The 144,179-nt window shown below is 31.3% G+C and overlaps 1 protein-coding gene across 2 annotated transcripts; it reads left to right on the top strand.

Annotated features, from left to right (window-relative positions):
* The first annotated feature begins 27,421 nt into the window (after positions 1-27,421).
* vn (membrane-bound neuregulin protein vein) lies at positions 27,422-137,896 on the top strand. 2 transcript variants are annotated; one of them, XM_085952627.1, is made up of 6 exons: positions 27,422-28,567; positions 122,559-122,727; positions 133,999-134,150; positions 134,326-134,413; positions 135,299-135,357; positions 137,749-137,896. In XM_085952627.1, the coding sequence occupies exons 1-6, from the start codon at positions 28,015-28,017 to the stop codon at positions 137,769-137,771; spliced, it is 1,044 nt and encodes a 347-aa protein (XP_085808753.1). In that variant the 5' UTR covers positions 27,422-28,014; the 3' UTR covers positions 137,772-137,896. The 2 variants fall into 2 exon arrangements, with proteins under 2 accessions (XP_085808753.1, XP_085808752.1); XM_085952626.1 differs by having other exon boundaries at positions 133,996-134,150.
* Positions 137,897-144,179: the final 6,283 nt, after the last annotated feature.

Here is a 144,179-nt window from a genome sequence, read left to right as displayed (position 1 = left end):
AGTGTATATTCACAGTCATAAATACAGTTGGCAGTGATAGAGTGTATCAGCTTTTTTTGTATTGCTTATCATATAATGCATAGGTGCAAACGAGCGTTCAAATGCAACGCGTAAAAGATGTGTTGAGACCGAAAATTTCAGTAATGTTAAAACGCACTGCAGAATGATGCCGCGTCGACGGCGACCAAATCCGTTCGTGTGAGGTGTTTATGCACAAACCAGAAGCGCTGCAACACTGGTATGCACATCACGCTGATAGCAGCTGTGTTTTGTAGTGTTTGTAGTGTTTTGTAGTACCTAACATATTTTGTAAACATTCATAAATGTTTAAAAATGAGAAAATATATTTGTTGCATTTAACCTAATACCAAGTTGGTGCGACACTATTAAGAGTAAGTATTCGTATTTTCATGCTTTAAACTCACTTTGCGCTTGGGGCTTTCAAATTTCTTAGTGCAGCACTGCGATAATTAGATCGCCACTACAATTCGTCTCTGAGATAATGATGATAGTTGCACTTTTATCATCAGTACAATTTTTTTAGACAAAATAACACATCTTTAGTTTTAACTTTAGTTTATTTATATGTTTTATCAATAATGCGATGAAACGTTTCTGGCCGGTCTCGGCTGTATTTGTAATTTATTTTGGGCGAACCAGCCGGCTGTGACAGTGTTGAACTCCACTAGAGGTGCTTAATTAAAGTACCATTCGGTTCGGTCGCTTATAGGTAAAAGAGTCGGGTGGTCTCCTCGCGTATCGCCATTTGGGGCACGGTTCGGTTCAGATTCGGATGTGGTATATACCAATCTTTATGCTTATTTTATACTGCCGTATTGACATACTTATTTGTGTATTTTGTAAACCCACATTCGGACAGTCAATCGACGGCTGTGGGAAAAAAACGATCGGCTGATTTTCTTCTTATCTATGCATTTATTTTATATTGGCACATATGTATTGCTAAATCGACTACAATACTATTATACTATACATATACTATACATATACTATACATATACTATACATATACTATACATATACTATACATATACTATACATGATAGGTATCATTATATGTGGCAGTGGCGAAGGATGGAGGTATGCTGTTAAGATCCGACATAAATAGTGCATATTAATCTTTGTCAGTCAAACGTAAGATTACAATGTGTAGATAGTGATTGTTAGTTCTTAAAATTCAATTAAATCCTGTCTAATCCAAGTCATAGTAGGTAGTAGATAAAAGTCATTTCTTATTTTTTATATATTTTTTATTGTAAATTTTGACTAATCATATAAATATTTGTTGATAAACACAATGCTTACGGGCCCTTTTAATTAATTTTGTAATTAACGTGTTAATTTGCATTTGAAAAGTAATTAGCAAAAACACAATTTTGTGCGGCCCGTAAGCTATGGGTTAGTGTTCATATTTTGTGGTTTGTTAATATTTAAAATAATTTGTTTAATGCGCCTGATTTAGTATGAAATAGTAATGTCCAACCTCATTAATTTTAAATTAATCTGTTATTGGGAAGGTATTATTGGACGGATAATTTATGTACCTATTGTTATATTATTTCTGTCGCTTTGGATTTTGTTTGATAAATATTGTTTTAAAAAAAATGTATTCAGTTGAAAATGTCCCTGTGAGGCGGACGAAACCGGTCCTAATCTATTGATTAAAAGTGGAATAAGTACTACAAAAAAAAATTGCGTTTTATTAAATTAAAACAACAATAAAATAAAAGTCAAACAATATTCGTTAATTTATAAAATATCCAAACTTATAGATATTTTTTAGATAGAAGAATATGTTTTATCGGTTATGGTTTAGTTAAGGCAGGGATGATGATTAATGAATTTAAAAAAACTAACCAACAACATCTATAATATTAGGTATATATTCTTAATTAAACGAAAACAAATAAGTATGACTGAAAAAATGTGCCATATTTTTGTTGGATCGCCCATATCATACCTAAACTATTATGGTTAGGTTTAGGCAGGGTTTAATTGAATTTTAAAAACTAACCTGTACCATCTGCAGATTGCATTCTTAGTTCAATGAAAACAAATAAGAGCGACCGACAAAGTTTAGTGTGCACTATTTATGTTGAATATTAACAGACTACCCCCACCCCTCGCCACTAACATGTGGTGGAAAACGTTATTACTTAGATACTTATTATATAACGTAAAGGTTAAATATTTTCAAAAACAGAAATTCGTACATACAATCTCATTTCCTCTATAATTAGGATTTTTTTTAAATTCATTATCTAATTATTAAATCATATTAAAAGAAATTCAATTTCTAATAATTTCCTAACGATGAAATACAATAAATAGTAAAATTAATTGTACATCCGGTGTTTATAAGCTTTGGGTTTATATGCGCGCTGTCATAAGCTTTCGATGGAGTAGGTACATATGAAAATTAAAATTGCTTGTCACACATAATAGGCACCATCGAGTAATAAAAATAAATTAAATTTGTGTTTGACAAATAAATAGGCTTTTAGAAAAAAATACATCGCCATTCTATTAGTTAATGCTACAGCCGGGTGCTGTTTGCCGTTTAAACTACAGGACATGTACCTATTCATTATCAAGACGGATTTTTAGTATCTCAATTGTTCTGACATTTTTATTTGAAAACGTTGTATAGTGCACATTCAGCATATTTGCACCTCTTTAATCTGAGATTTGCACACTCGTGCGACATAACATTAAAGGGAACTTTGCTAATTACTATCTGTTCAATTTAAATGTACAGCAATCTATCTTAATTATTGTCACCCTATTTAAAATCTACATTCTTAATTTTTGAATACTTTTAATTTAGAATTTAAAAAAATATTACTCGTTGGTTGATTGATATCTATGGATAATAGGTACAACTCGAAAAATGTAATAATAGGTACACATAGATAGACCAACACCATACATATTTAAAACTAGCGATTGCCCACGACTTCATACGCGTGAAATACGGAAAGAAAAACAGACATACATACACTGAAGAAATAGATTTATTTGATATTTAGGACAATGAGATAAACAACGGTTGGGTCTAAGCGCGCGCCCCTGTATCCGATCGTTCTACTTCTACGAACATCGAGTCGGTGGCTTTAGACACGTAAGTGCATACCTCGATATCACACTTGAGTGTGCACGGGCGATCGATAACGGTTGAATACCAGCGCGCCTAATCGTAGATCACTTTGCCACCCCACCGCTGCTATCTGACCACTTTATCTATGCATGATGATTTTTTTTCTTCCATATATATTAATATGTTGAAAAGTTGTTTTATTTTGATACATACATATATATAAGTAACACTTTACCAAATCTCTGCCAGTAATGTAATCTATATTCTATAAGACGTACAACTTTCATCAATAGAGTACAATAGTTTTTGAGATATGACAGAGCAAAAAGACAGGTAAACATACATTAAAAAAAAAAATTTTTTTTGCTTGGATATCATGGAAATAGTTAAAACGCTGATCAAAAAATTATTAGGTACTTATGTCGAAATCATACATTATTGTATTATGAATATAGGTAGGTGTATTCGTAGATGCTGTAAAATTCAAATCAACCAAGGAGTACGCAGGAGTCAGAACTGTGAAAAATTTTGGTGTATTCATAAATCATTTTAATGTTATCAATTATCAAGACTAATGCACAAATAAATACGTCATATATATACAACAAAACAGCAAGTCTATTGTCATTTGGGTCAACTGGGTACGTTTTTATGGTTTGGGTGGTCCATAAAAATGATTAGGGGTCTCTCCAAACAGTGTCCAAAAAGGATACAGAGGTCCGCGCTTTATAAACCAAAAGGATGTTTATTGAATTGGACCGGTGACACTCCATTAATTAATTAGGACCCCTGAATATTTGAATTTGGTCACAGGTTAATGAGGTAATCAATATAAACAGATATTGAAGTATAAATTAAGATATAAATTAATTTATTAAAGTGTTATTTAAAAAAAAAATCACCTCAGTGGCCACACATGAAAATTTTAGTTTCTGTTCATAACAGATATCGAAATAGGTAATAACCTACTTAGAATATAAAAATAATAATTAGAAAAATAAGTAAGTATAATAATAATCTATTCGTCTAAGACATTATTATGTACCTACCTAGTAGAAATCCATTCAATGGTAAGAGATAAACTTATTTTGTTAATTAACTGTCCCCAGTTTTAAAATACAATATAATTATGGAATGTATATTAGATACCTACAGTGGCCGTGTTGGTAGTGCGGCCGGCTACGAAAGCGTGGATTACATTCACGATCACGTATCTCAGCGACAAAATCCTTGTTGCTTTTATTAACGTGTGTTTGGTCCGATACAAGGCCAGTAAATTATGCGAATGGCTAACAATTATTTCTCGTAAAAAATATGTTGTTATAATTTCCACCCCTTGAAGATATACTCCGATTGGGAGCGTAAATGATTATTTAATAAAAAAAAATATTTTTTAATATGTCGCGGCAGCGTAGTGCGTTACGGCCAAATATTTTAGATGCAGGAAGACAACAAAAAGAGGCCTTCATTCAGCAGTGAATTTTAGGTGGCTGAGACAATTATGTTATATGTTTATATAAACGGACTAAATTTTAGTTGCCAACTAAATTATTATCATCATCATCAACCGGGGTCAATCCACTGCTTGACGATGGCCTTCCCTAGGTACGTCCACTCTTATTGGTCCCCAGTTATTTGCTACGACGCAAATCCACCGGAGTTTGTCGGTGACAGTTATGTAAAATATTAATTATAATTTTCGCTCTTGGGCGTAGTACCTAATATATGGGTATTAATAAAGTGGAGATTTCTTTTTTTTAAATAGGGATGGTTGTTCACGATTCGTCTAACCCAGTGGTTGGCAAACCACGGCTCGCGAGCAACATGTGGCTCTTTGGCCCCTTGAGTGTGGCTCTGCCATAAATGACCACGTACGGGCTAAAACAGTGAAAGATATAACAGTTAAAATGTCTTCGAATATAACCAACCAACAAGTCAAAGATCTTAAATTGGTTTCAGCTTTATTAATAGTAGTTAACGAGCTTCACGTTTTGTACGATTTATTTTATATACAGGTCCTAAAGAAGAACTTGTATGATTATTGCCACTCAAATATCAAACACGTGGAGAAGATATTGCTAATGCCGTAATTGAGTGTATGGAAAAACACCATATTCCACTCGATAAAATTGTGTCAATTTCAACAGACGGGGCGGGGCGTTAAGTATGACCGGCGTAAGAAAAGGGATTGTTGCTATTTTGAAAGAAAAAAAATCACCAGATACTTGCTTACCATTGCACCATTCGTCAAGAAGAGCTTTGTGCTCAGAAATTTGCAAAGTAATGCAATTAGTGATTAAGATTATGAACTCTATTATAGATTAGGATAAAGAATTATGGAGCTCTAAATTTGAACATCTCTGTGCTGATATGGACATGTTGGAGTAAAACAAATGTGAACATGTTTCAAAGCACAAGTTTAGTAGTCTGCTTTGAAAGACCCGAAGAAGGAAGACATGATGATTTTTAATACCTGGAATAGTATTCCTGACTCATATGATCAATTGAAAAAACTAGCGTTTGCTGTTCTTTCCCTTTCCGGTTCTATATATTCATGCGAACAATCTTTTTCAATGAGAGTTGTATTAATGAGAACCTGGAATAGTGCCTAAAATTAAAGACAACAACATACAAACCTGACTTATCCAATTTTTTTAACGAGATGCAAGGCCATTGTTTACATTAAGTGTTTGCTAGTCATTGTCATGATTTAATTTTATAGATACCTTACCTACAATTTAATTTTTATCAATACATAAGATTATTATGTATTAACAATGATATCACGTTAACAGTGTACCTACCTATATAGTAAGTTTAATAAATTTGGCTCGCAAAAAAAATCTCAATCGTTGTACTGTTGATATTTGGCTCTGTTGACTAATGAGTTTGCCGACCACTGGTCTAACCTAACCTGTTTCTATGGAAAAAAACATAAATTGAAAAAAAAACAACGTGCGAATGTAACACGTATGAAATGAAATTGTTGATATGTTCGCACTTTTTTTTGACCATGCCCGATCGGTCTCCATAGACTGGAGGTAGTATTAACAGATTTTAGTTTTTACGAGAAATGGATTTTAGCCACTTGCTCAACCTATTATGTCCATACTCTAACTCTAAACACACTTTGAAAAACAATATGTGTATTTGTCAGACTCAGTCTTTGAACCAGGGACCCACGGCATTATATATTTTTTATTTATTACTTATATGCCCCAATTTATTTTCCCGGTAGGTACTTACTGTATTTTGTCATAACGGAAGAACTCGGTATCTTGCATAATTCAATATAAGCCAGCGCGTTAACCGTGGGCAAACGTTTTACTTGATAGGTTTAAATTAAAGTCAAAATATATATATCTTAATATAATTAGTATATGTAGTTTCTTAAAAAGATAATTTAATAACTAGCAGGGCAGGCGTCTTTCGTATAGAAGGCCATTCTCAACTGAGTAACCACTGACATCTTTTGTTTTATTTACCTTAATAATTATAATATAATGATTTCTCATTAATAATAATAAATTGATAATACTAAGGTGATTCTTCCCATTTATTTGATATACTTATTGGAAAAAAATGTATCTTACAAGCATGATTAAAACACTAACCTCCAAATTTGATAGCCATTAACTATTGTGTTATTTTTATAACATTGAATACTAGTTATTGTGTAGTCTCCACGTAACTAAATATTACGCTATGAAAAAAAATATTCAAACGTCAATCTACGCCAAAATTCAATAATAAGCTTAAATTTTTATTTTTTATAAAATTGAAACTTTATATTTTCTTTATAACATGTGTACGTACATGCCTGTATACTTATATTAATTGCTACCTCTATATTAATTTGTAAATCGTGTTTGGTGTTGTAGCCGTTTTGTCTAAAATTTAAAACAATTAATGTGATACAGAAGAATATACGCCAGTTATCAATTTTAATTGTATAAAAAATAATCTTGAAAAGTTACCACATTTACAATGTTTAAATAAAATATTGTATCAGTCTATTTAAAACATAATTCAGTTTGAATAAGATTACTTATTTTTGTGATGACATCAACACCTGCGTATTGTTTGATTAAAATTTTCTATCAATTTAATAATAATTGATTTTATAGAACGCATGATCGAAGTTTCAGATGTTTCAGAATCTGCAAGGCGTCGCGTCGCGCTCATGGTGGCATAAAATATATTATAAAGAATGCGGTGCGTATAGGTAATGAAAATTGACTGGGCTTTTTTATCGTCCTCGTAAAAGCAAAAAGACTCCGTTTTAATTTAAGGCTTAATCATGAACGTATGCCAAAAACACGCAAGGAGTTATCTCTAAACGCGCATTTAACATTCCGATGAAATACTTGGGCAATTTTTTACCAACAACAATTTTGAAGGGAGGTAAAAAAACGTCAAAATAACGTCTACCTACGTAGGTATTTTAATTTGTTTTAATCTCTAATAGTAATTTAAATACCGAACAATAATAGACGAACATGTTAACATTATTAAACCTATTTTTATTTTATTCAACAAAAACAAAAACATCCCGATTTTTTTTTGGATGAGGACACCTTGAAGCAGGAAGTAAAGTTATATTATTATTATTAGCCTTTATGTACCTAGATGCTTTTTGTGTAATAAGTATAATTAGTTTTTTTATTTCATTTTCTTGGTAATTTTAACAGGTAGGTACCTAATTAATTCTATTCGTCATAATTTTCATTTTATTTTATAGATTTATTTAAAAAAAATACTTCGTATCAGATTACATTAGGTTATCTAAATTTTTCGCAGAAACAATAAAATACAAACAGATAAGTGCCACCCCACCATAAAACGAGTGCGCACAAAACATATCTCAGAATTTGTATTTATGATATTAATTGCCAATAATAGAAACCATTGATTATTTACGTTTCTAATGTTTTTTTTTATATATTATATGCGAAAGAAAAAGGGCTGTGTAAATTCATTTGAGTTTATTACTAAAAATGAACTTCAATGAAATGCGAAAAGTGATTGATGACTGATGAGTCGTATCAACACCATTCATACAGAAACATAGTAGGTAATTCACACACGAAGTCGACCAAAAACTTAATCTTCTTTTGGGTTTCCTGAAAAGTTGTGATTAGTAATGATATATTGGTGCTGAGTAGGTAAGCAGTTAGTCCTACATATTCTGATTAAAATCACAATACAAATAAATAATATGTACCTATTCTATAAAAAAAAGATATTTTGAAAACATGAAATCCTCTCATTCCGAACACGAAGAATGCAAAAAAAACGCAATATAACCAGGCATCAAAAAGAGGGAGGAGGTAAGAGGTAAGCCATCAAACAGACTGATATTTTTCGGCATCAATTATGCGATGGCGATAATAACACGTTCCACGGCGCGCCGCTCCATCCAGGCCAGTCGTTCATCATCAACTCGTTGGTAACCTCTTCCCGGCGCTCTTTATGTCTGCCTGGTAGCCGCTCAAGCCTTTCATACACCGCTCCCGCAGTATTTTACGGAGGAAAATTTTATGGCTGGTGTGAATGATTTTTTCTTCATTAAAATCAGACCGTAAAGATGAGATTGGGTTCGATACGAAAATATATTTTCGGGAACAACTTTTCAATATGGCAATGTTGATCGGGTTAAATTTTTACTCTGGTTACTAAACCAATCGTGCTGTCATTGAAACGTTTGTATAAAACAGTGTCTGTCAACATGGTTTTTGTTTCATGTACACTAAATATAAATCCACAAAAAATGGAATACTCACACTTATTTAATAAAATCTTAGTATAGATAATATTAAAATAATATTGTTTTTCGACATATATAATATATGCATAGGTATGTAATATATATAATATTTTTCTTAGTGAGAAGGATGCACTTGATGTTGAGATATAATAATATTAAAACGCGGCTCTATATTAGATAAACAAACACGCAATTTCATTTCCATGAGCATAGATAAACATGATTCGAAAAAATATGACGTTTCAAATTTAATGCCAACAGAGATTTTTAATTGATTGTAATAGCTAATCGAGTATATTAACTCAGAGCCCTATCCAAAATACTGATAACTTTGTTTCAGAAAATTAGACTTTGTGCTCAACATCGTTTTTGAAGTCTATTAAATTTCCTTCACCTGTTAATGCCACCCTCGTGAAAGGATTATGAACCACTTGTGCATTTGACACTCAATATGTGATGTAAAATATTTAGAAAATGATTTAGAGAGGTTTTCTACTGTCTGTACTTCTGACAAAATTTAAATTTAGTTTTAGGAAGCATCTACGCCTAGGAAGCAAGCAATTCGCGGGGCACCTGGAAAATCTCGCGGTTTGTTTTCAATAATATGTGTTGTATAATATGTTATGCCGAATGTATGAAATTGCGTATTACATGAAATCGGCAAAATTTTGCCCGCTGCCTTATTCATGAATTAGGCAAAATATCTACCGAGTGCGTGAATTCGGCAGTAATTTTTCTGCCTAGTTCATGCATTGGGCAAATTAGATAGTGGCGCTCGGGTGATGTTTTTTGCAACTAAACCAAATTTAATAACATAGGTACCTAGCACAATGTATTTAACAAAAATACGATAAAATTTTAAGTGCTGTTTATTATTATCACAGTTGAATTAATATAAGATTTCCCACAAAGCTCCAAAACATAGATAATAAGATGGGAAAAAATACATTTCGAGAAAAGATGGGAAAACCTGTACGCCTTCAGAATCACATTTCAAATACATCTAGCCGATGTCTTTCTCCTGCCGTGACTGTTCAAGTCTATGAGGCATAAATATTAGACATTATAATACAGATTGGGTGGACGATCATATTAGACGGATTTTAATCAATTTGGCAATATTTTGTATCTTTCAAATTTGTTGCATTTTCAATATGATTTTTTTTACTATTGCTGTTATATATTTGTCATCAGCCTTTAATCCACACGTATACACATACTGAAATAATATATGAAAACTTGTTATAGGTACAAGTGCAAATAAGTAAAACATTCCACCCCAGAAACCTTTCTCCCATGAAAACCACACTGCAAAGTGATGTAATTAGAATTTATAAGTAACGATATTGGTAGACGGGGCACTTAGTATTCCGCGCAAACGGTCGGCGAATCAGGCTTATAATTAAAGCCTTCGACGTCATCAGCGCGGCGCGGCGGCTGCACTGATGTGGTGAATGTTGATACAGTGGCCTGTAGGCCGATGATGCTCTCACTGTTTATCCGCTGACTGTACATATCAGACACTTCCCGATACCTACTTATTATTATGCAGAAAATATTTCGATTTTTTTGTTTGTTGTATGGTAGCTTAACTACGCTAGTATTTTTTCGGAAAGTAAAGACTAATAAAGAAGAAACCTTGTTCTACATACACCATGAGTTGCATAGTATAGTCATCTTTTTTTATATGCTGATTGTAGTATAGAAGTGTGAAAACTATACTATTTCTGAAAAACTTGTTAATAAGAATAATACCTACATGGAACCTTTTTCGTATTTGCTTATTGGACGCAAAACGTAGTATAGTATCAAAATTATAGTATTTTACTATATGAGGTAATTTATTTTACTATATTCGGTAATACTGATACTTATCCTACATGCATTATTTACCCCTATTGTATGATAATTATTTTTTTATTCCATATTTCATAATAATGATACTTATAACTAGATATAGATTCAAGGTGGGTATAGAATATAACTAAAAACCACTACTACAATTATTATTAATTTTGTGTAGTGTTTTGGTGTATTAAAAGAATTAATAAACTGTAGGTACATTATTTTACGATGTTTTTATATATATTTTTATTGGTGCTTCTAAAATTGTCACAGAATTGAGACATATTGCATTTTGATAATCTTATTTTTTTAATGTAATAATAATTATATAGTTGTATGATAATTTTTCTCGAATACCAATACTAACATTGCAGGCGAAATACGCCAAACAAAAGTTTTTTGAGGATAACCTTTGTTATGAATTCTAACACTAGCATTTTACTACGAATTGCAGGGAATCTATAAGACGTGTTCACATATTATGTTTTGATTGAATAATTATTAAATATTTAAACACATATTTTATAAAGTATGTTTTCTATATATCGATAAGTTGTAAAAAAAATGTTTAGATGTTATGTGTTAATATTCTACAACGACAGCTGCAATTGAAAAAATATTTATTTTTAGCATAACAGTAATAAAATTAAGTAATTTAAAATTTAATGATAATCATCCAGAGGGCGGAGCAACAATTTGTAATGATTTGACTGCGTTCGATGGAGCTTGCGAACTTCAACGGATCATTTATGATGGTAACTACTTTCTCTGTTTGACCACCCTGAGCTTTTAACGGTTCAGTATTATTAAAGCTAAGCAAACTCAATTATTATATAGCAAAGCTTACAAGCTAACACTAATTTATTCTTGTCCAATTAACTTCAATCTATTTTTTGAAACGACGAACGAATTTATTTCCAACAATTAGGCAAAATAAAATATTTACGATGCCAAATAATATGTAAATAGGTATGTAATGTAGGTATACAAATTTATTTTTGATATAAACTTAATTTAGTTAGTAAGATTTAATATGTAAAAAACTAATGTTAATTGTTATCTAAGATAGTAGATACCTATCAATACGACATGATATACCATATACCTAATGGTAACATTTATTCAATACATAATTAAAATTTATAACGGAGTTGATGGTTTCACATTGGCTTAAGATTTATTGAATAGATCAATCTATCAGTATTTACTGTCATTCACTATACGCATTGACATAGGAGCGGGAACGGTACGTTGTATTAAATCATTAAATTTATAAATTAATTAAAGATAATAATGTATGATATTGTATGACATAAAAACAAAAATTTAAAATGTTCACTAGATCTTATTTACTATTTTTACTATCAAGTAGCTAGTCCCACAACCCCCCAAATTAAATTTGCTCTCATAATGAGCATAATTAATCAGCTAGCTGTACACAATATGCTATTACTGCACGGTAAGCATCTAATGTTTATTGATATATAAAGTTGAGAATGTCCTGCTAAATAAAATGCTAAGGCAGCGAAACCGACCCTGACCTTATTAAATTATGTATGTTCCCTATATATTCTGGTTAAGACATTGATTGTTTAAAAATACCCACTAAAGAGTAACTACACGTTGATGAGGCGCAATATTGAAGATCGAATGCATAAATAATTGGAGCAAGAACATACTTTATGTGAGAAAACTCGCGATAATTACTTTGACCGAAAACGCAAAAGATGGATCAGCAGAGATAATTTATCTAAAAGGCGATCTTGATTAAAGTCTTTGGCGGTGATGTATTGCTTCATTACTTTTTAGGTGTTTCGTTTTTACATTCTGCCGACGCACACACCGCAAAATGCAGTATTAAGAAAGACAAAAATTCATTTTTATTAAAACATTATATTATAATATGGTTTCACATTAGCTAATTTACTTATAAGATTCCAAAAGAGATGAAAAGAACTGTATATTCCAGATTTTCTCTACACCTTTTTTGACCAGAGCCATAATGTTTGCTGTATAATTAATATTATTTGTAATTGTCTAACCAATCTCTGACTGATGCAAAATACGAGGGTGGGTCAATAAGTCCTTAGAAAAGCCGACATGTGGCGCGACTAGTACTGTAAGCGGTTTGTTTTCATGCAGCGGCACTACCGATTCAGTATGCTGCGAAGTTTCAATCAGATTGGTCGGGTTGTTGTTTTTTATTTTCGTACATTTAAAAAAAAATTTGCTTGTTTACAAAAAAAAGGAGAAAATTGAGTTTAGAGCTGTTATTAAACATTTTAATATAAAAGGGTTAACAGCAAAGGAAATAAAAAATGAGTTGGATTTAGTTCACGGCATATCTGCTCCTTCACTTGCAACTATTTATAACTGGTTAAATGAATTTAAACGTGGTCGTACATCAACAAAGGATGAACCACGCTCAGGACGTCCTGTAGAGGTGACTACACCAGAAATGATCAATAAAATCCATGATATGGTGTTAAGTGACCGAAGATTAAAGTTGAGTGAGATAATTGAGGTTACAGGGATCTCAAAAGGTAGCGTCATTTCTATTTTACATGACAAATTGGCCATGAAAAAAGTTTCTGCAAGATGGGTGCCGCGTTTGCTCACAGTCGACAATAAACGCAATAGGGTGGTGGCCTCTAAAGCCCTGTTGTCGCTCATGCAACGCAATCCGGATGAATTTTTTCGTCGCTTTGTGACTGTAGATGAAACATGGATACACCACTATACTCCCGAGACGAAAGAACAGTCAAAGCAGTGGATTGCGAAAGGCGAACCATGTCCAAAGAAGGCGAAAACCGTAAAATCAGCTGGTAAGGTTATGGCTACTGTATTTTGGGATGCACGTGGAATTATTTTCGTTGACTATTTGGAAAAAGGAAAAACAATAACAGGGGATTATTATGCATCTTTATTGGACCAGCTAAAAAACAAAATTGAAGAAAAACGGCCTCATTTAAACAGGAAAAAAATCCTCTTTCATCAGGACAATGCCCGTGTTCACACATGTTAACGATCAATGGCTAAAATTGAAGAATTGAAGTTCGAATTGGTCGACCACCCACCGTATTCGCCAGATTTAGCCCCCAGTGACTTTTTCCTTTTCCCAAACTTAAAAAAATGGCTAAGTGGACAACATTTTTTTTCAAATGAAGAAGTCATCGATCGGACAAATGCTTATTTTGAGGACCTTCCGAAAACTTATTTTTCTGACGGTTTAAAAAAAATTGAGAAACGTCTAACCAAGTGTATTGAGCTCCAAGGAGATTATGTTGAGAAATAAAAAAAAAAATACAAAAATAAAAACTGTTTTAATGCTTTTTTCTAAGGAATTATTGACCCACCCTCGTAGCATCTTTTTACATTTTAAATGTTTCTTTATAATTTATTGTTGAATATATTCTCAATAAGTAAGACTTATATGCAAATAAAACGAAAAAAATACGCTCTAGGTACTTGGTCGAACTTTTTTTAGACTTTCTTATAAAATTTTCTTATAAAAATCGCACTAGGCAAAGACTTAGTTAATTTGATTATGAATTAATGCAAGAAACAATAATATAACGGTGGACTGGTGGAACGGTAGCGACAGAGCTACAGAATCAACGGAAACGGTAAAATTTTAGTACAAGTTTCACTTTCAAATCCGCTCAGACCTTTGTTATAACCAATATTGAAACAATCACCGGCATTGATACTTGGGTTATTATTGAATGTTTTTTGATGAACATCATTTTTATTAGTAAGTAAAAATTAATTTTTTGTCCACGTACCCTAAAATAACTTGCCTTGTGTGCGACGTTAAATACTCACGGGGACAGGTGCACACGAAGACCTCTTTGAACTGTAAATTCATAACATTAACGTTATAATGTACCGGAGACACTTACTAATTGTGTGACATTTTCACGTTACTATTTCATCACATTATTAGGTAAGTACTATTGTAATAATCAATGAACATTATTTCGATGTGAATCTTTTATAAAATAATAAAAATTTTGAATGATATAAAAGGTTGCCAATTACATGTATAATATCAATAATAGATCAATGTAACGTATATAACAAAATTCTTAATTACAAAAATATTATAAGAATGTAGCGTAAGTGTCATTTTACATATTATGTATATATTGTGTTCTTAACAAATCATGGTAGGGAGATACTAATTAAATTATTTAATATGAAGAATTAGGGTTTGGAAATGTACACCATTAAAAATAAAGATCGTTTGTTCAATTGGATACGAATGAAGAGAGTTTTAAGCGAAATAAACCGATATAATATGAGCGATGTAAACACTATCAGCAATAGCCACCATAGACAGTATAGAAATATTTTTTTGGGTCGTTATATTACACTTATTTTTATGGTGAGAAATAAATTAAATATTGACATCTAAAAATGTACTTACTCTAAAGTGACAACTTGGCATGCTTTGATGGAATCTGACATATTTAGTCTCGTTTAAAATTAATATTAATCAAAACTGGTTTATCCTCAAATTGTATTACGAAGGTAAATAGTAGATATATTATTATCTAATTTAAAATGGATTTGAAAAATACTCTGATGAAAAAATCAAATTTAGGATCAAATGTTTTAATGATATAATTTGCTTTTAGGTCATAAAAGTGGGAAATTATGAAAACATTCACTTCAAAATAACAATTTTGAATTTGGAATGTCACTCTTTACTAATTATTTCACGAACTTTGGTTTGCAGGATGTTACAAAGAATATATTAATATTTATTACATATTGTAAAAGAAAGTAGATACGTATACCTAGTAAATACCTATTATTTATGAGAAATGCTGCATATGGTTCAATATCTTTTATTCCAAATAGAAAATAATTTGGCCATCGAGCTCGAATAAACAATTATTATCAAAAGGGAGAAAAACACTTTGTCACCATGTGCCATAACATACGGAAGGGTCTTTCGCAAAATTATATCGACTGCCGAATAAGGTTAATTTGTCTGCTATACAATGCAGTAATGTTGTAGGAATCGGAACTGTGAAATATTTTGTCGTACTCAGTGCTCGAAATGGAAAATTTCACGAACAGGAACGCTCGACAATTTTCCAAAAATGTGTGATATTAGATATAATAATATCTGTAACATAAAAATAACTTTTAGTTTTACATGATATACTTTTTTCATCATCATCTTCGCCCAATACGCTATCGGCTATAACAATTAGTGGTAACACACATATATAGAGTCATTTTAGTTTACGAAATCGTTTTCTTAAAAATACATTAATAATTATACAAATATAAATAACTAAACGTATATGAATCTAATTGGAGTGGGAAATATTATTAAAATACATGAAATAATAGACAAACTAATCACAATTTCCCATTGGTTTCGTTAGCAGTTTGAATAAAAATATGCAACTAAGAGTGGATAGAAATATGAGTGAAGATACTTCGGCTTAAATAAAATACATGCGGCTTTTTTCAAAGCTCTGATTTTTCGTAAATTCGAAATATTTTGATTAATGTAAACTATTTTTTAATCAAATTAAAATCCATCGTATACGAAAAAGCAAGGGCATGGTTTTTAATAAATTAATTTAAAAAATATGTAATATGCAAGATTTACAAATGTAGCATTCTTTATTAAATATGAATCATTTTAAACAACCTCAAAAGTGCAGGTACATATTATTAGAAAAAAAATATTTACATCATGTGGACATGTAGAATAATTTATTCTAATAGGTTTCCAATGTTATAGAAATTGTTATATGCAGGGAAATTTTTCATATATTTATCCCATTGGATTCTGATTGATTTATTTAAATATTTAACCATCAAAGACACAGTTCATTCAACCCGAAAAATATCCATATAAAATTAAAACAATAAAAATATGAGGTAATGATGTTTTTTTTGTCACTCAGTGTAAAATATTATAATAGATTACGATAAATAATTATTATCTGGCGATTCCGTAACGTTGAGTAGGTAGGTAAAACGGCGAATACGTAGATTCTGGTCACAAGGAAAAGCATGACTGTATTTACTATTTAATATGAAATATTTTACCTCCTAAGAAATTATTAAACAACAATTTAAGCTATTAAGTACCTACAAAGAGTTTTTAAACGATGTCAGAGCACAAGTTTTTCGGAAATTTAAAAATTTAGCAAAGCAGCTGCAATAGTTAGGTTTTTTCAAATATGCAATAATAATTATTTAGAACCCAACCCATCAACCTTAGTCGATCCAGTGCTGGATGAAGGCCTCCCTTATTTTATTCCATCTCTCTCGGTACCTACTTAGTTTTTCACTGCAAAGTTTTTTCGCTGAACTTTATCAATTCATCAATAATGTAAGAAATATATAAAAATAAATTAGTGTAGAGCAGCAAAGCATGGGGGTTACCGGTTAGGTAATGGGAAACCAAAAAAACACAACTTAAAATGATTAAATTTGGAAAAATAAGGAGTCTAATTTTGTCGCTTCCTCTGATGAAAACGCTTATCATTGGCTGCATACAACTTAATATTGATAAACGACCAATGAACGACCCCGATTGCATTACGAAATACAAAAACTATGAACGCGTCAAACCCATGTAAATTTCGTTAACATAATAATATGATAAATGGACAATTCGGTCAATTATGGGTGCCTCGAAACAAAATTTAAAGTTTCATTACAAAAAACAATTGCCTACTACTGCCGTATTGATCATAAACGTGTTCAAGAATTTCAACCCTCGGTAGGACAGATATAGTACTTATACCTATCTCGGTAGATACTTAGGTAGGGCACGTAGTTTTATTCACACTATTTTTACTATGTTCTTTTTGTGCAATATTTAACAAATTAATTATATCATTTATACAGTAAATTAATATATGTATTTAATGTGTTTCATTTAAAAAATTAAAAGTTCCAGTGTGCATTATAACTATTAGGTACGTTATTAACTCACTATATTTAGGCATGTACCTTAACCTTAACTGTATTAAAATAATATGTATGAAATTGAAAAAAAATAGTTTCTCGTTTTATAAATTAATACTACAGTAAATCTACATTCCAATGTAAAATAGCTTCCAACCTTTCCTTACAATCATAAAAACCTTTTTTTTTCAAAATAATTATTGTCCCATACGTGCGTGCGACAATGCAATAAATCTTACCCAGTGCATTTCTTTGTATACAATTTTATTGTTTTATCACCATTGACGCAAAAGGGTCTGTCTATTAGTGCATTCAATGCCAAATTCGTTGAAAACAGTATTGTCTTGAAAAAGGTTAGTTCTCAAATACGTTGTCTTACATTTACTCTATCACTATTTCAAAAAAACTTAAGTACATTATGTACGGGTCATAGAAAATTCAGTGGTTCTAAGCCAGAAAAATTATTTTTTAATAAAAAAAAAATTTATGTTTTTGTACCTTTGTACCTATCAATTCATTTTCGTCAATTTTAAATCTAACCTGGAACGTAATAATATTAAGTATGACGCTTGAGGATTTTACTAGACGACTCGCTGTCCGTCGGATATTTTACGAACCGGTACGCCATTTTCGAGGTTTTAACGAACAGGAACGCCATCCTTGGAAATCCCACGAACAGGAACGGCGCTCCGGGGCGTTCCGCTCCATTCCGAGCGCTGGTCGTACTACTTTTAAAGTATTTCCTACCAGTTGTCTTCAATCAATAAAATCAATTAAAAGATGGGTTAAATTGATTTGACCCCAATAATCTTATTAAAAATATGCGGATAAAATACGTTCGATTTATTATTTTGATTGTGTTACAAAGTGTCTTACGACCAAGAATTTTAAGTAGGTATGTACCTAATGAACTTTAGCACTCACCGTGATGGAGTGAAAGAATGCGTGCATATGAAACCAATAAAACCTAGAGCACCAATTCACAAACTTTTTTGATTGGAGAAGCACTTGGGATATTTCTAGAAACACGACGAAACCTTACCTGACTGACACTAACTTATTAAGGTCCAGATCTAAAAAATATAAATTATCCACGTCAACAGTAAGTAGTGATATACTAGGCCAGGTTAAATCTTTTTGCACTCTATTAAACAATTTGTTTCAAGTTATGTCTTTCACGTATTCTCACGGAGCCTCAGGGTTCCGGGGAACCCGGTTGGGAATAACTGACCTAGAGCATGGATCTAATTTCAAATAGGTTTAGTGAATAGCTAATAACTATTTCTCGTCAAACAGTTATGAAAAAAGGGTGAAAGCTAATATATTATACACCGGATGATTGAACCTATGATATGATGATATATCTCAGTACAGATCATTTTCACTGTTAGAATGAGAGTGCAATTGAAAAAATGAAAGTGAAACTGATAATATACAATATAATATACTGCATATTATAAATATGGTTTTAAAGGACAAATTACCTCAAAAAATCCTGCAGTGAATAGATTTGTATGGATAAAATTCTACCTCTATTATTGGCTTTAAATATTATTTAGCGGTAGTATACCGCTATCTAATAATAACTTAGATATGTTTCGTTAGGGCCTCAACTCGTATTAAATGCCTTTTAAATATTAAAGTCAAACACTAATATGCAATAGTCATTTTGTATGATAAAATTTATGGAAACCACGTGGGAATGGTTTTCGATGCATTTAAAATAATTTTCGTAACTTCATAATACAACATTAACAACCGAATTGCATTTTTTTTATATTATCCTAAATAATTTTGATGGTTTTAACACAATACGAGATTTTTATAGGAATATATTTTTATTTGATTTTTTGCATGTATTTTTAATCTTGATATTTTTTAGAAAAGGGTAGAAGTTATAGTTTCATAAAATAAAAATCTAAAGAAAACTAAGAAACATTTAATTTTCAGATAGAAAATAATAAATACAATTAAATGAAAAAAAATCACGGTTTTATTAATATTTCAGTATTTATATTGGATCATCAACATGTCAGGAGGCATATTGACTTTAAATTAGTAGATACATATTTAAATATATCAAGTAAATAAATTCAGGGTTTGAAATGGGCAGGAGTACAGCTCTCATTGGTGAAATCATCAAGGTTCTTGTTCTGTCTCGTGAAAAAATATTTACGTCTGGAACATATTATGTTGTATTATAGTTTGGTAAAAATATAATTTATATATTTTAAGTTATTTGCTACAAAGAATTTTTGGGTGATTTGAAATTCTATTCAATTTCTTTAGCGATCATAACGATGTTAATTTCATGGGGCTCCCCTCTCTAATACATCAACGCGAGCTAAGCAAATCGTTGTCTACCCTAGTAATAATAAGTATTGATGATTAGATAATATAAATATACATGAATACACATTAATACTATTATTTGTTATAATTAATCAGAGTTCTCTACGATTTTTTATTATTTCTATTTCGAGTGTTGTAAATTAATTAATTAATTGACGAGTAGGTAGGTGCATATAATAAAAAATATATCTTATACTATGCATATATTTTATTTAAGATAGCCACTATATTTAAAAAAATATATACATTTTTACGCTATTAAATTTAATAATTGAAAGCATTTTTGAGCTTTCTCATTGGGCAGCCCTGTTCGGGAGCGTGCGAATGTCTTTGATGCACTCACATAAATTATTTATTTTGCCGACAAACTTTTCAGCAATAATAACAGATGGCAGATGAGACAGCGGTCGTCTGCCCTATAAATTAATGTATCGCCATTTTATGGGCCATTTTTGGGGGGCACAGAAATAATTGATTGCGCTTAGGGGTCACCACACGTTCATCGCATGGCGGGAAGAATTCGCACCGCGGCTCAACCGGATTAGGCGTCCTAATTCCGATGATTGTATTCGATGAATGACATTCTTACTACATACCATTATACAGATCAAATGGGTTTATATAGATTACAAATAAAATACATATAAATTTGAATCCGTTTAATTGTGTCGTACCCAATAATTGTTGATCCTGATAATACGTAATTTCTGTTATCCCCATACAAAGTAGTATTATTTTAGTGATACATTCAAGTTCGCTTTGAGGTAACTGTGTACGAATCCATTTTATTTCAGTATTATCCTTTATTTGAAAATACTATTAATATTAAAACCATTTAATTCCATGTAATTTTAGTATCTCATGTTCAACCAAGATGATATATTTTGTCACAGTGGCCTAATATTTCTAGATAAGCCATTGATCATAAGCTGAAACATATAGCACCATTTACCATATATTAAAGATTATGTATTATGCCAGCGAGCCGTAACAGATAACGTTTCAGATACAGTAACCAGCATGGACGACAAATCTTATTTAGGTATGGTCCCAATATTTCAGCTCAAAAAGGATTTCAAGTTATACATATTTATATTTTTATAAAAATCGATGTTTTTTAAAATGAATATAAAACAATATTAAAACTATGAAAAATCTGTCCGAGGAAATATTGAAAACTTAATAAACTAAATTTTAATAATAAATATTAACATAAAATATAATGTAATAATAACGTAACTGTGGACATAAATAATATGTAACAAATTCATATTTTTTTTTCAACTGTAAGTTTATCTTTGACTATTTTTTTTCTTCTTTTTAATGATAATGAAGACACTTTATAGTTTTATACAACTATGAAAATTACCTACTTACGTATATGGGTGTTTTTACACGTAAATTTTCTTCTTCTTTTGGTTCCTCTATCTATGGGGTTGGACGTTAATATCGCCATTTCATCCTTTGATGCAGCTCTGGACAGTGGTCATGTGCTGCAACTGAACCATTCACGGAGTTTGCCAATTGACGCCTTTCTGTTATTAAAATTTATTGAATGATTAGTTGCGGCACAATTATGGTATTTATAGTGTGTTATGAGTTATGATGTCCCAAAGTAACTATCTCATTTTTCTCTCTCTATATCAACATATAAACGCTTCTGCATGTTTTCACGTAGTATATTTAATAGAACTAATGGATGAAAGAATATTTATAAGTAATCATATTATGGTTACATGAGTATTTATATTATGAAACATGTAGGTATATTTAAAAGTTTGTGTGAGGAATTAACAATTGGTGTACATAATCCATTATGATCACATTTCAATCTCTAATTTCGTCTATAGACAGACTAAAACAATAATCTTAAATCGTATTAAATTATAATGTGAAATCGCTTTTAGATCCGGAAATGGATAGCTGATTAAATTTAAATACAAATGAATAAAACTAATCAAAAAATATGTCATCAAGAGAAAAAAAAGTATCCGGTAGATATAAATTAGTAGTTACTTTACGATACTAGTATTTTACTTGAATGTTGTGGTCACCCTATGATGATCATTTTATTGATTTATTTTACGTATTATAAAAGATGTAGGAATATCGGTAATAATTTTTAACATATGCTTTTGTTTACGCTGTGTACAAAATAATATAAATATAATATGTATAATAGTTATAATTTATAAACATTAAAATACTAGGTACGTCATAATATAATTTTCTACTTCAATAATTCTCACGGCATTGTGTGCTTGGAACAGATGAAAATGGATTTGTTTATTATTATTCCTGGACTTATATGTAGCTACTGTTTATTTTCACAGATTTGTTTATCAATTTTGAGAAGCGTTTGAATGATACACTTTTATATAAACGTGTCGTGAATGACGTTTTTTATATGCAAGTAATAATGATATACATAATGCGAACAATGACATAAAATGCATTGAAAATAAAGATAATACATAATAATTATTAATAAATAGATACGGTAATATTTAAAGAAAATCCTTCTAACAGTGACGTGAATACGAATGAAAATAGAGGGTACTGACTAAAGATAAAACCTATGCATTGTTATGAAAATCCATTTGAAAATAAACTGTTTATCTAATCAGAGATTTCACTAAAACACTAACCTATTCAAATAAAAATAATATGTACATCATTAATTTATTACTTGATAAGATTTTATTGTTTACCCTGTCCTGAAAGAATATGTATGATGTATCAACAAATATAAGAGAAATATAGTTTCATAACTAAGAAAGAACATATCCTTTATAACGTATTTTTATTGTAATTTGCTATTTTTATATAACTGAAATATAAAAACAACAAATAAACTTTTCGAGATAATTATTAGAGTCTAGTATGTATTACTAAATATTTTAAGTAATTTATGAAGAGTATGTTATATCTATGTGTGGACATATTAGCTATATAGTCATTGTATGCATGCTATTATGGAATTTATGACAAGCATGAAATCCTAGGAAATATAGATTATTTACATTATTTGTAAATTTAGTCATAGTTGCTGAAGATTGTTCTCCGTGTATTTTGTTATAATACTATTATGTCCAGATGTAAAAGTGATTATTCAGGACATTTTTCAAATTAATTAATAAACATTGATAGTTTAGTTAATGCAGGCATGCACTTTCAATCGTTAAAAAAAATATCACAATTTTTAATTACCCTCAATTGAACGATCAACAAACACAATTTTATTACCAAATACGTTGTAATTATGTCTGTAAGTATCCCCGCACCAAACGTATTATAAAAGGTATCGTGAAACGTAGTTGCATGGCCATGTCTCAATGATGGAAGACACTCCACCAGCCAAGAGGCTTCTCTTCAATTGTCCATAATAGAAAACGGGAGTCAAGTGACTTGGACTGTAGACACAGCATCCCTGAGAGAAGATGGTGGCAAAAATGCGTCAGACTGATTATATATATTTTTTTCACAAAGTTATCACTCACTAGAATACACAATCATAACACCATAATACATTTTCAAACCGCTTATTTATTTTATTGATAGGGGGATATTTTTTCTCTCTCAAGAGCAAGCTTCTTGAAAATTTGCTCGTGCGAACTGATTGGGATTTCGTAAACATATTTATATATATAACATATTAATAATTATTAATAAAATAGCACAATATATTATATTTAAATAAGATCGTAGAATAAAATAAAAAATATGCTATATAAACGAAATACTCGGAGATTAGCTGTGCTGTTAACAAAATTGAAATATCCCAGAATTAAAAACTCACACTGTTTCAAAATAATTATAAAAAACTTGCATATAAACAGAAGTTGCATTGCTAAGTTTCATTCAAATAAAGGCGAGAGTTGAGTGTTGATGATGTGAGAACGTGATAGATAGATAGATCCACATGACATTCATCAAAAATAAGTATTTGCCAAATTTACTTGAAAATGCAATAAACAAACTCGATGTCTGACGTATGGAGTAGCAGGGATTAGGTATAACCGACTTGGAAAATTTCTCACGTTAAGTGTATCTTCGCTCAAAATCGATTAACAAGACGTGGGATGATTTCGGTGATCGTTCTTTGAGCTCGAAGCCAATTGATAGTAATTAATTTATTACCGCCAATTAAAAACAATGTGATTCAGTGTGTAGAATAGCACTTTTAGGTCCACCAAGCTGACATGTTTATCAATAGATACGTACCAACTTAAAAGTATTAAAATGAGGAATTTCCGTTGACTATTAAATAAAACTTTGAAGCTATGTCAAAATATTCAATTTAAATTTGTCTCGTTAAATATTATAGTTGCATCGGTCGTAAAAGACGCATTTTAACGTCAAGTCCTAACAAGTTATGGGGAGTATTAATATTACATATTTGCAAAATAAAGCGATGAAAACGCATTATAGGTGGCGAGATTTTGTCAATAGTTTTTTTAACAAATCTGTTTATGAATTCCGTCCAGCTTTTTTTAGATCTATCGGGCAAAAAATAATTCATTAGAAAATTTTAGAAATTGATGGTTGTGCATACATACATGAAAATGTGGGCGAAAGTTCAAGCCAGGCGTCTGGTAAAAAATCAATGTTTTTCAATGTGTGTTTGATTCCATAGAAAAGTCTCAAAACAAACATTGGTCCTAAATAAGATATTAACATAATCGAGCTTTAGTAAGAACATAATACGAAAAACCGATTCAATATAGGTAGACACGCAATGAAAAAAGATTTAAAGTTATACACATTTTCGGTTTTTATAAAATTGATGAGTTTAAAATTAAATATAAAATACATTAAGACAGTGAATTATTATAAAATGTTCTTATGATCTGAAAAATAATTGATTAAGATACAGTATAAATGTGATGATAAAAAATATGATGTAGGATGTCAAAAAACACAAATTTTATGATGGTTTCTTTTTTAAATTGTAAGTTTATAATTATAATGATAACAAATACACCCTAAAATGACATGCTTCGTACTTTATTGCTTGAAACCGCTAGTAGAGCTAGTGTGTATCACTGCCTGTCGCTTAAAGAAGATATACATTTTCTTTGCAGACTGTGTTTTTATCGAAGAAAATTATTTCTAAACAATGTCATCGAAGCCACTAACCCGAGGCGATCTACATTAAAAGTAACATGTGAAACTTTATCAAATGACCCAAATATTAGGTACAATGTTATGATTGTGTTCATCGGAACGAATAAAATGCAGATTTAACTCGCGGATACAATACATTTCGGACGCTGTATGTAACTACTTTGATTATTTTAATGTGCTAAGTTAGCTTTCGACACTTATCTATACTTTTATTTACTACATTATTTACTTAAATATATTATTAGGATAAAGGTATGTATTTAAATAGGAAAAGCACGTGGTATGGTAGTTTCCAATACACCAAAGCCTAACTAATAGTTTATAACACCAATATACATACATAGCTATTTAACATAAAAAAAAAAAAAAAAATCCCGTAGGCAGCTGCCGATAAATTGTATCTGGACTCAATTTAAAGCGCCAGTCGGCATTTTGAATAAAACAGAGATTGTCAATAATAATTATCAAATACTTTTTGGCGATACCATTTTCAAAAAAAAAAATAGTTAAACATATCGGGTCTAGGACGATTTGGCACCGGGATAACTGGACGCCACGGAATTCGAAAATAAATAGACGTTAGGTACTTAAAGGTACTTTAAAAATATATTTAATATTATTATTTATATTTAAATGATTATATTATGATTTAATAGTTGGTGAGAATGTAAATATGCAGACGTAAATAATGATTTAATCGTGCATATGTTAAAGTTCCAACGAAAAAAGAGTTTTTTATTCTATATAAAGCCTTAGGCATGGTAATTCTCAATCCGCAATAAAGAATACATTATGTTAAGAGTAAAATGAATTAAAACTACTAAGTAGTAGATAGAAACTGATTAAAATACCTCGTCTACGTTCTGTAAACGTGTCTACGACAGTGCGGCGTCCAATTGTCCGGAGTCCAGTCGTCCCATTCCCAAAATATCGTATCGATGTGTTGACATTTACGTCATGATAATGTTTATAACTACTGAATAATAATTAAAAACAATACTTCGTCATGGATATAGTGTAATAGGTACTTTTAATAAGTTCATGGTAAATATTCCAAAATCTTGATATATCTACTGTTCAATGATTATTATATAAGTACTTACATAATAGCAAGAATACTGTTTTAATTATTACTTAGCAATTTTATTTGTAATTATTTATTATTTATGCTTAATATTGGTAACTACCTAAGTATTGGACAATTGAAGCGCATGTTCAGACGAAATGATAAGATATATTTTATTTGCAGTTTTTTCTTCATTGTATTGACACTGAATTCATTATTCAAGAATCGATAAAAAGAAAAAAGTACTGGTGTAACTCAATCCATTGACTGTAAACTTGAATTATTCAAAATTTTAAAGTAGACACTGAAATACCTACTAGTAAACGTTAGTTTTGGTAAAACTAAGTGATCATTGGACAACATAGGAATTATTAATTTTCTTAAATGTAGCTGTGGGTAGATAATAGTTTATTAAAATAAGCTTGAGAGTATATCCACGCGTGTAGTTATTATGGCATGTTAATTTAATTCTAAATCTAATTAAGTACCTACTGGTATATTGACAACTACTCTATTACATAATATAATATTAGCACTAAAGAGTGCGAGTCAATTTATACGTATTTACTAGTTTTTGATCACTCCGCATATCCCTAATAAAAATATATATTACCTTTTATAAAGAAAGTTTTAATATGAAAAAACCGCATTTACTATCTGTTTGGTTGCGACCTGAGATTGGTGTGCCACAATTTTCGTTCCAGGGGGCGGTTAAATGTTTACAACGCAGAGTGTGAATGAAACTAAGCACATTTGCGGCCCGCTATTCTCTTCTCTTCATTAACTATTAGACTATGCTTAATTAAATAGACCTGGCCTTCGATTTTTACCAAAAACTCCACGTTTGAAAATAGCCTATTGTAATAATATAATAATTCTTTGAAGGGCATTGTATAATTGTAAGTCAAATGACTGCCGAGGAATATGATCAGTTATTTCTGCATAACATAATAATATAATTTGGAATAGGTTAGTATTCAAGTAACTGACATCATATTTTGGAAAATATTTCATAAGGGTTCTTGGACATGGTGGCAGAGCGCCTTGCGAGCAATAATTAATTATTGCACATGATAAACTATCAGATGGCAGTTTGGGGATGCGGCACGCGCCGTCCGCATAGGGAAGGGCGGGGGAAAGTGGTGAAGGGCGGTCAGGAGGGGCGGTGGCGGCGGGGGCGCCTCGCACCTCGTGCACTCTCAGTTCCCGGCCGACCTCCGTAACGTGCGCACGCCGACGCGAATGCCCCCCTCGCATCGAAACATCACTCGCGATACGCGCCTCTCCGACGTGCTCCGGTGATTTCGACTTCGTCCGTCCGAGCGCAGGGTCGATCCCTCTCGCCGATCTCTCAACGGAAGAGATACTAAAAAAAACACCGAATCCGGAGTCTGAAGAAGTGCAGTGCAGAGGCGCGGCAGGTGCGCCAGTTTCCTTCCCAGTAGAATTGAAATCCGACGTCGGAGACGGGAGTTTGAAAAAGGCGGCGCGCGGAACGGACGATGACAGAAATAAAGCACGCCGGCGCCCGCCGTCGCGAGCGCGTCAGTGAGCAAACAGTCCGAGTGTAGATTTTTAAAATTAGAAATAGGCCGAGAGCGCGCAAGCCGTCGCGCGCCGCGACGGCAGCGGCGCTCGCTTCCCCCCGCCGCCTGATTTTCCCGCGCGCCAACCCCGGCGTCGCCGGTACGGAAAATGAAGAGTGAAAACCGCGCCACCCCAGGATCCCGCTCCCCCGTACAGGCGGTACGAGTCCGCGAGGCGGACGCGGCGCCCTAGAGCGGTCCGCTGAGCATGCTGGCCGCGGGGCTCGGCTGGACGCTGTGGGCGGCGCTCTGGTGCTGCTGCGTCGCCTCCCGGCCCCTCCCCGACCCTGCGTTCCCGCCTCTCCGTCGGCCCCACCGATACGAACGCGCCGACCGACCGGCGGAATTCCGGCCGCCCTCCGGCGGAAGGCTGGCGGGCGGCGGCGTCGACTCGCCGGAAAGAGAACGATGTTCGCTCCCTACGAGAGATCTGGTGGCGAAGGCGCCGACCGCCCCCGCCGTGATCGTGGCGAAGGTGCGATCGATGAGTTCGGACCCGAGGGCCAACCTCTCCGTGACGTTCGAAGTGAAAAGAGTGCTCTCGAGGCGCAATCTCACCCTCAAAGCGGGCGATCACGTGCGCCTGCAGGTGTCTCGCGGTGGCTGCTGGGGCACGCCGCGAGCGGGAAACCTCTACTTGCTGCTGGTGGAGCGGGCGCACTCGCGAGCGCCTTCCAGGGCGCTGCAGCTGCTCGCGCCACCCGCCGCCAAATCTCCCGCCCTAGTGAAGGATATCAAGACAGCGCTCAAATCTCACACCGGTAAGTTACGCCGACTGGGCTCGATGGATACATTTTGTAATATAATATATGAATCTAGATTTTTTTTGATAATTATACCATATTATTTCATAGTTTTTAAACTAAATCGCTGTTCATTCATGTTAATTAGGTAAAAAAATCATGAAAACTTATAATCCATAGGAAAATCAGTCACATTAAATGTAAATAAATACCCATAAGGACTTCCACGAATGTTTCCTACTTCTATTCGTTTTTGCATAATGTTCCGGAAAATTGAGTCGAATTTGTTCACATGCACGCAGGTACAAGTAACTCCCTAAGCAATATTGCGTTTCTGCTCGGGAAAAAGTTACTATCCATCCGCAGAAATGGCAGTTTTTAATGAAATATGCCTTTTTATTCAGAAAAATATAATTATTATACTAGATTAGGCTGTAGTAAGCGATTTTAAAAATGCTAGATTTTTGGTTAGACAATTAAACGTTTTAGTAAAAGTTCAAATGTGGTGTTAGTTACTATTGCCAGAAGTGTGAATGTTTGTACACGTAATTGAATTGTGTAAGGAAAATAATTCAGTGGTGGTTAATAATAATAGAAAAGTAGAAAATCATAAATTGTTTTTGGCTTGGTTTATCAATACACGATTAGCAGTATGAAGTGATACATTTGACCATGGATTATGCATACATCTATCAAAATTAATTTCAAGATGAAAAGCAGATGTACGATGTATCATTAAAAATCATTTTATCTAACTTTAGTTAGAAATAATAAGTACATAATAAGTATTCCAACATTGCACACATATTTTTGAATATGTTGACAGAGAAAAAACATAAAAGAATGGAAGTACTTATGTATTTACAATTATTGTATGTTTGGAAAAAGACCATTTTATTTATTGAATTATAGAAGTAAAAAATAAGGTGTGATATTTAATTAAATTGAGTTTTCACTTAAGCATTAAATGATAGATGTTTTTAATGCTCACCCTGCAAAATTGTGATACGCGATTCCAATAATTCCGATAAGTCATACACACCGTCGAAGACCACACAAAGCGATTAAGCATGCCAACAGTGGCAAACCGGTAAAACAAAGTAGGGTAGGTGTCGTAACTTGGCGAGTGTGTCCACTGTCCAGTGTCTGAGTCCATGAAGGAGAGAAGAGGGTCAAGCCTGGCCTCGACAGCCTGCAGACCAGCGGCTGCTACGACACCCCCTATAAGGGAATCTTGTGAAAGCATTAGGCGCCAGGGCAAGCGCGCAATTACTCGATAATCAAAGCCTCTCATCGATCACTATATCACGTCAATAATATCCTTGTATTGAATACATTTTAAATCGATGTCAACGCTGTGCGATGACATGTTAAAGACATAACTATTATTTATATTCTTCGTTATGTTTTTAGATTCATATACACTTACTTACGATTACTACATAGTAATCAATCAGACCTTTGAAGAATTTCTAATTATTATTACGCAATAAAATAAGTACACACGAAATCAATAGTTTCCTCCAAAATTATTAATTATTTTTTGTTCATTACTGAATATACTTATACAAGATTTATCAATGTTAGATTATTTTTTATTGAAAATACATAATTTTGAAAAACCTTAGGCCTTAAACCTTAACCTTAAACTTAAACCTCAATCACAGGTACATGTAAAAATACTTGAAAAAAAAATTAACGACGTGGGTCACCTGTTATTTGATGGTATTTGAAGCACTTCAAATAGCGTACTTATTAGTACTAATTCATATGATTCATAGAGCGATCGATACTCCAAAGGATAAGAGCACTCACCCGGAAAGTGAAAGATGTGAATTCGAGTCAATTATTTCGTAAATGACGTATAAACATGTATAGAAATGTATGTATACTTACTGACTATCGCTTGTTTATAATTTATTGATATGTCAGCTCTACGGTGTTCTATACACAAATATTATAATTTAACTGAATTTTTTTATTTATTAACTTTTGTTAATAAATCGACATGCCCAACAATTCAAGAATTATTTGATAACAACTCTTCCCATGTATAATAGTAATTAAAGACGTATGTTAAGCATGGTTAATGCGTAATATAAAACAGAAGATTACAATAATTACAGTGGAATCTATTAACAGTCATTCCACTGCGGCTATTTTATAATGCTTCTGTTTCATAAAACTTTAAGTTTACTGTTCATGTAAAAAGCTTTTCAAATTGCTCTATTACATATTTCAAGAGATTAGAGCTAATAAAATTAGACTGGAGTCATGAAAGCATTATTATTTATCGGTTTATGATCAAATTCTTCCTTTATGTTAGCGAAATTGTTTAATTAAGTAATTATATTATGTTTTATTTATGTATCATGATTAGTTGAGTACGGTAAGTATTGAACATACTTTACCCAAGTCGGTGAAATAATATAAAGAAAATTACGCATTCAATGAGTTATCAGCTTAATGACGAAGATTTGCCTGCATGTGAATCAATCTTGAATTCGAAATATCGTAAATCGTAAACGCGGGTCAAATACAAATTTGAATAGGTAGCTACAGCTAATTGTAGCATTTCACTTAAGTTTTTATTATAAGTTTATAAAAACTTTATAAGAATACTTTTTTCTCTCAATAATTGACAAAACAAAGCCTTCATTGTTTTCATCGCATTTTTCTTTTTTTTTCTTCAATACTATTTTTTTTTAAATTTTGTGTTTTACTTGTCAAATGAAAAGTTTTCAAATAGGTACGAGTATATCAAATAATTTATTTATAAAAAACCTAATTGGGAGATTCTTAACATTTATGTTAATACCTTGAAATCGTCACGTATAATATTTCCCACAAAAAGTTCGAGAGGAATTTGTTGAGTTTATAAACGACGGGACGCTAAAACTGAAGTTCGCCGATGTTCCATTGGCTATTTTCTGGATTTCGGTTAATAAAAAATATTCTCAGATTTCCGATAAAGCTATCGCAGTTCAGCTCCCATTTTCAAGTAAAAAAAAGTCGCCTGCGTCGCTATTTTACTACACTAATAAGTATTCATATTTTAAAACATGTGATTGTAGGATACAATTAATCTGAGATATTGTATCAATACTCGACAAATAAATATTCCTAACCCGACAACTAACCATAATTATATTAATAGAATATAACCATACAAAAAATCGCTAAGCATAAAATCAATACCATTAATTTTATCTCGAACACTATTTTAAAAACGCTAATTTAGAATATCACACTGTCTTTAACCTTAGCGGTAGGTAAGGGGACCCGCCAAAGATCTTGGGCTGGGGCCCCCCTTCAGGATGTGGGGTCCATGTTTTGGTGTATAAATTGTTTTACGTGTGGTGTGCCGCGGAATTCTGGGAAGACCTTTGGTGTGCCATGGGTTGGAAAAGGTTGCGGAGCACTGACGTATATCATAGCTTTGCCACCGCTGGCGTAAAGCTTAGATATAGGTCAAATGGGTCATTATTTATGTTAAATTACGTTAAAAAATCACAACAATATTGTGTATAAATATTTAAATCATCATATTATTTTATGTACAAGTATATTAGATTTTTAGAATAAGTAGATTGTTATTGAAACTATAATATCATCAGCAATAAATGGTATTAAGAAATATCATAAAAAAAACATGCGCATCTATTCTATAAACAAGGCTGCTATCGGCAGCATCGAGGGTCGTTTATTACATTTATGTATTGAGGCATTTAATTCTGTCAACGAGTGCTATATTTCAACAGCACATCTCTTGGCTGAATTAACTTTTAGAGCAAGATAGACAGTTTTGAAAGTTTAGACGGCGAACTTATTGTAACAATAACACCTCAATACATAAATATGATAAACTACCCTCGATAGCCGCCGATAACCGCCGATATCAGCCTTGTGTATAAAATAGATCTGCTGGACCGATATCTTAGTGGTCAGAGCATTTACCCGGGATCGCGACTGTTAGAATTGATCCATGTTTTTTTCTTTAAGATTTTTCCTAATAGGTTTGTTTCTATTAATTTCCCAATTTATGCATTTTGAATCCATAGTTTTTCTATCACCGTCATAAAAGGTACATACGTAAGTATCATAGTCTGTATGCATGTCTTTTTTTAAAATTTCATATGGTCACTGACATTATGCGACTCTCGTGATGCAGTGCCTGTCATCCGTTTACATATTATATTTACGATGGCAATGCTAGTTATTTCATATTTTCGAATGCAATGCGGTAACTTGTTCGCAATAAATAAAGATTTTCGATTGTATATTTCGTTAAAATTATTACCATTTACTTAATCGTCATTTTCTATAAACCGTTTACCATATTGCATTCTAAGTATGAGTAATGACTAGCACTACCATCTAAGTTTACAGTTTCTTATCACGGCCTGACTGTAGTAGCTTTGATGATGTCGCTCATTCTAGAAGGCAAATACCGTCAAAAAGTACAAATTTTCAAAATGAATGTAGTACTTAGGTAACTATTTTACCAAGAGGTACACAAAATAGTTATCAAAAAGCTCCTTAAGTCATATGTATGATATTCTAGGTCTAGTTCCTGAGTCCAGTTGGACTATGCTATCATTATAATTACATACGAATACCGCTCCGTGTTGTCACGGGCACATTTCAAATATCGGCGTATCGGCTAAAAAAAAGCGAAACAATGCGAACGCGGCTCGCAAAAAACGGCCCCAGCGGTTTTCCCGCCGAAGGACAATGGCGGCGAAAAACCGCCGACCCGTCGCTACCAAATATGTCATCATGCCGGGACTTGCGCTTTGCCTCCTTTGGATTAAAGCCATTGTTCCCCCGCGCAACCAACCCCCGCCCCTCTGCGCACCACATCTGCGCACGCAATACAGCATCCATCGATTTCTTGTTGATCATTTTGCCATAAATATCTTAATTATATACTAACAATACGTGAATATATTTATTTGAATACTTTCAATAACACATCATCTCCGCCATCCCTTGTAGACAAACTAATAAACCTCATTATCAAATTCACCTCGTACTACACCCGGTCTTAGTCGGGCACACCATGAGCCTCAAACAGATGACGCGAAGCGTTTGCATTTTCGGTACCACCATTTCAAGAGTGATCCATGCATCTAGTGTGTTTTAACTGAGTTTAATCCCCTAAAATGCTCGTGTGAGAGATGGGAAAAAGGCTATACAGACCCAATTTCAACACACTTCGCAACGTTCACATTCATATACCTAAAAATACAATTAAATACATTTTGAGAATGGCCTCTGTAATGAACTAAAACGTTGAAGAAAGAAAGAGGAATATCACGCGGTGACAACCCAAAAAATCATTATGATAACAAACGGCCGTGAGAATCTTAAATATTATATAAGGGAAAAGAGAATGGTAGAAAAAAATTGATAAAGAAACCCGATCCAATGGACACAATATGTGGTTGGATTTACTTGAATAACTCTTCCTATGTCCTCTTTGCAGACAGTCGGATACCATGCTATCATCTTTATAACCTTTAACATAGTCTTGATCTGGACTGACAAATTGCACATCCATCTCAACTATAAGATAGAAATTTTCGATTGATTTCCTCCCTGAAATGGATTATTTCGTATAAATATAATTCAATTCATTTATTCAATTCATTTATTTTTTTAACATATTGTGGACATTACAAATTATAAGTTTAAGACGTTCACAACATGACATTTAGAAACAAAGATAAATATAAATATAACAGTATTACATAAAAAAGAGATATATCAGTAGATGAATTAGATAGGTACAAGGAAGTACACCGGATGAGTTAAGCAGACCCTATTTTAAGAATTTATAAAACAACATCCACCTAAACTCATTCTCACGTAGGTGGAATATATCAACACCCAAAGCAATTTCGTTGAACATAGTTATCACTCTCCCAATTGGCATTACCAGTGGCAGGTTGGTTCTGCACCTTGGGAGAATAAACAACTGATGGTCTCTATTTCTAAGATAGTTATCAGGGACACACAGTTCAACACTGCCCAGAATGGCAGAGTTCTCATTTATACCTTGTATAAGTCGAAAAAAATACGTAGCTAAATAAAAATTTCTTCTAAATTGCAGACTGCAGTATATAAGCATGCCTAAGAGAAAGTCAGTTGGATAAAGCCACGGATATTATCCATACAACCTCAAGTAAAGGAGTCTCAAGAATTTCTTCTGTATCCTCTCCACCATAAGGCCATACTTCAACTGGTGCGGTGCCCAAACAATAAATCCACTCTAAAGTCTGCTTCGAACTAAAGAATTAAATAAAAGTTTTAATACCGTAACATCTGAAAAGACCCGGGAAGTACGCATGACGAAGCCCAACATTTTAAGCGCTTTGTTACAAATGGTAACTATATGGCTAATAAATGTCAGTTTACTCTCAAACGTAATGCCAAGATCCCTTACAGATGATAATCGTGACAGAACTCTGCCATGCATCGAGTATTGGAAAAACAACACTTTTGAGGCTCTGGTAAACGATAAAAGATTGCATTTATCAATATTGAATTCTAGTTTGTTACGCCTGCCCCAATTTAATACATTATCTATATCAAGTTGGAGCTGACGACAATCGTCCAAGGTGACAACTTCCAAAAAGAGTTTCAAGTCATCAGCGAACAACAAAAACATAGCATTTTTTATTACCAATGCTATGTCATTTATAAAAATCGTGAACAGCAACGGCCCTAAGTTTGAGCCCTGGGGGACACCAGAAAATGTGTAAAAGGTCTGTGACTGATAAAGGCCGTACGATACGTATTATTGACGGTTTCTAAAATAACTCCCGAATAGCTTCAAAAATCGATCCGACAATCCAATAAGTTGGAGTTTTTCCATCAGGATGTCATGATCGACCTTGTCAAATGCTTTCGAGAAGTCATTGTAAGAACAGTCAACCTGGTGGCCTCTATCCAGTGCCGATGACACATAATCGGTAAATACTATCAGGTTAGTTTCCGTTGATCGGCTTGCTCTAAATCCATGCTGTTCATTTATTATAAATGACTCAATTTTTGGAGAAATCATGTTGTGCATGATCATCTCAAGAACTTTTGCTGGTGCAGAGAGAACAGCTACCGGCCTGTAATTCTCATGAATTTTAGCTTTGTAAAAAAGCTCTGGAGTATATTTTTTTCATTACGCTACATATCTTCTCAGAAAATCATTGAACGTCCGAAATTTTATTGCAACGCATCGGAAGGTATTTATTAATTTACGCGAAACGCTTTTTTGTTTATCACAGCCATTTATTTGACTTGGTGAGAAGTTAATCAGACTGAAATTTATTTCTTATGAAAACTCTAAATCCCAGTGCTCCTGGAGTGAAGATTTTTGAGTTATTTGACAGTGTTTGAGCCCTCTAACTTTTGATTCTGTATTTATTATCTTTTAAGTTTTATGTGTTTTCTTCAGTCGTTTTTATTTACCTATTAAATAGATAAAATAAGTTTCCAGCATCACAATGTTCTGTTGATGTATATTGTATAGTATAACGTTTATTTACGGTATTTAAAGTTAACTGACTTAAAATTTTCTGAATGATAACTATTTTATTGTACAACAAACTTATCTTATAGCATGGTAAAGCAACTGACAAGTGGAATCAATCATGGTAGTTAAGTGTGAGATTTGACATTAATTGAAATGCTATTAAAAATCGAAGTCGATAGTAGTCACTGGTTGACTCTTCATAACGGATTCGGCGTAGATAGATTAATCTAGAAAACTGCAAAACTGCATTCTTACAATCACTAACTGGCTACTTCGAGAGATGCTGCCGACTTAGACCCCATTAATTCTAACTCGGTGGACATGACACTTATTATTATAACTACAATTTTTCAGATAAGTACTGGATTTCAATATTAGTCAAATATTTCTTTTTTTCTCAAAATATATTATGCTAACTTGTTTAATTAAAAATAATCGCCAACGCAGTTATTTTAAAAGATTTGAATATTACGATTAAGTTCTATTATCGAAATAATAATGTCATTGCAAAGGAGCAAGAATATTTTATCTATTATACGTCCCATGTCATGCATTGTATATAAAAGTGGATATTTCTAAGAATCAATATCGGTGAGAATATTCAGTATATTTATGTACAATTTTATAAATTGTAAAAACAGAAAAAATAAAGTTTTTTTATATGGGTAGAATAAAGACACCCCAAAGACTTCAACGATAGACCAAGATGGATAACAATTTCAGAATAATAAAATAAAAGTTTGAATGAAAAAACAGCGTCATTAGATGAATGGTGTATTGGATAATAATATTATGTATTATAAAATATTTTTTGTACAATTTATGAGTAGGTATATCTGTTGACCTAAGTCCTAAGTTATACTAGGTAGGTATATCTTTACTTATGGTGTTTTAGAATGTTATAGAATTCTTATTATTGTTTAATATTCTTATAGGTAACAAAGAAAGTAATATATACTACAATTATTGTTATTGTGATAACGTAGATAGGTACTTTGTAGGAACTTAGGTATATTGTGGGGAAATAAATGAGCATTGCATATTTATCTTCATGAGACATTCAACAAACAATTATTGGCGCCTAAATTATGATCACTTATCAATGATAATAAAAATACTTATGATTTGATAAAAATTTCCACATTGCTGCTAAATACCGTTGGTAATAATATTATTAAGTAAGCAGAAATTTGTTATCTTTTCCCATTGATGATTTAAAAAAATCTGCGTCTATGTTGCTACCGCGTATTGTTTATAAAAATAATGTATTCAATGGAAAGATGCTTATCAAAGTGTGTTGATAACTTATCAAAATATTATTATTTATCCATCGCATGCCAATATAATATAAGCTTATCATTCAACTATTCGGCCTTGCAATGCACAGCTGATTTTTAATTAAACAAATCGCTTTCTCATTGTCAAAGTATAAAATTGTAACCGGTTACAAAAGGGGTGTAGGTACATACAATTTTAAACTAGATAAAAGATTTCTGTAGATTGTCTGAGAGCCTTTCGAAGAGTCATAAATTTATTATAGAATACGGCTGGGTATAAACAAAATAATTCATTGCAGAATTTATTGTGATCAAACTAGTTTAAATGTATGTTTTGGCACATTGCTTCCGAGATAGAACCAATTTTTTGGATGCTGGTGTCATTCGTGAATTATAATGCTTTTGCTAATATTGTAGTAAACAAATGATTTCAAGGAATACTGCATGCATAAATGAGTGGCATTTAAAAATCCAAACTTAATAATATGATGCACATACATTCAGTGTCATATTGATTTATTAATACTATCGACCAATGGTACTTGATGGAATTTGAATTTAAATTCTAATGGATTTAAGTTTTGTACTATTCCATTTGAGTGGAATCTATTCCATTTGAATGGACTATTCCATTATTTCATTTTAATGGGAGTTCCACTCAAATGGAATAGTACAAAACTTAAATCCATTAGAATTCATATTGATTTGTTGATTTCCGAGTATTTAACTACGAAAAAAATATAACAAAAAATCGAAAATCTACACCTTTTGTGATAGAAAGTAACAGTTAATTTTGGAGTAAATTAATCTAGGTATTTTTTTATGTAGGTAATATGTTTTGAAAAACGGTAAAGCAATGTAATGATATTGTTGAAATTTGAAAAAAAATGTTATTCCGGTAAGAAAATGATATGAAAAGAGATATTATATTGAAACCAAAACAAAGATTCACGCATCGTTGTTGGTGGTATTGGGTGAATACTGATGCATTTACAGCCACTTGTTGACAGTCAGCATCGATACACGTTCTTGCTGGATACACGTATTCACTACAATGATCTGCAGTGAGCTAAATACCTCTTTAAGCAAGATGCCAATCTGACTAATAGCAATAGATACTAATGATACACTAAAAACATTAAAGGCAGGAACACAATATTATTACGTCACGTGAGCGCACGTGAGTTCACAGTAAGCTCACGCCACCGGCAAAGAGTGTGCGTACATGTATCAAAATTACACTTGAGAGAACGATATTTTTTTCCTGCAAATTTAAGCGTTTGATTATCACACTATCACGTATCTTTATTTGTATGGGTTTGGAAGGCAGCTACATGTGACAGGTAATTACCATAATCTTATTGTAGGTTGCCAGTTTTCAATATTGAATGTTTTGGTAGTTCAAGCATAGGTGTTACAATCTGTTTTTACCTTTATAGTTACGACTTACCAGTGACTTCTCTCGATTTTAATGTATGAAATAGGTGAAGATGTGTGACATATTACTCAAAGTAAACATGTAATACATGTTAGACATAAGTAGAGAAGCATACACATATTATGTATATTGTAAATAAAGATTGTAAATCATTATATTATTTTATCATATACCTATGCAGTCTTTGGTCAACCTATAAATGGTGACATTTTTCATTAGAAAAGTTTGAACTATTATTTTTTTTAGAAAATCGTGAAAATACTATTATTAAAATAAGTATTTCAATAGTTTGTATTGATCAAAGGAAAAAGTTCATATAATGTATTTAAAACTGTTTCATTTATCACACATTGATCAAATACTGTCTATATAAATAGAGAGAGGGTAATTAATTACGTGACATATGACATGTATATATTTGTAAAAATGTCTAAAACACAATTTTGTAAAACCTCAGAAATATTCATTATTAGAAAAAAACAGAAAAAATGGACCGAGTAAGACTCGATCTCACGTCTTTCACTGTGAGTGCTTTCGCATCTAAGCTACCGATTCGTCAATGATTCCTACCAGTTATTTCATATAACTATGTTTTCGCTGAGGTACTTCAAATGACATCAATCTAGAGGTAATCTGCTTTGTAATCAATTAAAATTAATTGTATTAGTAACTTGCTATCAAACGTCTTGCGCTAGCCAAACGTTTACTAGTTTTATAATTGAATAAAAAATATACTTGGCAAAGTCACTGTTTAATAATATAATAGGTTGATGCCATTGAATAAATAAAACAATTTATATGAAATATTGTCTTTTTGGACTAACTAACTTCATTTTTACGCTTTATAAAATAATCGTTTCTCGGTATGACTGTTATATAGTTTTCGATGAATTTTCCGACCGTGCGCTGTGCAGCTGCACTTTTCCGTGGTAGCTCCGATCGCGGGTCGGGCAGCGTGGCCGGTCCGCGGCGGGCCTCATACAAAGTAAACCGAGAAGAAGCGATCGCGCGATCCATAACCTAATACAGGCGGTTTGAGTAAGGTCGCCTTATTTGAGTGACCTAACGCGCGGTGCGCTGGCACTAGTACTACCGTAGTACGCGAGACGCGCGTAACGCAGCTGGAATACGATATCAAGCTCACGATGATCGGCATTCGTACTCGATTGGCAACTTTACTCTTTCGGTGCATTCCGATAATGGCCGCTGTGTCTGCTCCATACGGATGCAATGAGATGATGGCTAGGTACTTACATTTTAAGATATAAGTTTTCGTCAGGATAGCGAAGAAATGGGAGCACACCACTTACTGGCCCTTACATAGAAATTTAACGCAATGCTTCTGAAAATATTAAGATAATTGACAGTTATAAATTATGAATGTTCGTTTGAATTTGAATTTGTTTTTATTTTAAGTCGATTTGTCCTAGGATTTTGTTTCATAGTTTATCCTGAATTTTATTGTTTGGTATACGTACCCATTTTTCTTTTTTTTACGACAAATATTTTGTCAAATAATAACCACGACGATTATAATAATCTCCCTATTTATATAAAAAAGTCATCCGTAGATTAAGAATACAATTAGGTTTAATAGAATGTATATCAAAATTAAAATGATTTGTAACATCATAGTACATAACAATAAATCTCATTCATCACCATCAGCAATCAAAAGAGTGTCAGCCTAAGATGGATCATTTCTAACTATATCTCTATACATTGTGGCCGATTTTCAGTTCGGTAACCTAATTAGGTACCATGGATTGGTTGCTCCATCAAGCCAGTGAATTTTTGGCCTGATTTTTCTTCTGTGTCCTATTAAGTTACTCGAGATTACTCTCTTTGTCGGGTCATTGTTGTTAATACACAGCTAGTATAATTTTAACAAATGTATATTTCTCAATGCGTACTTAAGTATACTCAGTTGTTTCAAAAAATATCGTTTCCCACAAGTTTCTTCTTTTCAAAAAGTTGTACAAAAATCAATTGTTAGTTGACGCGTATTATTTATAATGATTATTTGTTTTAATATAATATCATTATACGCAAGTGTTTTATAAAATGATTCATAAGGTCACATGGCAGTGACGAAGACTCTTTACGGTGGTTATGTAGTTTTGAGCGTATCTTAATAACAAAAAATTTTAATAAATGTATATAATCGATATATAGAATATTCGCTGCGCTGTATATATTTACCACCATTATTCATAGGATCAAAGGCTGTAATAATCCGTACGTAAATGTGTCATGTTTTTATATAGAACAATTTTGATATCTACCGGAAAATTATCGTAACAAATTTCATATAATTAAAAATTAGATCATTTTAGATAAGTATTTTATACGCCGATAAACCATTATATTTAATTTAAGATATATATATTTTTTTAAATAAAATTGAAATTTTATCTCATGTTTTTTGGTTCGAATTTAAATAAATTTAAAATACTAACTAGGACCCCATGTTTTCTCAATTGCACGATATTATTCTGTTGAAATTAGTGTGAATCATTACTGGTACTATCATATTATTACTATTATTCTTATCTTCTTGTCCCGTAAGTAAGATTGACAAGTATCTACCTATGCATTATAATAAAATTAATACCCATAGCCTACCTACTTTGAAAAGACACTCTTCGCCACTGTCACATAAAATAATTAGGTTTATTAGTACCCAAGTAGGTATGTGTATATCTGAATAATTTAACATTCAAAATAGTTATGAATCGATCCTTAGACATCGATTTATTTTAGAGATGTTTTCAATAAATCGATTGTGATTGTTCGATTGTTATTTGCCAGGCAGTAATGATCGAATTGTCGTTGCATACCAGCCGTCTTTGCTTGCCCATTGTACCTCAGGCACAGGTATTCTCCTCCATAAACGTAACATGCAGTTTTCAGTTTTATCTACGCGCATTGCTGATCGATCTCTCGTACAGTTCGAATCGATCGCGCTTTAAAAAAACACGGCCCAACCAAAACAAAGATTTCCAATAAAACAATGAACAAATATGTTAATAAATTAACAAGTAGGTAGTAGATATTAGGTTAAGGTAAGTAGTAGGCTCTTACACCGTATCATCACATAGTATGCCTTATAATTTTCCTCTACTGCAAAAAAATACTTCTGAAATATATACATTTTTCAGATTTATAAAGTTTCATAATATTATATTGTATGTTTACATTTTCATGATTTTATACTGAAAAACTGGTGTAAAGAAAATTTCTTTGTTATCGACCTCTATACTTCTTAAGTTGATGGTGATTTTGGAGACCATCATAACAGATTGCTAATACGTTAAATATATTTTTAATTAAAATTTTATGGCTGTACCTTAAGTTTTTTTTACTGATATTGTATACCTATTTGATGTTTTGAAATTATGTAAAAATGCTAATAAATTTCATTACATATCACAAAAATTGTTAAATATATATCTGGAAATAGTGAAAACTCTCTAAAAGTTTCCTTACAACTCTCGTACGCTAGATAAATAGTGACACGTGTTGTGTCTATCTGTTTTTTTCTGTTTCAAAAGAGTAAGAAACCCGAAATAGCTTTTCACATAAGTGTGTTTCAAACGAAAATGTTAAATAAACAGTTTATTTATTTTGATTTATCTTTGCTACCATATGCCCCGTAAAAAGAATAATTAAATCAGTAATCAAGCAGAGATTTATGGGAAAATTCAAAAGAATTTATTTGTATAACGCTTTTTTGTACCACCATTTCAATGACATAATAATATAACGACAAACACCTTTAGTAAAATTGTATTTTTATAAATTAAAAGTCCGGTTAATCATGAATATTTTCTAATATTCATACACATTCCATTTAAGAATCATTAATTCCTTGTAAAGATTGGTAATGAAAGTATGTAATGACCATATCAAAAGCAATATATTATTATAAAAATGAGGTATTTAAGTAAATTATTTCAGTATAATAAAATAGTATTAAAATTACTCTATCTTATTTTCATACTGCCTTAATAATATTCGGAATTGTAAGCTCTTAAATGTTTCAATAATTTATTGCGAATCTTTTGAGATGTAAATATATGAAGCAAATGCGATTAAATCCGATTATATCATAATGCGTATGTAATAATATTAATATGATCATTACAAAAATAATGTAAGTATTGTCTTTTGAGATTATCATAAATCTAACATTATTGTTAGTGCACTAATAGTGTATATTTATAGTGGCACATAAAAGCATACAATAGCAGTTCAGGCAGTTAACACAACGCATATACGAGTATGCACATTCGGAATTATTGCAAATTTAACGGCTAAGATTTTGATTAGCACACTGCCTTATTTGCAGTCGACGATATTGTGCATCATCTGTGACTGGACATTGCATTCCACAAAGTTTTAGTAGTAATTAATAGTCTACAACAAAGTTTAAATGTCACGCAGTATGAATACGTTGCACTATCATCAACTGACATAACTTAAATATAATATTACATGTACTCGTACCTACTATTTATAGTATTATGAAAAATTATAAAAATATAACTCACAAAAACAAAACTCCAATCAAATCGTGGTTTGACCTTTTGTTCTAATGATAACGATTCATTATTAATTGTCGTAGTAACGTATTATTAAAGAGCGTATTGATCTTTAGTCAATTTTTAGAACATTCTTAATCTGTTGCGGTTTGGTTTAATATTTAATTACACGCCGTTTCTAACTATTTAAATATAAATTTTACCTATATATTATAATAGAAAATATACATGATAGATCTAACCATTTTAAATAGAAAAAAACCTAAGTTAATTACGGAAAATTGTGTTCGACATTTTAAGTATCAGATATATTATATATTATTCAAATACATACTCGTAGTAAACATTCAAACTGTCAGATATTTGTGAATTAAATACATAATAATATTGTTTCTGAATAGTTAAAATTACCTACTAATAATCATAAATTGAAACCTTCACAGTAAAAGAAATGTGCTAAAACTTATGCAAAAAACAGAACTCTAGTGTTTCCAGTAACTTGATAACCTTGCTCTTTAACTAAATTTAAAGCGTTAGTCAAAACGGGTCGAAAGATTATCGACCTAAAATAAAAGTTTGTCATTTATTATTCATTTTTTACTCATCAACACTGTCATAAAAAAGAACTAATTGGCGGGAAATGACGATTCTCGATATTCTAGACGAAGTAGGAAAAATAAATCTTCAATATTAATCATGCATCTGCATATATTATTTAAACTATATTTTCATTAGAATAAAACCTTTACAAAACATCTCAATGATAATTAAAATAAATTAAATATATGTGTTGTTGGCGGATTACGAGTAAGGGTGCATTTTGTCGATTTGAATGAAAATTTTATATAAATAAGTAGAACAAATGGTGCAACACAATGAACTGATTTATATGACTACTAAGGGAAGTGTGCAACGTTATAATTACGCCAATGGATAGAGAAGCAAACTCTAGAATATATTATACAGTATTAAGTACTTGTAGCTATTTCAGATAAAATTACAATACCTTGTTATTTATGTAAAATAGAGTAGAAAATCTGGAATAATCATTATTATTCGCAAAATAAGTGAAGTTAATGTTTAAGTTTAAATCATATGTATTTTTTATAATATGAAATACGGACAACAATGTTGTAAGAACATAAAAGGATGGCAGATTTGCAATAATACCTCTTATTTCACTGTAGATAGGTAGGTACTTGAATATTTTAATCAAAATTCATCCATATTTATGTATTTACAAAATAATGAAATTTATATTAGTGAACCTGGACGGTCTTTTACCATTAATAAGTGAACAGAGAAGATACATGGCAGCCACAAGAACATCCTAAGACAGAAGGTAGATTAATTAGTTTAGTGAAAACACGTGGTAGCCTCGAGAAAGATCTAGGAAGCTTTCATCCAGTACTGAGTCGATTGCGGCGGATGATGATGACCATTACAGTAATTTTGGATATAATGATAGAGTGTGGCATAGCATTTTTGTCACACACGGCGAAATCCCAGCATGCGATCGTATATGAGTGCGAATATCCACAACATGTTTATTATGAAGTGGAATAATCGATTTGAAGCATCGCGAGAGCCGAGTCTGATGAACTTTTGATTGTTATTCCAGCCATGCGCCGGTATTTGGATTGATATTATTATTTCGCTGCGTCGACGACATGTTCTCTGCCCATTACACAAACTGTCACCACAGATCCGCACTTAGGTCGTTTACTGAAACATTCGAATTGAGGGGAAAACAAAATCTAGAAATGTGCTCGACAGATATAAACTACAAAACATTCACGAAACAAGGATTTAAAAAAAGGTTTACATGATACCAAAATGCACAAAATAATATAAGCGCATAAAGCAGGGTTTCTCAAACGTTTTTTATCCATCGCCAACTATCATTATTTTGAAATGAATCACCACACAAACTTGAAAACTGAGACGATATTGTTCTTACATTATTAATTCAACGTGAGCCTTTTGTTTGTATATATTGTTATATATACCTACGTATATGAAAAAAAATCTTGGATAAATGTATGAAAATTTGACATTTTGTTATCATTTGATGTATAGAATAATATGTATAAGACAATATTTATCAACCATATTATATCAATACTCGAGGCCACAGGCTGGCGATATTACCACGTATAAAAATGATTGGTCTTAAAAATAGGAATGAATTGAAAAATGTTACAATTAACAGATCATTTTAACTAATTTATTGAAAGTAAGAGGTGAGATATTTAATACATAATAAAATACACATGTTTTATTTGGAAGAAGGGGATTATATATATTTAAATGTAAAGTATTTTGCTAATCATAAAACTTCATTTTATGTTATGTGGGTAGATAATAATATTTGGTAGTCAATTAATACGGTAAAATAGGGTGTTGTCAGTTTCAGATTGTAATTAATGAAGAAAGAAAAAACCACATATATATTGTATATATATCTGTGTGTAAAGCTATCGTAATTGATATTATCTGGTTTGAATCAAACTTTTACCGAAGCTTTTAGAAATAACGATTGTTTTTTATTACAATTTGTAAGTAATACAAAATTAAATTAAATTATTTTACTTGATTTAATAATCTTGGAATAAAGAAGATAGATAGACTAGTATTTTGCACGGTGGAAAAGTATTTTTTTCATATAATATGCTTGCATACAATACTGATTAATAATTTGATACATAGTTTTCGTTAATTCGGTTCTGTCTGGTGTACCCGTACTAATACATCCGTTAAAAAGGATTCTTCAAACACCTTACACCACACAGAAACTTCGACTTTGAAATGCAATTTTTGTATTTCATCTCACCTTATTTCACCATACCGTTGACACAGAAAGTAATAGTCTGCTAAAATATAGGTCTCCATGCATTGGTAAAGTTTATGATAAGTAGAATTGGTTTTAAATTATTTATTTAGTAAATAAAAATGCTCAGTTAATTTAAAAAATAAAATATGTACAACAATATGCATAATAATAATGTATTAAAACTCCTACGTCTAAATATTTTAAATGGTTATAATTTAATTTATCGCTACTAAGAGTTGGATGATGAATAGTTTCATTTTTTTTATGTTTCATTATCTTGTGAGAAAAATGCAAATTACGGTCGTATTTGTTGTTTTTTACCGCCAAACCAAGATTCTCCGAGGTAATAACCTCCATACTAACCGACAGTTAACGTTCCAAACCATAAGTATTTCATTACGTTTTAAATAGTTTTTAATTTGTTGGCTATTATTTTGTACTGCGTTGAAAACTACATTACGTTAATTATTCCATCATTTTATTTATTCAATACCAACATAAGTACCTAGTGTGCCGGACGAAATCCCGAAGGCCGAAATCTCGAATGCTGAAATCCCGAATGGCCCAAATCCCGAAGGCCGAAATCCCAAATGGCCGGAATCCCGAATGGCCGAAATCCCGAAGGCCGAAATCCCGAAAAATACAAACCGTAATAATTCTCAACAACTACCAACTCGAAAGCAAAAAATACTACTTTTTATAAAAGAAAATGCAATAAAATGAAAAAATATATATTTCGACAATTATTAATATCCATTTCCATTTTTCAACAAAAAAAATTGGTTTATTGTCTCTCCTGTAAAAATTTTAAGATTTGCGCAATTTAAGATAAGTGTTAAGATTGCGCAATTTTTTACAGGAGAGACAAAAAACCATTTTTTTGTAGAAATTTATCTTGAATTACGCAAATTTTACAAGAGACAAAAACCATTTTCCACAAAAAATGGTTTTTTGTCTCTCCTGTAAAAAATTGCGCAATGTTAACACTTATCTTGAAATGCACAAATTCTACAAGAGAGACAAAAAACCATTTTTTGTAGAAAAAATGGGTTATTGTATTTTCTTTTATAAAAAGTAGTATTTTTTGCTTTCGAATTGGTAGTTGTTGAGAATTATTAGGTACTGTTTGTATTTTTTTATTTTTCGGGATTTCGGCCTTCGGAATTCCGGCCATAACAAGAAAATGTACGTGTTGCAGTACTAGTTGTGTATAGTTGCAAGATTGCCTGCTTGAATCAAAAAAGTTCGGAAGCATCTGAATTTTCATGCGACAGCCACTGCGCAGTAGAACGACAGTATCGAACCTGCCGGCAAAAAAACGAACTACACCGCGGAATGACTCATCTTGAGGTTAACCGATTTTTACGACCTGTCAAATAGTACTATAAAATGACAACATCGCGTCTCGCTTACTCTTGTAGAATGAGATTGGAGAGACAGTCATCACTTTTACGTGTAAACAGTTATTGTCACGGCAGTTTAAAATATTCACTATTGCTGCCAGTAAATCCATGCACGTATACAACAGGCGCTATTATGCCTGATTTTAGAGGACATGTCAAACTTCAAATTGCAATTATTCCATAACATGATTTAGAGACTTTTGACAGTAGCCCCACGATATTAAGAATAATTTTATAGTCATATAATTATCTAGTGTAAAAACTGCAAATGCAATCGACATACTATCTAATTTCTGGAATTTAATTAGATGTAATTATAATAAATATAATAAAAGCTTTAACAATACTTGGGTCCTGATAATGCATTTCTTCTGTCTTTTTGTAATATTTATTGGAAGCAGATTGAATTTAAATACAAGGTGTGACATGAGCATTTTGCATTTTAAACAGAGATCGTAAATCTTAGATGATTAGACCTCGGCAATTATAGGGGTGTATGTACGAGAATAATGTTTATTATTTTGCATTGTCTGGTAGGATATAGGTACATACCTACATACTCAAGCGCCGCATTCTTTGTATGCTTTTAACCGACAGTACTATAATATGTCTACTGCGATAGTCATTTTAATGGAATGGGATAAAACTATTAATAAACAACATTAAATAACAAATTATTGATTTATTTTGCATGGTAGCAATTTAGCATTAATCCTCCTTGTATAAGGTTTGGTTAAGATTTCATACTCACAAATACCACAAAATAATGTTTATATGCCAGGACTTGTATAGTTGGAGTATTGAATTGTCTATTTCATGGACTCTCAACATATTTAAAATCGCGACTCCCTTTTATTATTATAACAATAGAAAAAACACATTAAAACAAGAATAATATAAAATTATATTATTAATCTATTAAAAACTATTTTTATTTCAAATTAACTTATATTTCAAAAGAATTTTGTTTATAAATATTATTATTCGCTACACCTTTATTAATTTGACACCGAAATTTTTATTTCAATTTTATGATTTTTAGTCAAAGACGTCAATTTTCCGAGTGTCACATAACTACGCATACATAAATTTTACACAAAATAAACAAAACAAAATATGAAATTTCATTGGAAAAAGTCCATCCACAGTCTGTTATTCAAATACAGATTAATATTTTTCAGTTTACTATGTAGTTTGTGAAGAGAATGGAATATCTTGGCCCCCGGATTGTGAACCCATAGCGAAAGTAAATAATAAGCTTTTTCTATTTTTTTTATTCAAAAATAATTCAGAATATATTCTTTCAGACTAATAATGAAATAACTCAGCTGTTAGGTTGTCATCATCGTAATAAATGAATTAAAATTGGAAAAATAACATATTTTTATAAAAATACATAAATCTACTAATAATTTGTATAATATTATATCATTTTTTATTTAAACGTCTAATATATACGTAATATCAGAAGACAAATATAATAATACGGTTTAAACGTAGCATTTATCTAAAGTATGAAAGTAACATTAGTTTCATGTTATTTTAAAAACTACGCAAAAATGATAATTTAAAGAATAATAATATCACGTTGAATAAGTTATATTTTTAATGTTCTGGTCAAGGTATAAGACAACAAAAACATTTCGGCTTATGACAACTGTGTTGAAAATCATATATTTTTAGAAAACTTTATTATAACTGACAGTTTTTGTTTTCCATCACACCTTTTCAAATATACACGTAGACAATATTTTCAGAAAATTGAAATGTTTCAATGTTGAAATATTTATTTTCAGTTTTATTGCGAAAAATAATATGGTATTTCAAATAGTAATATGACTTTAAATACCGTTAGTAGATTAATTTTAAAAGAAATTTTCTTGGAATACGGTAACAGGTCCTGACAATAACACTTATTAATATGAATCCGCATTAAAGTATGTTTGTATTTCTCTTTTTATGATACTAATAGTCCAATAGATTTTCTTATTACCATTATTTGGTTCCGTAAGCAAGCATAACGTCATTTTAGTATGATTAAGTCTGTCCGAATATTTACGGAAACGCAGTGTGAATAAACAAAAAGTGCATTAGACGAAGATATGATAATTGATTGCATTTCCTTCGTCTAAAAGATGAAAGCTTTCAAAACATTGTGTGGCTATAAATCTCGCCAGTTATAACTCTGGGAACATGCATTCACTGCTTTCGGCATTTGTGACCCAGTGAAATTTGCTATTTCCTTGAGAAATCTTACAAAAAATCGTGTCTGTAAATAAAAACTGAATTTCCGAAGAGGGAGGACAGGAAGTTGTCTTCTTAGTTACGATTTCATTTGGTTTATTTTTCAAACGACTTTGTCCCCAATATCCATTCATTAAGTGGTCGAGTCCACGTTGGTGTAAGTTTTCTATTATGCCTACTATCTGTTTATCTTGTTGGGAGAAGCATGCGTGTATTTTGGGCCAGACTGATGAAAAAAAAAACATTTGTTTCGCAAATAGGTACCTAGTGATGTAAGCGAGACTGACAAATTGGCGGTTGAACGTATCTTTACGTGAGTTATTAAAATGATTAATACTATTTTTACAGTATTTAAGAATATGAATTTATAGGTTGATGTAACTACCATAACACAAACAACGTAAATTGTTTGAATGTTTTACTAGCTATACAACGTAGCCGCCAGCTTGAGTCTTAACATGCCAATAAAATAACGCAGAAGAAAAAATCTTTACAAAGAGACTAAGAAGTCAGAAAAACGGGATTGAAGTACTCATTAAGAGCATACATAAGTGAAACGGCAAATAATGTTCAACACTTGGTGGAACGAAATTTCGCAGTCGTCGCCAATCGGAGACCGACAGTCGAGGTGTGAGCATGTCAATTTGTTTTGTGATGGCGTCGGAGGAATATATTCTTAAATCGTGTAAAGATGACTAAAAAACATTCTGCATGCACTTGTAAAAGAAAACATGTCAATGAAGATACTATTATTATTACGAATATAACATTAAATTGACGAATATTGAATGTTTATGACAAATTATATTTCGTTTGGCCCGCGTCATTTGCACAATCCGCGCATTGCCTAGTAACGATCTTTTTAGACCATGCCTCAGCTGAAGTATAGCCTTAAATCATTACATCTACAATAGATTGTCATTTTTAAAAGGTCTTGGCATTATGTTAAGAGTAGACCCGTCCACTGACCTTTACATAATAGCCATATAATTACAGTTTAAAGGTTTAGTCTTGTCAAGATCTTTCCATATGCAGAAATAGCAATTTTATCACTTTGAAACAGACTATCTGGTAGGTCGATTAATTGGGCGCCGTATCAGTTGAACTACGTCAACATGGTAAAAAAGGTTCAGAATACATTTATGAGACTTCCTGACTTGAGGTTGTATGGATACTATCCATTCTAAGTATTCTGATATTTACTAATAAGTATTATGCTAAATATGCCTTGGCTGTGCTTACGAAGGTAGGTACCTACTGCAGTATAACACTTAGTAGATATATTTTTTGGTTAACGTTTTCTTTCTCTTGTGGCTAATTTACATAAGAATGATATAGCACTCTAGCTTGTGTTCTATTCTATAGCACTCAAGTATCTCTCTGTCCTAAATAACTATCTAAAACCGAGAGCATCAGTTATTTGTCCTCCAAATGCGTAGAGATAATCTGCCATTGGTAATGCCAATTGGAAAGGTAATACTATATAATAAATCCATAAAATTGACTTTTGCCTTTAATGCATTTAAATCAATAGGTAACAAAATTTATTCTTAAATTCTTTAACGTTAACATGGACTCTACATTTTTTTTTGTATTCATAATTCTACATCTTAACTGATTTTTAATATCCAAATATTGACCGCTTGAACGTCTCAAATTTATAATTTGTAAAGTTCATGGCGTGTTATGAATTAATAAACTCAAATTACCCGAAATTAATGCATTGTCGGTGTGTATATGTAGCTATGAAATATATTTAAATACTATATAAGTAGATTACAATGTTCCATTATTAATAGTATGTACTTAATCAATAAAAGTATAATATAAAAAATTAAAAAAATAGATAAGTTCTTAACTTTTACAGTTTAATGCAATTTCAATACAATAGCATATTATGGATAAAGCACCTTGTTAAACTATTGCACTAAATGAGTTTTACCTCTGATTCGGTGATATTATTTTTTCTGTAGGTATAATAATTCTTCAAACGATGCAAAGATAATAATTATCTACCTAGCTATGTCAAGTTTCTGCAATATTCAATATTTTGACATAGATTCGTTTTACGTCATTGAAAATATACTGAAGTGAAAAGGCTTCTGTTTGCAAATTGTGTAAATTGCATTGTGTATTGTAAAAACAAGAGCCACAGTTAAAAACGATTGTTTTATGAAACAAAAGATACTTCGACGCACTTATTTAAGAGGCACTCTATTTTGTACGTTCATTTTGTGAACAGGATTGAGAAAAAATGTTTTCAATCATTCATCAGAGCTATTACGAATGAGAGTTTACTTTGGTTACTTCATTTAAATGCTATTGCGAGTATGTCGGATAGACTTCTCTTAAATTCGTTAAAAAAATCAGTTTATCAATCGATTCAATATTCGTTTGAATTTACCGCAAACGACGAGTACACTAATAAATAATACTGAATAAAATGTAAACAAACTGTCCCTAATATAATAGGAAATATAATATATTTTGTTTATTTCAAGGATCAATAAAATCAATTTAGATATACGTACTTATTTGTATTTTTACAGAAAGATTTATGCGTATTGACTCTATTTTGAATTCACAAAATGTTATATTGAACGATTATATTCTAAGAAAAGTATATTTTGCCTACTTTAAGTCCGGTAAGTATACAATAAAACTTTCACGCTACTTTGTTTATGGCCTCGAGTAAGCTATTTGTGAATTTTATACACAGGTGATTCGAGGTTTACTTTGATCTTCCATCGAGATCATACATAATTTTGTATGTATATTTATCGTTGTTATAGCGTCAAACTTCAGATGCCTTATGAACATGAAACAATACAATTGAATGTAATCGTAAATAAAATCGGTTTCCCAAAAATCCATTCATATGAATGAAGAAATGACAAGCAAAAATTAAATGCATTATTATTATGTGTGAAAAACATAAGAAATATGTTGCGTATTTTTACACCGTGTAAGTCATACTTTGTTAAAAAGTGAGATTTTTATAACATCGATAATGGTTGCCAATAAAATCTATTTTTCCTGCAAGTAATACTTATACTATTTTAAAAGAAAATATGAGTATTTATTTAGAGGAAATCGTAGATGTTATCCTAGAGACTAATTTGTAAAAATGCAGTGTGCTTAGTGGGCGGACGCTATTTGTGATTGTTTCACACATTAAAATTTACTACTTTGGAAACGTCCCATGATGATATTTACTTTCCGTATTTTTTAAATATAAATTAAAGCAACTCGTTTGAAGAAGTAATACCAAACTTAGCAAGTTAAATTATAATTGATGGAAGTATTGTACAATTATTCGATTCAATTATTTTGTGATTCGGGTTTAGCGTTTCGGCATTTACTGCCAATATGCGCACTCACCAATGGATTGTAAAACCCAACGTTGTCATACGAATATTTTGCATGATTTTGATTATTATCTTATTATATAAATATTAAATAACTAAATACCAAGTTATATAATTTGCTAATGTCATTATTACCAGTGTATCAGTTCTCCAAACCACCGCGCCCCAAGTTATTTTATTTTTATTTATTTATGTAAAAATACACATTGAGCACATAACAAATTATTAATTCAAAGACGTTCGCAACATGAAATTTAGAATAAAAAGTACAGAGAAAAAAAAAACAAAGGAAAAAATAATTTTATAGAAAACAAATAAAAAAAAAACAATAATTAAAAAAAATACAAATTAAACAATACAATAGAATTTTAAATACATAATGCATCGCTAAAAAGGTATACATCTCTAGGGAGTGCATTAACCAGCCGCACAGCTCTCGATATTTGTGCCTGGTGGGCCTGAAATGAGGAAACACCCAAAATAGGTCATGGCTGCGACCACACATGTAATTGACGGGTGCATAAAATTCAAACTTTCTAGAATATCGAGATTGGAAACTATACCACGTGACAGCAGGAAAAAATGCTTTAAAAACAGAAGTGTATGACGTGACCTAGTCAGTACAGTTTTATAATCTTCTTTGAATTATTGTTTTTTTCCAAATTATAGTTGAATTTTCCTCACAATATTTGAACAGATCGAACATAATTTAAAAAAGTTTTCTTTTGAAATTTATTTTCAGTTTCGTATTGGTCTTTTTAAAATAGTATGCAACTATACATTATTTTCCATATTTATAGTGCACAATATCCTGGGTGCATACAATGTTGATGTATTGTATCAACGATACGAAAATTGTTATCGGGGAATAATTAATGAACCTAACCAGTAGTATAATATACAGATACATTATTAACACAATAGTCAATAGTAATATAATAACTGCCACTAGAAAAAATTGTTGTCTTTGGAACATATTAAAAGTAACCTGATGAAATAATGACTTCGCATGGGAGGACCATTTCTCAGTTTTCATGCGTTTCCCCTAATCTGAATGCGGCGTTTCCGAAATAGATACGCGCCGCAAAAATACCTGGACATGACTGATTCACACGAGACCAGAATAATCTAATTCAAATGACTATCCTTCACACGAACTCGGATTTCGTCACGAAATAATTCTAGTTTTGACGACTGGAAAATATCACGAAAACTGTCGATGTATACAACATCGATATTATTTTTCACAAACAGAATAAATAATTATTTTTATTTGAACACGTTTGAAATCTTAGTATAAGAACATTGGTTTAGGTATCAGTGACAATAATAATTTAATGCACAGTTCAAATAAATACATGGTTTTAATATATGTTGTATTATTATAATAATAATATAGTGTTATTCGTTACGAATTATACCTTTTAAAATTAATATTTCATAATCAATACTTTAAATTGTTAATCTCAGATAAAAATGTTTTATTTTTTAAATAATACTATTGTTATTTATTCACTAGTCGCAAAATAATCCGTGATCTACGACAGAAATATAAATGTCCGATATAACAATATGGTTCCTTAAATCTTAATTTCTCCTATAAGTATTACTTCAATTGCAATTTATGTTATTTATGGCTATTTTTTATTATTTTCATGCTATGACAATATTATTTGTAATGTTTTATGCTATTACAATAGTACAACCAAATGCGTGAAAAAATTTGATATGAAAAATTGACATCCAAGCGTCACTAATAAAAATGGGAGGAGTCTTGAGTACAGAGTATGTAGTCCCAGAATCTTGCAATGATTCGATATCATTTCGTAGTGAATCAAACAGTAAATGTATAATATATTAATACGATATATTTTAGTAGGCATAAAACCGGTCGATTCTCTTTTTCATTTCTTCGTTATTTCGAAGCAAACTTTTAACATTTAGTTTGCCATGACTTACATAAAAAAAAGAAAATTGAATAAATACACACAATATATTATGTGTATATATATATCATGAAAAAATCATATTTTGTTTTATTCATAAGAAAAAGAAACTCCAAAACCAACATATAGGTACGTTCAGGAGGTATGTTGCTATAATATTATTGTGTCAACTAGAAAAAGTAAATACTTTCTTATATATATTTTTTTATTACTGAAGACAAACTGTTTTCAAATGAACATTAAATGCTGTGACGTATTAGTTATATTACGCTATTTTTATTACAACGAAGATATATCATGTTTTCTGGAGTTTTTGGTATTTGATGATATGACACATAGACTGGATTATGAATGTGGGAGGGACAGCTGTATTGCTTAGTATGCAATTAATACAAATTATTAAATTAAATGGTGTATAAATTTTATTTGCCGGAAAATGTTTCAAAAATACTTTAGTCTGCAAGATTAGAAAGACAGATAAAATAATTTTCACATAATCACAGCAAGTTCACTAGTTTGTATGAATATATTAAAATAGTTTTGGTTCATATAAAGTAGTAATTGGACATGTAGATAATGAATGAGTACATTTACTTTTATTGTTTGTAGTTTATTTATAGACGAGATGTTACGATATTACAAAAATGTATGTTTTAACAAAACAAACAAGACATTATAATTGTATGTGCTGACATATTATAATGCTTGTTGATACGCTGCGTTACTATGCTTCCGAACAGATTTGTCGAAAGTGTGAATACTTTTACGACAAGCACATGCGATATTAGAAGATGTAACGTAAAAGCTTAAAAATTACTGTATTCATAACATCTGGATCGTATTTTCATTTTCATGTTGCATAATATTTGCATCTGTAATATATTTTATATCGAAAACATGATGTTAATATAAATAAACGGAAGTTATTTTCATGACCTTCAGTTAATATTTAAATATACCCAATTATAATATACGACATATTGAAGGCTGATATATATTAGGCTTAGTTATTAGCTACTGAAATTTTTTACAAAATTTAGTACACAGGGTGAGGTTAGAAAGAAGGCGACATCGATAGTTTTGAACCATTATTTATATGTATGTCGGACGTTCATTATATTATTTTCTACCTCCAAATGAAAGAAGTTTGGTATAATTCTGACATTCAATGTAACAATAATAGTTATATAAAATTCATGAAGTTACCGAATCCGAGTAGTTTTAACATTTAATAAAATAATAATATGATGATAAGCGATTTCAAGTAATTGGGCAAGAGATGAATCGTCAAATAGCTTATGGAAATAAGTTTTTATGGAAATTTATTGTAATTGTATACATATTGATTATTCCTGTATATTTCCAAGATATTTAGATGAACAATCAAACCATGTCAAACGCATATTACATTCGTATTAAAAAGTAAAAACAAAGATGACATGCGATAAATAAGTCGTTAGGTACGTTTTAACTCCAATCTTTCGACTTAAAAAATATATGGCAGGCGAGAACAGCGGCAATTTTCATAGACGATCAAGAATGATAACCTATCCTAATCTAACCTAACCTAACAAATAATCCAGTATATCGGCTATTTAAAAAATTTGTTTGCCGCTGGCTTCCATTAACTAGACAAGAACCAAATATATTAATTAAATTTCGTCCTGGTTAGTAAATTTATAACATTAAATGTTTTAATTATAAAATGTTATTTAATTCCCCATTTGTTAGTGATAGTCAAATTCCTTGGTATCACCTATTTCATATTATATTTAAGTGAGTGTAAAATACATAAACTTGGTTGTTTGCAAAGAAGCGATTCTTCACCCTAACACTTCCCGCTCTGTCTTATAAATAAGGGATCTTGTAGCAAATTAGTGAACTCAGTAGGATCAAACCGAAAAACGTGGCCCTCTGCAACACGGGCAGGTGTTTCAAACACATGTTTGCTTCCTGCGATTGTTGCTTTATCTCTCGAATACCGCATTATTATTACAATTAACTTTTTAAAAAAGGTGTTCGGCTTTTATAAAGCGTGCGCAAAATAAATTAAAGTCAAAGGTTTTAACAGCTTGTAAAAATATCCACTAAGGTATTATTAACACCCGAACTGGCTAGAACACATTTTGTGTTAAAGGCGATATATTATATTATTGTGAATATTAATTAAATAATACATAAAATAATACTGTATTTAATAAAATGTACACTATCTTCCTCATATTTCATAATTAATTGACTGGTTATATTCGTTGCATTAATGGATTATTTTATTGCAGAGTTTATATTTTAACATTAAAATTTAATAGTTATCTTTATTCAAGTTGTAAATATATTTCTAAAATATATATTATCATAAATGAACATTTAGTAAGTATAGTAACTAAATCAGAATCATATTCTTCCGTAAGTTTTTTTCTACAATTTAAAAGTTATTTTCATATAATAGTTATTATGGTATAAATATTATTAAGTATATACTTACGTATACAGCCCTATTAAGCAAATAGCTTACATGTAAATCGACATTGTTTTACCAAAATGGTCCCGCATTCTTCTGTACATGGTTGAATTCAGTTTTGAATCGAAACGGCGTAATTTCTATAGATTTGAGTATATTTTAAACTTTTAAAGCCTAGTCTAGACCAAGAACATTTATTTATTATATTATTCAATGTTTCCCAGATACGTTGGAAAACAAACATCCAAGGCAATCTAAATCAGAACATATTAAATGTTCGTAAATATTTGGATATGTTCGGAAACAATTGATACAACGTCGTTCGAAAAGTTTGTATACAATGTACAAATTGCACGAAATTGATATATATATATTTATATCTTGGTCTGAAGTAAGAATTAAAAAGAAGTATTTTGTAAATTCGCTGTACTGTGTATATGAAACTTATTTGGAGTAGGTACCTAAATATATCCTAATTTACTACAAAATATTGAGTTCGAATCCTTTATTATAGAAGCTAGAAACTTATTTTCTTGTAAATATAATGCATTAATGATTAATTGTATTGAATAAATGTTTAGCAAACATGTTAATTATTAATGTATAATGAAACTCCATTTTAATAAGAATCTTTTAAATAGTATTTTTTATAATGTAGGTACCTACATAAGTAGTAAGTACCAGTTGAATTAATATTTTGAAATAAATTAGGAACGAAGAATAAAATTATAGGATCTATCGATCTGTCGATCTACTGCTACATAAAGGCTTTGCCATAGATCTTTCTATTCTTTTGGGTCCTCAGCTTTCGGAGGTTAAACCAAAAAGTTTTGCTAAATAAGATCACTTCGTTGATATAGAGAGCTTTAAAGCGACCCTGTTATAATACCAATACCTTAGCAGCGGTGGGTTTAATATAGCGCAAATGACACAATAAATTCATCATAAGATATAAAAGGGGGCCTCTAACACAGAATAAATTATTAATGTATACCAAAATCTTAAATGTAGATATCTACCTTAATATGTAGTCAAATAAAAATATATAATTTAGTTAGGTAGTAGTTTTTGTGTAACAATTATTAGACATTGAATACCTATATAAACAATGAAAAGTTATTTATTTATTTTGCGCATACAAACGTGAAGGAAGGAAGAGAATACTTTTTATAAAAAGATTATGTAACTTCGTAGTTTGGCAATGTTTGTGTTTGTATTTTAATATTTTTAATTTGTAAGAAAGTATCTACTTAGTCTATTTACGAAAAAGCGATGCAAATAAGACAAAATTCAATACAAATAAATACTACTTAAATGTATGGTTTTTATTTTATTTTTTATTATGGAGGCCTCAAAATCAGTCAGTGTGTCGGGCCTCCATCACCAAAAACGCACCACAGCACATTAGTCAAAGTAGGAACGTTCATTTTGACCGTAAAATGAATGTGATCACCGGCTCGCCCAGCGACATATCCAGCCCATTGCTACTTCCAAGACTTTTTAATTTAACTTTTGCAAATTAGTAATGTTTTTAATGATGTTAACTGTCAATCCTTGGTGGAAAGACATTGAGTTTAAAAAAAATAAACATCAATATTTCGTATTTAATCCTCATACTTATATAATAATTAGGACCGGTTTCGTCTGCTATGATTAAACATTGTCAATTGATAATAAATTGCTGTACTATTGTATATTTTGTATCAGTTTTTTTAAATTTAATAGTTAGTTAAGTACTAATTCTTATTACTTGTTTAATATCTGAAGACACTATGAATATTAAAGTGTTTATCCTTATATAAATCATAACACGCTGAATGAAAATATACATAGTTTATTTTTAAATATCAAAAAAGATTTTTCCTGGAAAATGTGCGCAATTCTTCCGGGTCAAATGTATGAGCCATATGGTCGTATAAATTATGAGCTTTTCTCACATGAGAAGTTCCGAGAAAAAGCTTAGGTTTTTACGAGATTGGAAAATTTTGAATTTCGCCGAGTTATAAATTCAGACGTTAACAGTATTTTATAAACACGTCGTTCGGCGTTTTTGTAGCGGTATTCTGTCGGAATGTTTGCACATTATGCGAGTATTTGCCAAAATCCGTTATCTTTTTGTTTTCGATAGTGCATTGTTTTGACGGCGTCGCTTTCAAATCGGATCTAACAACAATAAAAGTCTGGCAAAACTATTTATGATACGAGAATCACAAACGTTTTCAATATAACACATTATAATATATACATGCGCAACGTATATAATATACCTACGACTCACTGGAAATTTGTTACAGGTGAGGAAGCTTGGCATAAAAAAATATATTCGAATTGACATTACATTTGAAGTGAGTTATGAATAATCTAAATAATATGTTAAGTAGATTAAAAAAAACATTTTAGCAGTTATTAAAATGGTTATATACGTACAACCATGGCCCCCACAAAGGGGAGGCTGACAGAGGCACGGGCCCGGCGTAGCGAGTCAACCAGATAAATGATATAAACACATATCACAAATTCTCTCTAATTGTAAAAAAACTCGCCTGCGGCGCTAATTTTCTTCGATTATATTAATATTTATTCATGTAGTGTACGATACATTTTTTTTATTGTGTATCGATACTCGACAACTCCGTAATTCAAATGAATGTATTAAAATATACAAAAAAAACACTAAATATACACATTAATTTTACTGCGTACATCATTTAGAAAACGCTACTGTAGAACGTCACACTGCATTTATCTTTAACGATAGGTAGGCCTGGCCGCCAAAAATCCTAGCCTGGGATACCATACCATGCGTATAACCATCATAAATTTTTATTATGTGCTAATTGACATCATTCAAAGACCTAATCATTAGTGTAGTAATAGTATAATCAAATGTAATGTGTTTCTTATTAATTATGTAGAAATATTATCATAAGTTGTGACTTGTTAAAAGAATAGTCCTTTTATTTATAGGGGGTACTATCTATGTAAGCCTTGCTCGCTTGTTTAGGCTTTAGTTTATTTTTTTGTGATAAAGTATAATTTTCCTTCGTAACACCGACAAAGGTTTGGTGGTTTTTTCAACATTTAAAGTACACTATGGAAATATATAGTGATGAAATATGTATCTACCTACCAAAATAAGATTATATCGTATTTTTGTTAGATATGCATGTAATATACAGGAAAACAAAAATAATTTATGTGACACGTAAACACTAATTGATTTAATATTGTAGTTTTCCGAATAGATACTCAATAAGTATTATGCCGCATCTAAATAATTTGCTGATTTTTACTGATAAATTAAAACATATTTCGTATTTAAAATGAAACATAATCCATAAAGATTTAAACTGTGTGTAAAAAACTAAAATTAAACATGTCACGAAAACATTGTTTTCCCCCTTACAAGTTGTAAACATTTTCATTTTTATGCCAAAAAGAAAATTTACATTGTGAGATATATTTATCATGATTACGAATCTTCTGACTAGTTTCATAAAATTTCAGCTAAGTTTATCGTAAAAAATTACTACTTGAAATGTTGCTTTATCCCTGCTCAATAATAATTGTATATATTATAGTATTAAATGAATACATTGTTCAGCAATTAAGACAATTTCGTCATATTCCTAGTAACGTTTAAAATCTGATGCATAAAAGAAGTTTGCATCTGTATAATTAATTAAAATTGGCATAATGGCAATCAATACGATATCAGCATGTGGAAATATAATCTTTTCGGTTTGTATAAAAGTCAAATAATGCATTAAAATCTAATAGTTACGTAGAATTGCGTCGGTTTCATAGAAGTGTATACATTTATTCAAATAAGCTTCAATAAACCAGATTCGGATTCTGGATTTTATCATATATATATTTTACATGTCAGTGTAGGTATATACTACATAATAATATTATTATGCATTGATAGCAACATGACTTTGTATTTAATCTTAATCAGTATAAGTAGATAAAATAATAATATCTCGCACAAAAATACATTATGTGCATACATTTATTTTATAATTATATATACTACGTTCTTAGTTTTTCTTCTTGTGTCATCACTTATCGGAAGTTGTCGATATTGACTGCTGCCATGAATAAATCATATGTAACCGTCGACATACTAATTGACGTACAATTTTAAAGATGAAAGGCCCTAGTAAAACCTGCAAAAAATAATTGGGTCTGTTAACTGTTGTTCTGCAAATTATTCTTTTGAAAACAGATAGATATAGTTGGAAAATTAACTGAACATACATAACTTGAAAATATCTAACATATATATCCACTAGAAAAATTTACATTTGAAAACAATACGAAGCTTGACGGGATTTGAACCCGTATAACCACTGGTATCGCGCCAACTGTTGCATTAATCAATTATGCTACGAGCGTCCTGTCTAATTGCGACATTTTAAACTAGTAGGTCATACATGAAATGCTTATCAAATTGCATTATTATTGACTATCGGGTTTTGTATATTAAATTAAGGAATATTAATTACCTCAATTACTAACCGACGCTCGGCTCTCGCAAATTGTTTTATTATAACGTCTGCTTGAACTTGCTAACAATTTTTAATGAAATATTTCTTATATTCAACGAATAATTCACAAGATTTTGAGAATGAAAGATTCCATATATTGAACATACATAACTTGAAAGCATCTCACATATTATATACCCAATAGAAAAAGTCACATTTGAAAAAAATACGAAGCTTAACGTGATTTGAACCCGTCGATTTGAACAATCTTGTGAATTATTCATTGAATATAAGAAATAGTTTATTATGGAAAATTATCTGTATATAGATTGTAATAAAGTTAGTAAATATTGCTGTCTTATTTCGCTAATGCAGATGCAATACCTACGTGAAAATGAACCCTGACTTTCGTTGGAATAAGGATGAACACTACAAATTTGTGTTCATATATTTAACATACAATGCTAACGTGTTCATTTAAAAAAATAAATATTGATATATTAACTGGGATTGTGTATATCGTATTAAGTGAAATAAATGTGGTGTGTTCATCTGACACGTATACATACAGTTGACATTTCCTTAGATTCTGAGATAGGGAATGATGTGCATTAAATTTGTCATTTCGTAATGTTTTTACTTGAATTATTTATAAAGTATTATTAAGAACGGTTATTATAGGCGTTTTATTTATTTTTGTTAAATGATAGTGAGATTATCAATATTTCTTTATTGGTAATCTCTAATCAAGATTAGAATATGTGAAGAGCTGAAAAATGATGGGGTACTATCGTCTTATTAAAGGTAATATCAGATAGTATTTGAAGTGAGTCAAAGGTGTAAGCGAGGTGTAGGAGGCGATGCGACGCGACCAACTGACGACCGATGACTCGCTTGGCGGGCGTAAACAGACCGTGAAAATGACCCGCCGCCGCGCACCGCCACTGCAATGTTGCTTTTGCTGTTGCCATACAACTCCGGCTATATCCCAGCTCGTGATTGATGTGCGATTCCTAGCGAAAATATTAAAAAAAAAAAACAAAAAAAAATACTGAAAAAATAATAAACATAGAAAGAATTCTAAGATAAACAGTTAAAAAAATATATTATGACAGCGTTATAAAAAGTATCCCAGCCACCTTATATGCGAATGTGTGTCATTTGAAGTTTATTGAACCAATTCTTATATTATTATTCACTAGCAATGAAAACAACACCCAATTCCAAGATATGTATTATAAATACTGATATATTTTAATATACTTACCGTTTTTCTTTCGTTGTGTACAAATTGTGCTAAAATAATAAAAGAAAAACATTGCAATTTTGTATCGAATTTGTAAGAACACCCATCTTCTAAGCCGAGGTTTGAAAACCACTGCTGGCTAGATATAATTTTATTTATCAATTCGTGTCTTCGAAACAATCATCGGAATTGTTTTGGCGAATGGCTAAAAATTATTTCTCGTAAAAGAAATTTTAATATGATCTCCATTCATGTTACATATTATTATTATTTTACATTTTTGTTGCGTAGCAAAATACACGGGAGATTATTTTATGGATCATGATTTAAAATAGCCGCTATCTCTATGGTTTGAAATATGTACTTAGTTATTGCAAGAATATTTCTGTTTCTCTTCTGTATATATATATATATATATATATATGTAGATTTTTTCATTCAGTTTCAATATAAAACTATTGAACACAGTGATACAAAGTTGGATGAATAGAATTACTTAGACACACTAATTAATATTAAACCAGAGTACCTACTAAGCCAAAAGAACGCGGGGATTGATGCAATTGCATTTTTACATGACAGTAATTTGGTACTTAATAATAATTTTATTGGTTTCTTTGATATAATTATCACTAACGTGATATAACATTTTATCATAATTTTGTCACGGAATAAATATGAATTTATAAGCAACCCAATATTTTTCGCCAACATGTTCACTAAGCTCTAGTGGCGTAGCGATTATTAATATGTGAGTAAGCATATAAAGAAAACTTATCAGACACTGTTCAAAAGTATGATATTTTGATGGTAATGGATATTTTAAATCAGAAATGAGCGCTCAAATATAGTACCTACCTAAATGATTGATGGGCTAATGAATTAACTTGATAAAATTGAGATGTGCGAAAATAGAACTTATCTGAAGACTTGTAGAACTAATTGTAATAAAACATTTGCGTTTGTGCAGGTATATCTAGTTTTTTTAATTATCGTATCATAGGTATTCTTTGTTAAATTGAGCACTATTCAAGTACTTGCGGCAGTAAGGAGTGACGGAAAACGAATCAACGAACGGTGGCGGGATCGAATGCAAACCGCAAAACAAAGTCAACCAGAAAACTTCACTTTTCCGTTTTATTCATTATGGATGATTAAGTTTATTTCTTAAAAAAAACAATCATATCCTGAGAGATAATTTAACTAGATTTTACCAAAATTAAATACCTATAGGTACCATTTATAAACTACTGACTATATCGTCACTGTAGAGGCCAAGTAGCGTAACCCTCAAATATCAAATTGTTCAGGAAGTGAAAAAAACTGTGGGCATTGGATTTACTTATTATTTTATATATTTATTTATTATTTTATATATTTATTTATTATTTTACATATATTATTTTATTACAAATTGAGTGGCTTACTCTGTTCGTACCCTGTGGCTTACGTTTAGAGAGAGTTACAGCATTTGTCTGGAATACCTATGTTTTGCCAAGTTACGAATGGCTTAAAAAATAGTTTTGAATTATTTTGATATGAAATATTGATTGGGATTTATACTTGGCCAGTTCGTGTAAGAGTATGCAATACGTCCATTACCATCAAAATGTCACTTTGGTGCAAAATGAGGGTTACGGCAATTTGCCTGTAAAATGACGATATTATTATGCTGTTTTTTTTTTATTTTTTTAATATAAATAAAATACTTATTGAAAATGATTTAATAATTCACCTGATATAGGATAGAAATAGAATTTATTCAATGTTTTTTAATGAGTTGGAATATGTAGAATAAATTCAGATATGATGGCTTCATCAATAGTATACACAGGTACCTATCGTAGACCATATCAGTTGAAAATATATATTATGTTTTACTTTAACATAGTTTTTACACAAAATCTCTAATATACAAGATATTTATATAGTTATAATACATATACAGAAATTTAAAAATTAGAATACCTTTTCTTCAAAATGATAAAGAATTTTGTTTTCACTGTTTCATGTTAATATTCTTAAATATATTGGTTAATTCATTTAACTCATTTAAATAAAACTGTCTAATAATAAATATTTTTAATTATCCGTTACCATTATATTTAAAACTTTACATGTAATTATTTAAATTACGTGTACCATTATGAAGTGCATGTATCTTGGATTACCTTTTCGTGTTTTCGTGTTACGTTAATACGAAACAGTTACATTATTTTTCCAAATAAAATCTTAAATAACATAGTTTGATTAACCATCTTGGGTGTTATTAAACAGAATTTAAATGTACTCATTATGCAAATTGCCTTTCCCACCAATTACTTTGCATTCATTTTAAAAACAAAAGGCTTCAATAAGGCCATTGTTCCTTCCTGCCTTAAAACGTCAGAATCAAAAGCGCTAGACGGACTCACGTCAGACTATTTCAATCTGAAAACAACTATCATGTGAAAAAAGGAAGCGGAAGAAACAGACATTCTAAAATGTGTTCATTTTCTAGTTCCAATAACTTCAAGCACCATAATTTCCTATTCGACGAACAATTCAATATTCTAAGACAACTGCTAAATGATTTTGTATACTTCATAATAATTTATTAGTATGTAGAAGTCTTTTCATTATTTATTTGTTAATTGACATGCGATTTTAAGAAATACGGTAAAATAAATCATTACAAATGTATATAGGTATCTACATAATATTATCCTGCCTTCAAAGAGTCTGAACTAATCTTTCGATAATCATTTCGATGTATATGCCATCTTATCCAATGTGTACTGGCAATCCGTAGCAACTTCATCGACTTATTAAAAAAAGTCTTGTAGCAGTTTTGAGATTCGTATTAGTAGGTACATACTTTTCCATTGTTCAAGGTGGAGAATAATTATCATTTATATCCACTTTTGGAGCTATTCATTGAATATGTAATGACCGTAATAATAAAATGGTTTTGATTGTTATTTGTTTTATCGGTTATTTACTTTCGATAAACCGTTTAACTATTGCTCCGTTATGAATTTTCACAAAATTTCAAGAAAATATCATTAATATTATTGTTGAAACCACTATGGATACATTCTTCTTCTTATTATGCCATCCCCTAGCGGTGGTCGGCCACCATCAAAGCGATCTTATATTTTATCGTCTGCTACCCGGAAGAGTTCAGTGAAGCTGCACTCGTACCAATCACGGAGGTTCTTAAGCCACGAAATGCGGCGCCGTCCGCCGTAAACAATTAAAATAATGTGATAAGGTATACATAATAAAAAAACACCTAAAGATAAAAGAGCCGGTGTAAACGTTTGGTGTGTGCAAACATTCTTTGTACCTACTCGGTTTTAATTTTTAGCATTGTCAAAAATTAAGACATTACTCGAACTTATTATTATAATATTAGTAATAAGAAAATTCTTAAATTAAGTTTTTTAATTTATAGCTACTAAAGAAGTGGTAAATTGGTATGGTAACGTTTAAGATAATTAGAGTGAATAAGGCCGGAATTCTATAAAAGATCTTTTATAAAACTTCTTTTAAGAGCGTTATTTTACAAAAAAGACGAGTGACATATTATTACACTTCGTAAAATATTTTATTGAAGTTTAATTTTCAAAATAGACTACGAATGTATACGTTTATGTTATGTTTCCAGTTTTTAATTAAAATTTTGTATTCTGTGTTGCGATTATTATATATATCATTGTATAATTTTCATTTTCTACAATCAATATTTATTTGGTTAATTTCTTGTCGTCTTGCATTTTGAAACGAGCTGTCAAAGTAGGGACCTAGTGTTTTTATGTTTAATGACATTTCAGTAGATCTATTGGATTTATTTTTCGTCTTGGGTGTTTTTTTTTTTAAAGATATTAACAATAATATCATGCTTTGAATTGCACTAATATATATTTCGTCTACTAAGATTTTTGATTTTATACATTTATGTTAATTTACTGAATTTTGGGAAAAAATCATCTAGCAACACTGCACAACACTACATACCATAGTAGACTGTATTTTGATAAAAGATAATGTCGTGCTTTTACTTTTTATAAATACATATTTTGTAAAATATATACTATCATACTGTAAGAGATTATTCTTCATAAAAGATGTTTGTCAAGATGGAATAGCATTCTAAGAAATGTGGTCTTTTTTATATAATCTATTCATATGTATTGATACGTTGAAATATAGTAATATATTATTTTATATTATACTGTTGTAAAATGGAATTCTATCAAGTAAATATTGCTTCAATTAACGATTCTGATGTTTTAATTACTGTAATAACTGTATTGAATAAAAGTAGGTTATATTTTGCAGAGTTACTTATAATAATTGATTCGTACATATGGTAAAGGATCAAGGATGATGGATTTGCTTTATCTGAATCCGATTTGAGAAGCATTATGAAAAGTAAGCAGAGCTTCCTAACGACTGCTTTAATATACTGTGCTCGCGAGGTGATATTCTCGCGAGATAAGACGCTTTTTATTGTGACGTGATCGCACTCCGTAACGTTATGTCGTAATTGTGGCTACTCTCATAGCATTTTCTGGCTGCCTGCTCAGACTACCTACCTCCATAAACAATTATTACTTGCATGTGCTTACATGTATGCATTATCCACTGATTTTTATATCACATAAATACATGGCCATTTGGCCGGCATGAAAGAGAGTTAAATTCACGCTAAATTAAGTGAATAAAAAAACAATAATAAATTCATACGTTTGCAATACCATTTTCTATTGGTAGTTCGTAGAATGATTTAAAAAATACAAGTAGTTACCTACCTAAAAAACGTTAGCATAAACCGCTTTTAGTAAATAATTAATTAAATGAATATATAATTATTAGTGCTAAACAATTCAGTAGGGAATATTTTCTATAAAAATATAATTAAATTAAAACACACAGCATGGTAATGATATTGAATTATTTCAAGCATTTAAGGTGCTCTGATATTACTTACTTATTTTGTTTATTTGCATTACGCCCACGCATTGGAGTGGAGTTTATATTAACTGATTATTTTTTACGAGGAACGATTGTTATCCATTAACTCAACCTTTGGATTAAACACAAGTACACACCACGTCACTTTTTTCCAAGCGCGGAATTCGACACTGCGACCACGGCTTGAAATACGGTCGCTCTACCACTACTCCACCGTGGGGTCGTGTATGTACCTACATACAATTTCAACCCCGTACTTTTAGTTCATTTATTATAAAAAAATATGATGAAGATGGAGTAGTTACGAAAATTATTGTTATATTATATACCGTTGATTTATCTTTATTATATTTTCATTATTTATTTTATTTTTATTAAATATAAATAAGTATCGTGGTTTTATTTATAAATATTTCGATGTGTTTAGGAAACATTTAGAAGAGAATAGTTTTCCAAACAAAGTAATGTTAGGTAGGTACAGAATTCCTTGTATGTATATTGTTTTAATTAAAACATTTTTTATTCTAATTTTGTACATCCACTAATGTGCTTGTCATATAAAAATGATATTTTGAAAATGCATAGTAACACACAAAATACCTATATTAGCATTGTTTTCATATCGAAAGTTGACTGATTGATTAGTGATTAGTTAAGAGAAAAGATATTTATATATAAAAGAATAGATTTTTTATTATGACGGATTGTAATGGGTTTATTGTCTATAGCTAAATAGATAAAATTCTGGGTCATAAAATTGATAAATGACCAAGATCGAAGGTTAAAATATTGTAATGTATTACTTACAAATTATTTTTAATTTATTGCATTCAATGTACATTTAAATAAAAACAAACAAACCCTCGCTTTGAAGTACCAGACCCGGTTTTACCTAATTATCATTTTAATACAGCATATACTTTGGAAACCTGGTCCTCGTATGTTTATATAATTTTTCTCTTTTCTTTGTTAATTTATCAGTTCAGAACAATTATAATATAATTTAAAGAGTTTGGTGGTGAAAATATTCATTTTGATTTTCGTAACACAAAAAAGATTGTTTATATGCCTCGAGGGCACAAATTTGTGCGAGACTGAGATAAAAAGCAAATCGATTTTCTTGATATATTGCTCTTCATAATAATCAATTCAAAGCAATTCTACAATAGTAATATAATTTATTCATAGTGATTATATATCGTCAATATATTATGTAGTCTTTAAAACAATAATTAATTGTAGATATAGTCAGTATTTCGAGTGAATTTTTCTGAGTGAGCATCCTTACCTATTGCAATATATGTAGAGTTATTTTTTCAATCACTTTCATCTGTATTTAACTATTTACGAACGAATACATAACATATGAGTAGACACAGATGTCTCTGATGGCCATGTTGTACTTCATAATATGCTACGCCTATTAGTAAGTCAATGGTTTTGCATATAAAACAATGTCTGTATGAATAACCTTCCGATTTATAAATATTCTATATTTAAAATAAAGGTGTCAAAACAAAAGCATGTTAAAACATAGCAACAGTTTTCCCGCTGCGTGAAAAACGAACGCTATTCGTTATAATTTGATCGCGCCGAGTCAACAAGTGAGCGGCGTTAACGGCCAACGTATAACGACTGCAACAGCTACTACGGAAGCGGCTACGCTACAATATTATCGAAATACATGCTACGCTATATGGAATGCATGCTAAGTTAGCTGTTTTTGATTCTCACCGTGAAATGTGTTCAGATAAGACTAACACATTCTCACTCTGCTTGCATCGGGCGCACATCGTTTCTCAATCCATGGCGAACGAAAATAATTCTCATATCTCTAAATAACAAAAAATATTAATTATCTAAAAAGTAAAATAAATATTATGTACAATAGTACAAACAGATACTGATTAAAAAAACTCTAATACCTACTGATAATAAAGGAAGGTATAGGGTCGTTAAAAATTTGTTTTATTCTTCATTTTTGGATACATATTATGTATTTATGGTACTAATATTAGTGGAAATTGACTGTCGATTAATTCGAATAATATATTTATTTGAGTATTTATGTATCTACTTATAGATTACCAAACCATAATCGATAAGCGTATTGCTTAATGACATAATATAAACAATTATGTGCGATTAGAGATCTTGGTAATGCGACTGTAGTTATTCATTAAATGCTGGAAAAATCTATTTTGATAAATAGTTTGACAGGAAATTTATTAAAATATAATTTTTAGTGTGATTTACTCTCTAATTTTAGCTTCACATATTTATTTATAATTACAATACAATATTATGGTACTGATGATTTAATGGGTATTTTAGTGATATAAATGAAAAAAAAATGTTACGGAAAGTTTCTACATTAACCACACAAGCTTAATATTGTATTACACATCATATTATATATTAAACATTGCGACTTATTTAAAAGTAACGTATATAATTTAAATACTTTTACATGACTTGTATACTTTCAAATACTAACAATGCCAATAAATTATCGTATTATATTTTTGGGTAGTCATCGCGTGTTCTTCTTGCAAGACGTTGTGGGCTAGTTGCAGAGGCTATGCTTAAGAAATCTATTAGGGAAGATTACACGGTGACAAACCAAAAATATATTAAGTACAATATTTAACAAATAACTGCGAAAACGTCAAATATTATAATTATACCACCGATAAACATATAAGATATTTTATTCTTGGAATATTATGTCATTGAATATAATGTTGAAAATAGTTATTACGTAGAATTTTTCGATTTCGTAGTTTGATTACCTATGCACATGTATATATTTAATCCCCAGCTCTTTAAATATTCTACATTATGTCGATTTTCGTTTGGCAATAAATTGTATTAATAAATAAATACTTCAGTGAAAATGCGTTGAGAACGCCTGTGTTACCCTTCACAGCGGTGTCCCAAAGTGGCATTCGGTGGTCTCCCCAGCTTGTCTGTCTCGCCGTCTAGCGCATAAGTCCGTCTCGCTCCGCCGGCGTGCACCGAAGAAAAATCACACGCTCCGCATTATCGCGACGTCGAAAAGCGGCGCTTAGACTTATTTAGATAAGAGAGTGGAGAGAAGTCAAGTGGAGCGAGCGCTTTTTAGTGAGGAAACACATTTAACAACACACACCTTTGGAGTGGGCACAGGAGACCCCACTGATTGACAACCAGATGGCTGCATTACTGAAACGCAAATAATTGTATTTATATTTGATGGCTCGAATAACGAGATACGTCTCTAGGCTGGAATAATGAATGTAAATGCAATCAATTTCTGTAGACCAGTGATATTTTAAAATTCATTTAAAATTATACTTACTTAACTGGCTAAAACCATCCAAGTTCATGGACGGGTGTAAAATTAATTATCTTCCTGATGTTTTTGACTTAAGTCTTATTTCTTCACCACGACATTTATACACATCTTTATTCACATTGGTTACCTATTTCTTGAAATGGAAATCCAGAGGGCGATTGTCTATCAGAATTACGTTGGGGACCTCGTAGAATATTGTGGCGAGTTTAAAATGATATAGTTTGTCCATCCAAATCTGTATGACATGATCATTTTTAAGTACCTACTACCTACACAATTTAAAGGTTTTTGTTTGTACTTCCAAATAACATCTCGTACTCTTATGTTGGAAAACAATTGTACAGTATTGATGCTAATTATTTAGAATGTAGGTATTAAAGAAAGCGATATTATTATATATTTTTAATGTGTGTAGGTATATGTAACGCTACCATTTTATTTTTTCTAAAAACGCGTATATTTTTAGGTACTTGCTCGATAAAAACATCTTTTTCAATTACTTAATTTAAAATTCATGCATGTGTTATTAAAATAAACAAATCAATGACGGACGAGCAGCATAATAACCTTCTAGTCAGTCTAGACTAAACAAATTTCATTTTAGAATTACCTAGTTACCTTTTGGGTCCAGATATTCCATACATAAGAAATTTGTTGAAGGGTTATCTGACACAAAAAAAAACATCATCGTTAATAATGTTATTTGAGCTAATCGCCAACTATCAAACAGACAATAAAGACTCATTACATATAAAGGTATTGATTTTTTCCCCCATATTTTCATAAATATGGTCTGTACTTATATAACTTTTTTTATCGTATTTTCGTACAATTAAAACGTATATAATTGTATAACTATAGTATTTATTACTTAATTAATGTAATTCAAAAATACATAACAATACAAGTATTGGTAGGTAAAGTACGTTTCAAAACTAATCACTAATAATACATGTGTATATTTCGTCAAGACCCTAATAATAGATCATTAAATAATAATTAATAAATACTACATTCAAGAGGTATAAAATCATCAATAAAACCCAATACCTAATACCCAAAAAACAACTCAAATGGAGTAGTACATAACTTAAATCCATTATAATTTAAATTCAAATTCCATCAAGTACCTTCCATTCGGTCAATAGAATTAATATTATAAATTATTATTGAAATGTTTCAAGATTAAATAATAAAATAACCTTATATATTTTATTATTAATTTGGTAATAATTCTAGAATAATATTACTTATAGAAGACGGCGAAGCTTACTTTGAATAACTTATTTCGCGTGTTTTCTTCGGTCGGTAACGACTTATATTTCTTTCCTGGCATTTGAATACAGCTAAAAGGAGCATCTTGGTATCGTATTGTGACAAACATAGACCGAAGTGAAAACAATCAATCATGGTAACTAATAAGAAAGCGTATATCACTATCAACATACGCATACATATTAAACCAGAAATATCTGACGATAACTTGCTTTCATTTTGAAATGTATTTCAGAGAAAGCAATAACAATCATTCGACGAAAATAAGTATTTTCAAATAAAAATACCTACACATGTTATCGCTACTCCTTTGTAAAACTTGCAGTGGTATTACTGGTATTTGATAGATATATTTAGTTTGAAGATGCCAACAAGTAAAACTCGGGTCGCAAAAACGATAAACATAGAAGTTTAAAAAAATTGACGAATTTTAATTAAATCAAATGACTTAACGATCAATAAAAAATATTACTGTACGTACTGTTGAAATAAAATTTGATAAATGTATTAATACAATTTATATATAACATGTATTTATTATAACATAAATTTCAATTCACTTACAATTATTTAACTTAAAAGTTATCAAACTCATTGTGGGTATAATGACTTTCACGTGCGTTGAACAAAAATTAAGTATTTTAAGTGTTTATCCCCCTTTCCATAAATAATAATATATGTAAAGGTAGTTAGCATATTTATCCATTAAATTACGGCATTTTGATGAATACATAGATAAATATGTTAACTATGAAAGCTTTTAGAACAACACGCAACCGTTGTGAGAGGATTTTGACCCAAAGGGCGAGCAATTTACGAACAGTAACCTTTTAAAGTTTGATAGCACCAATTAAATGGTAATTCGAATCATATTCATGTATTTAAATTACAAAAATGTGTGCGAGATCATACCGATGCAATAAAATTGCACCTTAACAATGATACTGATACAAGTTCATAATTCAATTTAAAAAAGGTAGGTTTTATTATGAAATACCATAATATGTAAATATTCTTATGTGGTTATAAAATATTAAATAATTTAAAAACTGAGTATTGAAGAGATCCAAGTGAACATCTGACAAAGTTGAGTACAACGACTTTGAAATAAGTGTTTTCCTTGCGCTTTTTTAAGATCATTTTTTATATGATTATAACTTATAACATTTCAAACAAAGCAGTAGCATTCATAAATACGTATGTTGTGGTCTATTTACTCATTTTATACGTCACTTGCATCACTTTAATCGTTTAACCTCAACCCAATGAAGTAATTAATATGTTTGAATTCGAGAGTTTAACTGGTTTATTCTAAAATCGCAACATTTTCAGTTAAGGTAGATAATCTCTTACGATTGCATACCATTAGAATTTAGGTATCATTGCTCAATAAAAAACGGTGGAAGTAGACAGTCATTCCTTTTTCAAATTTTGACTTTTTGAGGGAAAAACTTATGCATTTACGAACAACAGAGATTATCTCTCAGGTCCATGATATACTTAATATGTTCTGTCTCAAATCAACAAGTGTCGCATCGTCCACCAATTTACATGTTTTTACAGGTACTATAAAAATATATAGGTACAAATTTGCAATTATTACAGCAATAGAGCGTGGGTAGGCCATAAACAAGTATCGATAATTTTTGACGGATACTTTTCTTTTGATACCGGTACCGGTATCAATACTTTCTTTCTATATGACAGCCCAAGAAGTGTGTGTTTTTTTTAAATTCGATTCCTAATGATAAACTACATATTATTATAAACTTCGTAAATTAAATGAAATTAGGTAACTTGAATTTGATATCTTTTGCATTGAACACATCTCATTTCTCATACATGGACGTTGATAAATTGAAGAAGATAGAATGAAGCTTTACGTATGCATCTGTGTGTATCATTGTATAACTATGATTCGAGATTTCATGTAGAAATATAACATATTATTATCTTTTTTGTGCACATTCTAAAAATGTTTTGCGAAGATATCTACCAAAGAAAAAGGGGTTACATGTAAATTGTACGTATTACATTTAACCGTAGCACAGGTCGCCGTGAGCTTTCATATTTATAGCACCTAGATGAGAAAAATACGCGTTGTTCGTGGAGCATTGCAGACAATATTGTTCCAATTATATTAAATCGTAACCTAACCTAACCTAACTTAACCTAATCTAACAAATAATCTAGTATGGCTATTTTCAAAATTTGTTTCCTTCATGTAAACCGACAAGAAAAGTGTTTTATTTAGACATGAATTTTATCTCAATACTATACGACCCAAAGAGGTTGGACGGTCTTTAAAACACAATCACTGCTAACCTTTTAATTACCACATTTAAATTACACGTTAATTATATCTAATGGCCAACGACTGCAAACTCGCTAGTCGCGGTGTTACGAGGGTGGGTCAATAATTCCTTAGAAAAAAGCATTAAAACAGTTTTTTTTTTGTATTTTTTTTTTATTTCTCAACATAATTTCCTTGGAGCTCAATACACTTGGTTAGACGTTTCTCAATTTTTTTTAAACCGTCAGAAAAATAAGTTTTCGGAAGGTCCTCAAAATAAGCATTTGTCCGATCGATGACTTCTTCATTTGAAAAAAAACGTTGTCCACTTAGCCATTTTTTTAAGTTTGGGAAAAGGAAAAAGTCACTGGGGGCTAAATCTGGCGAATACGGTGGGTGGTCGACCAATTCAAACTTCAATTCTTCAATTTTAGCCATTGATCGTAAACATGTGTGAACACGGGCATTGTCCTGATGAAAGAGGATTTTTTTCCTTTTAAAATGAGGCTGTTTTTCTTCAATTTTGTTTTTTAGCTGGTCCAATAAAGATGCATAATAATTCCCTGTTATTGTTTTTCCTTTTTCCAAATAGTCAACGAAAATAATTCCACGTGCATCCCAAAATACAGTAGCCATAACCTTACCAGCTGATTTTATGGTTTTCGCCTTCTTTGGACATGGTTTGCCTTTAGCAATCCACTTCTTTGACTGTTTTTTCGTCTCGGGAGTATAGTGGTGTATCCATGTTTCATCTACAGTCACAAAGCGACGAAAAAATTCATCCGGATTGCGTTGCATGAGCGACAACAGGGCTTTAGAGGCCACCACCCTATTGCGTTTATTGTCGACTGTGAGCAAACGCGGCACCCATCTTGCAGAAATGTTTTTCATGCCCAATTTGTCATGTAAACTAGAAATGACGCTACCTTTTGAGATCCCTGTAACCTCAATTATCTCACTCAACTTTAATCTTCGGTCACTTAACACCATATCGTGGATTTTATTGATCATTTCTGGTGTAGTCACCTCTACAGGACGTCCTGAGCGTGGTTCATCCTTTGTTGATGTACGACCACGTTTAAATTCATTTAACCAGTTATAAATAGTTGCAAGTGAAGGAGCAGATATGCCGTGAACTAAATCCAACTCATTTTTTATTTCCTTTGATGTTAACCCTTTTATATTAAAATGTTTAATAACAGCTCTAAACTCAATTTTCTTCATTTTCCATTTTTCCATTTTCCACAAGCAAAATTTTTTTTTAAATGTACGAGAAACACACAACAACCCGACCAATCTGATTGAAACTTCGCAGCATACTGAATCGGTAGTGCCGCTGCATGAAAACAAACCGCTTACAGTACTAGTCGCGCCACCTGTCGGTTTTTCTAAGGACTTATTGACCCACCCTCGTAGCACTAAATGAGATTTATACGACCATATAATTCCGATACAACACTTCACGGTGAAGTGTGATATGGCGAACTGCATACGTACAAATTTCCGGACACAAATAATAAAATTATCTTTTACGGAATGGATTTAGTAATGGTCGCATGTTTATGCAATTTTGCGTGTTTTAATAAAAATGCAAAATATGCGAAGGTAGATCGTTGCACCTTTAAGATATCCAGGTTATTGGACTAACCCACTGCCCCTGTTTGCTGATTTGCATGAATTTATCGTCAATTTTATTTTGGCGGGGGGCGGGGACGGAGGGGTACATCCTGAGGCCTGTTGTTAGGATCAAATACCCATACATCACGCATGACCTGCCTCCACGCAATTCGATTTACCGGTTTTTGTTGAGCCTTTGTTATAGCATGGTCTAGCTTTTATTCTCATAGTCACCACGAATAATGAGTTTTGGCGAGACACATCATTTCACATGCTGTTGGACTGTCATTTTCAAATGAAATCGATGAATTTATAATTTACATACAAAATATACAGACTTTCTCAAACCTTTTCGAACTACCGCCTTCCCATAAATATAAATAAAGAACATACATAATTGTTAATAAAGAATGTCACATTCTGAAATATTCGTTGAATAAAAAAATAGTCTTATAAATAATAAATACTTATATAGACGATGAATTGAAAATAAAGTTTTTGTTAACAATTAAATGCAATGTTTTTTCGTATTAAAGTGGAAGGTTTAATCACTTAAAACACATGTCATGACACATAGTGAAGAACTCCATTTAAATGAGACGGTTACTTTTCTATTAATATAAATCACGATTTATGATAACTTCATGCTCTCATGGTGCAGTGTGTAAGGCGCTGGCCTTTCACCCGGGAGCTCCGGGTTCGACCCGGTGAGGACGCAATATATTTATGTTATTTTCTAAAAGTTTGTTGTTTATGATTGTTTCACTCTTATTAGATACTAAATATATAATAATATTTATGGCACTTGGCGGGTCTTGTCCTCCTTCAAAAATTTTCATCATCCTGGACGATCCAGCGCCGACACTCTTAACTTGCGTTAATTGAGTATTTTTAAATCTCCCGTGGGGCAGTTCAGCCATCTTAATTTCGGCCGTCCAGGTATTCTTTTACCATTGGGGGGTTGCGTACATAGTCCGCATCGCCCGTATATCCTCCGGCATTCTATGCACGTGCCCGATCCAGCGCACTCTCTGCATTTTTAAATACACTACTTTTAAACAACTACACTACTATCATTGGGCCTCTAGGCCTGTTGTATTGTTGAAAATAATAAAAGAAGGAAGAAGAAAATGGCAACCATCAGCTAATAATGAAAGATATCAATTTGTAGTTGTTGGCTTTTTGAGCATCTTCGCGCTTCTTACTGCTTTCTTATCTTCCAGTACTTTCCAAGGTGGTGATGAATGTGTGGATCACTGGACTTTTCTAGTATATTGTACATTTTAGTTGCCTTTTACAAAAAAAACAATCTTGTTATCAGATAGTAATAAATGTTGTGGTTATTCGATAGAAATAAATTTATAGCGTTGTCCTTAATTTTCTGATACGCAACAAATTATTTATTCTTAGTGGTATATAAACAGATAGTTGCATTTACGTGATTAGGTACTTAATCATTAATAAGACTGATTATTAAATAAATCTATATGAGTGAATATACTTACTGTACGCACCATAAGAATGGGTGATAATAAAATATTTTGGATGAAAACCTAATCATAATAATTTCATGGACTTATCCGTAGTTTGGTGCCACGCACCTACATATCGCGTGTTAGTGAAATTCATATATCCAGCGCGCCTTTGGTCTGTCTCGAGTCTCGAGGTCGTAAGTATCTATTATAACGTAGAGGAAAATGTGTGTCTGCGCCGGTACTGTTGATGTTTCATTATCTTAATTTGAGTTTTTCACTCCTCCCTATCGGCCATGTGCAAAATGAAAGCGTTTTTCAGTCATTAAAATAAATAACATCCAAGAAAGGTGGGTGTGTTGACAGTTGTGCAAAATACGTTATGTCACGCAAGCGTTACAGAATTAAGTACGGATTTGTGAAATTCTTTAGCGTCGAATACATAAAATTTTTCCCCGTCTGGTGGATGGATAGACTCGCACGTGACTTGTTCTAAAATACCCTGTCTGTGTTTGTGTTGCCAAGCGAGATCGAGTGCTAAATTTCTGTATTTCTTGGCTTTTTTCCCCAAAACTACGCTGCGAACGGAATCCTCCATAAATGAGTCAGATGTGAATAATCAATATCATTTGTCAGTTGTCTTGTCGCGCGACTGACTACACTCATTAAGGAACGTGTTTATAATTTTTTTTCAGCAGCTAAAATTGTGTTTTAGAAAATTCGTTACGTTAATATATGGGGTCAAAGTTACGCGTGCGGAAAACATGTTTTACGGATTATATTTTAGAACTCATTCTATTTATTACTCCTGCGCATAGCCATCTGCTTAGTAAAATAACGTTTATTTAATTTTTCACATGGAAATTATACTGATGGTTCCAATTGAATAGAGCTAATTCAGCATTTTGTAATGCCTCTTCACTGTTCGGTTATAAAAATACAATGTGAAATGTAGGTGTGCATTGACTTAATACGTATTGTATACAAAACTTATTAATTTGTATTGATTAAAATAATGTGGATATTGAGAATTTAATTATTACTTAATTTTCTGCTTGTATTTGAATCAAAAACATTGTAAAATAGTATTTTAATTAAATTATTAAAAATGTGTTCATGATTTAACAATACAATGAGAAGTATCATTATTTAGCTAAATATTTATATAAAAAATGAAGCATTTCATGAAATGTTTAATTTCCAATAATCTACTGTTAATAATATAATTCTGTGTATGTCATATAATTAAATGCCATTATCGTTGTCTTCTGTGACATTTTTATCATCGATAGTTTAGGTAAGTTTTATGTTTTGAAAGCAAACGAATAAGTTTACGCTAAGTTAAGTTTACACGAGAAAGTGTAGGAGAAGTGAGTTGAGTCAGGGGAAAAGAGACTGCTAGACAGACATCTAGAAATAGCCTCTAATATACGGATGCCACCTCCCAACGAATGATGATCGGCAAAACTCCTGCGAGCTTTTTGTTTTTGAGCTTTCACACAAACGTTGGCTGTTTCCCCTAAACAAATCATATTTACTGCACGTCTACAGACTAAATAAACAGACACCGTAAATCTCGTTTGATATGTTGATTAATTGCCTAACAATATGAATTATTTCAAATGTTTTTGATAATGCTTGTTTTAAACTGTGTAAATCATACCTAGTTTCGACATTCACAGGTCATGTTTGATACGACCACATATATTTTATATTGTTTGACCTCTATCTAATGAAATATGTATTTTTTTTTTTTGATAATTTCTATGATGAGGTACTAGTCTCGTCTATAAATCTCCTAGCTAAGTATATAATTACACGATTCTTAGAATCAACGTACAATTAATTTATTACATGTAATACGTCTACTTGAATATTTTATCCAAGAAAAATATATGTGAAGGAATAAAACTTCAAAATATTATATTTATCTATGAAAGAATAAATACACGCATAATAATAGTATGTGGGCAGCGGTCGAAATGGAAAAGTTTACGAACCAGAGCTCTCGACAAGTTTCTGAAGATATTAACATATTTATCAAATGTTTATTTTATAAAAATAAGTGTGTTCGATATTCTATTATATGGTCTATCTAGCTCAGACGGTCAAAATTTGTTTTCTGCGAGACGGATCGATAATTATACCGATGTCATGAGCCGGAACGGCGCTCTGGTGCACTCCGGTCCATTTCGAGCCCTGCATGTGGGTAAAGTATCTACTCTAAATATGTTTTCTTCAATTATAATTACGCAAACAAATAGGGTATCTTATCATCTATGACTCTAGTATCTACCCACGTCATATCAATAGATAAATAACCAAATCTGTGTCACAGGAGATAAACGCAGGAACTTGTTCACTGAGGAGAAACAGTATAGTATGTTATACGAGTAGGTACTATGGTGCAATGGTATTTTTTTCGGAAAACTCCGAGAGCGAAAAATGAAAACTTGTCATTGTACCGTCATCACGTAGTACAATAGTACTAAATAACGCCTAAGATAATTAATTCCGTTATTTATCTTTAATATATTCATTTTTTCTGACCATTATCATCATTCGATGAGTTGACAAAATAAAAGTCTAGAGAATTCATTCACTCTGCCAGTGTATTTTTTTTTTGTGAATTCTATCTTAACAGTCATCCAGTGAGTCAATGCATTTTCTATTTATTAAATCAGGGACCGTGATTTTACTTCCTCTCCTGACTAATGTAGACCAATGACTGGGTGTCATCTATAATTAATTGGGTATCATCGAGTTATTTACGTATTTTACTCATACGAGTTTAATAGGTACTTCCGACTTTCGTTGTAAATAAATGATTGCAAATCAGACAACAGAAAATTCTTCTAATGAGTCAATAAATAGTGTATAGATAATCTGATTTAGTGAAGGTTTTAGGTACATTTTGGCTATGGAATAAACCGCAATTGAATGTTAAAAATAAAGCAATATTGTCATGATTTTTTTTCACAGGTTATGTAGATATTTATGATTTTGGTACTTTCTGACGCTATGATTGCCTAATATCCTCAAGTGAAAACCGCCTTTGATCTGATTGGCACATTAAATTATCAATTTGAAATATATGTAATTGAACTAAAGTTCTAATAAGAATCAATAAAATATGATTCATAAATAAATCAAAATAGCTGTAGTTTTCATTAAAATGTTCCCGTATTATTTCTCGAGTAAAAAACACAGTCAGATTAAGTGAACAATTTTCATTATGTGATAAGTAAAACTCACAAAAATATATTTGTCATATTAGCAACTAGTAATTAATTGTCAGACTCGATTAAAAATTATGTGCGGTGTACATTAAGGGTCCACATGCGCCACGTAGGTGAAAATTGAGATTTTATAGTATTTTCAGGGCATAAGCCTGGACATTCCTTAAACTTGTAGATAATCTATTTATAACATATTGAAGCCTTTATCCTTTACATTTATTTTAAGTATTTGATGACTTCATAAAGTATTTTTATTACATAAAATAGTATTCTTTTAAGCCTCTCGATCTAATATTTTAGAATATAGTCATATTTTCTAATGGTTTTAAAAATTCGTTTAAAAATTAATAAACCTAAAAAATCTTAACACCACATGGATGTACTGAAATATGACTATATTCTAAAACATTAGATCGATATGTTTAAAAGAATACTGTGTTATGTAATAAAAATACTTTATGCAGTCATCAAATGTTTAAAATAAATATAAAGGATAATAAGGCTTCAAATTTATATAAATAGATTATCTACAACGTTTAAGGAATGTCCAGGATTATGCTCTAAACATAGCAAAAAATCTCCATTTTGACCTACGTGGTGCACGTGGGCCATTAAGTACATTTTATATTGTAGCTACACTAAAGGAATGCCGGATCTTTCAGTATCAGATAAATGATATCGTATCACATCATTATTGTTATTTATCTATAAGCAACATTATGTAGCTACATTTAAAGACTATAAGTAAGGTATGCAAGATAATGTACATTTTACACATTGAATTCATTAGTGCAGTACCTACATATTTTCTCTTTCAAGTATTATTGATTATCGTATTAGCGGAGTGTAAAACAATATGATCCATGCATGGATTACACCAACTGAAATTTATTAATAATATTGTATTTTTCTGCCTCTTAAATGTTTGTAGGTACTATTTATTATACGGCGGCGACCTTAGCGCGCGGGACTCTAGCGCGCCGACGTTTGCGCGTGGACTTTAGCGCGCAATTTACTATTTTTATGTATATATTAATTTATTATATTCATGAAATGGGTTTTATTTTATTATATACATAAAAAAAGAACCAAAAAAAACACAAACTATTATAAATTACATTATAAAAAAAAACATAAGAAAAATTGAAATCAAAATAAAACATACATAAGTATGAACTGTTTAAAACACACATATAAATACAAATTTAAATCTCAATATTATTAGCGATTCTTCTTAAAAATTCCAATTTACTGTCAACATTGTAAGTTGGAATTATCGCTTCCAATCTTTTATTTAATTTGGCGTATTTTGATGAATTTGGACGCTTGAAGCCAGATTTATATCTTTGGATTATCAACTCAGTATGGTATTTTCAAATTTAAATTGATAAACTTTCAATGGATAAAAGGTTCATGGATAGGTTTGTAAAAGTACCAATTAATTTTAAATAATGTAATTTAGGTGGGTAAATTTCTTTAAATGTGCACTCAACAATACAAAATAATATTAATTTGCGCGCTACTGTCGGCGCGTTAAGGGGGGGCTGAAGAGCTAGACATTCAAATATAATTTAGTATAAAAAGGACATCGGCGTCGTAAGTACGTTAATTTAAATCGAATCGAATTTAAATCGCAAAAATCACTAATCATCGGAGATTTTATTTCAAGAAACATTATTATTATTATTGATATTGTCTGCCGCTGAACATTATTATTATTTTATAAACACCTGCAAGATGTACGCCGATCAGAAAACAGGGCTGTCAAAATAATATTATAAATTATTTTTAAAATGTTAATTTCATCATAGTTTTTAATCAAACCTGTGCAAGTACGTACTGATAACTTGGGTGGATTTTGTAGCAAACATACTATTGATATATATACGGGTATATTATTATTATAACCCAATTCAAATTGAACATAGGTTGATACTCAAATACTATTATAGTATGTTTATGATTTCGAGAAAATAATACGATGGTATAATTAATCCATATCAATTATTTGAAAACATTACATTCGCACTTTGCAAGATAACATCAAAATGTGTAAATACTTATCTAAATGACGAATGACATTCATGAGTGAGCACGGCTGAAAGCTTGAAAATGTGTTTTTTTCTACTTCAAAATCTTTTAATTGTGTATTATTTTATTACAGATTCAAGGCCAACTTCATATAACTAATAAAAAATACTGTTTGTTTCTACGAATAAAAAAAGACAGGAAGGAAGATGTGTACAAATCACGGCAATTAGAAAGGCCGGCAAATATGGCCGACAATGCGTGATACACAAACATAAAATACACAAAATTACAAACAAATTCGAAGTTTGCCGCACACGTACAGACCACGTGATATTTGTTTACGCAAAATCGTCGCTTTTCAAAATGGCGAATTTGATTGCCAGATTTTACTGCGATGAATCAGTATGTTCCTTCTTGTCTTTTTTTATTCGTAGGTTTGTTTACTATGTACACCGAGAAATTTCCATTTATAAAATCGGAAATGATTTTTACAGAAGAGTTTTGGAATATAATGCAACCAAAACTGGAAAAAATTCTATCATGGGTGTTGACTTCCTGAATTAATTAACCCCGGGTCCATGCCACTACGTAAACTACAGTGGATATTAAGCCATTTCCACACTGGAAACAAGTTGCTAGCAACCTCATTAAATTTTACGATACTTACCATAATTATCATAATTATCGTAAAATCTAACGAGGTTGCCAGCAACTTAACCTGTTGCCAGTGTGGACCTGGCATTAGATGCACAAAACTTAAATAATATATATTATAAATAAAAAATTAAAATTATAAATATTTATAATTTATGTCTTCCGACAGCCCTGATGAAATATGAGTCGGATCGAGTCATAGAGCACATTTATTGACACAAACAACTTTGACACGACCTTTTTATATTAACTAGTAGACCAGATATTATGGACCACATGTTAAAAAATCATATTTTCAATTCTCACGGCCAATTCTGTAGAACGTCCCCTTAAGGTCCCACGCGCTGAAGTCGGCGTTGTAAATTGCGCGCTAACATCGGCGTGCTAGAGTCCCGCGCGCTAAAGTCGGGGTGCCATTTATCAGAATTATAAACCTTTACCTTTGACTATACTGGAGAGAGTTTTCATGTCACAGTGCACCATCAACTTTGGATGTCCAATCCTAGAGTTATGTTTTTTTTTATATTTTACTTACTACTACTCTTTATTACGTAATCTAAGTGGTATTCTCACTGTTAACCGTATTTAATTATTGTAAAATATGTAAGAATTATTTGTACTTGATTTCTTTGGTTACTATATGGAACAATCCTGTGGTGTCAAGGAAAATGAAGTCCAGTCAAATTTAGATATAGGTATTCTTATAAACAAATTATAAACATAATAAAAGGATAAATCATTATGTACATCATTATTTTTACCTATTGTGTATATTGTGTAAATGAAGAAATCAGAAAAATACTACCTACACATTCTGATTCATCTTCCTTTTTGTAGCTTATAAAATAATTGTGCATTCGAAATATGGGACCAAAATGGAAGAAAGGTCCAAAAACTTAGAGTAGCCCATTATTGTATACATATGAAAAGTGGGCCTGGGCACTGGACCTTACGCGTAAAGATAATAACCGATATAATAGGATAAGGGAACAAACATGGCTATGTGGTGTAATATAAACAGTATAATAGACAGGTTCCTAATCTATGGATCGAGACCCCTAGTGGGGTCGCCGCACGATATCTGGGGGGTCGCCGGCTGAAACAGTACATAAATATAAAAAATATTTACTTTTAACCAAATCGTACCCATAGTATGACAAGGTCAAACTAACAACATTGACATCTTGAGTTAGCGTTGGGAAGTATTTCTCTGATCCATAATTACGACATATTTCATTTTCAGAATTATCGCGGATAATTGAAGGAGAAACTAATTTAACAAGGATACAACTGCATCGGTTTATCCAAATGTTGAGACTGACATGAGGTTGGCACTAACGAAAACTCAACCACGAATTTTAAAGCTGGTTAAAGAGTTACAATTTCAACCATCGCATTAAAAATATGCCTTAAGTTTAAATTATATTGAATAATACCATACTGAAAATCTATTTTCGATACATTTTCTTTACCCTATTAAAAAGTCTTTTTATAATTATTTATCGGGGTTGTGGGTCACTTGGTTTCTATAAAATGGGACCACGACTCGAAAACGTATACTATACTACATATAATATGAGATATTGTCATTCACCCAGTCAATGATTGACATATTGAAAAACAGCATATTATATTTTTTGACCAACTGCGGGTTCGTATTTATACTAATACCGCTGCTCTAAGAACATTGCTCGAAAAAAATAAAATCGCTTTATCTAATTGTACTAGTAGCGAGGTAACGAGAGAGTTAAGTTTTGAGAATGTGTATTTATTCGGTCTGGGTGTTTTTTTTATGTGTTTCAGTAACTACTGTAAATTATTTCCTCATGGCCTGTTGTAGTATTTAAAAAAAAGCATTACAACCGAATTTACAAGACTGATATCAAATGGCATGAGCTTATAAAGGCCTTCGTTCAAGTTGATGATGATTATATATCCACTTTTAACGTGAAATTTTCAATTCTAAAGATTCAAATCACGTATAACTGACATATTTTATAAGTCTCACGATGGTGTCAGAGTGTCTGCAGCAATATTGGATGTAGTAAATAAGCTGTGCAGTAAATGGGGTTGAGAAGTGAGACGATGATTCACTGTATTTAGTATCTCAGCGCGGCGTGGAGTGAGGAAGCTCTCGCGACATATAAATAGATCGACACCACCTTGGTACTCGTAGTATGCACATTATTCTCTTCCTACTAATAAACGCGAAATTTAAGCTTCGTGCACTTCAAAGTTTTTGATAATGTGATGATACGTTAATTATTTAAAAATAGTGACGCACAACTTCTTTATCAACGGCGCCAATTAATCAATGATTTTGTATTGTTAGCAGGAATGAGTATCATGGCTAATAATTTGTATATTAGATTCCCGGTAAAAACGTATTATTTAAAATATTAATAGGTACTATCGACCAGGGATACCAAGCCAAGTCAACACATTTGTTTTGTGAGAAGATACACCATATCATTGTTAGGTGCTATGGAACCCAAACCTCGCGCGATTCAGTCGAATCCACAATGCTATATAAGAACATAATATGTGTTTTGATTTAGCTCATGGACTCAATGGATAGAAAAATACTATAAATCAACCTTCTTAAAAATGTATGTACACATACGGATAAAGTCGATAGATTCATACGTATGTTCTATATTCTATAGAGGTTCATCGTATTATGTTTAATCCTAGAGTGGACATTTAAAAATAATTTTATCGCATTCTTTTAAAATGTTAATTATGTAACTTGTATTGTATAGGCAATTTTGCAAAATATGACATTATTATTTTATCATTTTTAATGTACGACTTCACATATTGTATAATGTTATGTGTATGCTTTAAAAGTGCTAATAAGCAATACTCTTAATTTTATTCAGAATTTCGGTATACAATAGGAATTGTGTTAATCTAATATTTACTCTATTACTTGCAACCGTTACCAAAAAAAAAACAATGGACGTATGGAAAGTCTAGCCATTGTAGCAAATAAAACGTCTCATTAAATAAGGTTATTTACAAAACTATAAAAGAATCTTGTTCCAGTATTGCAATCACGTAGATATCTAAATTATTCATGACATAAAAATATTCTATTTACCAAGTACATGACCGCATTTTAAATTGAATACATTAATATAAGAACGTTCTTATTGTAATAAAATGATGTTCAATTTTTAAAGACTATAATTTAATACCTACAAATATGATGATGTATAATAAAATGATATCATCAAATATATTATAAAGATGGAGAAATTGTCCGGAGATCACGGCTAGGGTCACAGAACAGATTAATAAATAGAAATGTAGAAGCCATCACCATGGACTAAACTTTTAAAGCAGGGTACTTTTATGGCGGGTAAGCCATAAAGCCCAAGTATAAAAAAGCATACCGACAGCCCTCAATATTAATTATCGCATGCACGTTAAATTTACGTGACACACTTTAATGCATATTATTATCATACAGACGTAACTATTGAAAATAACATATTATTTAACACGTGTTTAAGTTTATCCCATATTTTTCCACACTCAACAGCGTTAGCCTGTTCACATCCAGTATGGTAAGTCAGTTCCCATTGATTTTGTGTTCCCTGGCTAGGATGGAATTCGTCCAAACGTCTGAATACAATATTTTTAAACAGTGGCTAAAATAGCGTGTTCAACTAGCATGTTCAATCAATGTGATTTTCCAGTACTAACATATGGATACGAATGCCAAGTAATATTCAGGCCGTAGCACTGGATTGCGAACTACGATGGTAGTGCTAGTTATTGATTATCTTGAAATGCAATGCGATTACCTGCCGTAATAAATAAATATTTTCGATTGCTTATTTCGTTTAAATTATATTTAAGTTTGCAATTATCATCATTTTATACAAACAGTAGCACTGTTTATAGTTTCGTATCATGGCCTAACTATAATTGGCCTTGGAGTACGAAACGTGGACAGTAAATTCAAAAAATGTTCATGAAATAATACATGGTAGGAGTACGTGGAAACGAAAGACTACGAAATTGAATGAGTTGAGACCACAAAAAGGTGTTCTTCGAGCAGTATATTAACAGTTATTGAGATGACACGAGATGATATAATTGAAAGGCATTTAGTTATTAAAATATTTTTGATTTAAACAGGGGTTTCCCGGCCAAGGTATGCCTTGTAATATGCATTTTTACGTCAATATACTAAAAAGGATACCATTTAACGAATGAAATTTTGTATTCAAATTAATTAAATTAGTTTGTTAATTTTAATGATAGAGCTTTTATTATAGATTAGGCAAGATGAAAACTTAACACGATTCATTTTATTAATATACTCTTTAAAAATTTTAGGCGAGCTTTATAAATGAACAGCTTAAAAGACAACAGGTTCAAGCTCAAAATATGTGTTTTGAGAAAATCTGATTTAAAAAAAAAGCATTATTGTTATAAGATAAGTGGACATACAAAATAAAATAGGTAGGCTATATTGTTTTATTTGTACTTTTGATATTTCAAAATATATATTTTTATACAATATTTAGTATGAGTTAGAGAGAACTATTTCACTTTCAACAAAAATTTTGGCTTGGACCAATTTTCATTTGAAGCTCTTAAATTTTATTATAAGTTATCAGTGAAATTGGGGTGAGTGAAGGCCCACTAGATGAGTTCATTATTGAAGAAGCTACCAAACTAACAAACTGAATCAAATTCAAGTTTATTTTTTTTTAACGATTTACTTATTGTATTATGTTATGTTATAATGATTCATTTTAATGGAGTGTGTTATTGAGAGCAAATAATATTTGTAATTCACATGTCACCACCTGTTTCGAATTTACACATTCCGCGTAGGAACTTGGCAACAATTGGAGTTGAAATAAATATCGATGACAAGAAGTGCATCGGATTTTTATTGACTCATCAATTTTGCAATGTTGGTATATACATACTTACCGGTTGAGTAAATACTATGAAAACTAACAAGGTATCTAATCAGAAAACAAAACTATCTGGCGAATTTAAATCTTCCTGTTATTTATAAAATGTTACCTATCAATTAACACGAATACTTTGAGATTATTCTCTTCGTAGTAAGTAAACGTTTTCACGAAACTTAATTTCAACAACAGTTATTCCAAAGATTGAATAAACAAGAAAATCTTTAATATAAACCTAATACGATATTCTTATAGTTCAGGAGTCCATGTCTAGACTTAAAGATATGCAATCTATATTCACAGGATTCCAATAACTTATTCTGACTCGAAACAAAATCATTATTTAATTAACTGAATCTATCTCAGTTGATTTAGGACCTCCTCGTATTTCACAAAGCTTCGCACACTTTTAAACACGAAAGCCTCTTTTAATTAGACAGGCGATGGAGGTAGTGTTTCAGTTTCCGCCAAACGATATAAAACACAACACTTATGGCAATAGCCGCTCTATTGCTTTTTTATAGTCATCGGGTTCAAAGTTACCGCCCACGGGACATCACAAAAGACTCGCGAGTAGTTCGGTCCATTCGGCATTTATGTAAATCGAGGAATTTCAACAATTTCGCCACATAAAAAATAAAGGGTAACGGTGCAGTGGCTCTCTCTGTTGCAATCTTTTAGCGGTCACCAAAAACTGCATAGCAATGGGTGGATTCAGATAATCTACCAAACACATACCTACTGAAAATAGTATTTTGATGTTTGTATTTCATTTATTTAATAAAAACATTTCTTTTAATATGAGTTTTTCATTGTTTATTGGGTACTAGATTAGGTTAGATGAAAACCATCCAAATTTTTCTTTCCTTGAGCTTCTTCTTAATATGATCAATGTATTTTCACTTTTTTCATATATGCAAACATCTCCTTTGCTAATTTTTAATATACCTAATCAAAAATATGTTAACTAGTATTTTAATTATTAATTAATGGATTTATTATTATGGACGATTTAAGTTACCTAATCTAATACTTACGAATGATTATGGTCAATCGTATTATAGATAAATCATGGTATCACAGAAATAAAATTTCTTTTACATTATAAACATACTAAAATCGATTTCAATAGAATTCAAAAATCGACATATTACGGACATCTGTAATATTATATGTAGATATATTGCGGACATCTGGAGTGATTATATGAAATTTCACGAAAGCCGCATTGTGTAATAATAATATATTTTTTAACCTGACCACCTCGTTTCGCCAAATTACATTGTACAACAGTTCGGCATCGTAAATAAATAATTTGGGTCGCGCGGGAGACCAAAGGAAGATTCGCCCTCTTTCGCTTGGGCTTGTATGGACTTGACGAGGATAACAAGTTGCGGCCAATAAATATTCTATGGCAAGGCGCTTGCAGGTTCCCACATTCAAATATAGGGTGACTGCATATCGGGCCTCATTTGAATACGTGTTATGTATGCGTCAACTTATTTTATTTGCCATTTTATATTTTATTCTCAGCTTTGGTCCATCCACGTATTTCTTGCACCTCTCTGTGGCGAGGGTTTTTTAATGATGCAAGAGTGTAGAGACTTACAATTTATTATGAATCATTATTTTCAGAAATTAAATATGTATATAATCGAGATGGTGTTGAACTTTCACTATACATTTAAACACAGTTCCTCCATATTATTTTATAATTATTGTAATATTTCAATTAGGTACTTATAAAACATAATAAGTACTTACCTAATGGATGATATTACATAATTTTGAGGACAATTAATTATCGTCTAAATTGAAAGAGTGGTTACTTTATACAAAAACATGTAATTCTAACTACAAAGGCATCAATATTTTTGGTATATTTAGAATATATGAATCTAATTTTAAAGTAGCTATTAAAAATATATATTAAAAGTAAAAATCTAAAACTAGATAAACTTACAGAATTACTCTTTAATTCGATTCATCAAAGCTAACTTTAACTAATTTTATCAATGGAAAGTCTATCCAGGAAATTACTTTTATCACGATCACGTTTGATATACCTATAGCAAAGTTTAATCGAGTATAGACGGGTTTAGAACATCTTGTCATTGAAGATTCGTAATAGATCTATCTATTTTCGAACCAATAATCTATTCCTGGTAGTATTTAATGAGTACAGACTAATAAACCGAGTCCATTGGACATCTAAATTCCGATGCATTGTCATTGAGTTTGCCTACTTTGTATTCGTAACGCAATTTTATCAAATTTATACTAGCAGATTCACGCGTGCAAAATGCATTCTAATAGAATGATCTTGCTATCAATTTTAAAGTAGTATTATAGATACGCTGTTTTATACAAGTGAATTTACTATAAGTTATAAATGATAGAAGTTTACTAAACGGTTTCATTTATCAACATTGCCGATTTTATAATATTAAATCAATTCATGGAAAAAATGTACTAATAGAATTTAGTATCTACTTAAAATCTAAAACGTTTTCTCGGCTGTAATTAAAATTTATGAAAAATTAAAACAATTTTACAAGTATTGGATATAAAGTTTTTACCTACCTAATTTTAAAATATTACATATTAAACATTACTTTTTACTATAATTTTATCGTTTTTTATTTAAGATTTATAAATTCATAGGTAATTTACAAAAAAATACTAGATATTATTATCACTACTCGTAATATTATAATATGTGTCTCTACTGTAGAGTAGTACTATAATTAATTACTGAAACCATGGGTTTGTTTCCCGCATCTGGAAAAGATCACAAGTGGTTTCAAAATTACAAATTGATCCAATGTGTTGGGCGAATGGTTAAAAACCAATACCAGTATGAAAGTCGGAAAACCTAACCTTCACTTCACAGTGTGGAGGTCCATGTGCTGCATCTAGAATAGCAAATAGAAATTTCTTTTATAATCATACAGTCATGAAAATTCAAATTATACGAAAAGTATATTCGGCATGCCTAATCAATATTTCAATGCTTTATAATTAAATGCGCTTCGAAGGGTTTTTTTATTCTCTTTAAACGAATATACAGTTATTATATATTGCATTTGGGAATTAAATTAATCTACATAACCTAACATTCCCTTCTCTGTGTGGAGGCCCATGTACTTCATCTAGAATATAAAATAGTAATAATTTGTTTTATAATATCAGAAGGCAGCGGTTCTTAACCTATGGGTATGCATATTTAGTGGGTTGGAAAATATTCTCAACAAAACAACATTTTTGAGATAGAAACATATTCTATATATTTCATTAAACAAGAAAAAAATTGAGAGGTCAAAAGTCGTACTATTAGTAAGTCACAAAGAATACTCACTTGACGTGTCATCAGACCACGGTGGTCAAAATTTAGAAACAGACTACAGGCTGAAGAAGACCGAAGGTGCAATCTATCTAATATAATACCAATATTTATACTGAAATCTCAGAACTTATCCAGAGCCAAGGTTCACGTTAATAAGATCTAATGTTGTTACCAATACTGTATTTTATCTTAATCTCAAAATTAATTTAATTTTTGTTTTTGTGTGATATTTTATTCATATTGTCTTGAATCGCAAAACAAAAACGTACCCTAATTTGGGTCACGACTCAGAAAGGTTAAGAATCGTTGTTATAAAGGAATGAAAATTCAAGTTATATGAGAGATATCATATATAATAATATTCAGGCATGCTTAATTAATAGTATGTTAATATGACAGGTTATCTTGTGTTATTTAAGAGAATATACATATTGAATACTTTGAGATTTAAATTAATTTCGATCTGTTTTTATTACGGTTGATTATCTTTTAGGAAGAATATTTATGCGTAGTATGCACTTCTGTGAATATGATTACGTGCGGTGTTATTAATATAGTTCAGCTAAATGTTATACAATCGATAATAATAATTGATTATTTTTGATATCTTCCCCTCTTCACTAAGATCTATATACGGCGCTGTATCTATCTGAATCATTAAAAGCGCATGTACCGCGTATTCTTGGAAAGATAGTTGTGACTCGTTCAAAATATATCACCTGTATTCTTATTTCTGTGCCATAAATAATGAGGAAACCAGTCAGCGACGCAGGGTGTGAAAACGTCTATCCGAACGGTGTCACCGCCGTCTAATGATGCGGCGGTCCATCGTAAGATTTTCAATAAAAAAAATTGGCAAGCTTTCAATTGGACTAATAGTGCGAAGCGCACGTTAGTTTAGTTATTACGATCAGGTCTGAATATTGGTCACCTTGGAGTATTATAGTAATAATTTATTTACCTACTACTGGTGCAGAATCTTACGAAAACAGCATCCTGTTGAGCTGATGAAACATTTTCACACTGCAAATTTGTATTATTTCGCTTAGTAGCATAGTAATAGCATTCTTGGCAATACAACCCTTGACGAATTTTGGCCTCCATAACATACCGATATAACTAATAATATACTAAATGACAACGTACGTCGAATTATGCTTTTTAGTATTTTCCCCTAATTTTTTTTTACACAAAGGTCAATTTCGTTTGAGATGTATTGAAAATTAAAAGTGATTATATACACATTTTTTAACAAGCGCAACATTATACATTATTTTCAGTGTTAATTTTGGGTGAAACGACATGTTATTTGAAATAATAATTTTAATATTAATCTGAGTATGTCCGCCAAGACGAAACCGTTAGGGATTTAATTTAATATTTTACTTATATTATATTGTGGAATAAATACACATAACATTTATAACGAATTATTTAAAGTGTTTGTTATTTCTAATAATAAAACAATATTATATTTATCCATTTAATTTGTACAGTCTCTATTTTAAATTTAATTACCAGAGTTTTATCAGTTTTCTCCGGACATAACCGAAAATTTAAAAGTTGTAAAATTCGTATAAATTATTATATAGGTAAAATAGTAGATGATATTAGTTATATAGTATTATTAATTAAAATATTTACATAACACCAGGCCTTTTCTTTTCGTGTCATTAGATACATCGTTATGCGGCCCCAGTAGTCTAATGCGTAAAGCACCGGGTTCTAATCCGAGGACTGCAGATACGATTCCTGATAATATCTCAACACATGCATGTAATTTTATCAAAACCTACATGTTTCTGTTATTTTTTCACTGCTACTACTGTATTACTAGTGCTGCATTACGTTTGGCGTGTTGTAGTACTAGTATTCAACAAATGAATATAAAAATCTAAATGTAGTCCCCACAATGTTCGCGGATAAGAAGTACTTGAAATACTTACCTTCACATAAAAAGAATTTAAGTTTTTACGAAGAAAAAAAAGGAAAACTTGAGAAGTTATTAGGCTGATATTTCAAGATTGGCAGTAAAAATATTATTACAATCATTTCAATTGTATATGTTTCAGTTATATAACTAGTTTCATAGATAATTTAGAGACATATGTTTTGATTTGTTCTTTTATATACATATCTACTATTATACTAGCTGGATCTCAAACATATTATCTGTGCAATAAACAATCCGCACTGAGCGCAAATCTTCATATGGACGAGACAAGAATCGTAAATAAAGACACGTCTGATTTTATATATTGAAGGAAAAAACCGTAATTCTGAACAATAAATAATTCTGTATTAGGAATCATTTAAAACTTTGAGGCGACCTCCTTACAGGGTTTGGAATCGATCAAATAAAATATTTTTTCTTTCATATTTTCAGCTGGCGCTAGAAATAATATTTTTGGCCCATGATCAACAGGTTGGCCACAAATTACTAACCAATTCTGAAAACAATAGTAGTAAATCAACTCTTAGCCAAAATATTGGCCAATTCTTTGTGAAATATGAGTCTATATTTTTAAATAATGTTCGTAAGCTTACAGTTATATTAATAAAATCCTCATTGATTTATGCAGTAGTGACTTCTTTCACGTATTCATTTTATTATGATATATTATTATCGTATTACTTATATGAACATTATAATAATCATTTTCTATCCCATAACTCATATCACAGAGTAACTATCCGGCACAAAATACCATGCGAAGTCATTGCGAATAAGAATGAAAATATTAGACTGTATAGAGTGTATATAGATATTTGTCACAATATGTGATAACATATAGATGTCCCAATTTCTCTGGGCTAAGAGGATGTGATCATCTTCCTGCTGCGAAACTACATATCTAATTGTGTTAATAATTGGCATATACTCGTACTATAAACAAAATGTGTGGTCTTAGTGGAGTAGTGGTTTGGCCGTAATGGATTCATATCGGTGAATTTTCGATTTAATTTTTTACAATATAGATTTAGATACACATCATGCAGTTAATTGTATTTTGCGAACGGAAAATAACTATTCCTCGTAATACATCTTTCAAAACCACTCTAATATGTGTAGGGTCACATGATTCATCTTGCAGCAAAAGTGGAGTTTTTAAATAAAACATAAAACATAGCTATTGTTATTATATTTTTGTTTATGTTGTGTAATTTATTTATTTACTATTATAGGCTTCCACTAAGAATTCATAGTAAATAAAATTCTACGCATTTTTGATAAATATTTAATAGCTACAGTACCTACCTATAGGCATAAATTTCGTTTGTTAAAAACATAATAATATACACAGTTTTCTAAAGCATATTAACATTTTATTATATAACCTATATAAATCCGTACTTAGTAATGGAAGACTAAAAATAATATTATATGGTTGTATGAAACTTTCAAATAAAATAGTACAATCATAGTTACATATGAAATAAACGTCTAATAATAACTTCGTATAGCAGGTGAAAGTCTGTTTCAACTTTTCAGTAACCAAAAAATCTCAATTAATAAATTAATCTTGTAAATTGCCCCATTAAACGTAAAATCGAAAATAACAGTACGAATGTTAGTACCTAATGAACGAAGATGCATCCACAGCTAATTGGCATTTTCATTTTACGTATAAAGAATGCATACAATGCAGTCAACACTGAAACTATTAGTTTAGTTAGTCTATACTCTATAGCAGGGTTATTGAACCTTTTCACGTACGCGTGCCAAAATTTCCCAAATAATATTTTTCGACTGTCTGACGTGCCAAGCAGTTTTTCATGGCGAAAAATGGTTTTTTTTTTTAACTTTTTCTAAAAAAAAGTTTTTAAGAATTCTATTAAAACAGCTTAAAATTACAATCCAGTTCTTGATATTGCATCCTTCATCTGCCGGCATATCTTTTATTATTTGAATATTTTGATTCCTATTTTCAAAATTCTCAAAGAGATCGTGGAAGCATTTAAACCACTCTTCTTTCATATTATATTCTCTCTCACTGAATGGTTTCCCATTTTTAGAGATTGTTTGAGGCAAAATAACAAGCAGTTATTATATTTGAATGACTGCTGATAATAATTTCATAAGGTTTGTTGATCGAATATTTTTATTTTGAATTGCCCGATCCTAAGGACTAACCTATGGAATTGTATATTTACATTAAACATAATGATTATTCTTGAAAAGGATTTGCCTGCTATTTTTTATACAATGCGATTTGTCATTTATGCATGAATGAACGTTTCCGTTTGCGCATCGATTGGTAAACATAATATGAAAAACCGAAGAAAATACGAATGACTATGTCGTCATTATTTTTTAATATTATATTACTTATAAGTAAGTACTCCTTTTTTTAAATAATTTAAAACATTTTTTAAATATATATAAAATAGCAATATCTTTTCTCTTCAAAATGGAACATTCGCGTGCCATGCAAAATCATCTCGCGCGTTACTAGTGGCACGCGTGCCATAGGTTTGCCATCCCTGCTCTATACTTGTTACCAATTCAACCTTAAAAAAATGTGTCACAAATGTTACAATACAAAAAGTTCGTGTGACTCCTATATTATAACACGTAGTTCAACTTCATTTGTGTTAACTATATTTGAACTGTTGATCAACTCTGGAGAAGCTCTTAATTTTTTTATTACAAAATCGTATCCTTTTTAATGCTTTTCCTGTTTGTCCGTTATCAAACAATAAGAAGTGAACAATATTTGGACTAGGTTGAAAATTTTATGTTGATCGAAAAACAATAATTTAATTTTCGTTAACAAATTAGTTGTATATAAATAATGATACTATGCTATAATAAATATACCACATTAGAGTGAAGTTTGATAGTTTTGGCGGAAAATATGTGATAGCCAAGCGATGCGTTAGTCTTGATATAAGTGAAGTCGAGAATATTATACCGTAACAAAAACCAAACTCGCCCTCTGTAATTCGTGGCACAGTAGAGAAGTTCCACTACAATATCCATGCTAATAGACTACTAAACCTAACGTTTATAATGCCAAAGAATAAATAAAACTTTATGCATTATTTACAGTTTGCACCATCAATAATCCACTGAGGCCTCTACAACCTTATTAATTCCTCTCGGTCCTATGCAATGCTTTGCTACGTAATTCCTTAGAACTTAGGTGTTTCGGGGGATATTACGTCTATCTTTCAGAATAATTATTCTACTTCTAGGATACAGCTGGATGAGCAGATTTGTTCAGCGATTGTATCTTTATCGAATTATGTATCCTGCCGACTTACAATCAAGACGTTTACTACAAATTTCTTTACATCACATCCTAGTGATTGATTAATCCATTCAATTATTTCGCTTATTCACCATACACTTCACGTAGAGACGCTGGTTACTCCAAGCATATGGACCATTCGTTTACTGAGGATACATGTGTCTTAGATAGATATAGTTATCCATTTGTATTAGTTGGGTACCGTTGATCATTTTTTGATCAGCAAAGAAAGCATGATTGTCGTCTTCGTTGTAGTCAATAACAAATCGCCTACAAAGACTGCTGAAATATCCCCACACCGACATTAAGTATTATCATGGATTGGAAATGGGGTAACACTTATTTTTTGTTATAGTGTAGTGTAGTTCCAAAATTATAAGTTCGATATTATTCCAAAATCGACCTCATATAACCTTGTTTTTATAACAAACTTCAAATCTACCCGCCCCATTCAATTCACATCCTTCCCCACTAAAAAAATATTATACTATGCAGGAAATTCTATATAATGTAAGTTTAGATTCTTCTTTATCATTCAGTAATTTTGTGACGTAGATATGGAAACCAATTTTTCACCGTATGTGAAAATTATGATATAATTAGTAGGTGTGTTTAATAAGTTCTCGTTATTATATTTTTGGCCAATTTCAAGAAATCGTTAAATAGAATCGTTTTGTATTGAGTCTTACTGCGACCTACAGGATGTAAAAAAATGGTTACCTAACGTATTATTTTAATAATAAGATAGCGTAATAAAATAATACATTATGATATTACGTTTTCATTATTTATTGTTGGTTACGTTTTATAAAATAAATACGCGTCGTACTAAATGTTGTTATAGTATGCGATGATTTCGCGAAAAGCTGAAACCTGTCGTCAATCAGCGCGTGTAATAAGGCGTCTCCCTTGTACGGGTAGTAAACGAGATGCGTACGCGAGGCTGCGTATGGTCTGTACCCACAACAGTTACGGGAGGCACGAGACAAAGCGGCGTTTACGTTTATGGTACAACCGCATGCCCACAAAATAAATGCGCGTGAGTCGCTAAACGAATACGCAGGTTGCAAATAATAATACAGCCAAACTAAAGGATTCAAGTCGGATGACTCGCAAGCAAAAAGTGGAATGCGTAACTTGTACAATGCCCAAGGTAAAATGCGAGACAGAAAGCTTAGAACAGTGTCGAACAACCTTTTAATCAATTTAACAATACTTGTAGTAGATATTTTAGAAAATGAGTGTCATATAAAAATGGGCCAATGTTCAATTAAAAAAGACTCATCCATCTTTAAGTATGGTGTTAAGACTTAGATGTGTTTCATATCTGGTGTTGGGGGTACGTTATTAATGATTCCATTGATGGCAAATAGTCTAATCCAACCTTTATTGAACTATTTTTTCTATTACTCTAGGTGTAACATAGTTTAAGTTAACGGTCAATTGAATTTATCTCGGCTCTTGAATTACAGCTTCCGAAGGTAATTACAACAATATCTATTGTAATATATGTACTGCATTAATATAGATAAGAAGGAAAATCTATGAATCCTCACTCAACTCATCGAGTCCGTCACGAGGCGTACTACTGTTGTCACGAGTTCTTCACTCGACATAGTACATCCGTTATTCCACTCGAATTAAGTTTCTCAGTTCATTAATAGAATTAATTTCTTGATCATCTCGATCTCACTAGTACATCATTATCTGCGATTTCAATATCTATTGTAATATATGTACTGCATTAATATAGATAAGAAGGAAAATCTATGAATCCTCACTCAACTCATCGAGTCCGTCACGAGGCGTACTACTGTTGTCACGAGTTCTTCACTCGACATAGTACATCCGTTATTCCACTCGAATTAAGTTTCTCAGTTCATTAATAGAATTAATTTCTTGATCATCTCGATCTCACTAGTACATCATTATCTGCGATTTCAATCTCACAGTATCATTCGTATTATTGTATTCAGTGTATTCTTTTCTCAACCAATAAACTCTCATCTCAACAACCAAGCAACAGCGACTTTCTATCGCCTCCACATCATCATACCTCAAAAGTTATAAATGAAAGAAAAGCATTTCATTGTGTTTCACTGAAAATACACTTCACTATTAGCATAGCATACTTAGTATTAACATTAGTTAGTTAAAAAAACTTGCATATTTAATTGAGTCGGTGGTAATACATAATATTATGGTATGACGGGTTGTGCACCAATGGCTTCAAGAACTTGTAAGTTTTTAATGATTTTTTGTTTTGTTTAACAGTTAGTCGATTATTTAGAAGTAATCAAACAACTGAGGGTTATAAACACATCAGTGTTCTTCGAGGTAAATTGTATTTTTTTTCTAAAACATTGATTCACTGGGAAAATAATAATGTTAAAATTCAATATATTGTATAAAACATTATTGGCATTGAATATGAATATCAAAATATTGTATAACGTTGACGATATTCTCAGCTATTTAATCATAAAAAATACGTTTTTTCAATAATTCATCAAAGAGTATATTATTTTAAATTTTACCATATTATCCTAGTTATTTTTGAATTACTTAAAATGGTGTATTTTGATGGTAAGTTTATAATGGGGAAACATACATTAACGTATAACTATAGGACACACGTTATCATACAAAATATCAATATTATAGCGGACACGTTAGCAGAATAGGCAAAGGACATGAAAGCGAATTTACAATTTGTAGCTACTTTTATTGCAATGTACCTAGTAGAATTTACTTTTGAGCCACACACAATATATAATGTATATTTATGTACGAATATTTAAGCGGATGTGTTTGGGAGAGTAATACAACAATACTGTAATGACACAGGCGCGAATTTGCAATTTATACCCTTATTGCAGTGTAACTAGACTTATATTTTCAACCAGATTCACTTGTATCACCTGTGTAGAAAAGGGTAAGATACATATTAGCAGACTTAGATGATATCACTCTACACGGGTACTTTTATTATTCAGATGGAGAAATGTGACTAATTTTATAGTAATTTTATAATGATACATATGTTTTAGAGGATATCGGGTTTAATTTATTGCACGAATCAGCATTTAAACCGGTCCAACTATTGGACAATTTACAAGTTCTAGCACGATCGTTAAACCAATTTGATGAGTGTGCGTGTGAAACTGACAACTAGGATGCATCGAAAATCAAACTTAAAGCTCGCATATGACTCACAGCACAAACGTATTATTTACATAATACGTAAATTTTAGATTACCTAGTTGGATCACGTATTAAAACTATAAATTCGTATAAACACACGTGTGCCAATTTTACACTTAACGAGAATTGTTTACAAATATAGTTTTTTTTAAGTTACGGTAAGGTATCCATTCGATATGAAAATTGGTTATAATAATATGTATTATTATTTCGTTTTTAATGTTCAAATGTAAACATACGTTGATCCATGTCAAAACCCAATAAAATGCTTTTCATTTCAATATTAAGTTGCTTTCCTTTAATTTAGAGATATTTAATTATGAACAATATAAGTAAATGTTTGATTAAATATATCAGTGCAGTTTCGTTCTCAAATATTAATATAGTATTTAACTTATATACATATTTAAAAAAAAATGGACCGAGTGGTATTTGGACATACTCCTTTCGCTTACCGGGTAAAAGCTCTGACGACTTAGTTACCGACCCAAATACAAATCTTCTAGATATTTTTTATTAACGACGATATATGAGATATTTTCTCATTCCGACTTCAACTTTATAGATTAATAATTGAACAATATAATATGGAAGGTTGGTTCTGAGATCCATAGCTTAGTGGTTAATGCCCTCGGTCTACCCTTAAATTAATAGAAGTGTGATCGAGATCCACTCAGTTTAAAATTCTAGAAGTTTTCTAGGTTGTATAATTCTACAAGGTACTGTACTATTCCATTTTAGTCATTTTTGCGACCCGAGTTTTACCTTTCGGCATCTTCAGGTGCGCTGAGCCCTCTCACCAATGGCAAACTCATACTGATACAAAATACAGTTAATTACCGTTTAATACAATACTCTGGTCGCAATAAAACATTCAAATGGAATAGTACAACACTTTTATCAATTGGAATATAAATTAAAATTATATTTATAAATTATAAATTAGATCATTATTCAACCTTTGTAAGTATATTCAGTCTTCAATTATAAATACTGATATTATATTTATATTGCTATATAAAATGCGTAATTTACAGTCATATTACATTTTTTAATTTAATTGATTGTGTACATATTTATAATATATCAATTGAGATGACTATAATTATGTTGATAAATATGTCGACATTGCTTACAAGTTTCGATTGGTCATAATAAGCGTTTTGTATCTTGAAGCACTCGTTAATTGTAATGTCTCAAGGCATTAGCCCCAAAAATGATCGAGGTTGGGTGAAATTTTCAGCGGCAAAAATGTGCTTCTGGACTCTTATCAATCCGTTATGCTCTCAATTAAGAAAACTGTTTTATGCAATTTATTTTTAAAAAATATATTTTGCGTTTACTAGTTCAATGTGTTATTTTGAATAGTAATATTTAAAAAAAACGTCCGAAAGTCAAATTTAGAATCCACTGAATCGACAAGTTAGGCAAATTGGTTACCTACATGTAAATTGTACGTAATACATAATATTTTTTTTCACCGTATCACAGTTCATCGTGAGCTGTCTAACTGGAAAAAACTCATTGTTCGTGGAGCATTACAGACAGTAATCATCCGATTTTATTAGATTCATTATGAACATTCAATTGATTTTTGATTAAAATTACGAGAACTAAATTACTTCCTACCTGTGTTTTTCTGGCTTACCTTTGTATTTCGGTGGTTTTATTTACGTTATATAAATTAGCGTTTTATTTATACATGAATTTTATATCAATGCTGTACGGCCACCTATTTCCAATACAAAATCTCACGGAGAACTGTGATACGAGGATACGGCCAACTGCATATGTACAAATTTTAGGATACGAGTCAAATTATTCTGCAGAAGTACCTACTATATTCACGAGAAAAATGTAATCAGATTGGTACGGTTTCTATCCGTGTATTTATTGATGATGCTAAAATATTGTATTGTAGAGAGATTAACAATACCCCTTATTCACGGCCCCCACGAGGGGGGGGCTGACAGGGTTCTAGCCTGGGGGCCCGGTCTCAGGAGGGGCCCGGCGAAGCGAGTCGACCAGATAAGTGAGATAGACACACATCACAAATTTGATTTAATTGTAAAAAAGTTCCTTATAGTAAATTCCTTCAATATTATTATTTTTACTTAAAATTACTATGTGGTTGTACGATAATTTTAATTTTGTATCAATACTCGACATCTCCATAATTCAATTGGATTTATTAAAATATACAATAAAACACTAAATATACACATTAATTTTTCCGTGTACACCATTTTTTTTTGTAAACGCAACTGTAGAGCATCTCACTGCCTTTATCCTTAGCGATAGGTAGGGGGCCCCGCCAAAGATCCTAGACTGGTGGCCCGCTTCACGATGTGGGGCCCATGCCCTTATTGTTCGAATGGAATATGATTAACTAGGTATGCCGTTTCTTTTATAATATTTTCAGTACGCGATTATGTTTAATGAAAAGTGTTATTATGCACTATTACGTTTAAAAAATAAATAAACGCATACTACATACCGCCAAATATTCCGTTACTGTATATTCTATCAAACGGGCCGCAGGCAGGTATTATTATGTATATACCGTCTTTATGCTATGCATACATATTTAAGACAAAACAACGTAAACGGTTGCATGTAGAGGCGAGCGGCGAAATCGCTCGCATTCTTCGGTAGCCCTTCATATGCATATTGGCAGAGGCATTCCCCGTTTGCAGGACATGGCCCGCCCGCAGCACTCGGTCGCTGTTTGCTACTTCATACAATGCTACTTGCCACTACCCCATACTAACTTTCTACTTGCATAATGTTACAAGGAAGCTGTGTACATATCAAATATATTATTATACATAGTAAACTGACCTTATTTCCCTGCAATGAAAACAATAGGTACTACATGTAGGTAATTATCAATCTCTCGGGATGATTAAATGGAAAAATATTTATTGTATTTGTAATTTTATTATATGATTAAAATTGCAAACGTGTTACAGCAGATTCACGTCAGACGTCTGTCTGTTGAGCGTCACAGAAAGAATGGCCGAAAATTTAAGGACCTTACGAGATTCTGTGGCTAATTAATAATAGTCCCAGAATAATGCAATAATTGATATTGTTTTATCGATGTAATAATAAAGTATCTGTGCGAATATAGTCTTGTGATATAATATACTACCTACTGCTATTATTTTTTTGATATTTGGACGCAAACGTTTGGTATTTTGGTTGTTATGTGTTATAAAATAACCTCTGAAGATTGGATACAAATAGGTATATATAAAAAATACTTAACATATATATAAATATATCTATCTTACGAAATGATCATATTTAATAGGCTGTTTGTATGAAAATAAATGTCTTGAAAAATCGAGAATTCGTGCTTCGTTCATGTCTCTTCGAATAAAATAAAATTTAGTTTTTAACACACGCTATTTATAATACCTACTTAGTTTATATGCCTAAATAATAATCAGGATATGTTTTACGTGCTTGCCAGGACATTGCCAACAGTTATGTATACAAAATAGGCTAATGAAAAATCGTGAGAATGAGTATAATTAGATATCTACTAATTTTGGTAAGTAGTATTGTAAAATTAGATAAAACAAAGAACTTCATAATCTTATCAATATTTTAATTATCTTAACCTACCTTAACCTTAACGACGCCATTCATGTTTTGAAGGCAGATTAAATATGCAAATGAAAGAGGAATGAAAATTCAAAAATTTAAATATTACATATGACGTGAAAATTTTATTCTCATTAAGAAAACCTTCACGAACATTAATATCAATGAGAGAATGGAGATTAAAAGTACTCTTTTGAATTTTACTGAAGTACCTAGTACTTACCTAATTGTTATAATTATTATGTAACTGTCAAACATTATATAGCAAACCAAAGAAGTAAGCTTTTTACAGTGTAGGTACTTATTTTTTTTTTATTAAAGTGGATCAGCTTATTAGTCAGCCACCTAAATCACCTGAAGTAAGTAAATGGCTACATGAATCAAAATCACCATCTAATCCATAATTTACGGTTATATTTATTAACAATGGCTTTAGATTGATATGACAGACAGGCTATATTTTTTTGAAAATCTCAGAAATAATATTAGTAGAAAATTTAAAAGCTTTTAAAAAATATGTATCAATACGTCAAATAAATAAAATTCCATGCTGTGTTTTTCTTATACCTAACATGTATTATCTATAGGTGGATAGTTGAATACCCTATGAGAGCTGGAAGAGGGGCAAGACGGTGCTCGCACTTAGTGTTTCAATATTTTTAATTAAGTTTTAATGAAATATTTTTCGAGTAAACTATTCACATGATGTAGCAACATACCCAGGAACCTCGCGCTTATACTCTAATCGGTCTCGCACTTCTTAGAACCGGCCCTCTCTATGACCACCATGGCCACCACATCCTGAAGCGGGCCCCCAGGCCAGGATCTTTGGCGGGCCCCCTACCCATCACGAAGGTTAAAGGCAGTCTGATGCTCTACAGTGGCGTTTTCTAAATGGTGTTCAAGGTCAATAAAAATTCAGTGTATTTTTAGTCATTTTTGACACATCTAATTATGGAGTTGTCGAGTATCGACACACAATAATCAAAAATTGCATCGCACAACGATACTTATATTTTAAAATGGTAATAACCTCGAAGTAAAATAGTGCCACAGGCGACTTTTTTTACTATTAGGGCATATTTAAGATGTGTGTTTATCTCAATTATGTGGTCGACCCGCCACGCTGGGCCCCCCTGGACCCGGGCCCCTAGGCCAGAGCCCTGCCAGCCCCCCCCTTATGGGGGCCATGATGACCACTCTAATGTAACACCCAATTGATAAAAAAGGAATTAAACAGCTTGTTTAATTCGAAACGATGATACGTTAGGATAAAAACACTACGTTTTTTTAAGTTTTTTCCTGCAAGAGTCTAATTATTATCGGTCGACTTGTGGAAAAGAAGTCACATTTTTATAGTTGATATCAGTAGGAGATTAATGCATAGATTTATAATATTTACTGATACCTACCATAAATATAATATTATAGACGTATATACACTAACACTATATTAAGTTAAAACCAGAATTGGCTGTTCAATTCAGCTTAGTAGCTACATATCGAAACATTAATTATAAGTTCAGTTTAGTTATTCGTTTATTATGAAAAGAGCATTTTCGAATGAGAAGAAAAACAAAAATTTATTTTGAAAACGTCCAATTAAAAATAATGTGACAATAATGTAACTGAAAAAGCTTTTTTATCCATACTGTCTGCATTTTTAGCAATAAAAGAGATCACAATATGTGATTAATCACAGAAAATGTCTTAGAAAAAAATGTCGCCTAGTAATCTTGAATCATTGAGCTTCTGAATACAGATTGCTCAAGTGACTAATCCTAATTTTCTTATGTTTGATATCACCGGAAGTATAAAACCAGATAAGCTAATATTTAATTATTGTTAAAAAAACATGTAGTGCTTAAATTATTATTATGCATCAAACATTTCAGATACATTTTAAAGTTGAATATATTATTGTAGGTACTACAAGCAATAAATTCAAGATTAATTATTTATTGTTATTATTATCTCATCAATATTTACAAAAAATGAGACTATCTTTATAATAAAAAATATCATAATATTAAATTATTAGTGTAACGTAAAATGCAATTACTCAATCATGTTTATTAGTATTGGGACATTTAAAGAAATTTATTGTAGAACAAAATGTTTCATAAATATTATGAAAATTTTATAGTTTGCAGTAGCATTTTTTTGGTATAACAATGCATAACAAATCTTGGTAGATAAAAATGGTGAATAGATTCTGGTATATTGGCTATGGATCTCGAAAACATTCTTTGGAGATTAGTGTTAGATTTATCGACGAAACAATAAGATTTTAAAGATATCTTTCTTTCAAGAATATATCAGTGCTTCGAAGAGAATTTCTCAGACTGTATGTTGTGAGTCAGTGCAAACTGAGTGGACACCAAAACAAAAATAAGCGGCGATCAAAAATCTCACATGTGTCACCCATGAAGAAGCATCAGGCACCCGTTGGTGATAATTCTTTTTAAAACGTTCTCAAGAGTAAACCGAATGTCGCGCGACTTGAATAATTATTTTATCATTGTACGTCTATCGAGCAGGGCTGCCAAGAACACTTTCAATTTCGACGGTACATTATGAAGAGTAAGATTTTTAAAATTAATTTACTGTCGCGATTTTTTATCATTCACAATAAAAAAAATGTGGTATCATAAATTTCCTAATTCATTATTTATTGTTATTAACACGATGATAATATGATGTTTTCAACATTTTTCTAAAAATTAAACACGTAGTAGGTATGAACACACAATATGTGTTCGAATATAAAACAAAAGTTGTGGACCTCAAAAAACACATCTGGTTTTAAAAAATCTTTTTCTTTATTATACTTATAATCCATGACAATAATAATTGACGAAGCAGTAGCAATTCGAATATTCTGCGATTTTATATTGTCCATATAAATATTTTACATACAAAAAGAAAGCCGATAGTGTATCGAATAATATATTTATGAAGGTCGAAATAATATAACAAAAATCATCAACGCTCAGTAAAGGATATTCGATAATCTTTCTACATGATTCCTTTCTATGAAATACAAAATGTTAAAATATATACCTATCTAATTGCACGAATAATTATAGTGCTTCAAAAATATTAAGGACAACCGAATTATGTCAGATAGCGTCTAAATTGGAGTTGAAAACCACTTTCGTGCATGAGTACATTTCGCATGTAACGAGTTCACAGTTTTGTACTCTGATAGTAAGTACACACGCACGTTCTTGCTCGATGATTTTACGCTGATTCCAACATGTCTCAATGTGTGTACCGATGGTTTTTTGTTCGACATCGAGTAAATTACGCTATACGAAAAAGATTGAAGGTCCGTAATTCTTGCGCGATGTAATTTGACTGAGGGAGTGAGGACGCACCGGCAACGCTCGTGTGGCCTTGCTCTCACTCGTGGTGGAAGTCGTGGCGGTACGACGGTGGCCTCACAGCGTCTTGTGTCGAGTTGCTCGACTATATGGACGCAACGACGAGCATGCTTCCAAGTCAACATGCTCGATCGAGCAAAACAGTCGAGCAAGGACGTACGTGGGTACAAGGCTTGAGATATTGTATTTCTCTGGACTGTCCTGGCATACATAGGTACGGCTTAGTATTTTAAGTATAGTTTATAACGTAATGAAGCATAGTTATTGACAATATTTAGACAGACAATCGCAAAAATGCTGTACCTAAATAAATAACAAAATCAAAACATATCAATAGCATGCTGTCAACTGAAAATTATTTTTCTATTAGGTACTACTATTATTACAAAACATCTATCTCTTGTATATAGTAGTAACCTAATATTAATTAATTTGCTGATAATTTTATTTATGCTACTGAACACACTGAAATATGTATGAATAATTAATACATTTTGTTTATTTGAAATTTGGTAGCTGATGCAAAATGATTGTGCATTCTTTTTTTAAAAAGATTCAGTTGTCACTAGTTGGCTAAAGATATACCAGACGACATTGAACTATTTAATATAATATTACCTGAAAAAAATCTCCGTCGACAGTGCAATAATAATTTTCTAGCGGGTAAACAAAAAAATGCACAGACCATTGGATAGTCGAACAATTCCGGCGGATAATTCGCCGTCAGATTTATTGCCGGTAAAATTGTGCGAATGTCCCACATTATGGGAAGTCACGGGCGGTATTTTTAGCGCACTTTTTCATTTGAATACGCGAAGCAGAAGTAGTAACCGGTGATAAATTAAGCCGGCGGTATTGGCAGCCGGTCGGTCGAGTCGCCCGCCTGTCTACTACGCCGCTTGCCTTCGCGCAGACTATCGGGCGCATTTTGACACTTTTTAAGTTTTCTTCTCCCATTATGACGATTAACAGTCATATAAGCGCATAAGCATAAGCGCATAAGTAACATAAGAGTGGCTCAGCGAGCGATGGAATTATTAATATATAATAAAAACTGAGGAATAAAAACAGCGCATCCGGTAGTTTGTATGAGGAAAAATTAAACGCTTACAACCAGGAAATCAGAAAACTACATTGAAGTTAATACCTCCAAACCAAAAACCCGCCCCGCACCACACTCGGTCTTAATCGAGCGTATCACGGGACCCTACAGTGGCGATGTGAAGCATATATTTAAATGTTGCTTGGGAATGCTCTGGGAGAAAATACCTAAGACTGAGGTTGCTACGCTCAAAGTGAGCTCTGACTGAGTTTAAAGAATTTACTCTAATGCAATGGTAAAATGTTTCAGAGTGGTACGTATTTAATTTCTTATACAATACAGAAAAATGAGATAGACACCTATAACTACGTATTAAATGCGTAATAAAAATTATGATAATGATATATTACAGAAGCTTAATTTTAGACTAGACATAAATAATAATAATGGATGCATGCCTACATAATTATATACAAACATGCTTAAGGCTTTACATTATTAATACATGCTACCTGCATTCCGCAACAGCCTTCGTGACTTACTTGATCTCGTATCGGTAGCAATGTAGCCAAATTAAAATATTATGTATTCGTGCATCGATATTAGATTATTTTTCGATCCATGTTTTAAAGGAATTTATTAAACACATGAGAACTGCCAAATTTTAAAATGCCTTTTAAAGTATATTCATTTTCCATAATTTCATTAGTAGGTATTTTAACAAGATACTTTGTATTTGTAGTTTATTTATATTAAGAAATGTTTATAAATGTGACCGCAGTGGCGTAATAGCAGATTATCCACTTCTTGAACTATGATTTGAGTTTCCCCATCTCCACCCGCCATGTATAATATGCAGCCGCGGTTTGTGCACGGCCGTCTTCCATGACGCTATAAACGTGTCAGAATGAAAAGATTTTAGTGCCACACTTCCTTTTCCCGAAGCGATGCTGCCGGGACTGATAAAGCAACCATGCACCTTAGTATTTTAAAGAAAGGGTTTAAAAAATAAAACGAATCTTGACTTGCTCTGCCGTCGTTTATCTTTAATGACATGAAGTGTCCTCTGTACCCGTGTACTGAAACTCTGCCGAAACAGAGGAGTCGGGAGTTGAACGTGATGAATTTGGAGGGATCGATATTATTCCGTACTCCATATGACGTAGAAAATTTTTCGAATGCCTCAAAGTTGGCCTTGGTTGATATCAAGTCGGCGTGGCCAATCGGGCCCGTGTGTGGACGGACCCTGGCAAACAGCTCCTGTTGGTAATGTATTCTAATCCTCATAATAACATGTTGATTTTTCCTACGCGTATTTCAATCAACAAAATTGACCTAACAGGGTGAGCGAATTGCTAACAATCATTTTTTGTAAAAAGCTTTGTTGGGAGACTACGAGTATCCTAAAAGGCGGCAAGGCGCATTTATTGTAGAACCAATAGAGTATAATAATATGTACTATTCAAATATACGTTATTGACATTTCAATAATATTATTTCATGGCAAATAGCGACGTATGTCTTTTATAAAAAGTATATCATACAAAAAGATTATACCTTTGCTCATTAGCACTTACGGTGTTCGAGTTGGTAAAGCAGCCATCTATGGTTCAGCGGGTGTGCAAGCAATGCATTCTGTTTGTCAATGTGTGTTTGATACTTATATTTAAAAGGCACAATCGGTTGGGTGAATGACTAATAACCATTCCTCATAAAAAAAAAACTTTTATTATTATATCTTCCATTATCACGGTTCTATGATACGAGTAATATGGGTATTTTTCTCTCATTCCTATATTAGTTTTCTACATTATAAATATTGAAGTTGAGTGAATAGCTACCAACTAATCATGGTAAGGAGTTAGCAAAGATTGTGTCTCTTTTTTATCTGCTCCGTCTAAAACAAAAACAATTTTTCATATATTTTTAAATACATTAAACATTTTTTTTATATTATGGAAGTACCTACTGATTACCATGTTAAACCATTCATAATATTATATATTTAATGATTTTTAGCTATGCTATGATAATAATATAATATATTATAATGTGATAGGTACCAGCATTATATACGATGAATAAACTGTGTTAGGAATATTATAATTATAGAAAATATATGAATATTTATTCCGTTATATTTTGAGCTAATACTTTTTTTACTATGGCCATTAATTTGATTGATGTATATACGTGAGAACGGCAATATGAGCGGATGGAGTTTTCCTATCATAATGAAAAAGGAGCGTCTATAGCGTCGCGACGTCAGACTAGCCGCTAGCCACCAGACTACATACTATAATATTCTCTAATAATAAGTTCAGAGTTCAACAACCTCCTTCGTTGAATTATTATGTAAAATTTAGTCATTCTTATGAAAGGGAGTGTATCACTAACGTCATGTATCGGAAATTTTAACATTCAGTGTATAATGCTTCCTTACATGATATGCTAGAATAAAAATAATAAGGTAATCGCTTGGAGTAAAGCATTGTCAATAGTATAGTATCTGTTCTCAAGATTCAATGCCAAATATACTATTTTAGTATTTTATAAGAGATGTACATTTTATAATTAACCTTGTCGCACTTTTGATATTGGGTAATGTAAATTATTTTTTTATATGCCGTACTTAGAAATAGATATGGAAAAATGCAATGATTATTTGGGTGACTGTCAGGGGCAGACAGGTGGTTTGAGACCGGCTCGGGAGCTTTTATAGGTAATCAAGTTAAAATTTAATTGTAAATTATGTAAATATAGGCATATTCTAACAATAAACATTTTTTTTAAATACCTAAAAAAATGTTCACATGAAACCGAATGAATTGTAGAAAATTTCAAGGTTCGGGGAAATAAAAATCCAATAAAAAAATAGTACCTACAACCCGCCGGAAAATATTGAGTAATATCGCATAAATTTCTGTGATTACATAATATGTCTATACTCTATGATGATCTACGATTTGAAATAATAAAAAAACCTAACGTTGTATTTGGGACTTTTCAGCCTTTCCGGTATCCCTCGCCCGACTTATCAACCCCTAGTTATTGTTGTTTAGCCTACTTTATCTAGAAATACAGCACGGACATCTTTGTTGCTACTGAAAATAACATATTATTTATTATCATTCAATAAACTGAACAATTTAAAATCCCCAAACATTTTGTTTTTAAATTAGGTAATTGTATTTTGTATAATAATATTTCTGAGAAGTTTTAGCATTTTCATTTTAATCGAGTATATTTATGTTCTAAAATTATATTTAGAACAAGACAGCCCAAAACAACTGTCAACTGAGTGTCAAAATATCTTTAGGATTCACAAAAGCTTTGTTTCAAAAATATTGTACCACGAAAACGGCGGTTCGATTAAGAAACAATTGCTATTTTAATTTTTATAAAAACTGATCGAATAAAATAAATATTTAATCGTAAATTGCTAGCAATAGTGGTAATACAGCAGCTGTTAACAATTGTCATCAGGCTATTTTCATTAAATTTATTATTTCAGGTTCACGATAATTAAGTTAGGAATCACATAATACCGTACTATACAATGATATTAGTTTCCCTAAATGTATATGTTTTTATATTTTCTCAATATATCTACATACTGTCATCATTTTTATTATTTACTTATTTATTTATATTATTAATATTATTGATATGTATCATTGAGTAGGTAGTCGGTACTACACGGTGCTCATTAAATAGGAATAGTATAAGCACCAACTAGGTACAGTGCATATTGTATAGAAAATATCGTCACCGTTCAGGCAAAAGTCACCAACCCTGAAAATGGCAGTTTTGAGTTGAGTATGTCACCCGAAGCGTAAAATTGTGTTCTTTAAGATGCAAAACTCACCTCGGTACATTAGTTAGTAAAATTTTGCTTAAATCCGAATTATTTGTTTTTCACTAAATGACTTTCGATAAAATCTTAACAAGCAAAAGTCATTATAGGTGAATAGACATTATTGACTCTATAAAAAAAAATCCTTTGTTATAAATATACAAGCAAAAGTACTATGGATGGTGAGTTTTACTGATCCTTCTTTTGGCTAACATTGTTCAGATTATTAACAAGCAAAAGTCACCAAACCATAATTTGAGCTACCTTGCCTCCTTCAAAACCTTCCAGATGTTTTAATTAGAATCAAAAAGTAAAAGTACCTTAAAGAAATTATTAAGAAGACATGAGAAAATAATTTAATGTAGATAAAACCTTAAAAACATTAAAATCTGATTTTTCCTGCATTTTCAAACTTTCAAATTGCGATATCTCAAAACTATGTTTTTAGGTTTGGTGACTTTTGCCTGAACGGTGACGATATTATGTAGACTTGTAATGTAATAAAAAACCTCACTTGAATTTTGTTTATATTTAGTATTTTTAGAAAATTTATGACTACATATTGTGTGGATCTTTTAAATCGCATTAGCTCTGTTTCGTGTAGTAAAGTAATTTATTTATATGGTTATTGATTGAGTATGTATTAGTATTAAGAGATCACTATTAGCAACTGCTTGAAGCTTTTGAAACCTTTACTTTAAAAATAACAATACACGTTGTATTTTATGAGTTTTATGACACTCTTGTCAATTTACTGATAGGCAGTAAATTTATCAAGCGATGAGCTTTTTATAGAGCAATGTAAATATTGTACACGAGCAATATCCAAGATTTATGATACGAGTACCTACTTATTTCTATAATATGTTTTACATTGCATCGGAATATATAAAATATTTTTTGCCTCATTCTTCGCGTAGCGTAGTTGAAAATAGAATAACAACTGAACAATATTTTTTTTAAATTTAGACTTAGTGTCTAATCAGTTTGACAAGTTTTTATTTAATTTGAAATAGGTAATTCAGAATTAAAAATGTTTAAACAAAAAATTAAAATATTACTCTATAAGTATAATATTATGACATACGAGTACTTATATATTTAAATAAATGCTTTATTCAAAAGTTTCTTTAACTTTTTTAATTGAATATGGAATTACTTTTTGATAAAATAACACTATTAAGTATAATATGCTTACTATATACGACGCAGTGAAAAATTGCGTCTATTTGATTTAATATTATGTATTTTATGTTTATTTTTGAAGTTATACTTCTTTTGGCGCATTTGGGAAATCAGATCAGAGTGTATTTTTGGCGTGTGATATGTACCTAGCACATAATTAATTTTTTCACACGAAAAAAAACGCACTCGATTGGATTCGAACCACCGACTGTTCGGTTATCAGCCGAACGCACTACCTTTACGCCACAGTATGATACTGCAATCGCGACGATTATACAGTATAATATTATAGTTTAGAATTGTTCCGTTGTCTAGGGAGGGAATTTATCATTGTCGGCCATTTGCAATTTCTAACGTAAACAAACGATTAAACGTCAGAGTGACAGTTGGTACTTTAAAAATAAAAATAACGAGAAACCGTTACTTATATAAGTTAGTATCATAAGTTAAAGTGTATATAAATAAACCAACGGCGTTCCAATAAGCGGTCCTTTTTCTAGAGTGTGTAATTTAACAAGATAATTAAGAGCTAGTCAAAGAATCTAGTTTATCACAAGTTTTGTTTTTGTTTTGTTAAGCCAAAGAAGTATAACTTCTAACGCGCGTACATAAGTACACACACCGTTTTTTTTTGCTTGAATGTTTACTTATGTAGGTATATAGATTTTTTAAGATTAAACTAAGACTTAAAACAAGAGAAAATTTTCAGTTTGATTAAAACGTAATATTTTTTCATACATTTTAAATTAGTATACAAATATTTCTACGATGATTCTGTTATCGTTATTTTATTGTGAAGAATTTTTATATGCCTATTAGTTGAAAATTATTGTAGAAAATATTATATATTTTTTTACCCGTGGCAACTTAATATAAGTAGTGTGTCCCCAACCGTTCATTGGGGACCGTTTTAGACCAACCGAATGGATGTTTTGACTGTGAGACATAAAGATGAAGAAAGGGGTACCAGAAAAGCTCAACCAACCAACGATTTTCATATCTTTCGTTGAAAAATATGTAATAAGATTGATGCCATAACACTTAAAATTGTCGATTTCCATAATTCAATATGAATAAAATTGCCAATGGAATATCTGATAGCAAACTTACTAGATAAGTAGATAGGTATATACATAATATATAATATACATATCTACTTAATATATCTAATTATTGCTGTATATTATTTACATTTATATAAATACTGTTTAAGTACTTAGACTGTTAACACACTTTCAACAATATGTGTACCTGTAAAAAGCTTAAAACTATCACTATTTATATGAAAATTGTATACATTTAATATTGGTCGTTTAAAATATTAATTATAGTAATTAAAACTATAAATATTGATGACACATTTGTTTTTAGACTAATATTTATATGAAATACGTATCCAATCATACATACACACACAAATAATATGTTTATGCTATAATATGATTATACGTGGCATCAAATCATTCAGGTGTATTCTGGCTTATAATAGATGTCAAATGATAAAAAACTCGAACATTTATAAACAGGCAGCATCACAATGTTCAGTTTTCAGATTAAACGTTGGAACGGTTGATTAATGAAATAGATGGTAATTAATATGTCCAATATAATCTGTAGAATAGTATTTTTTTCTAAATATTATAAGACAAAATGTTATCATATAAGCACCAGTTCATTACTTAATGATTTTTTTACCATGTCTCTCACCAATAACTTTACATGTCTGATATAATTTTCAACAGTAAAAATTTGTACCTACCTAATTTAATTCGAAGCGATTTTAATTTATTTATACTTTTTAGCGCTAAAATTAAATATCGCGGTGTTTTCAGTTATATGTACAAACTGCAGCGCTATTTGTACCTGTTTCATAAAGGCCATGCAACACATAGTGAACAATATGTTGTTTTTGTACCGCCTCGTGTAAAAATATTTTACCACCCAAATGTTAAATTTTGGTACTCATACTTGATACAGACCACTATGTGAGTGTTGAAAAATCTTTTTTAAATGTGGTGCACATCGTGTCATAGATATATTTTATAAATTATCATGAATTATTACAAAGCAAACGGTGAATCTGTCCCGAAAAAAATATTGATATTTAAAATGAAATGGAACGGTCGAAATTTTGTATCCCTGGGCTGACGAAGGAAAGACGGTGTACTAACTAACTGTGAGACGAGAACCGACTGCCGCGGAAAGAAAAATACACCTCTTGGCAGAGTTCCACGGAGCCGGTGTTCGGTGACCAGTCACCAGTCGCTGGTGATTCATCCGACGCTAGACTGCACACTTCAACACACCACATTGTATGATTGTAGCACTCTCTTATCTATGTAAACTTTCGGCACTAATAATGAACATTATAATGTAATGAAAAATATAATATACATAATAATATGACTAATGATCATCTAAGCCTAAGCTGTGTACACGTTAACTTTTAAGGGAGTGGGCATGAGAAACCGAGTCGTACATACCTCAATTTAAAAAAAATCAAGAAAATAGATTGCTACACGGTATTTTTTGGTGGTTTGGTTGCGAAAATATTAATGTGTACAATGTGTGCATAGAATGGTAGAAGTATAATAGAAAAAAAAAGTTTATAAAAGCTCTCTTTTTTATGACTATACATGTTACGAGTACCACACGCAAAATTTTCTGTAAAATTCTGTACACACTCTATGAGGGTGAAAAGATCACGTGGCATATGAAAATGCAGAGACTGCGTTAGATCGGCCACGTATATAGAATGGCGGAGGATATACCAGCGAGGCTGACTACGTGATTACCCCGATGGCATTAGAAGTCCTGGACGGCCGAAATTGAGATGGATGAACTGCGCCACGGGAGATTTAAAAATGCTCGGTCACAGCAACTGAAAAGTGTTGGCGCTGGATCGTCCAGGATGGAGGAAGTTTTTGAAGGAGACCAAGACCCGCCAAGGGTTGTAGTGCCTTAAATGATGATGATCCTAAAATTTTGAGCACACATGTCACATAAAATAAGAGGGAACATTGCATAATACCGTCATACTATCTACACCAAAACCCTAGTTACCTATGTACTCACTTCACCTTATCACGCTCCAACATCGTAGTATATCATTCTTGTAGCAACGCCGCAGGATCGGCCGCTATACTTACCAGAATCCGTGCGTTTGGTCCACTAGGACGTATCGCACTCTCGAACGGCACCCGTAGTACATGTCCCTGCCTTGCGTCTTCTTGATCACATCCGTCAGCGTCAGCCATTACGCGTCACTAACTTGGATTGTTTCCCCGGGTTTGGGTCGAAATCCCGAAGGCCAGAATCCCGAAAGCCGAAATCCCGAATGCTGAAATCCCGAATGGCCGGAATCCCGAAGGCCGAAATCCCGAAAAATAAAAAATACAAACAGCAATTTTTGCAAGAGAGACAAAATCCAAAAATCCTAAATCCAATCTTGCAAAAATTGCGCAATTCAAGATTGCGATATTATTGATGTTTGTATTTTTTATTTTTCGGGATTTCGGCCTTCGGGATTCCGGCCATTCGGGATTTCAGCGTTCGGGATTTCGGTATTTGGGATTTCGGCTTTCGGGATTTAGGCTTTCGGGATTTCGGCCTTCGGGATTTCGTACGGCACCCTGTTTCCCCTACTTAATATTCACACAACTGCTAAAAGTTAAATATATGGAACAATGTGGGTCAAAGGTAGATCAATAGGTCAACGTTGTCAACAGTGGTAAAAATCATCAGTATTATTGTTGAATGATTACATTACATAAGTACCTATCACACCATTTCAACAATAATTTTAATTATATTATGGTTTGTAATGTCAATGTCTGTTTTCTGTAGTTTCATCTCTTACCCCGGTACTCCATATAATATTTTTCTTTTCATTATTGCACACGATGGGTTCAAAATTCGAAATCACTAGTACAAGTTAACACAAGATAGTATTCCAAATTAAAATATTGAATTAGTTGTTAGATAATAAAAATGTTGAAGAAAACGTTATTTTATAGCAGGGGTAGTCAACCTTTTTATACCAACCGCCCACTTTTGTATCTCTGTCAGTAGTAAAATTTTCTAACCGCCCACCGGTTCCACAGTAATGGTGATTTATAAAGTAGGGAAGTAACTAAGTACAAGGTATTATATGTACAGTTTAGTTAGTTAAGCGCCATTATAAATAAGGCATTTAATTTTTCTTTAGATACTATTTCAACCACGCTAGAAACTTTCTGAAATCGCCATCTTGGTGATAATGTTTATTTTGACACAAAAAATATATATGATTCCTTCTGTATACTATCCAACCTTTTTGGTAATTAGTAGATACTTGCAATAGATTACATCACAAAGTTCGACCTCGAGAGGGTAATATTACGGGCATCCACAGAGTGGTTGTAGTATATAAAGGTTGTTTGTTAATTAATAGTAAAAGATCAACTGATTAGGTCCACACCTGCTATGACTCCAAACACACCCACGATTCGAACCTGGAAAATTATTAGATCTGTAATGTCCATTTTTCAGTCTTTAGAAAAATTCGCAAAATAAATATTTTCATCACCATGAAAAATAAAAACTTTATACTAGATGTCTTTATTGATACAAGTAAAAGAGTTTTTGAAATTTTAATTATGTTTGATGAACCTAAAGATGTTTTCATAAAATTTTTCTAATATTGTTTTTTGTTGGTTAATGTTTTTTTTATTGTATAATAATATATTGAACTAGGTGTGTTAAATAATTAACAAATACTTTAGAATTTTATATGGAATATTTAAGAATATATTTTCATAATTTATTCCTAATTGGTATTCTCCGAAAGCCAAACATTTTGAATATAAAAATGGTTTCTCATAAACAAATGAGACTGTAAACGACATTTTATTTTCAGAATGTACGTGATCTATTTTCTTAATCCAATATTTGTATTTTTCCTCTCAGTTCTGAGAACGTTGTTTATAGAGACAATTTACCGAGCGTCAACCTTCGGAAAATATGCGATACGGTTGAATAAGATTAAATTATAGAAAATTACTTACACCGTAAATCGAATCAGAAATAAGTTATTCCACCATTGAAGCTAAAATAAACCATATTGTATAATCGAAGTGTTTGATTAGTAGAGTTAAGTAAGCAAAGGTTTTAGAAAGACACTTTATGCCTTGGGTGTATCTGTGTCTTTACATATCCTTTACTAACCCTGTCTATCTATATTCTATAGTATGTACACACTAAAGAGATACACCTATCAGTAATATTTAGAAAATATGATGTGAATATAATAACTTATCAATGTCGAAAACCACTAAACACTACACTGGCTTTGGTTTCATATATATATATATAAGACACAAGGATGTTAAAGAAAATCTCTTTCTATAAAGATGGTGTATATATAGTATATATATATACGAAACTGACGGTGAAAAAAATGTTACTAGAGATATGGATTAAGATAACTTGCAAGACATTTTCATTGGGTATTCATTTATAAAAAAAAATACAAATTAATATATAATGTGCTCTGAGATTAGTTTTTCATTAATGTAATAACACCAAAATCAGATTTCATAAAATGAATGCATCATTATTAATATATAATCACATATAGGTAACTGTTAAAATAGTACGTAATTAAGGAATCAGCTTGGAAGACCTTTATCCTGAAGTGGATTGATTCAGGCCGATGATGGTGGTAATATTAAAGTATATAACAAAAACAATCAAATGTATTGGATTCTGATACACGCGTTTTTAACACTATAGAGACTACGGAACACCACATAAACACCTTGTTAAAAATATATATAAACAAGCCTGAGAAAATCAAAACAACCTCAGCGTGAATCGAACACGTTGCACTCACTAATTATTGGTGAAGAAAGTGACTTACGCAGTTATACAAGGTTCCGTGATTTTATTTGACAATAATTAATTGACTGCATGTGGTGCAGAGTGCAGACGGGATTCAAACCAAACCTTCATGTTTAGAATAGTGCACCACTAAGAAGACCACAATAGGTGAAAAATAGATATACTTAGATATATTTATTATAAAATAATCATTTTAGCTTTATAGCCAATTTTTAAAATACTAATATGTATATAATACAGAAAAGGTATTCTTACTATAATATGAAGCGGTGACATACTCCAGTTGACATGTTTTTTCCCCTCTTTATGAGTGACCTTGACCTAGCCCTTCTTTAGGGGTTGCCATAATGGGGTTATTAGATTTGCAGGGGTTGAGACCAGTGGCGGCCGGTGATAATAAAATTAGGGAGTGCAAATAAAGACATGCATTTTTCTTTTCATGGTATTAAAAAAAAATCTGTAATAGCCTTCGTGGTGGAGGTAGGCGTATGCTAAACGACGCTTACATTCACGGACACCATTTTTTTGTTACCAAAGTTACAAAGTTCAAGCCTCTGGTATGATAAGTATGATGCAAAAAGCAATAGGTACCTACACATCTTTTTCGATTTTTATTGTACCTTATTACACTTCATATATGCCGACATAGTTGCCACGTTTGTCACTCGTAACTTCCATAAATATGTCATTAACTGATGTAAGTATTTTAGACATGTGTCATTGAGAAAAGCCGCAAAATCCTCATTTGTCATCCCACATTATTCTCATATACGCGCTGTATCATTTTTATAAATACTAGGCATGGATCATTAATTTTCCAACTGGATATCACTTGTGTTAAAAATTTGCTACTTTTGTACACCTCAACTCCAGAATTGCACTCCAAATGGGACTGATTTGAAAGACATTCAACGTCAAAAATAATAGTAAGTATAAGTAGGTATATTTTATGTATTATGTTACTGACTTAATTTGCTGTAGATTTATATTAAAATTATTTAGTTTAAAATAATTGTTTAATTTTGAAATGGAAAATAATTATAAAATCGTATTCGTATGGTGAGATGGCTGTACTTAACTTAATGATCACAATATTACTCTAATCGATATTTTGATTGATTCAATATTAACATGGCGCATCACACAACGGAGCATTTACCTCATAACGTATGAAATAATAATATACCTAGTATTTTTAAATACTGCGCGGGAACCTTTTACCTACTTCATACGTACGTACAATAATAGTATTATAAACGCGCCAGTAAATCACGACATCTGTTGGTTATACTTGAAGCACTAGGAGGGAGGACATTGCACAAAGCAAGGTAAAAATTGTACGTTCACTGAGGTACATATCGGCAGCATGCAAAAAAAAATCGTCTACGGTCGGGCAGCACAGATCCTCTTTCGAACATTCAACAAATACTATGAAAGACGTACATGTATGCAGGCATCCAGCTCAGCGGCCGGTTAAAATACGCCAGAAATACGTACGTGGATGCGCGTAGCGGACGGGCGACAAATTAAAGATATTTTACAATAATTAATTATTACAATATGTAGGTATTTGAATACGTACATATTATAACATAATAATTTGGGAGATCAGTGCACATTTGCTCCTATACAAGAGCCGTCCCTGGTTGAGACTATTGTAAGAACAGCAATTTCTTTATTTGTTTATATTGTACTTACATTATGTACTCGTATATTTTATCATGTGTGTGATTCAGTGGCGAAGGGTGGAGGTAGGCTGTTAAGATCCGACATAAATAGTGTACACTAAACTTTGTCAGTCAATTGTTTTCATTGAACTAAGACAACAATGTGTAGAGAGTGTTTGTTCGTTTTTTTAAACTCATTTAAACTCTGTCTAATTCAAGCTATACTAGATAATAGTCAAAAATTATTCGTTTACCTATAAAATATTTTTTTTCGATTATGGTTTGGTATAGGCAGGGCTTAATGAATTTAAAATAACTATCCAACACCATCTGTAATTTGTATTCTTAGTTTAATGAAAACAAATAAGTCTGGCTGACAAAGTTTAGTGTGCACTATTTATGTCGAATCTCAACAGCCTACCTCCACCCCTAACCACTAACCTGTTAGGTCTATTCTCTGCGTCCAAACACACATTGAAAAATAACATATAAATTTGTCAGAACCGGGTCTTAAATCCGGGACCCTTGACATTATAAGCCTGACGCGTGACCGCTGAGCTATCACGGGCATCAATAATATTATATAATTAAATGATCGATCACTCATCAATTGCACTGGTATTTGTGTAGAACGTAATTATAACGGTTTTGAAATCATTTTTTGTTAAATCTACAGTTTTTTGAGCTATTGATGTCAAAATCTGTTTCTGTCTATAAACTATACATTTTAGTTATTGATATTGTTATATCATTTTGAAGATGTTTATGGACAGAAACAGTTGTGAATTCAAAAATATATATTTAATAAAAGCTTCGTTTCAAAATCAATATGTATTTCCACTAATAATTTTCAGTTAACACCATTAGTAGATGTTTAGATTCTAAATGAATGTTTATTTCGACGTTCCAGAGCCTTCGCAGATTCCATTGTTATGGTCAAAGATTGACGGTTTTTATTTGCTTATCTTCCAGCAAGCAGACCAGCCGGAGTCGTAGGTTTGAAAGACATAAGCGCGCGATCTGGGGACAAAGTGTCGTTCACGTGCAGAGCGAGAGGACGGCCGCCCCCCAAAATCGCGTGGTTCAAAGACAAACAACCACTTCGCCTACAAGCAAAACGAATACAGCAGCATACCAAAAGGTACACTATATTTTTATTTAAAATATCACCAAAGCCATATCGAAGTAAGGGTTAAATCCACCATCCTGTATTAATGAATGATTATTAACTTTTAACCCCAAATACGCTTTTTCAAACTTTTTCATATTACAGCCCATAAATATGGAAAAAAATATCAATTCTCCCAAAAAAAAAAATATTTTATTAAAATAGTTTTTTTGACCAATAAATACAATAAGTAACTACATTTTATTAACCCTTAATTAGAATGCATTGTTATTTAAAATAGTAGGTATATAGAGCAGATATAATATTTGATTTGAAAGTAGACCAAATAAGTAATTAATTAACCATATAAAAATGCTAGGTAGATTTTTTTCTATAGACTGAAGTATTTCATGAAAGTGTTCCCTGGAAGAGGCTTCGGGTTCCCGTATGGGGTGCACTAGTTTGAGAAGTACTGCTCTAGCGTAGTATTTATTTTATTTCACCGGATTGCTATTGCAAACGGATATTTTTTTAAGATAAGTAATTTATTATATTTAAACTTTGTAATGCGAAATGATGAACACAATGCGGCTGCACTTTTTTTAGTAATTTACTCTGTCGATGGAGCTAGGGAAATTTTGAATACATGTATTAATTATTATACTGTCAAATATTATTATAATTAAAAAATTGGTAGTTACAAGTCGGTTTACAGGAAGCCAGGCGGGAACAGCGCTAATTTTTAGAGCCGATTTTGGCAAAATTCATGAATTCAAGAATGAAAACCTAACCTAAACTAACAAATAATCCAGTATATCGGCTATGTTCAAAAATTGTTTGCCGCTGACTTCCTATAAACCGACAAGAGCCAAAAAAAAAAGTTTTTTAATATCATGGTTTTTCGATTATTTCTATATTTACATCCATTTTTCTGGAATATTTTTTTAATACAAAAATGAATGCATATCATTACAGATTTCTCTAAGACGGCATAAATATTCCAACAAAAACACTATACAAATATGCGTACTTTAAAGCAAAAATATTGAATAAAAAGTATTGTCAAACTAGTGGGTTTTACAAAATTTCACCATCAAAGTTTTATAGAAATACAAAAGATGCCTGGTGAAAAAGGATAAAAATTAATCAACCCGCAACAGGTATCTAATTGACTTATGTAAATAAGTCAGATCAGGCGGATAGTGAGTGGTTGAACGATGGTAAATTTAAAACTACAATGTAAATTTTGCGTTACATACTTTTTTGAATAAGTTAATCACCAAACGCTTTCAAAGTAAACCGTCGTATTGACGCTAGATAGAAAGAAGCTCTATCTCCATATTCGCTCCAAGGTGGAATGGTACAAAACTAATTGTATCGCGGAACAAGAGGCGTGTGTTCAAGTATTCTTTAATTACCCACTTGTTTCGTAAAACAAACAAATTGTTCGTGACATACATTGTTAAAACTATGAGATGCTTATCTTTTTTTTGTCTAAAAGTGTAAGTAATAGATACCCTTTTAGTTTCAGCTGCCAATTTTTTGTTTGTTATGTATGAAATGTCGCCAATAGTCTTGGAGCGCTACTATCTATTATAAATATTATGAGACATAAAAAATGGCGCTTGTGTTTACTGACCTCGTCAAAAATATGAGATTTAATTTTCTCGGGAAATGCACTCGAAAAAGATAGCGCGCCAAAAGCAACCGGTGCCAAAAATCGCACTGGCGCCAACGTTTTAAGAGCCGTGGTCCTTTGATATTGTTAACAAATAAGCTATCACTACGGCGGTAAGGTAATTAATTAATTAGTATAGTAACAAAACATAAATATCATATGAATAAAGGCCTTCTTATGTTCTCTTCGGTAGACAGGTTCATGTTTAATCCTACTTGCATTAATAGTGTAGTGTAGTGACAGAAGGGTGTTTATGTTATGTAAAGTACTTAAAGGTAACTGATATGGCCATTTTTTTTGTTGCTGCCAAATAAATTAAGATATAAAAATAAATTATATGTCAAAATAAAAAGGTACATGTAGGTACATATTATAATTCCATATACGCAATATATTTTTTAAATTCTGGTATTTCTCAAAATATTGTTGGTTAGGTTAGGGTAAATTATTAATAGATTAGATTAAAAATATTATACTCGTAGCTCGCGGGGCACATAAGGATACACAGTGCCAGGGTTGCTTTTTATAAAGAATACCATAGGTTTCAGTAAAGTTATAGTTTCAAAAATAATACATTTAACACGACCCTCGTAGTCTAATGCACAAGGCTTCTCATGCCATGGGTTCCGGGTACGTTTCACAGTAAGGTCACAATACAATATATAATATGATTCCACGGTCTGGGTGTGTACACTGCAGCAATTGGCCCTTCTAGCCAGCGGTGATTTTCTTTGTCGCAAATAGCGCAATCGATTCATCAAAATATTTAAAAAGGGGCCTCGAAACAGTCCAAACTAGTCAATTATTAAATTACACCAACATCTTAAAACTGTGCGCATTTCTCATAAGCGTAGTACCTATACAATATTCCCAAAAGCATAACAAAATCCCTGTAGCTAACATCAAAGGGGCCCATAACGTAACCACTCAAAAAGATTGTACAAAAAATAAGACACCAATAGTATTATGTGTCACCACTGTCATCCTCAATAATATTTTTTTATAGTTAAAATGTGAATTATGGTTTTTCTTTAAGTACTTTTTTCAGTCAGTGCATCTAAGCCCGCCTCAGCATCCCTAAATCAGCCACTGCTTGTGGCCTGGTGTACCTACCTGCCAGTTAAATAATAATATTAGTAGCACCCCGCAAATAATAATATATTTTATCAAAAATATATTATTATTTGCGTTACGTAGAATTTTAAAATTGATCACTATTACTTAGTTGTTATTTTTTTTGCCGAGACACTCTGGGTATCCATTCGTATCTACACGTAAAAATGCATTCTTAAAAAGATGCATTACTAAAATAGAATCATAATCCATTGACAATAATTCAAGGCACATAAAAGCGATTTATTACTTATAATTTCCTAAACAAATAAAGAAATTACATAAAAATGTGAATTATGGTTTTTCTTTAAGTACCTTTTCTCAGTCAGTGCATCTAAGCCCGCCTCAGCATCCCTAAATCAGCCACTGCTTGTGGCCTGCTGTACCTACCTGCCAGTTAAATAATAATATTAGTAGCACCCCGCAAATAAAATAACATAAATTTTGCATACTGGTATATTTTAATCCTATTATTTTTTCACATTTCATTAAATGATCATTATATTAAATCACTATATTAACAATAGTCATATTAAATTACTGTTAAAGAATGAAAGTAAATTAATGTAAATAAAATAATACTTAATTATTTTTAACAAAAATATATTATTATTTGCGTTACGTAGAATTTTTAAATTGATCACTATTATTACTTAGTTGTTATTTTTTTTGCCGAGACACTCTGGGTATCCATTCGTATCTACACGTAAAAATGCATTCTTAAAAAGATGCATTACTAAAATAGAATCATAATCCATTGACAATAATTCAAGGCACATAAAAGCGATTTATTACTTATAATTTCCTAAACAAATAAAGCGATTACATAAAAATCACTGGTACAGAAAAATTATTCAAAAATGAGTCACGGTAAATAGAGGCAATCTTATTGTAAAGTAACAGCTACGCCAGTAGAGCTATCGAATCGTAAAAGTTATACATATTATATACATAAATAATACCTACATATAATAATTGATTAGCTAACGTTAAATTATGCAAGAACCAACTTAGATGATTAATTACTCAGTGTATACGTGGATAATGTAGTAATAATTAGCGTGCAGTTTTACTCTCTATATTATGTGTATTATAATATTATCCAAAACTAAGTGTTATGATCAAATGCATAGATATCCCGTAAAGTATATACGGTAAAAAGCCTAAACGTTGCTTCCTGTGGATTTTCTTGTCGTTTCGCTTATTTTGAATATGACTATGCATTTGACTCTTAATCTTCAATTATGATAACGCAGTCAAGTGACACTATTTTTTTTATATAATAGAATGAAACAAAAATATGTAACTAAATACTCTATAATGGATAATCTTCTTCTTTCACGGCGCTACATCCCGGGGTGGGATTTGGCCTCCTCCACAACCACTCTCCACTCACTCCGGTCTCTCGCCACTCTTCTCCAGTTACCAGGTCTTCCTATATGAAGGCAGTCCACTTCTACGGCGTCAGCCCATCTCCTTCTTGGACGGCCTCTGGGTCTCTTCCGTTGGGGTAGCCACTTCGTCATGATCCTTGGCGCTCTAACTTCAGACATTCTCTCTACATGTCCCGCCCATCGTAGTCTTTGGGACTTACAGTATCTTATGATTGTTTGCTGTTCAATCAGCTCTTCCAACTCGTGGTTCATTTTTATTCTGTAGTTCCCATTTTCCAACGTGGGTCCAAAGATTTTTCAGCTACAGCGTATGCGTAAAATGCGTAATGCTACTTCAAAAATGAATATCTTAGTTTGTTGAGTATACGGATAGAGATTTTTTTTCAAATTATGTTCGAGAGAAGTTGTACATAGATCACCTTATATAGAATGGAGATTATATTTTAATTTGCGAATATTATTATTTGTCTTTGAGACTGGCATCGGATCCATAAAGAGTAGACTCTATAAAAATATAAATTTAAATTGAGGATCGTTCGATCATTGTAAAATGTTCAAACTTCACGGGCATCTGGTTAGCGTTGCCTATCATAAATTCAGTAATTCTCAACCTAAATAAAATAACATTACTATGAAAAAAATGCCTTCAATGAATATTCATTACGAATCAATCGTTTATGGAGCTTTATTAAATTTAAAAAAAACTAGTAGGACAATAGGTATATAATTCTATACTACGTCATGATTAGAAAAAAACAGTTTACATATGTGTGAACTGTGAGCATAATATTGTGAAACAATACTTAGTTCAACTTCCAGCATCAATGTACGAGTACATAATATATGATTTTCCGCATGCGACATCGATATCAAGATACGAGTTAGCCAAGTAGTTCCCAAATGACGATTTTAAAACTACGTCCCACCTAACGTAGGTATTGAATTTATATTTTAGAATTATTCTGGTGTCTACACGTAATTAATAATTCAGAAATACTCACAGAAAACTATGTATCCAGATAATGAAAAGAGTAATAAAAAAGTTCCAATGGAAAAAAAATATTTTTAGTGCATTTTAAAGCTTACGGCACGAAAACAGAAGTATGTTGTATTTGAATGTAGAATACGTCTTGGATTTAGGGGTTGAAAAATGAAATAACGTTTACGTTCAGTGACTAAATTTTATTTGCTGCCGACGATACAAATTCAACATAAGTTTGATGAGTACAGGTATGTGGGTATGAGAAGTGAGCGTATTAACTAAGTTGACATTTCTTACAAAATATTAGATCTATGCTCAGCAAAAAAACCTACAGTTATGCAAGTCAATGATAAGTACACAGGAACCGAGCTGTTTTTATTTTTGAGATTCACTGCTTCGATTCAGCCATGCTTAAAGTGACTTGTGCTGAATAAATTAATGCAAAATTATTTATTCACACAATCATCCAGTTGAAGGAACAGTTTTAAAATTAAATATTCTCTTTTAAATTAATTCGCAAGTCATAATAAATTGTGAGCGATCTGTTCGTTTTTGTGAATAGGTAGTTGTTTCAATTGTACGAAGTTAAAAAAAGTTCTAGCTTGTATTCCCCAGTAAATATTTACCAAAAAATAAATATACATGGAAAAAGTACTTTCATATCATTTCAATCTTACAAATAATTACAAATTTGAGAAGAATATTATTTAGGATCAGATAAAAATATTCCATGTATTTTTTTGTTGGTTTTCTAAGCACGTTGTAGCATTTGAATTTTCTATCTTTTTCGTGTGTCATCATAATATAATTTAATAAAATGTCGGTACTGTGTGAATTATGTACTGGTAGTTTACTCGCATCACTTTTTCGTGGTAACTATGATGTTACACCAAAAAATAGATAGGTAGACCTACCAATTTCATAAAATCTCGGCATTTAAAAATCGCAGACGTGCTTAGAGAACAAAAAAAATACATGGACTATTTTTATCTCACGCGGGAATGTTTTCCACGGGAAGTGGATAATTAATATGAAAAATGAGTGCATCTGACTGCGGCGCTGTCTTGCTATTGCATAAACTAGATCTAGGGCGCGTGACATAACATAAATGGGTTAGCGCCACTACTTCTCAATATTTTCAATGACCTTTATTGAATAAGACTTCGCCGTATGTTATTATAATCAGTGATCACTGTAATCAGTAATCACTATTGTATGATCGTCATTGAAGTCTTATTTCGAATCGGTCCTCAATTTAAATGCCAGATTAATAATTTTAAACCGTTAATAATGGGTAACTTTTAAATAAACACACACATAACAATTAATAATATAGATAGACCACAGAACACTGAGTTCCCTGAGATAGACTAATAAATTCAATTTTAATTTATGAAAGTTTTGTACTATTCCTTAGGAATCGGTTTTATCGACCCTCGGATCGTATTTCGGTATCTCCCGACTTATGTAAATAATATTATAATATATTGTAAATAACTATAGTATGTATACAATGAATGTTGCCGATCCTAGTAAATAAAGTTATGCTACACGTAAGAGATATGTTAATTGGCAGAAAAATCTACAGTGAAAGCAAAAAAAATCGTTTGAGGAAAAGAAATGAGAGCGTTTTTCTGGTTCTTGACAGTGAAATTAACTTTTCATCATGTGGGGAATTTCAAAATATACTATATTGATTAATCACGATCGATGTTGGGAGTTTTTTAGGAACTTCGAAAAAAATATTAAATCTGCGTAATACGTTTGATCGGTAAATTTATTCACCTAAATTCTGGTGCTTTATTTTAAGTAATATGAAAAACGCTAGATTTAAAGCTATAGGTATATCAAACCAGATGATTAATGAAAAATATTACATCTGGCAATAAAATCACAATATTGTCATATAACTAGGTATACATACAATTATATTAAATACTTGGGGCGCAGTTTTGCTCAACCCCTTGTAAAAGAGTTATATAAAATGTATAGTACCTATACGTTTCTTTTAGTTTCTTTATGAAGAACATCTTTCCCAAATTATGTTTAATCAATAGTACCTAACTAATAGACAAATTCGCGTTTGTTTCATAATTTCGGGGCACGTAGATAGTAATATTAATTATTCAAATATATTGTTAGGTAAAAGAGGAAAAATTATAAACTAGACTTTCACGATAAACGTAACTGTATAATAATAATATGTAATAATAAGATCGGATCCTTAAACGAATTCACATCTTATAACTATTTTTTTTAGATATAAGTTTATATTTGACGTTCAAAATTATAACTTTTCTTTTTAATGTTTTTAGATAGGTACCTAGGTACGAAAGTACGTAATGATTAACACTATAACGTAAATTATCAATAATTTTTTGAAAAAACGACGATTTTATCTGATGCAAAAAATGATGCAACTGATTCGTCAGAAAATTTAAAAGGGGTCCTCCAAATGGTTCAAACTAGTTATAAGGTTATCAACTTATACCAGAATCCAAAAAAGTACCTGTTTCTAATAAACTGAGTGTAAAATATAACATTAAACATCCCTGCATTATTTTTTTGACCGTCTCCGATACTAATAAGATCATATGGGCCTCCACAGTGTGGAGGTTTCTATTAACAGAATTTTGTTTTTACGAGGAATGGATATTAGCCACCTATTAGGTCCATACTTTGACTCAAACACAAATTGAAAAAGAATATGTGTATTGCAATATTTTTTAACGTTTCATAGTTTTTTTCGTTTAAAGTTTGATTGTTATTTTTATCATAGGGGGCCTCGAAATCAGTCAGTGGGTATCGAGAATCTACGGTACTAAATGCGCCATTGCTCGATAATTAACAGCTTCGTATTTTTTCGCTAGATGCCTCTGGTAGACAGAGAATTCGTATTAAATATACTAAAGATCATATGAATTGAGAGCTTTGCTTTAAGACCTTCTGAATAGTTTGACGTTAGTAGTTAGTTGTACGATTCTGTGAATTGACATGAGAGTATAATAATATTATATATATATTATATATTATTCGTATGTGGGCGCTACCAGGCAACCATCGCATCGGGAGGCCAGAACCAATCTTGTCGCAGTCGGCCGACAAGTCCCACTAATGACCAATAAGATGGGACGATGATCGATCAAGGTGTGACGACTTCCTGTCGATGCATTTCATTTCGCTCTTGTTTCCCGCCATGGGAAGATAGCACACAAGCATATTACCTACTAAACGTTATCGTATTAAACTATATTATAAAGATATGTAATGTAGGTACTTTGATACAGTATAATGTAAACGTACAAGTACGTAAAGTACATACTTTAGAGAGATATTTGTACTAAGTGGGACCTATATCCGTCGGACTCCGGCCAATGTGATTTAAGTACCAGTTTTTAAGATGTAGATACAATATTAATCACGCGAAATTAACTAAACATTATGCGTCCATGGCGATGCCTCAAATTATGTTGTGATATTTGAATCTAGGTATTAATTAATAATCAAAAATTATAAAGAATCTTATATGAATATTCAATATTGATTAAAAAATAATAATTTTATTAATAATATGTGCCTTGATTCATAGACGGCGTCAGATTGTACCCACATTTTAATTAAAACCTACTTGCACATGCTTATAGTTTTTAAGTAAACCTAGTTTACTTACCTATAATAAACGTAAGAAGGCCCAAGTGGCCTACGTAGGTAAAAATTAAGGATTCGCAGGTTAATCTGAATAATCTGTGCAATTTATAAGAAATATGTCATTATTATGCCCTAAAATACATAAAATGGCAATCGTTTAACTATTTAACATATTATATTAATACCATAAAATGATGAAAGTAACGCAATGGGTCTGGACCAAACACACATTGAGAAATGTATTTTTTGCAAACTCCTTCACTGGGTGGCTAAACTCCATCAGTAATTATATATAGGTAGACGAATGAACCAAAATAGTGTGCCCATCGACCGAATTTAGGATTAACATCATAAGAATTTAACAAAGATATGCGCAGGTACTAATGGCAAATGCAGAGATGACGACGTTAAGTTAGCTTTGACGACCGAATAAGAATAATAATATGTACGTGTCGTTTGTTTCTCACGCTTCCACTAAGTCGCCGACTCGTGGACCTAGTGGAAGTTACTGTCATTAAATTTAAGCTAGTCTAATTATGCATTTTGCTCTAAATCAGAAATAAATACCATTTTTATTAGATTGGCCCAAAATCCTAAAAATGTGATAAAGTTCGCTAACATTTCACTATAGGATATCATACCGACACTTCAGAGATCTCACTCGATAGCAACCACAATCCTGAATCCATAGTATTTATGTAAAATAAAAAAATAATAAATTGTTTTTGTTAATATCATTTAACATTAGGGCAGCTATGTATTCCAGTTCTGAAATTAGCATTGCTATCATCAAGCTATTTTATGCAGTAATCAAATTAAAAGCATATTACATATAGGTAAATATTTTATACTGGTGCCTCTTATTAGTAAGTTAATTAGATGCTTTACTTATCAATTTTGGCAATCTTCCTCAGTTACCTAATTGTATTGTTGATAATATCGAAAGTGGCGACATTATAATCACTGAAAATGACATTAGGTATACACTATTAGAATATGACGTAGAGCCAGATTCATCCATAGGGGGACCCCGGACCCAATATAATAATAGAACGTGCCTAATTTAAAGTATACCTAGGTATTATTCTTGTGTTTTGCCAAAAAAGCTCGGAATAACGTGCGGGAGCTTTTTTGAGATTTTCCGAGCAGGCTGTTGGTTTACGGTTCAAGCTGAAAGTCCCGGACGTTGTGTGGATAAGCGGCGTAAATAAGTGTGGATGCTGCGACATCCGACTGCCATCTCGGGTCATTCAAAGTTTTTCTATAAACTCATACGTTAAGAGGTGTTTTGCCCTCGCCAATCTATATAAAAATGAATGTCTGTATTATTTTTACGTTTTTCAAAATTTCAACGGAAATAAACTATGAGTTTAGAAATATAGGACAAACGTGGTTTTTCAATGAAAAAATGTGAAGGATATAAGATGAAAGTTTTGTCGTAGCGACCACGTGCAATGTTTATGCCCTGTTATCGCATGAAGAAAACAGCAACCACTGAAGGATACGAATATATTACTAGCATTTATGAGGTGTACATTGGCTCATTGAATTAACTTTTTCTGAACTTTGTAGGTACCTATATGGAAATACCTTATATTTTAGTGTGTTGTTCTTGGGTTGACAACATATATATACTATGTATAATACTCGTATTTATTGGTGAATATATTTCGTCTCCGAATAATGCAGTAGTTTTCAAAAAAAATCGTCTTGCGGCCTAAACATAGTACAGTAATATTTTACCCTAAAACCACCCTACAATCTAAAATATCCATATAAAATTTTGTCTTAAATTTTATGGAAAGTATATAACTACATGCAAAGATATTTTACATTCTGTTATACATAATAACATCGTCGAATTTATGAAATCTACTCCACTAAAGTTGTATTATTCATTCGTTCCTAATTTTCCACATTTCTCATTTTTCTAAGATGAAGAGAATCCATGTGAACATTTCCATAGTCCAGAAAGTATTTTTTAAATTAGTTGCTAAAAGTTTAAAGAGGTCATAAATAGATGAAATTGAAAAATGGGATGTATCATTATGATCGTTCATCAGCATGTTGTATAAGATTGTTAAATTTAAAAAATATATTTTTAATTTTTCAAACTACTTATGGTGCCACTGGGGGGTGGTGGCGCCCTACACATGCTAAGTATTATTTAGTCAATAGAACAATTATTACATACTAAATAATTCTTTAACCAGTCACTCATTTCATATAATTTTCCAATAGTTTATGATGCCTATTCACTGGATGCCTTTCCTCATAATCGAACCTGACTCGATTATGAGGAATACTCGATATATCAATCCACAAATATTTAATTAAATGTAATATTAAGTAAAAAAAAAAAAAAGACTTGGTGACCACTCCAGATATCCTCCCAGCTGTGATTTCTTTCCAATAATGAACAGTTAACCTCCCCCCATCTCAATTATTGGAATCAATATCTAAAACATTTTTTTGTTTCTCAACAGCAGGCGGCTCACAGAGCTGGTGATAAAACACGCTCGGCCCGAAGACTCCGGGGTGTACGAGTGCCAGGTACTTGAAGAGGGTACGAGACAACGAGTCAACCCTCGCTCTTCCAAAGCCACACTTACCGTACAGGAGGATCCTCCCAACGAAAGCAGTGAGTTAACTAAATTATTATGATTGTAAAGATTAAAACTAAAAACAGATATCTTTGTGTATCAAATATAATAAAGAGGTATTCAATAGGTATAAAAATAGTGATCACTAATGAAAGTAATAATATTAATATGCCGTAAACAGTGATCTCTTAAACGCTTTTTCAATTGTTTCAGAAATATGCCCTATGCCGGATCCCAGCTCATTTTGTCTAAATGGTGGAACATGTATTTTCATTGAACAAGTCGGAGAAGCCGCTTGCAAGTAAGACTTATAAATATTATTTTAATATAGGTAAACATTTTATTACTTATGCTACGATTGATGGTATAGTGGGACGGAGCCCATCAAACAGGTGATCTGAGACCTTTTTTCCAGACTGGAGCGTGTTCCAGCACTTTTTCAAATAATTCTCATCAATATTATGTTGCACACAATAATTTTGAATCGCATGAAGAAAATTATGTCATTGAAATTTAACTTAGAACAAAATTTAGAACTTGGGTAGGTATATTCATAAACCGTAAACTGGACGTCAAAATGCCAAAGAAACGATTAGTCAGTCCAATTCCGAAGTGATCATGAAAAAAAATATTGCCCATTTTTACTTGTTTTTATCTTTTTACTACAGCAAGTCATTACCTACCGAAATAAAACAAAAGTATTGATGAAATTTGTTGATAGATATTGTATTCTCTGACATAGTATCTATAACAATAATATTACCATCCTAATATGGTTAATTTATTTAAATGCTGTGTAATATTAATGTTGTCATTTAATGCAAAAACTGCTAGTTAAACTAGAAATATATTTGTTTTGTGAGAGAACATTGCATGGTCACCCCAATCTGAGACATAGAATCATTTAATTTAGATAAATTTAATTAATAATTATTTACACAGTTATCTTAGTCTTACTCTGTACTAATACAATTTCACATTTTATACTAAATCTTATTGTAATGATTATAACATAGTACCTATTTCAAAAAAAAAAAGAGAACTATACCTACCCAATCTACCAGTAAACAAATAATATTATTATACTTGATAGTCAGAGGCTTGAAATTGTTCACTGGAGTGATATGAGTCACAGAGATCTCGGGTCATGACTAAATACAAATAATAATGATTGATTTATTTACAGGTGTCCGGACGGCTACAGTGGTCAGCGATGTGAAAACAAGAATGTTTCGAATCATACCAGTATGTATCGTCCCTTCACCTGCACACTGGGACTTACATTGTCTTACTACTGTTAATAGTTATCGATGTGGTTGAAATAATCCTCCAGTCGTGGTTATTTATTTAGTGTAAAATATTGTCGTATAGGTTGAAACTTTCTCTGTACCTTTGCGTACAGGGGAATAACGAAGAACGTTTTTTATAAAAAAGTTGTGAGGACCGGGAAACGGAACGGAGGTTATTTTGTGAAGTGACATTCGAAAAATTGTTATGGACAATATTATTTATAGAAAGTATGGAAGACTCTCGCGAGAAAAAAATGTGGCTTAAAGCATTGAAAATGTAATACGCACACCGAAATGTGTGGTGTTAGTTAATTTGCAGATTATTGCAAATGAAGAAATTTAAAAATAAATCTGAAAAGTTCACATTGAAAACAAATTCTATTAAGAAAGATGATACAAAAAAAGCTTTCATAGTATAGTTTGTTTTGTGAGCTTGAGTAACTTGTGACCAGTATATAATAATTATTAACAAAAGGAAGATTTTTTACTTCCTACAACTGCTAATGAACAGTATTAACATTTTTTACAAAGCTAACTGAAGAAATTTCAGTTTCGTATAAATGTATATGTATCCTCTTGTAAGATATGTAATTATATTGGGTGAAGACTAAAACCCCATTACTTTTAAACAACAACCCAAATACGTAGATTTTATACAACGGGACCGATAGTTTCATTTTTCTTTGTTTTTATTGCAGTCATATTATAATATTTCTGTACAAAATCTTATAATTTCATTGTTATACACTATTTATGTCTAATTAAAATATAATTTATTTATGCCAATGTTATAAGAAATGAAAAATCTCATAAATTATAAAAAAAATCTCACAGCAAATAAGCTCTTGAAAAGCGGGTCAATTCCACTCTATATTTTATGTTTTATTTTGTGTACGAACATCTACAATAAAAACATGAGTGTCAAATGAAACTGAATTATAAAAAAAATGGTTTTTCTTTTATTTTACCGTAATGTACATAACCCTTGATTCTATGAGACCAATAATGCTTTCATCTGAGGATGAAGAATGGTCAACAATCGACGTCAGTGAATTTCAACGGCTTTCATTTCAAGAGTCTCCGGTGGGTACTACTTTTACATATAACAACAACAAAAAATAACGCTTCTTTATGATATAATTAATTATGTGTTTTTGTATTCAACTTTCACCTCTGCACAATGTTTTGTATTAATCTATTTTTTACTTAACATTACTTACTTCACCTAACTTAAAAAATGATTGATTCGATAGTAGATGACAATAATAAATTAATGGTATGATTTTTTTTATTGTTCAGTAAAATGTAATAAAGAAATACTTGCAAAATGATACTATTATAATAATGTAATTTAGCCGCATAGTAAGCTTATTCTTTTGTTGTGAGATTATCTTTGTATTTTTATGGGACATGGTATGTTTTTACTTAGATTGGTATGTATCCTAATGTATTTAGAAACTTTGATAAGTCACTCCTAGAGGGACACATTTTTGGTATGACAAAACAAAATGTATCTATCGCAGGTCTACAACTGTATAAATGGGTATCAATTATTAATGTAATGCAAATTGAGTATGATAGTGATAGTGTTGATTACCTACTTAATAATATATATTTATCGCACGTAACATTGACTAACATTGAAAGTATTAAATATTTTTGTGGTGTGGCGTAATAGTCGTAGTTTGTAATGATTCCACATTATTGATAATACATTATCGTATCATTTGTAAAACTCATTAAATAAGTGATAAACTATTGCACTTAAAATGAGTTTTACCTCTGACATGACAATGTAGACTGTTTCCTTAATATTATTAATGCTATGAGACGTGATTGTTATTAACAACATAAGGCCAATATCATATAAAATCGAAAACATCATCAAACTATAATGCACTCATAATTAATATTGACTGACATGATATTTAAGTAATGTGACAATAATTGCAAGTTAAGGTAATTTACGAAAATAATTACTAATCTAGTACAATTTAACAATTGTCCATGTACATACTATTTGATTTTGTACATTGCTTGCCACAAGAGAAACTTATTTATGTTTTCACAAAAATATACAAAATTCATTGTCGTCATTTACCGAATATTTAAAAAAAAGAATTCTAAAAAAAATTTACTGGAACGGTGGCTGAAATTCTTGAGAACAATGATATTAATGTAACTTTTTGACAGATTAAATCCATTGGATTAAATGATTAAAATGATGACATGATTTTGTTAATTTATATATTATTTATTTTGTCAATGAAAGGCCTAAAGGCAAAAATTTTTGCAAACAATTTTTTGATAATAATTTGAAAATAATTGGAGCTGTTTTTTTTTCCAGATGACGATGATATTTCTTCCTAGTCGTAAGATGCAACATGAAATCCGCAGTTGCAGCGTGGTGCTTATTGAAAAATACTCATATTGTTATTCAAAGAAGAAAGAAAAAGAATTTCTGGAAGAAATCACTATAAACTTGCTATTCATAATAGGCCACATTTTATAAAATAATTGCGTTTGTTGTCAATGTAACCAATATTATATATGCTCAAATATATATTTATTTTTCATGTGCTAGTAATAGTAGGTATCTGGTCTATTACATACGTCTACAGCAGTCAGCAGGAATGGTCAATTATTTATACAGTACTCTCTCAGTAATCCGACACCCCAAAAACCAGACAAGTGTCCAATTAGTGAAAACGGCGGATTATAGTGCATACATACAAAATATGGTAAAAATTAAAACAGGTATTTCGTAAAAATAGTTTTTTTGAGAAATTTGTACTAGCAAATTACGGTTTTGTTTATAATGAAAATCAAGTATTTACTAAATAATTATACATATTTATGAACTAAGTTTATTAACTAAATATTAAACAGTAAATCACTTGACACAACCAGTTGTTCAGTGAGGCAGATATTCTTGAATGGCTTAGGATTCCTGGCTTTCCCGATGACCAAAAGCTTCATTTTGTGTGTCCCGGTTGCATTGGAGCATGGCATAATTAATTGTGGTGTTGTCCTTGGGCACTTTCCACCATGGTACATTACTTTCTTTGCGATGAACGTACGTTTTACGAAGGAGAAGTTTCCAAAATAAACCCGTCTCATCTGCGTTGTATACTTGTACACGGTGGATTACTGAATTTGACAATAGAATACTGGCAAATTATAGACCTTGATTTTGTGCTTTCAACTAGTAAAAATAACGGCAGATTATAGCAGTTGTCGGAAAATCGAGTGGCGGATTACTGAGAGTTTACTGTGCATTGAAAATGGGTAGAGAAGTAATTTAATGATCAATTTGAATTTAAACCTTAAATTATTATATTATTGCAGTTACATGTTGATTATTGAAAAAAGATTGCCCTGAATAAATAAAAAAATAGCACGAGACCTTAAACAATCCAAATACAACCATTTCCATAATAGTAACCAATATAAATCTAGGTACTAAATTTTAACAACGTAATGTTCGGAAATATTTTTAAATATAGTCTTGATATAATGTGTACTGATGTTATCACTCATACATGGCTTATTTAATATAAAATAAAAGATGAAAATGTTTTAAATTCAAAATGTATTCAAGTAAGTGTTTAGATTAATAATTTATTATATTAAATGGCTTTAGCAAAAGGTTTATGTACTCTTTGTACATATATAATCGTGAGGATGTTAATACAAGGACAGAGAAAGAATCTCTTATGAGATTGAAAGTCCATAAAATACTTTTTCAAAGAGATTAGTAAGATATTATAAAAAGATTGGATGATTATTTTTAGGAAAGAAATTTATTGATTGTAAATTGTTTTTGAATTAAAGCATAGGTACTTTCAAAATCCATTGATTAATTGTTAAGTAATTAAGTACAAAATAAGTTTATGATTTTTAAGATTTTAGTAGTTTAATGTATACAGTGTCCGATGACAGTATATCACTAATTTGCGAGATAAGTGATTTAGGTGGTTTAAATAAAATCGAAGAGTTTTGGAAAATATGTATAATGAGTCAGATTCTGTGATCCAGCTGCTGCTTAGTTTATGTTGTAATTTGATCTCGTCGAAAAAGATAAGGATAGCATTCTCTCGTTTATTTGTTACAATATTTTTATTTTGAATTTTATTTTTAGAAAGTATAAGTGTTTAAAATATCAAAGAATTTAAGTAGACGATATTTCACAAAGTGATTTCAATTATGCATACCTTTATTTTCCACCGGTACGTACACAATGCATTTAAAAATTACCAAGTTACACACTGTAAGCTAGCAGTGTCAACATTTTGATCAATGGTTCATAATAAATTTTAAAAGTAGATGATATTATACATAGGCAGATAGAGATAGGTAGTATATATAGCTATAAAATACATCATATTTTGTGAGTAAATCATTAGCTGGCATAAAAGTGAAGTTAGGAGAATTTAATACAGCATACCAGTGACATTCAGTGTGGCTAAATAAAACATTTTATTATTTAAGCGGTTATGACATCCTGTCCATATAAATATTATTATCTATGAGAATAATATAGTAAGTTTAGCTTGTTTTCAAAAGATTATTTGATGAAACCAAATCATTCAAAACTTCACTTTAATGCCAATTAAATATGCAGTCTCTAATGTTTTATAACTTGTTCAAGAATGCACGACTTTCAAATATTCCTATATAAGTAGTATTTATATCATTTCTAGGTCATCATTATGCTACACATCCTTAGGGCTGAAATCACAGTGTGAAATGAACTCTATTTACAAACATCAATTCACAGAATGATGTCAAGTGACATATTAAATGAATATTGTAGTGTGAAGCTAAATAAAATCTAGAAATTTATCCCGTTTCAATGAATCCAAATATTATTGTTTTAAGAATTCTTCCAAACAAGCCTGTGTTTGTGACTAATACCATTCCTCAGTATCACGCGCGAAACAATCGATAACGATTAACAAAATGAGATATTTTAGGGCCATATTTTAACTATACCGATTATATAATATGGATTTTAAAATTAATGGAATTTTTTATCCAGTGATAATAATATATAGATACAGTATTATGCAGTAAAACATAATATGTGAGCTATTTTCAAAAATCTGGATTAATTTTCAGAGCTGTTACATACATATTAACGTAAGTTTTATATTATAAATGCATAATAACCTCAATATGTACTTCTATCTTTGTTAAGACATTGAAAAATCCACGTTTATTAAAATTCATTCGACAAAATGTAATAAAAGATTTTCACAAGAAAGTAACCAACCTCTGGCTGGGAAAAATGCAAATACATACTCTAGTAGAGGCTGAAGCCCTACTCTCCTTCAAACTAGCCTATATCTATGGAATTCCCCACATTTTTGAAAGCATTTCTGGAATGTCTTTAGAATGGAGTATAACTAGGCCGCTGCATTCCGCATGTCTTCTCGTGACTCAAATCTGGTTAAATTCAGTGGCATTTTCAGCTTAGAGATCAACCAAAAGTTATGAGCCATTTTGGGAAGGGAAAAAACCTGACGAACTAGATGAGTAAGACTCGCAGACAAATTTTACGGACAATCCGCAGGTGACCAAATCCAAGCTCAAAATGGAATGTATCGAACCCCACCTCGTCTGAAAGTTCTCAGATGGTGACATGATAGTTCTGCATGACAGTGGTCAAGGACCTAGTCATTTCTAGTTGAGGGACTGCCGGAACATGAGTTGCACTCCACTGACGTACGGCTGTCTGTGGACTGGTTGTACCACTCTTGGCATCATCGCTGAAAGCATGCTGAATTTTCTGATTGGTTTCCACTTACGTATTGGCAAACTTGATGCAAAATCTGTTGCAACACCGCTGCTAGAATTGTTCTGTAAATTTGTGTGAAATTAAAATTCGACAGAAGTCGAATACACTTCCTCACTCACAGGCTACAGAGTGCTAGCAACTGATGCCCTTTGGGATTGGGAAAAAATGTATGCATGTGCAAGATGGTACCTTCCATCTCCCTACAGAGGTTCCCTTAACTTCATTAATTTCCGTGAGAAAAACAAAGGTCAGATATTTTGTGAACAGCCCTCGTATATGGTAGGTAACACACAAATTTAACATTTTACAGGATATATAAATAAAAACTTAATGCAGGACTCTTTAACGGTTGTAGTAATCAAGCTGTACTATTTGACAGGATCATAGTGAACAGAACGTTGTTAGCGAGCGTAGACAATGTGCAAAAGTCATACATACATATTTGAAAGAATTAAATTGAAAATTTCCTGTGCAGATGACATGTCTGGTTATTTCAGTTATGTTTACTATGTTGACAACCCCTACATGTAAGGTCAGAACTGCAAAATAGTAACTTTTCAGTAGTACGGATTCAATAAATTTTAATAACTCCACACATTATTTTAAATGCTGAAATTGTCAATTTTTAGTCATGCCTATAAATAATAATTGATTGAATTTTTATTTTCTTTTCGATATCATAGTTTTATTATTTTTAAAATTATTTAATCCTATCAAATTAAAATATCCAAAAGTGCAGTTACAACCTTTTACGTAGGTGTCGATGTATTCTAAATGTATTACAATGGAAACGTGTCCTATACTTTGGATGACCTATTTATCTTTTTTAGATTTAGAAAAAATGATTAAAACAGCTAAATTATGGATTTTTATTGTGACTCATTGTGAATAAAAAATTATATTAGAAATACAGTACAATATTATGATAAATTGATTTTATTTCTTATAATCCATACGAAACTCACGATCAAAAAGAAATCCAAATAACCGAGGTTGTACTGTAATCAAATATAGCATTTTCACTGTTAATTCTTTCAAATACAATAGAACTGATTATCCAGACTAATAATTGGGGATGAGGATAATCTGGAAAATCGAAAAATAATAAAACATCTATAATATTCCAGAGTAAATCTTTTTGATAGCAAATTGTGAAAAATTGAGTTGATTTACAGAATTATTATATCTCACCCACGGTGCCCGCTCGGCTTAAGCGTTGGACTGTCAAGCCGTGGGTCCCAGGTTCGAATCCTGGGTCTGGCAAATACACATTGTTTTTCAATTTGTGTGTATCAGGGTATGGACCAAATAGGTTGAGCAAGTGGCTGACATCCATTTCTCGTAAAAAACAAAATCTGTTAATATAAACCTCTACTCTGTGGAGGCCCATATGATCCTATTAGGATCGGACATGGTCGGAAAAAAAAAAAAATTTAACATTGTAATTGTACCTTTCTTCTTATAATCCAAAATATATTACAAACTATAACACAAAACTGTGATCAAAACATAATCCGGATAATCGCTGTTCTACTGTATGAATGGCTTTTGCGTACATATTGCCTATGATCTTGTCAAAAAGTAGATTGGTTCCTATGACTACAGAATCAGATATATAGGTACACCAGTCCTTTGTAATGTGCGATGATTTTTGTTTTTAAACAATTTTTGTAGTTTTAATATTATTTTAACACGAAAAATGAAAAATATTGTCATTTGAATTGGGAGGCCTGACATTTTACAATAAATTTTCTGAACGTTGGTGCTCTAAACTTCTCACCAGAATCGACATGAAAGTTAATTGAATGATATTTTTGGGTTTGAATCTATTACAGTTTGTCAAAAGATGAGAAAGAGAGCAGTGTAATTCAGTTTTTCTTATAACAAAATATAATAAAGTAAAGGTTTAGTACCCAATATTGCCATAGACAATAAATAAATTCATGGCATTTTTAGTGCCTGTATTGTTATAGTTATAGCTGAAACTGATTAAATTTATGGCACTGATGATATCATTATTTGGATTTATAATAACTTGTCACGCGCCTATAATCAATCTGTAGAATGGGAATTAGCAATCTCAAATGTAGAAAAGTATGTACTTATGTCTTTTTATAATGAAATAGGGGCAAGGGAACGCGCAAGGAGAGTCAGCTCAGGAATGAGATATTCTTATCTCTCTTTTCGATAAACAATTTTGGTCACTATAACTATACCACATTGATAACAAGGTTAGGGCGGGTTAGTTGCTGAGCGAGACAAGCCGTTATGTGAGCAATGTTTACACTGTCAGCAATAGCAACCGTTGCCTATAAAGTGCACATTCACAAAAGAATAATAATACTTACACACTTTCAGAGTAAACTGAATATGTTCAGTTTATTTTAAATATCGTTGTATAGTAATTTATTAAGCAAGTTACTTTCATTCAAATATTAGTTAAATTACGAGTCATTAATTTCATACAACAGATGTTGCTTTTTACTCATGTTGTAATTTTGGTATTTACGAATGGATAATAAATTATTTTGCAGGAATTGTATTGCACTTGACAATTTCTTGTATTCAAATTATTGTATTGTGTTGTGTCAAGCCATCGTCACCTTGAATTTGGGAAGAAATGGTATTTGCCCACATTACTCATTACTGTATCATCGTATAGATACAGACGTCACCTAGAAATTGCATCATGGTTAAAGCATTGGAAGCTTGTTAGAGATTACAAAAGAACTTTGACATATTTTATAATATAGTGACAATACTTTTAGTTGGAAAGGAAATAATTTCTTTTTGTGAGAACAAAAAAATTAAATAAAAAAGACAACTATAACAAATAAAAATTTCCCAATGTATGAATAATTCCAACAGGATATGTACCAATGCTAATACTCTTCACAAAGATAATATGACGATAATCTCCGATCTATTCATCCTCATTCCTATGGACTGTGTAATTATATTGCTATAGCTATGGTGAC

Source organism: Rhyacophila brunnea, unplaced genomic scaffold (genome assembly GCF_057557595.1).
Source record: "Rhyacophila brunnea isolate RB1 unplaced genomic scaffold, BYU_Rbru_1.0 scaffold_3, whole genome shotgun sequence".
NCBI classification, from domain to species: Eukaryota; Metazoa; Arthropoda; class Insecta; order Trichoptera; family Rhyacophilidae; genus Rhyacophila; species Rhyacophila brunnea.
The sequence above is the reverse complement of the archived record's forward strand: the minus strand, read 5'-3'. Positions and strand labels throughout refer to the sequence as shown.

What these genes read in the sequence shown, in the direction of transcription:
- vn (XM_085952626.1), top strand. Translation starts at nt 28,015, where the DNA reads ATGCTGGCCGCGGGGCTCGGCTGGACGCTGTGGGCGGCGCTCTGGTGC. An exon ending in AGCGCTCAAATCTCACACCG is followed by an intron (nt 28,568 to 122,558) that starts GTAAGTTACGCC and finishes CTTATCTTCCAG; the next exon opens with CAAGCAGACCAGCCGGAGTC. An exon ending in ATACAGCAGCATACCAAAAG is followed by an intron (nt 122,728 to 133,995) that starts GTACACTATATT and finishes GTTTCTCAACAG; the next exon opens with CAGGCGGCTCACAGAGCTGG.